Source organism: Elgaria multicarinata, chromosome 3 (genome assembly GCF_023053635.1).
Source record: "Elgaria multicarinata webbii isolate HBS135686 ecotype San Diego chromosome 3, rElgMul1.1.pri, whole genome shotgun sequence".
Lineage (NCBI taxonomy): Eukaryota > Metazoa > Chordata > Lepidosauria > Squamata > Anguidae > Elgaria > Elgaria multicarinata.
In genome coordinates this window covers 86,235,957-86,380,135 of record NC_086173.1, presented here as the reverse complement: position 1 = coordinate 86,380,135, position 144,179 = coordinate 86,235,957, and the positions used below count along the sequence as shown (strand labels likewise).

General features: G+C 39.8%; 3 protein-coding genes across 7 annotated transcripts in view; 2 read left to right on the top strand and 1 right to left on the bottom strand.

The window, feature by feature from the left end:
• The first annotated feature begins 48,582 nt into the window (after nt 1-48,582).
• On the top strand, nt 48,583-113,255 carry COL23A1 (collagen type XXIII alpha 1 chain). The gene is made up of 39 exons (XM_063120804.1): nt 48,583-48,605; nt 56,539-56,607; nt 60,051-60,167; nt 61,082-61,117; nt 63,782-63,808; nt 66,879-66,923; nt 68,234-68,305; nt 68,528-68,590; nt 68,836-68,898; nt 68,990-69,052; nt 69,498-69,569; nt 69,661-69,723; nt 69,815-69,877; nt 70,325-70,396; nt 70,489-70,551; nt 71,105-71,167; nt 71,259-71,321; nt 71,413-71,475; nt 71,567-71,629; nt 71,722-71,784; nt 76,766-76,810; nt 78,812-78,889; nt 82,516-82,539; nt 84,541-84,594; nt 85,759-85,803; nt 87,791-87,880; nt 89,631-89,720; nt 91,176-91,226; nt 92,247-92,303; nt 93,556-93,582; nt 95,815-95,841; nt 97,796-97,867; nt 97,978-98,031; nt 99,171-99,197; nt 100,452-100,505; nt 103,052-103,138; nt 107,824-107,886; nt 110,854-110,892; nt 112,883-113,255. Exons 2-39 carry the CDS (start codon nt 56,539-56,541, stop codon nt 112,883-112,885), a joined length of 2,190 nt encoding a protein of 729 aa, XP_062976874.1. The 5' UTR covers nt 48,583-48,605; the 3' UTR covers nt 112,886-113,255.
• Nucleotides 113,256-126,818: 13,563 nt separating this feature from the next.
• PHYKPL (5-phosphohydroxy-L-lysine phospho-lyase) lies at nt 126,819-138,554 on the top strand. 4 transcript variants are annotated; one of them, XR_010025209.1, is made up of 13 exons: nt 126,829-127,004; nt 131,473-131,591; nt 132,459-132,618; nt 133,241-133,315; nt 133,884-133,971; nt 134,060-134,176; nt 134,886-134,968; nt 135,479-135,704; nt 135,916-136,070; nt 136,279-136,368; nt 137,089-137,219; nt 137,978-138,086; nt 138,261-138,554. XR_010025209.1 is itself a non-coding variant. In XM_063120799.1 (13 exons), exons 1-12 carry the CDS (start codon nt 126,946-126,948, stop codon nt 138,045-138,047), a joined length of 1,326 nt encoding a protein of 441 aa, XP_062976869.1. In that variant the 5' UTR covers nt 126,831-126,945; the 3' UTR covers nt 138,048-138,086; nt 138,261-138,554. The 4 variants fall into 4 exon arrangements, 3 of the variants coding, with proteins under 3 accessions (XP_062976868.1, XP_062976870.1, XP_062976869.1); XM_063120799.1 differs by having other exon boundaries at nt 126,831-127,004; nt 138,025-138,086; XM_063120798.1 differs by having other exon boundaries at nt 126,819-127,004; nt 138,025-138,554.
• A 3,146-nt stretch (nt 138,555-141,700) lies between these two features.
• Nucleotides 141,701-144,179, bottom strand: part of HNRNPAB (heterogeneous nuclear ribonucleoprotein A/B) — a 7,642-nt gene continuing 5,163 nt past the window's right edge. Inside the window, exons 6-8 of one of the 2 annotated variants that reach the window (XM_063120801.1) lie at nt 142,413-142,500; nt 142,167-142,319; nt 141,701-142,088 (exon numbers count right to left, since the gene is read on the bottom strand). In XM_063120801.1, coding sequence (XP_062976871.1) covers nt 142,021-142,088; nt 142,167-142,319; nt 142,413-142,500 — 309 coding nt within the window. In that variant the 3' untranslated portion in view covers nt 141,701-142,020. The remainder of the gene's footprint in view (nt 142,089-142,166; nt 142,320-142,412; nt 142,501-144,179) is intronic. The other variant, XM_063120802.1, reaches the window with a different exon arrangement.

Genomic DNA, 144,179 nt, shown 5'->3' with positions numbered 1-144,179 from the left:
GCTGGAATTGCTATAATAGAATGTGCTCACTGAGAATCATGATGGTTCACAAAGTGCCGCCAGTGCATTTATAGTAACTTCATTTTATTTTTAATCATAGAGGTAGTTAAATGCCATGCTTACTGTACCTCATAAGATTATAACAGACAACGCAACCTTATTGGTTCCAGTTTAGCAACCATTTGTAATGCATGGTGGGTTTCCATCTGGAGCTGCAAAGCAGTTAGAAGGGCTATGCTTGGTTGCCTTAGATTGCACTCATGCTGTGAGTTGCAGGACCAGGCCCCTTCCATGATGTGATTTGTTTACTTTCTAAAGTTGACTGCTCAGACAAAAATTATTGTTCAATTTTTAGCTCCAACTTTCTCTTGAAGTTATTGTACTGTAACTGAATGCAAAAAAGAAGCTTTTCTCATCCCGATAATGCTTTCATTTAACCCCATATGATAAATTTAGATTTTTTTTAACTTTCAAGGCATGACTTCTTTTAAACCGTGTTTTCTTAAGTGTGTAGCCTTAACTACAACATTGACAGCATCTTTTAAAATTCTGTATGCTGTCCCCAACCCCACAAAACAAAGTATTATTGTGTTTAGATAGCATTGCATTTAAGGCTGTTGGTTTTTTTATGAGTCCCCCTATCTTCTCATTTTTCTTTTTCTTTTCTTTTCGTTTCCCCCCCCCCCCTAGTCATAAGGAATTGATTACTGCGTATACTGTATAGCATCATGCTATGCCGAAAATTCATTCTTCACTCCCTCTGCCACCGGAGCAGCTTGTTACTTTTCAGTTGTCATAAATTGGGTTCACATATTAAATATTAGACTTTGTGGTACAGTATTTATGACTGATCATCCTGTCTGCAGGATGAGTGTGCTGGTCAAAAGTGCTTCAAAAGAGTTGGTTACAGAGGATATTAAAATCACATGCTGGATAGGTAATTTCTGCAAACTAAAGGATATATTTGCTATGCATTTATAATTTAAGCACTAACCATATCAAATATTATAAAACACTCCATATGGTATGGTAGGGACCCATGGAAGCACATTGACACAGGAGGTTTCTGAACTGCACAGTACTTATTTAGTATTGGTTTATTACTACCCACAGCTGGCACAAATGTATAGGCATATTGATCCTTTGGTCTAGGGGCACAAAGGAAGGAGGCCCATCTGAGAATGAGAGGTGACCTGTACCACGCTGGGAGGAAGACATAATTGGAAGGTTTTCCCCACACAATCTCCCAATTGCCATCTTCCAACTCTCCTTCCTTGTGGTGGGGTTGCTTTGATCTGATGGGCAACCATCACAAGAAGAAGGTAATTGGAAAGTTCAGATGAGGCATTCACTGATGGGCTGTTGGAGAGGCACCCACAGATATCTGGAGTCAACCCTCATTTGCGTATGTAATATCGAGCTTCTAGTGACTCCCTCTATATTTTATTTGAATATCAAGTTTTGCTAAATTGACCTTCAGTACAGTCCATAAACTTCTCAAGTTTTGCCATGGAAAAGACATGGACTTTGTAGCATAGAGTTCCATGATTTTTCTGAAAGAAAACATTGTGTCAGCTAATATTTAACTTTACACGGCCTCTGCTGTAAGTATATGCTGTATTGTGCAACCTGACCCTGTTGTATGAGATACAGCTCTTGCTAATTTACATGCAGTCAAAAGAATTTTCTTCTGTAGTTGACAGCAATATTTGGACTGTGGACTAATCTAAGGCAAAGGAAATGGCCAAAGAATCAAGGCACTTTGCCCGTTCTTAAGTAATACCAATCTCCTCCTAGTTACTCATGTGCTGCTGCCTACTCATTGTTCAACAATAAGGAAAAAAAGGATGATCAAACCAATAAGCTGGAACAAAATTCAGCAGTGAAAAACTACTCTAATTGTGCTTGTGATTCATGATGGACTGCAGAATCAAATAGGATTATGAGGAGGTATATGGGCGAGAGTAAACCTGTGTTTGCTAACAAACATGCTTGAAGTGAAGATCAGAAATTCTGTTTGAGGTAAACTTACTTCAGCTCTTAAGTAAGTCGAGTTTCCCTATTAGTAGGAAAATATATCTCTTAAAAAGCTCTCTATTTAAGTTTAATGTAGTTCAATGCACACTGTTGGGTTTAAGACTGGGAGACCAGAGTTTGTCTTTGTTGAGCTCTAAAACATACAAGGTGGCATTAGGTAGATCTCAAGTCTCTCAGTTTAACCTTCCTCACAGGGTTGTTGTGACAATGAAATGGGATAATAGTATATGATACCCTGCCATGAGCTCTTGTGTCCTCTGTTCTCCTGCTGCTCAGAAATGCGGGACCAGGTAGAATCTACAGACCATATATCCCCTTTCAGGTCAATCCTTGACTTTTTATGTTGACTGTGATGTCTTGCTGCTGTTAAGTACTACAACTGACTGATCTTATTGTTTTCCTTATTTAATATCACAGGGACAGTCAGGACGAGATGGTTACCCGGTAACTTTGCCTTTCCCGTTATTTTGCAATTTTTTCTCCAAACTGCACGATATACTCAAATTCATATCCTTCTCTTGCTCTCACTCTCGCTCTGTCTTTTTCCCCTTAGTCATTATCACAGTTAAGATAATTCATTCTTAAATATTTGAAAATATGTTTAACATGCAGAGGTCCCAAATGACTTAATTTGTAGCAAATTATGAAGTAGTAGAATGCACATTTGCAGTCTCAAATACAATACAAAGTTCAATACACACTCTGGGATGTACATAAACCTACATTATACACAGTCTTCCCCACTCTTTGCTCATATAGGAACTAAATATGGCCCCGACATATGCAAGGCAACTGGATATGTTTGTTTTTAGGAAGACCTGTGTTGAGCAGGTTTGTATTGAGATGTCTTGGTATTTGCTTGATTATCAACAGAGAATGAGGACTAACGGTATATTAATTCGTATTTGTAGAAAGGCTTATATTTAAATGACCTGTTGATTGTTACAATATAGTAAATGGATCATAACTTATCTGGCTGTCAAAAATGCCCCAGTTGTTATTTTCTTTAGTCATTTGCATAAATACATGTTAAAGATAGCATCTGAGAGCTGTCACTGCAGAAGATGAGGTGGTAATACCCGTTTGTGAGTGCTGTCCAGAAATAATCTCGAGGCCATGCTTATATTATTTGTGAACCGCCCAGAGAGCTTCAGCTATTGAGCGGTATAAAAATGCAATAAATAAATAAATAAAATATTGCTGGATCATTATTAACATTACACTTTCCCAACATGTGATACACTTTCGCTTGTATCTGGGAAAATGCAATTTGTTTCCCCCAGATTGCTGGTGTTTTTGCTGTGTGAAATAGGGTTGAAAAACTATAATGAACACCTATTATATATTGCTTTGTTACAAAGGTTACAAATGATATGTCCCTTCGAATGCCTGTATTATTTTGTGACTTTTTGTTCAGTTGGATTTAACTTTTAAATGTGTTAGGTTGTAATCCTATACATATTTAGTTGGGAGTAAGTACCACTGAACTCATTGACGCTTAGGTTTGCATAGACATATATAGGACTGCATTTTTAGAGGCTGATAGGCACATCACTTTACCACTCCAGTATGGTAGTGACATGTAGCATCTCCATTTCATAAACCATCTTCATGCAGGCTGTGCATTCCCCCTCTGTTAGCACTGGCATGCACAACTACTTTGCCATTTCTTTTCTTTTTTTAAAAAAAAAAAGGTTGAACAATTCTATGTCTTCAGCTGTTGCTCCCAGTTTATTACATTGGAATAGCAAGAGAAGCAATGAAAATGTAGTTATTCATTAGAGATAAAGTGTCTCTGTGGACCAACTTATATAGATATCTAAGTGGCTTACAAACGCTGAGAATTTAATTTATTAAAGATTAGGGTTTGTTATAGTCTGCTTAAATACAGCCATTAGGAAGTTGAATGCTCATTTATGAATTAGCATAGGCCTTAGAAATACTCTAGCTGCCTGCTCTAACCTTAGAGGGGGAAAGCTGATTTCTTGCGGCCCATAATTCTATTTTTAGTTGCAATCCCCTGCATACAGGAAATGCTGGAATGCGCTAAACCCTGTTGTACATACCATTGATCAATAATAAGTTTATAATCTGTCCTTAGTAAGGGAAAGAGAAACAGTACACGGCGAGGCCCAAATACTGGCACATTACAGTTCATTCTTTGGCTCACCCTTTGTTCCGAAAGCAGATAATCCTTTATTGTCCTTGGCAGGTATCAAACCAGTCCCTTTGAATTTGAGCTCACATGCAGAGCTCCAGGAGCAGAGCTGTGAAAACCCATCTTAAGGCTCCATTTCTAGCTTAGTTTCCAATGTGACTACAAGTCTTCCATGTTCGTTTGTTTTTTTGTCATTTTCCCTCTCTGTAAAAAGCAAGGTTTTGTCTGGGCTTATTCATAAAAACCCTTACCCAAATTTCATGCAAAAAGCAGTGATATTTTCCATGAGGACTATAGTGTTGTTGATACAGAGTGGCTCTGTTTATTAGCATTGTAGAAATTCCTCTGTTTTGAAAGTAACATAAGGGAGATGTAGGCTCTGGCTGGCAGGATAGCATTGATACTGGATGATCTTACTCCTGTAGGCACCACTGAGAGTAAGTTCAAACATTCAGTTACTGACATGCAAAACAACCTCTAAACTCCTGTATCACTTCAGATGAGTTTGCTTGCATAATCAAGGTAAAATTGTGTCCCATACTAATGATTCGCATGTCAAAGAGAAGTCTCTAAACTAGGAGTGGGCAACATACAGCTTGCCACATCCTTTTTTGTAACCTGTGCCACCCCATTTTCTCATTTTTTTTAATTTAAGCCTAGCTGTCTGTTTGTACTGTCGTATGGTTCAACTTGCAAATGTAGATCTGCTTTGGGTCGTCAAAGGAGGATAATTGCAAAACCAACCAAGTAAAATCAGCTGGCAATTGAGCAGTGCTCAAAGTATGAGGGAGAAAAGATATTGGAAGGTGCTCCCCAATCCCACCTCCTTAATATTCCTATAGTTTATCCGAATTATGCATGCACGTCCCATAACCTTGTAAGAATAGTTGCTAAGAGCACTGCAATTGTGTATTGACAAATTCTCACACTAGTAATACTACCAGTGGACTATCTAGGCAATCCTTTCAATGAATGAAATCCTGGTGCTATAATAATAATTCCAAACAGTAGCTTAATTTAATAGTAATTAATTTAATTTAACAGTAGCAAGGCTTCAGCCTTCAAATAGCTATGAAAAGTACAATAAATAGCCTTATCTGGTAATAAACCTAAAATGCAGATACAAAATACATAGTGCCCTTAGATACTTAGAAGAACAAAAGAACTGGATTAAATGAAAAGCAGGCAGAAGTGTCTCATTGTGAATAAAAGCTGCTTATGATGTCTGCTCAATCCAGTTGTTTACTCAGACAGGTTTAATTAGCCTTTCACTGTGAGGTGATAGGGATTCTCAAACAGATAGTGCTGGGAAACTAGTCATTGTTCAGGTTATTTGTTTGATTTAAATGGAGTTGTAGCTAATTAGTTTTCTTCTTTTTTGTCCTTGAAATATGTCTTTACTTCCCTGTTCCTGTAGTTAAGGTCGGACAGTAGCTAAAGCATTCTACCATTATAAAGGGGTAATTGGGGGGTGTCATTCTAACATTCATAAAATCGAAAATGTTTCACCAATCTTCCTGAAATTTACAAGTACCAGAAAGAAATGTTGGTTTTACATACCCTGAAAATTTCAAGAAGATTCGTGAAAGATTGAGGGAAGGAGGGCAGTTTAAAGTACAATAGAAAATTTCAGAAGTAAATTCTATTGCATGCAATGACTCTCCCCAGTTATCAACATTAACATTCATCATAGCTAATAAGAACCAGAGCTGTATATACCCATATTGTGATTCCCAGTCAGACTGGATTGCCAGAGTAGGGTGGGCAAAGGAGGGGAAAACTTTCCTAAAAATATCCCTCCTTCCCACCCGCTTTCCCAGTGCAATGGGGCTCTTCTCCTGCACCCTCCCACCTCCCTTCTGATCAGCTCTAAGACTCCGTAAGTGGCTCCTTCGCACTATGAAGTCAGATAGGGACTCAAAGAACAAAAATTCTTTAAAAATCAAATACGTGGGATTTTTTTTAAAAAAAGAAATTGGGTGGGGGAGGAAGCTTAAACCCTTCATGCATAAAAAGCCATGGTCCCTAAATATACAGCACTTCCAGTGACAACTACAACAAAATCCACACACCTTTCAAATTAGTGCATGGAAGTGAGAGTCATTGCATGCAATAGAAGTTACTTCTGAGCAGTTAGCAGCTTAGCAGCTTTCATAAAATTGAAAATGTTTCACCAGTTTTCCTGAAATTTACATGTGCCAGTTTACATGTGAAATTTACATCTGGAGGGCAGCAGGTTATGATATGCAATATGATATGCAGAGGTGACTGTGGGGTTGTAGAAAACTGATCATGAACAACTTCAGACCACCTATTTCTCTTTTTTTAGACACCCAAACTAATCCTTTTCTGTTCCTCTTTCACTCTGATGAGATGATGTATTATGGAGGGATTGTGGAGAGTGAACAGTATATTTTGTATTAACACATTTTAAGAAAAAACATTGGTTTTTTGAAGGGCAGGATATTGACCAAAAGTTGAAAGTGCCAGCACATGCTCTGGTTCTACACCTACAATAAATAGTTCCCCTTTTGTAATCAATCATGCTGCTATATACGAGATGTGTATGAGAGAAAAATATTGGGCAGCCCCTGTATTTGGAAAGGATATAGAATAGCGTTCCCCATCCTGCTGTCCTCCAGATGTTTGAGATTACAAGTCCCAGCATTCCTGACCTTGGGACATACTGACTTGCAATGATGGGAGTTGTAGTCCAACACATTTGGAGGGCACCAGGTTGGGGAAGGGCTGCTCTAAACAACAACAAACAACAACAAATTTTATTTTGTGTAGGAAAAGTCATTACAAAAAACAGGCCATATAAAAACAAAAGTAAAATACACAACAGTTTAAAATAATGTTAAAACCCAACAGTAACGGCTTACTTATCAATACAGATCAGCTTATCGCAAATTTCTCTCTTTAAAAGGTGGCCCTAAGTTGTTCATCATCAGTTTTCCACAACCCCACAGTCACCTCTGCATATCCTATTCTCCATCCTGTCCTCATGGTTTATCTGCTTTAGCAGAATGAGAATTTCACTGGCACTTTCTGCCTCCTTAGGGAGGATGTGGCGTTAAGGCTGGTGAGCCTTAACTCCCAATTTCCCTGCTTTTTGGTGCTTGGTTGAAAATTGTAGAGCCTTAACGTTGTTTTGTAAACTATAGGTTTTTTTGTTTAATGAATTGATTATATGTGAGCATTTTTATCCGTGATTGTAACTACATTAGGACACCACCTAATATGTTTATGGTGTACTAATTGGAGCAATTGTTGACAGTGTTCATTTCAGCTCTTTGGCTTAGGTTGAACTGATATAAAATTGGAGTGTTTGGATTCTTTTCAAAATTACATTGGCTAAGGCAAGGGTGGGCGGCATGCACCTTGTGGGGGTGCCACGTGGCCCTGCCACCATTCACATGGAGTGGCCCCAACCATCCTGTGCAATACCACTGAATTTGGCAGGGGGGGATGTCAGTTTTAGTGCTACAGGACATAAAATGGTCAAACATAGCTTATTTGCAAGCTAAATTTGATCCTCCTTAGCTACTAAGGAGCACTAGAAGGGTTACATGCATCTCACAATTTCATATTTAAGGAAAAATATCATTAGCATCAAAAGTTTGCCATGAATCCCTATTCACATTGTGTAAAACACCAGGGTTCCATAGATGACAGTTTGGAAAATACTGGTCTATTTGTAGTTAACTTATGTACAGATATTTGCTGAGTTTCTCAATTGGTATAAACTGCATTCAGATCCCATCACATTCTAATTTTAGTTGGAGCCATATCAGACATAGTGTTGATTGTAAGTAAAAGACAGAGACTTGATTACTATTTTTAGTACTAGTTTAGTATAATTAGTTTACTAGTCAAAACGGAACTGTCATTGAGAGCGAAACTAAGTTTGACAGTGATCATTCAGTTTGTAATTTAATGAATTTTTAAAAACATGTAAATACCAGGTGCAGTTGGGTGACCCAGATTAAGGAATGGAGGAACTTTAACCCTTTCCCCCTCCCCTTTAACTCTTTCCTCCTCCCTACTGAAGTGGGACCTTCACATTGTTGCTTCTGGCACAAGAGCTCATTGCAGCACACATGAGAGAGTAATAGGACAGTGTTTTTCTAATTAAAATCTGTTTGGGTACTTTATAGTGATTTATGTTTCATTCATGTTTATGATATTCTTCCCAGTAATGTTATTTTTGCCGGTCCTAGTTGTTCTTCATGTACTAAACAGAGATGAAATGTGGGATGGTTAGAATGATTTCTGATGCAGTGTTCCGCTTCAGAATTCTGATGTGGTTTGAAAGAGAAACACTTCAATGCATTCTGAAGCTTAAGTGTGACAATAGGCATGTTGACCATGTTTTAGGGAGACCATATATGTATGTACTTTGTTGGATTCATGCCTGACACACGACATGTTAACCAACAGTTGTTCATATAATCAACACTGCACAGCGCTGGTTATTTGTGTTGGTTTTTTCAGCTTAATAACCAACTGTGGTGTAAAAATGTCCCAACAGACAACACAATAACCAGTCATTGACTATTTAACCCACCATTGACTATTTAACCCATTGTTGGTTATCATGTTGTCTGAACCCAGTCACTGTCTCCTATGTTGGCCACAGCGCATCCTGCAGGTGTTTTCTTTCCAATCCAGTCACATGTTTCTTGGGTATGTCTTAGACAATATCCACCTATGTTGATTCAAGACATTACTACTAAAGCTATCTTAAACTATCAGCTGGTCCTTTTTAATTGGTTCTGTCTTGTTTTATTTGTGTGTGTTTTGTTTCCCTAGTTGTTTGCAGAGTGGTGGTAGTGGTGGTTTCTTTTTGGTTTCTTTTTGTTTTGCTATTTGGTTTAAAACTGGAAATAATAAAAAAAAAACTTTGCAAAAAAAATTGGAAGAGAAAGCTGCAACAAACTGTGTTTCCTCTTATAACTATATTTATGAGAACAGCATTTTGACAAATACAGTAAGCTCATTCTCTCCCCTTGGCCCCCATTGCCTATTACCAAATGTACAAGGTTTTTTTTACTCTCTCTGATGTTCTTGCAACTGCTGAGAAGCAACAAAAAAGTGTTTTCCTCGTGTGCCTGTATCCTCTAGGAACTCATGGAGAAGCACTTTGAATCAATCTAGTGGTCTGATTGGATTTTAATTACAGGGAATGGGGTTAGAGGGTTAGTGACCTTGCTTGCTCCTCTCTGTCCCCTGGAGAATGAAAACCATTTGAGATTAATTTACTGTTTTCTGGCATCCATGCACACATTGGTGACCTCTAGACAGTGTCTCTGTGTCTAAAAGTCTGTCAAGCCCATCCTTCAAGAACTGCACTTAAGTCATGCACAGTTGAGAAATATTAGGACTCACAGTATCATTGCAATGTGATAACAGAAGTGGCCATTACATTTACATTACAGTTTGGCAACAAAAGTTAATACATAATTGAAGAATGCAGAATGCAGTTGGATGTGGGTACAAGGAGTCAGCATTCTCTCCTGCATTAATGGTATGTGCCTAAGTGTGAGCACTTGTCATGAAGGAAGTGCTTAGGGCACACTTTCTTGGGGTGAAAGCAGCCAGTGGAGGGAACAGCAGCCACTTCTCACTAAATGCATGTCTCTCTAATACTGAAGAATCACAGGATGCAAAGATAGTTCCTGATGCTTTGGGGGAGTAGGTGAAGAAAGGATGAAGACAACAAACACACTTTTCGACCACAAGAGAAAGTCACTATCCAGGAGTTCAATGGGCCTAGAGATGAGGAAGTTAAGCTAGATGGAAGTAGGACTTTTACTAAGTCTTTTTTGCTAAGTGTAAGCCGCTCCGAGAACCTTTTTTGGCTGAGGAGCGGGGTATAAGTATGATAAATAAATAAATAAATAAATAAATAAATAAATAAATAAATACCTGCATTTGCCACATCTAGACCCCACATGCTATTGCCACTGTATGTTGTCAAATAAGATATAATATATAGTGGGACATGCATGCCAATGTTTGCAAGAAAATGCTGGGCAGTAATATTACCTGCTGCAGAGATGTCTAGTATCCTGGTGATGGGAGTAGCCCTGTTCTTAGAATGCACAGATCATGAAATAAAGTATTCTTATCCTACATTTCTTGTAATGAACTGTGAAAGAGAAAGTTCAGTTGCTGATCCTTGAATATATCAGAAATTGATTCCATCATCTTTCTCTCGCTGGATTTGCTTTTACTTTATAGGCGAAGGAGCATCATGTTATCTTGAGGAATATGTTCCAATGTCGTTCTGAACCTGGGTTGGAGCCCAGTCATTGGTACTGTGACCCAGAGAAGGATTTCTTTATCCTCCCACTGACCTTTTGGCTGCAAAGAATTCCTTCTTCCAGCAGTCTCTGGGCCTCGGATGCACATGAAGCCTAAGCAGTACTGAGAGCCAGCTTTGCACTCCAAGCAGAGGAACTCTAGCTAACATGCTGAGTAATTTGCCAGACTTATTCCTGTAGGTGAAATGAAACTTAACCAGCATCTTATTTTTGATGTTAATAAAAACAACAAAAAAGCTAAACATTTAAGATGGTGCACCAAACATAAACTCCTCTTCCCTCCTGCCCTCCTTTTAATAGAAACAGCCACTCTATTTTTATGGTGGAATAGAAATTAAAACCTGGCAACAAAGCAAACTCATAATGAGGTAGAATGTAAGCAGTTTTGTTTGAGCCTAGGTAGGTTGAGCAAATGGTAAACTATTGTGTGTTTTCCCCTGGAAAGCGTAACTTAAAAAAATTATAACAATTGCTTTGTGTATTCAGTCTCGGTCTCAAAGAATTAAACAACTTCATAGAGGGAACATAACAAAAAGCTTTTTAATTCCACCCATGCAAACTGATAGTATGGCTTCCAACCTAAAATTCAATTCTTCTGACACCAGTTGCTTAGTTTCAAGTTATTTATCAAGGGTGAAAATTGCTCAGTAAATTCCTGAACTTAGGCTACATAAAATACACCCCACTCCATGGGTTCAGCACCAACATGCAGAGAGATTTCCATGTGGCTTAATAGAGCCAGGTTCTCCCCATCTCCCCATCTCATCAATCTGGGTGCGCACACCAAGCAGTTTCAAGTTTTGGGAGACTTGTGTATTCCTTCCTTATTTCCATCTAGCCTTTCCTCTCTGCTCAGTGCAAGTTCTCTGTGCATGTGCCAGAAGTAATATGGGGAAAGCGGATCTATTGAGTTCCTTGTCAATTCCCCTGGAAAGGTACTGGATCTGCTGGGGCTAGAATCATCCCATAACTTGTTTAAAAGAGGAAAGTTACTTATGAGTGTTAACATTCTCGGAACCTAGGTGAACTCTTATAGATGTTTCTTGCAGTGGTCTTAAGAATTTGAGCCTTTGCTAAATGTTTGAAATCCATGTAAAGCTGGTACATTGTGATACTTGAACTTCTATTTTATTTATTTATTTATTTATTTATTACATTTCTATACCGCCCAATGGCCGGAGCTCTCTGGGCAGTTCACAAAAATTAAAAACATTCAAAGTATAACATTCAAAGCATGCACATTATGTATTTTCAGAATATCCAATTCCAACAGGACACAGAATTGACTAGTGTTGATATTTTAAAAGATCCATAATTCACAATGAGCATATTCAAATTGAAGTTATAAAAATATTGTCAGTTTAGGTGGATGGGGACTCTAACTGTATGATAATTGACAAAGAGAACAGAAAGAACACTGGCTATTATATCTAGTGCTTTGTCCCAACCCAGTAGCTTTGAAAGTCACTTTGTTTTCTTTGGGTTGATTGTAAGGGCAGAAGAGGATAGATCAGTCTCTTTAAGGACTAGAATATGATACCCTCACTTACCTTGCTTAACCTTTTACAGTCTTGGAGCAACCCTGTTGATCTATGTTAAACTATTTTAGTAATGAAGTACCAGTCAGCATGAATAAGAGTGACAGAATCTAACTCTATATTTGGAAGACGTCTGCAGGCCCTAACACCTAATGAATATTTAGGCATACCTTGGCTCCAATTTAGTAAAGAATTATAGTACATGGTTTAAATCCCACTGACATAAATAGAGCTTCAATGTATGGTGGGTTTTTTGTTTGTTTGCTTGTTTGTTTAATTTTCCTAATTAGAGAGAGGGCTATCCACACTACATTTTTAATTATGGCCTTTCAAAAAAAAAAAAAAGTAAAATTATCTTGCCTTGAGTCAAAGCTTATGTATATGTACTCCATTCTTGTACTTCTTTTAGTCTCTTGCATATTTTTCTAAGCTTAAAGGCGCCCTCTGGTGTTTTACAGACTGCACATAAATAAGAGTCTTTTCTATGTTCCGTTATTTCAGGGAAGTGTTTACTTTAAAATTTAGTTGTTCCCATCTTTTTCTTTTCTTTTTTGGTACTGATCTATATCTTGATTCGGTATCCATCTTCCAATGAGATATAAAGCAGATGCAAGACCAACAGGAACACTTGAATGAATTTTGTGTCAGATTGGCATCACCCAGTTCCACAGGCAACACTGTGGCTCTGTTCTGCTCACTGCTTGAAGGCAAGGAGGAGTGGATTGGTAAAGGATAGATCCAGAAAAGGCAGATTTCTTTAGAAAGAATTCAGTAACTGGAACAGCTTAAGTCAAACCTGGGTTGTTTGCCACTTTTGATCTATGCTTTTTAAACATGAATACAATGTTTTTGGAATGATTTGGGGCAGTAATTTAAGAATTGTATCCCATTACAAAAATTACAAAGGAAAAAACAATCTTTGAAACCCCATTACATATAGACACAAAGTTGGAAAGGTTAAATTTTGGACAGGTTCATCAAGGACCTTAGAGTGTAAATTTTAATGTCATAATTCCTTGGCATCTAGCCCACTTTCCCTATTATGTCAGAATAACAAAATCAACAACAACCACGAGAGCTTGACATCTATTGTAACATCAGTGCAGCACAGCTTGCCCAAAACACTTTGCAGCCTGAGAAAAGGACCACATGCAGAAGCACTGGTGGCAGAATAGCATCCTCCACTGCACCTGAGGTCTCTCCAGATGATGTTGGGCTCCAGCTCCTATCGTCACTGACTATTGTCCATGTTGGTTGAGGCTGATGGGAGTTGGAGTCCAACAACATCTGGAGGGTCACAGGTTCCCCGCCTCTGATTTAAGTTCTTCAAATATTAGCTTTGTACTTCTAAAGTATATATTACAAAAAGTGCTACAACAGTGCAGTTTACTCAATCAGTTGCTCAGTCAGGCTTACTGCTAACTAAGGATGCATAAGTGGGCTCTCCCACACTAGAGGCATTCAAGAGGCAGCTGGACAACCATCTGTCAGGAATGCTTTAGGGTGGATTCCTGCATTGAGCAGGGGGTTGGACTCCATGGCCTTGTAGGCCCCTTCCAACTCTGCTATTCTATGATTCTATGATTCTGTGATTTAAAGTGCATCATCATCATCATCATCTGCAAATGCATAAGCACCATTTCACACAGATATTGCCATTTTTAGTCATATTGGATGCATTGAAACAGTTTATATCCAGCTTATATTTAGCATCCATATAGTCAATAAAAGGCCTCCGGTTATTTTAAAAACTTCCTGTTTTTCTTATTTTGGCAACTTAACCATTCTGGCAATATTCCATACTTACATGAACCATACTTTCAATTTAGGTACCTCATTATTCCTCCATTTTGTAGCTATCAAAATCTTTGCAGCTGTTAAAAGATTCCAAATTAATTCCTGATGTTTTCTCTGGATGTGTTCTTTCATGCATCCTAACATAGCAATTGGATTTAGAGGTAACTCATAACCCAAGTATATTTTAAAAGAAATCCCCAAAAATATTAATCATAGAACAAGTCCAGCAAGTATGATTTAAAAAGTCATAACTCAATGCACAGTGCCAACATTGACCTGTTCTATGTTCATGAGGTGAGCTGGTGTAAGATACCATTGATAGAAAACCTTATATTGGTTTTCTTTCATGTTCAGACACTTCATTTATAGCTGCACCTTTAGTAAAGATATATATTCTTGTCTAGTTTTTATTTCTCCCATCTTTTTCTCATAGTCATTCTTGCAACTGTTTCCACTAGTTTCATTATTACACAAGAGAATATTACAGGTTGCCTCTTGCAAGATTTCTGATTCAGTGGAGAATTTCCATTGGCAGAGCACGGAAGGAGCCAATTTTTGCCACGCACCCTTTCTCTGCAGTCCCCTGTGCCCCTGCAAATCTGCTCCAGAATGGTTGGGAGTCCCTCTCAGAATGCATGGAGGGTGGCAGGGGCTTGCTGGAAGGAGGAGCATGGGTGGAAATCATTTCCCACCCCACTGCCAGCTAGAGCATCCTGAACAGATCTCCATTCAGGGAGTGTTACTGTTGGTGGGGCAAAACACCCTATATCCATCCCTTATATATTTAGCAATCAAAAACATTCTTACTTGTGCATTCAGAAATCAGTTCTTCATATTTTGTTAACTTCTCAGTTATGTTTCCTATTTTTCTGTTATATTTTGGGGGTGTAGTTGGTGACTTGGATCCTGTCATTGGAGCCTCCACATTCCACCAACACCACACCCACAAATTTCTCCCTTTTACCTCTCCTGATGTTAGAGGTAAGTGATGTCAAACTTTCTCCAACCTTGGAGGAAGAAGATACAATATATTGTCCCCTGGGACATCCTAATTCTTTCATTGTGTCTTACTGAAATATCAAGAGGCTTTATAAATAAGTCGAACAATGTTTCAAAGCAGCTTTCCCTAACCTGGTAAACTCCAGATGTTTTGGATTGGAACTTCCAGCATTCCTGACCATTGGCCATACTGGCTGGGTTGATGGGAGTTGAATGTCTGGAGGCCTCCGGGTTGAGGAAGACTGTTTCAAAGATTGCACATCCCTGGCACATCCTACATTGGAAATAAATTGATTTCCATCCTTGCCCATTAATGCCAACTTTGCTACTGATTAAACATAAAGTGTTTTTACATTTTCTATAGATAACTTTCCTACATCAAATTAATTTAAAATCATATTAAAATGTTTCTTTCAATGTGATCAAATGCTTTTTCTAGGTCAAGGAACATAAAACCAGCTGTCTCTTTTTGTATCTCATATTTATTTATTTAGCATTTTTTTCATACTACCATCGAATCATAGAATAGTAAAGTTGGAAGGGGACTATAAGGCCATCGAGTCCAACCTCCTGCTCAGTGCAGGAATAAATAACTAATATTTATTTATTTATCCACTAAAATTTGATTGGTCTTGTCCTATATATTTTGAAATTATTTTTTTTAGTCTTTTAGCCTGAAGTGATGTTTATATTTTTTAGTACTGATTCATTAAAGATATATAGGGCAATACAAAGTAGTACCAGGCACAGTTCTCTTGTAACACCAAGAACTTAGCACAGGTTAAAATAAACAATGAACTCTCTTTATTATAGTGATATGATAGAGTTTGTGGCACAGAAGCTTCATAGAGGTTACAGTCCCAGTAAATCAGTTCAATTAGGAGTATAGACAGGGTTGTAAATCCAGCATTAGGTTTCAAGACACAATCCAGACAGAAGCTGGGAGCAAGGTTCTGAGGACTAGCATTGTAGTTTAAGACAGAGGGATCATCTACACCAAGCAGGATATACCACTTTCATACCACTTTCACAGTGGAATATTCTGCTTGGTGTAGATGAGCCCAGAGTTTCAAAAGCACAGATTTCTAGTCTTACAAAAGTTTGGGATCCAGAAATAATATCCAAGACAAAGTGCCACAAACATGGGAGTCAAGCCAAACTAAAAGATCAAGATTCAGGCATAGTTGTGTAACGAGAGGTTTCTGATACTAAAGATGTTATATTCATGAAGTTCCCTGGGCTCTGCAGCTGCTTTTAAACAGAGGTAGGGTGCCTAGTGGTGTTCACCTGCCCATCTGTCCCTCCAGGCAAACTTTGTTTGTAAATGTGAAGTACACTTATTTCCCTTCCAATATCTTTAGATGCCTCTGTTCTCAAGGTTTGAAAACACCCCCTTTCCTCAGCTGAGTCTCCATAGAAATGTTGTCAGCCCACCTGAGCAAGTAGGCATGTCGCTCAAGATTGAATCTTGCAGCTGACAGGGAGCATTAGTCTCCTCTGGCCTGCTCCCCTCTGGGAACGCAAGCAGAATCAGGCTGTCACCCTCATTACATTCCAAAGCTTGAGCAGGTTCTAAATCAGCGTCCTCCAAATCTGAATCTGAACTTACACTGAAGGGCACAGGCCTGGGGCAGGCAGGGATATGACAAATAGTATGTTGGAGTCTTTATCTTTTTAGTGGAGTAAATGAATTAATACTACACTTGCCTCATTCCATACAGCAGAGAAATTAGATGTTAAACAATAGTAAATGTTTTATAAAATTTAACATTGATTCTGTCTAGATCATGAGACTTTTTAATCTTTGATGCAACTATTACTTGCTGAACTTTGTTTTTTCTAAATTCCATTAGTGACTCTATTTCATCTAATTTGGGGATTTATTTATTATTTATTTATTTAAAAGATTTATATCCTGCCCTATATCATTAAGAACTCAGAGTGGCGTTCAGATAAAAGCATACAGTATAAAACAATAAATATGCACAGTTGAAAACAAATTAAACCATGATCCAAGTTAAAACAATATATAATTTAAAAGCAGTAAAAGCAGTCAAAACAATGTGCCAGTTAGTTTAACCATCAAAGGCTTTGTTAAAAAGCCATGTTTTTACTTGGCGTCGAAATGAAATCAATGTTGGTGCCAATCGGGCCTCCAAGGGGAGGGCATTCCACAGTCGGGGTGCCACAACAGAGAAAGCCCTCTCCCTTGTCCCATCATAGCATATATGTTGCATTGGTGGGATGCGGAGAAGGGTTCCTCCAACAGATCTAAGGTCTCAGGCAGGCATATATAAGGAGAGGCGCGCTCTCAGGTATCGAGGTGCCAAGCTGTTTAGGACTTTAAACGTCATTACCAACACCTTGTATTCCGACCGGAAGCGTATAGGCATTAAATAATTATTATTATTATTATTTAATAATAAATAATAATTTATTATTATATTTATTTATATCCCGACTTTTGTCCAATGCTGGGCCTCAAGGCAGCATTACAAAATTTTAAACATATACATTTAAAACCTATAAATAGAAATATACAAAGCTAAAATATATTAAATATATTCCAGTATTAAAACATTTTAAATGACAGTTTTAAACATCCTGGACCAAATCATCCACCTGGATTAAATCTGGATCTTTTTAAAATTAATATTGTTTTGTGAATAAAACAGATTTTTCAGCCTGAGTGGGTTTAATTTGGGTCCAGAGCTTTATATTCATTTCTTACTCCTCTAATATTTCTTTTCTACAGTTTCTTTATGCATTTTCTCAAACTCATTAATTTTATCTATTAAAGGTGCAATCCTATGCATGTTTAGAGAGAGAGAGAGAGAGAGAAAGTCCTATGGCTCCCAGCAATCCCCAGCTGACATGCTGAAAATAGCCTTTCATCCAAACATTACTGAAGTCTGGCCTGCTGAGAGAGCCTTCAACTGTTATCCAAGATGGCTTCCAGGCCTTTTCACACAATCTGTAAAAACACTGCTTGGTATCCAATTGATGTCCCGCTGCTAGCATCTATCAGCAGTGCTTATTTTCATCAATTCCTCCTCCTTGCAGCCCCCTCTGCCATATCCCACACTGTTCCAAAGGCTACACCAAGCCCTCCGGAGCAGATGTTGGCAGAGCCTGGTAGCTACAGCGAGGATAAGGAATCACTAAAAATCACCCCCTCCTGATTCTGCCGATAGATGCCTTCTGTCAGTGGAGGGACACCAGCTGGATGCCTCCCACTGTGATACATTATGGTATCTGTTTGGATGAACTGATACAGTCTGCATTTAGAGGACAGGTGGCAAAAAAGCAAGAGACTGTACTACTGCTGGTTACAGCACATTTCTTCTTACTCAAAGCATGGAATGAAAAGAGGCTAGACGGGGAAATCACATTATAAGTGCCTGTTGTAGTTTGGGGAACTGACAGACACTAGAGTCACAAGGGCTCAATCTATAAGGGGAATTTACTGCGGTGCTGCTGCACCATACACACAGGCATGACACATAACATTAGCCCCAATCAGTACCAATCCCGTGTTTTCTTTCTGTAAAAACCATATTTTTGCAAAGTCATTTTGTGATTAATTTTCTTTTTACAGCACCTTCCCTATGTTTTGGGACTCAGCCCTCAGCTAGACCTACCTGGTATTGTGAGACGGAAGGCTGAAGATATCATGATATTTTTATCGCGAGATCCCCCCTCTGTTTACATGTGGAGGGAGAGGATGTCGCGAGTGCCATTTTTTAAAACAAACAAACAGAAGATGACCTCGGAGGCAGAGGATGTCGCGTGCGCCATTTTTAATTAATTTATTTATTTATTTGTTTATTTATATTTATTACATTTATATACTACCCCACAGCTGAAGCTCTCTGGGTAGGTGTGGTGTGTTTTTTTTAAAATCCCCATTCCACCCACCCCACCCCTGATGGTCGCAGAGCTCCTGAGGAGCACTGTGCTCCATGCACGGGTCCCGGCTCCTCACGAGTAACCATGAGGAGCCAGGACAAACCGTGATGCCCTCTGACACTTTCCGCGGTCTCGGGATCATCCCGAGGCTGCGGAAAAAGCAGGCTCGAAGGGCAGGGCGAGATCCCGGGGCAAGGGAGTGATCATCCTTCCCTGATCCCGGGATCCCCTGTGCATCATGTGGATGCACAGGGACGATTCTGGGGATCACCCCAGGATTTCGCCCCATCTAGCTATGGCCTCAGTGTGTCCTAAACTTCCAGTTCAGCACTGGCTGGGGAGTGGCCCTGGGAGGAGGAATGGAAAGTTATCTTCAGTGAAGAATTGGCCCTTCGGAGGAGAGAAGTTAACTCTTCCTCATCAAGTCCATCCTCCACTGACCAAAAAGATGATGATGATGATGATGATGATGATGATGATGATGATGATGATTTACATTTATATAGCCGAAGCTCTCTGGGGTGTTTACAAAAGTTAAAAAGAGTGAACATTAAAAACAAATATACAAAATTTAAAACCATGAAAAGCATAAAATACAAACTAAAACAGACAATATCCATTTAAAACAACTATTCTGGGGTTAGTTAAAAAACTTAACATTTGCTGTTAGATGCTGTTGAATGTTGCTAAATGCCTGGGAGTAGAGTATTTGGGCTGTGAAACACAGCAGCATCTTTTCCCAGTGAACTAAAGAATCAGTGTAAAGCTGCTTCCCCCTCCCCCTGGCTTTGGGGGGGGGCAGGAATCAAGCCTTCCCAGTTCTCTCTCTTATTCTTTTTATTTCCTTGCTTCAAAGAGCAAGCTGAAAACTCGAGATATACACATCTACTCAGAAGTAAATCACATTGTCTTCCATTGCACTAACTCAACATGGGAGAGAGCAGTAGAGAATTGGAAATTGCTTTGGAGATTTTTTTAAAAATATATATTAAATCTTCACTCATCTGCTACCTCCCACTCATGGAGGAGTGATTCTGTGAATAACACACACAGCTCATTCTGCTCAGCATGGGTAGCCTCTGTAAAGCACATGTACTCAGAAGTAAATCACATTGTCTTCAATTGCACTTACTCCACACAGGAATGAGGGAGGGGAATTGGGAATTGCTTTTGGAATTGCCTTTTCCCCTCTACTCATCTGCTGCACCATGCCTATGCAGAAAGCTTGTGGGTGTCATGAGACCCTGCCTCCATATAGCAAAATTAATGTGGTTTAAGATTCCATTTGCCGCAGAAAAGTGGGATTTATAATTTTGACTTACCACATTAATTGGATACGTGTGCCATGGGAAGAATAAATGACACTTTAGGATAATGTGTTTTTGAACTGCATCAGTGTTGGAAGATCCCTCTCTATAGATTTGGCCCAGGACAGTTGAAAGCAGAACCCATTAGACTGAGGATATTTCCAAGTTTCCAAGGGTGCCAAGCTCTTAGGTCTGGTTGTAATGACTGTCATCTATTAATTGAGATTAACCAATGCTCAAAAGAGACTTGGAGCTTTGCCCATCTACAGTGCTTTGTTTTTTCTTGGCAAGTCCATGGAGGCCTCAGGCAGGATTTGATTTGCCAGAGAGCGCCACCTGTTCAGTCAGATGATCTGAGGTACTGGGTTCAGTGTTCAGGTATGACAGCAGATATTCTGTACAGGGATTCATGTTCTGTTTCTTCTTCAAATGGGACTGCTGTTTTGAAGGAACATGTGGGCTTCTTAAAGCTGCCACCTCTGGGTCTAGTGTCTGAGGCACAGACGTAACAGAGGCCCCAACAGAGGCCCCTTCTTGCGTGTAGATGTTGGATACCTCAGGCATGCGTAACTGGTTTAATACATAATAAACTTCCTGTTTGGAGTTCATTTCAGTTCTCCATTTTTTATTATTATTATTTTTCTTTGGATATTCACTCCAGTCTGTGACATAAAGTAACGGTGTCATTGATGAATACATTATAGCTGAAGAGCTTTGGTTGCCTTTTTATCGGTGCTGTTGCACTCATGCCCTGCCTGTGGGTTGCACGTGGGCACCTGGCTGGCCACTGTGTGGACAGAATGCTGGACTAGATGGACCCTTGATCTGATCCAGCAGGGCTCTTCTGATATTCTTACCTTTCCTCCAGGGTCTCAGGGAAGTGCATATAGAGTTTATCCCACTTGATTTGAACCTCTTCATAATGACATCTCTGTGGAGCATTTTTCCAGGCATTTTGCTGCACTGTGTTCATTATGCATTGTTTTACAGTTAAAGCGCTGTGGATGCTCATTGTGACCCAGCATTCAAGAGGGGGGAACATCTGTGGGAAATGGATAAGTTTGCAGAGCAGACCTTCAGTGGGAGGAGGAAGGCAAGTTTTCAACATTATTATTTTTATTTATTTATTTATTTATTACATTTATTTTACGCCCCATAGCTGAAGTTTTCTGGCAGTTTACAAAGTTTAAAAAGACTGAACATTAAAAATCAATATACAAAATTTGAAAACAAAAACATAAAAACAGCTAACATTTAAAACAATTTTTAAACTCTCAGCCGGGCCAAAATTCATTTTGGAGTCAGTTAAAACTCAACATGTGCACCGTAAAGTCAACCTGGCGCCCAAAAGATATCAATGTTGACACCAGGCAGCCCTCATCCGGGAGATTGTTCCATAACTGGGCGGGGGCACCACAGAAAAGGCCCTCTCCCTTGTTGCTGTCCTCCGAGCTTCCCTCGGATTAGGCACGTGGAGAAGGACCTTAGATGTTGAGCGTAGCGTATGAGTAGGTTCATGTCGGGAGAGGCATTCCGTTGGATCCCAAGCCATGTAAGGCTTTATAGGTTAAAACCAGCACCTTGAATCGAGCTCAGAAATGTACAGGCAGCCAATGCAAGCAGTCCAGAATTGGTCTTATATGTTCGAACATTCTGGTCTCTGTTACCAATCTGGCCGCTGCATTTTGCAGAAGCTGCAACTTCTGAACCGTCTTCAAAGGCAGCCCCACATAGAGTGCATTGCAGTAATCTAACTTGGAGGTTACCAGAGCATGGATAACTGAAGCCAGGTTATCCCTGTCCAGATAGGGGTGTAGCTGGGCCACCAACCAAAGTTGGTAGAAGGCACTCTGTGCCACCGAGGCCACTCGGACGTCAAGAGAGATGGTTCTAGGAGGCTTTATAACTGCAGCCTAATACGTTGTCTGCGTCATGCATACTACAGCCTTCTTTGAATCCTATTCACTATAAAATCCAGGAAGCATTATCTTTCTGTTATACCATATGCCATTAAGTTAAAAAAAAAATCAGCTTCAACACTAACATTTGTTTTGTTGTTTCCCACCAGCAGAATAAACACTGGCACATTGAACTTGAAAACAATAGGGATGAGAACACAGCACATCAGGATCCACTTTTATGTTCATCAAAATGTTAGCATATGTAGGTCCAGTTTGTATTACCCTTACAGTAAGTGGCATATAGTGCTTGCTTTGCAAGTAGTTCTGTTGAAGTTAATGGAGCAGTAAAGGACTAATAAATTATTGAGGGTCAGGGTAAAGCAGAATCCGTGCTGTTTTCTGCTCTCTACGTACTTTAGTTGTCAATGATTTAATGGCTTAGTAGAATGTCCTCAGACATTGGCTTGTTAATTTTGATTTTATATGCGGCCCAGTCTTGAGTCAGCTTGCTGGTGGGCATTTATTCTCATAAAATTGCAGCAGCAATATATTATGAAGAGCGAGTTTGGGTTAAAGAAAAGCTAAGACGGGGTAGTTTCTGATGCATGTATTAGCACTGTAGACAGCTGCATCTGGAAGAGAGTAAAAACAGGGAAAATGAATAACAGATGCAAGAGCAAACACTAGAAGTAGACCTTTTCAGCTAACCTATAAATACAGCCAGATCTTCTCATTACGTTGCCATTTAATGGCTCAAATTATTTATAGAAAAAATAAGCAGTGATGTCCTGATTATTTTTTCAGTGCCAGTAAAACATGCTGTGTCTGGGCAAAAGAAGAGGTAAAATATGTGAACATTTGGTTAGCTGGTCTCATGTCTAATGTGAGAGAGGCAGATACATGGGATGCAATGAAGCTGTTCTGTTATGTAGATCACTGGTAAGGATGAAGGCAGAGCTGAAGGAGTGAATGCTTTTGGGGCCATGGCTATATCTTACTGGTAGAGCAGCTGCTTTGCATGCAGAAGGTCCCAGCTTCAATCCCTGATATCTCCAGTTAAAAGGATCTCAAGCAGCAGGGGGGCTGGGAAAGACAGAACCTTGACTTGAGAACCTGGAGGGCTACTGCCAGCTAAGACGATAGCAGGCTATATGGACAAACGTACCTAGTAGAAAGCATTTTCATATGTTCCATGGGTAGACCTGCCATGGACAAAACTGCTCTGTTTGTTGATCTCCTGCATCTTGTTTTATTCTTAGCAGTAGCCCTGTTAAAAGTCCTTGCGCAATTATCAATCATCATTCACCAGTTTGATTTTGCCATCCCAGTACCAGCTTGAGCACTTTATAAACTAGCAAGCAAGCTGCTTACTAGTGGGTTTTTTTTTATAAACTAGTATTTACTAGTGTTTTTTATAAACTAGTAAGCAAGCTGCTTACTAGCATTTTGCAGTCCCTGGCCCTTCATGAGAGATTAATTTGTGTCACCTCTCCTTTCCAAACCTTTTCAGCAGATGGTGATGTCAGTCAGTGCCCAAGCTTACATACATACAAACATACATACATACATATATATATATATATCATGGGCAGGAAAAACAAGTGACATCTCAACTTGCCCAAGTTTTGATAAGTCATGGAGTGTTGGATCCAACCCTCATGTGAATGGAAGGCCATTCACGTGACACGTCTTTCCCCATCCTCTTCTCCCTCCTGCAGCCCCATTTGCTCTGAAGAGTTCCCTCAGCCCCCTGTAGCAGATGGGGTGTAGGGCTGCACAGAGGGGATTGGGAAATATGATTCACCAGAGGTTCCCTCTGTCTGAAATCAAATGTTTTATTTAATTTTTAGGAACTTAACGTTGGCTTGACTTTCAGCATGCCAAGGAACACACTTTGTTATGGAGAGTGCTTTTGTAACTTAAATATCTCCATGCATTTTAGTATTTTAAAAAATAATTTCAAGGGTTTCATTTTAATATTTGAAATGCACTATATGTTGTAAAGCAAGGGGTGGCAACCAGTAGATGTCATAAAATCAGGTTATTGAAAACTTTTGTATGAACAAGAGGCCTTTCGTGAAGATTATGGAAAATATGTAATGGAAAAACAAAGTTGACTCCCGTTTTTATGAGATTTCCTTCCAGTATTTGCAATGTTTTATTGTCCCACATGGGTGGTAGGAGTTTGGTTACTCCACTTTGTAATTTTGGTTTTGAGCAAGCTATATCTATTGTTCTCTATACGCATTTCACAAGAAAAAGCTACAATATGCTTGTGGGGGGGAAACAAGGAAGTAAATCAAGCCATAAGGAAGAAATTCTTCACGTGAGGAATTATAATGTCCCCACAAATCTTTTGTTTCAGGGTATATAGACATTTCCTTCCATGCCATGCCTCCATTGCTGTTTTGTTAGCATTTGGATCAGGAGGATTTGAGGTTGCTACTTAAATCCAGTTCTCCTTTCAGATAGCTCCTAAATTCCCATGAGATTGTTATGTGAATGGTACATGGTTTTGCATCTGTCATGGAGACAAGATTGAATAGTGCCCAGAAAACCACTGACAACAAGCCACACTTTTCCTGACGCCCTTGATATTTTCTCCATTTTTAAAGAGATGAGGGATTTGGTTTGGTTTTAATGTTTTAACATCTTTTCCTGGGGTGAGTTCTTCTTGAGCATTTATTTAGCTCTTGAAAATTGGGGACTGCAAGAACACCTGCTCCCTTCCCTATGACCATGCCTTACAAAATAAATCGTTGTGGGTTTTTTCTTTGCAGCGTGTAGGCTTATGGACACATCCCTTGGCTGTACATTTTAATGGAGGTAGGGGAATGATGAGGATTTCCTACTGTATTATAGGGCCTTTGCTTTCCTTTGAACTTTTCCTATCACCAGATCTATTTCATCTGACCATTTAACCCACTAAAAGTTCAAGATTAGCAATTGGGAGCACTACGCTCCAGCATACAATTTGACAAGTGGGTAATTAACATTAAATACTAGGATAAAATGGAAAATCAGTGTCCCTACCTTAAACAGGTTCTGTATTTTCAATTTTATGTACTACTAAAGACATCACAACCACTACTTTTTGGATTTCATCTTTATTATACATGCGTGTTTCTTTGATTCTTTGAATAAATGGCTGAAAAGGCTATTCCTAATAAAGATAAAATTGAAATACTAATTAGAAATGTGTGTACTTCTGAAAGGTTGTGATCAGGTGAAAAAATTGATAGCTTTGTTAAATATTCAGAAAATAAATAACACTGCCTTATTATTTTTCAAAAAAAACTGAGGCACAGCAGTTTTGATAATTAAATCAGTATTGGCATTAGGAATGTCAGAGAAATCTGGACTGGATTGTAATAAGTTTGGATTTCTATGAAGCTGACCTGCACATTCCATAACAAACCTGCTTTTTCACGTTATGTGGATTCCGCAGATTTGCACAGTGGATTTTTTCTTTTGTGGGGAATTGGTACAAATCTAGACTTGTGCTAATGTGTATTATAAAACAAAGAATGGTTTCTAAAGTTTCAAATAATAGATCTCTATTTTACTGGAGAGCCTTCATGTTGTAGTAGTTAAGTCGGCCTGTGGAGACCCAGGTTCAAATCCCCACTCAACACATTAAGCACATTAGCTAACCTTGGGCTACTTGCTGGCTGCGTTCACACATGGTTTAATGTTCACCGTGCTTTGTTGCTTTAGCCATGAATTGTCTTGCATCTAATTTTCCATATCTCTGTTTTGCTTCTCTCCTGCATATTTTGCCAGCCTTCAGAATGGTGTCATTTTCAGGCTGCTTTTGCTGGGCACCTGTTTTGCTGGGCACCTGTTTCAGGGTGGACAGCCATAATTTAAACAAATCATGGGTTCCTTTTGTGGTTTGTAGCTAGTTAAAACAAACATGGTTTGTTTGCAGGGATGGGTTCAGACACAACAAGCCAGGTTTTGACAAACCACACTGGCTTAGCATCTTGTGTGAATCATGTGTGAAGCATTATGTGTCAACCTAGCCTACATCCCACAAAGCTGCTGTGAGGATAAAATATGGAGGGTGGGAAAGAGAACTCTGCAGGCCAACCAAAATTCCTTGGTGGGAGAGGTATAAATGTAATAAATATATTGTAAAAGATTTGAAATATTCTGAAACCTGTGAAAACACACATTTCACTCATTCTGGGCTCTTCCTCCCAAAAGGAGTAGGGATGTCTTGACAGCACTTTTAATTTTGGTGGATGGTAACTAATATAGCAAGAGAAAGAACTAAACACAAGGAAAGTAGCAAATGCTTTGTACAGTTAAAAAGAATTCAATAGGCTTGATAGCAACCTTTAGATGTTGTTTGCAACCAATTGCTTTTTTTGGTTTCCTTCATAAGCTGTTAGGAATTTCATACTGTATGAATAACTAAAGACAGGAAAACCCATGTAAGATCTGGTACACATGTCAAGAATACAGATCTCCCCAATGTGCAAGAAATAAGTTATGCCAAAGGATAAATCCTCAGTAAAACCTTACTTCTAGATGAGAGCCACTTGTTACACCAGAAAAGCTTATATAGGAATGTACATAGCTACCTAATGTCTTTAGAAACATTACCGCACAAATAACAGCAATGATAGCATAGTAAGTAACTCTTAAGGGAACACTTTAAAGTCAGTCAAACCTTGACAGCCTGGAAAGTTGATGAATTGTCAACATATGTGTGATAAATCACTCCATCTTGATTCAAGGTAACACACCAGAGAGCATCACGGCAGACACAAGTACAAGGAACTAGTTGTCCAGCAGTGCCATGGGTCATTTGGTACAAAATATAGGCCATGTGTTTCACTATTAATTTTTTTAAAAAATCATTTTTTTGGACAGCAGTATATTTATCTCTTCAAATAGTGCCTAGCTGAAAAATTTGGTTAATATTCTTAACTGCTTGGGGACTTCCACCATGCTTCGTAACACGTTTTCATCTGTTTTAAATGTCTGTTCTGTTTTCACATGCAAGTAGTTTTCCTTATAGTTACAACTCTCCTGCGTGAGAGCATTTACCCCTGTTGTTTTAAGATGACGCTGAGAGATAAGTGGACAAAACCATAATGAAAAGAATATGAACAGTGAGTGATCAGTTTAATCCATTGGAACAGCTTGGCAAAGTAGTGCAATGTGTTCCTCATGAGAAGCTTGCTGCCAAAGAATGCTCTGATTAGTTTAAATCAGTATCTAAAATTTAGCCTACTCAACCTCAGCCTTGGTTTTTTTGTTGCTCATTGTTCCCTTTTGAGGTACTAGATCATAATGCTGCAGTGACAGAAGAAGTGTTGAGACCCAGCAGCCACTTCCTTTAGCTATTCTGTCTCTTGACCAAGCTGCGTAGCACTCCTGTCTACCTCCTTTCTTTACCCTCCATAACATATAGCAAGGGTGGGCAACAGGTGGCCTCCAAGGCCACATGCAGCCCCTACTGCTGCCCTTGCATGGCCCACACCTGCTCACTGAATCCAGGGGCGGGGAAAACTGGCAGCTATGGAGCACTAAAAGGGACAAATTTAGCTTCTTCAACAGTTTGTTGCTCAATTTTGGTAGTAAACTGGCATTCCACCACCCCCCAGCATCCCACAAGGGAGGAGGGCCACAAGTGAGCCCATGAGGGCAAAAATTGCCCCTGGACTGCCTGAAGTTGCCCACCCCTGTTATACAGCCACTCCTGGCCTTTCTTCAGAGCTCCTTCTAGTTTCAAAACCCTTTCTTTGTCTTGCCCATGTCTTCAAGCATCACGTTTCTCTTTCTCAATCTATCCTCTGCACCTTTTTTCCAGCCTTCTTGCTTCTAACATTAGGGACATCTTCCTAGTCCTTACTTGCCCCTCTGTGCGTTTATTGTGTGTACTAAAACATGTTGCAATTAAAACTTTAGTTTGAGATGGCTGCACCTCAAGGAGCTCTCAGTCGTTTGTTGCTCCCTACATATGTGTGCAAGTATTAAGAGATTCATGACTTGCTTAACTAACATGCAAAGCAGCCCTCACTGGCATAGATGTCCTTTTTTAGACAGGAATAAAAAGATTTATTGCTTTTACAAGAGAAACTGAAGTGGTTTGCAGCAATGAATTCCCATAGGGTTCTCTAGCATTCTTCTATCAAGAGTTTACATTGATGTTCAAATATTATTTTGTAACAAATGTGAATGTTTAGAATCCTTTCAAGGGAGAGATCATCTGGTTCTATGTACCTATAATTCCTCTGTTCTTTAGAGTGATGCAAAGTATATCAGCAGGAGAATAGGTGGGAATGCCTCCAGGAGAGGAGAATCAGTCCACATGGGTGGTGTAGCAGCCAGCTGTTTGAGCTGACAGACAACTTCATATTGCACATGTGGTAAAGAAAACAATGATGGGAAACAAACTCAAAATGATGCTATAACTTGCAAAACATTTCTTAAAAATTGATTTCCCCCATACAACTAGCTGTAAATTTATATTCAATTATAAATATGAAACCACCACATTATTTAAACCAGTAAATTTGCCACTATACTTTCCCTTCAGGGCCCTACTTTCCATGCTCCCTCACCATATCTCTTTTCTTGGTCACTTCCACACCTTGCTCTAGGTTCCTCAGCTCTCCTAAACCCTTTTCCTGGTGTGGTAGTGTGACATAATAGCTGGAGCTAGGGAGATACCGCAGGCCCTATTCTCCCTGGAATTGAAAAGACTTAAGGGATGTGGCAGCCAAGTGAGGAACATAGCAGAGATGCTGATATGAGCAAACCTCAAACAATATCTACAGAATGCATATAGAATAAAGGCCTGTAAAACCTTCAGAGATGTTGGCTGCCAGTCCAGCATGTAGCCCTAAGGCATGACAAATCGCAACTAGCATGCCTTAAGCTTTGCCAAAACATGTAAAAGGAAAACAAGCAATAAGTAATATTTTCCTTACTCAAATTACAAAAGACTTTAGTCTACTGTTGTTATGCCAGCATAAAATGTGAAATGAAGAAACGGGGGAGTGGGGAGGACAACCTAGAGCAGAATGAAGCTCAGAGTTCTAAAGATTCCTTTTAGCCTTCAGGTTTCTTGGAGTCAAATTTCCACAAAACTCAAGGTGCTGTAGTGGAAGGAGAGAGTGCTGGCATTCGCTACTTCAAGCGAACAAGCAAACAAGCAAAGAAACATCCAGTGACTTGAGTCCTTCTATACATGAGACACAAAGTGAGGATCTCACACAGCTGACAAATAAAATTGGGGAGAAAGAACTAAAAGTTTTGAGTGTTTATAATATACAAAATGGTATGGCCATGAAGTGTTATGCCACTACTCCCCACCCCCTCACCCCAAAATCTAGTAGGTTGGTTAAGTGATGATGTTCTGTCCAACAATCATATTAACCATGCAAATGCTACCTGGACAGAAGATTGCATCCTCTCAGGTGAAAAACATAGCACTTTGGAAATGCAGTAACCCAGCAACAGGAGTTCAGCACAGAGGGAAAGAAATGAGGACTGTGACCTACAAATTAAAAACGTTTTCTCATTTATTTTGCAATCAAGTGATTATGTGGAAGGACCCTAATGGAAAACAAAGATGGCTTTGGATGAGCAAGCCTGCTAGTTGTTGAAAGGTTTTTCTCAGCCAACATTTTTCTTTGTAACACAGAAGATCTGTTTGGATCTTTTATGCCTGCTAAACATGTGGCACACCTCCCTCCTTTGACATGATGGGGAAATTGCCAAATTTACTAGTTCACTAATTCGCATGTTTCCATCAGTGCTTCCCCTAGTGACAGACAACTCCAAGGCGGGAGAACTTAGAGAATGGTGCTCCTTTTTCTGCAGCGCTCATTAGAATAATATAAGAGGAAAAGGACCGTAGAACTGTGTGTGATTTTATACATGTGCTAGTATATTTGGGATCTACCCATAATTAGATATCGAGGATACATGCCTTTTGGAATTACAGAAGTTCTCAGGAACAAGGTCATCCCAAATGATCAAATGTATGTCTTACTAATTATACTTGTTTGGTTTCTCATTTATACAGTGGCCTTAGCAACAGAAAGTTAAGCTTCCACAGATCTCAAAGTATAATTTTACAACAGGAATACCTCTCCAGAATGAAATGTGCAACAGTCTCACAATCACAACCTATAAAACATGTGTATTGATAACAATACACATAAAAGCTTTTATAAAGCAATGGTAGATGTAAGCAGGCAGCTTGAAAGAGATATTTTTAGTTTAGATTAATTTAAGAAAGAGTACCTGTTCCTTGTTTGCAAAGACCAATAATGTAGTTCAGTGAGTGTTACAAGCCAGTATAGTATATTGTACAGGCCAGTATAGTATATTGAACTTATTTCTTTTTGGGTAAAAGGAATCATTGGTATGGGTTTCCAAATTCATTAACACTTTGCATGGAAAAAATTCAGCATTGCTATCATAGAGGAATTATTATCTATCCTATATGCAACTGCATATAGGAAATATAGTGTGAAATATAACTTCATGTGTATGTCAGTACACTGAATTATAGTGGCTCTCTCAATCCGAAAAGGATACTGAAATCTCTTATACCACTGTACATGTGCGCTTGCAGTTCACAGAAGTTTTTCCACATAATTACATTGATTTAGTTTAATGGCACAGCAGCTGGGCAAAGCAGTCCTCTAGGCTAGAGAAAGTTGAATGCAACAGTTACAACTTTATACACTTGAGTTTAATGGTGGCTGTTTTTATCAAGTTTTTCTGTGCTATTTACAGATCACTGTTTAATCGAAATGTTTTACTGATATTGTACAATGAACTACCACCGTCACATCTCTGAACTACAAGGCTTATTAGTCTTATGATGTGTAACTTTGCTCTTATAATGTTCATCATAAGCTTTTAACATCCATCACTGTCTTGGAATTTGTGTTAGCAATAGTGATCCATGTTCAAACATAGCCTGCAATTGAAGTGTGGTCAAGGCAATATATACTTCTATCCAGAACCTTCTTGTTTCACAAAACAAGCTAGTTTCTTAAAATGCTTTTTAAGCCATTGGGATTTGTCACATAATTATTACAACATGGTGTTGTTAAGCTTAATAAAAAGCATATGTTTGAAAAAAAGGAGTGGAGTGTAGATCTAAACTGTGCTATATTGTGTCCAGGAGAGAAAATAACATGTATGATGACAAATAAATTACTGGCTGTTCAGAACCAGTATTAAACAGATGCCTGTCTGTCTGTATTGGCAAATAATGTTTTGTGTTAAGTGCCAATGAACCAGATTCCCTTCCTGTATAATTAAATTTAAACTTTTTCATTCCTTGACCTGGCATGAAAATACATCTTTATAATTTCAGGCAATGCGACTGAAAGCTGAATCAAGCAGACTATCCTTAGTGCAAAGTCTAATAGAAGGATTTAATTAGCTTTCCTTAGTATTGCTGACTTTTAATTACAGTTATTGTTCACACAGGAGCTGGTTCTCACTTCAAGATAATTTCTTCACCATACTGCTTATGTATTCACCCATATTACTGGGAGGGCCTGTTGCCATGTCTAGCTACTGGGAAAATGAAGAGTTTCGTGGAATGGAATAACTGACCCCCTCAGAAAATGCATGAATGTTAGAATGTTTTTAGGGTGTTTTAATAATGTATACTACAGTCGTTTGAAAAGAAAGTACACCCTCTTGGAATTGTATGGTTTTACATATCAGGACATAATAACAATCCTCTGTTCCTTAGCAGGTCTAAAAATTAGGTAAATACAACCTCAGATGAACAACAACACATGACATATTACACTGTGTCATGATTTATTTAACAGAAATAAAGCCAAAATGAAGAAGCCATGTGTGAAAAAGTAAGTACACCTTATGATTCAATAGCTTGTAGAACCACCTTTAGCAGCAATAACTTGAAGTAATCGTTTTCTGTATGACTTTATCAGTCTCTCACATCGTTGTGGAGGAATTTTGGCCCACTCTTCTTTACAACGTTGCTTCAGTTCATTGAAGTTTGAGGGCATTTGTTCATGCACAGCTCTCTTAAAGTCCCGCCACAGCATTTCAATTGGGTTGAGGTCTGGACTTTGACTGGGCCATTGCAACACCTTGATTCTTTTCTTTTTCAGCCATTCTGTTAGATTTGCTGGTGTGCTTGGGATCATTGTCCTGTTGCATGACCCAATTTCGGCCAAGCTTTAGCTGTCGGACAGATGGCCTCACATTTAACTCTAGAATGCTTTGGTATACAGAGGAGTTCATGGTCGACTCAATGACTGCAAGGTTCCCAGGTCCTGTGGCTGCAAAACAAGCCCAAATCATCATCCCTCCACCACCGTGCTTGACAGTTGGTATGAAGTGTTTGTGCTGATATGCTGTATTTGGTTTTCGCCAAACGTGGCGCTGTGCATTATGGCCAAACATCTCCACTTTGGTCTCGTCTGTCCAAAGGACATTGTTCCAGAAGTCTTGTGGTTTGTTCAGATGCAACTTTGCAAACCTAAGCCGTGCTGCCACGTTCTTTTTAGAGAGAAGAGGCTTTTTCCTGGCAACCCTTCCAAACAAACCATACTTGTTCAGTCTTTCTAAGTGTACTGTCATGAACTTTAACATTTAACATGCTCACTGAGGCCTGTAGAGTCTGAGATGTAACTCTTGGGGTTTTTGCAATTTCTCTGAGCATTGCACGGTCTGACCTTGGGGTGATTTTGCTGGGACGTCCTCTCCTGGGAAGATTGGCAACTGTCTTGAATGTTTTCCACTTTTGAATCATCTTCCTCACTGTAGAATGATGGACTTTAAATTGTTTGGAAATGGCCTTATAACCCTTCCCAGATTGATGGGCAGCAGCAATTGCTTCTCTAAGATCATTGCTGATGTTTTTCCTCCTTGGCATTGTGTTAACACACACCTGAATGCTCCAGACCAGCAAACTGAAAAAACTTTGGCTTTTATAGAGGTGGTCATACTTGCTGATGATCAATTAATCGCGGGCATTTGATTAGCAGCACCTGTTTGCTACTTAGCATCTTAATTCCTATGGAAGCAGTAAGGGTGTACTTACTTTTTCACACATGGCTTCCCCACTTTGGCTTTATTTCTGTTAAATAAATCATGACACGGTGTAATATGTCATGTGTTGTTGTTCATCTGAGGTTGTATTTACCTAATTTTTAGCCCTGATAAGGAACAGAGGATTGTTATTATGTCCTGATATGTAAAATCATACAGTTCCAAGAGGGTGTACTTTCTTTTTCAAACGACTGTAGTATACATTATTAAAACTGTGACCCTCCAGAGGTTGTTGGATTGCACTTCCTATTAGCCCGAGCCAGACTGGGCAGTGGTGTAAGAAGATGGGAGTAGCAGTTCATCAACATCTTCCCCAGCCCTGCTATATTGTAACCAAGTAGGCCAGAAGCCTGGTTTTGCTACGTTGTTTTGGGCATAATGCTGGAGAGGAAACATTGGACAAAATTACAATGTAGGAAAACATGGGTAATGTAAGTGAGGAGGTGCTTGTATATACTATGGATTTTTGGGGTTTGAGGAGTAGGCTGTACAGGAATAATATGAAAGATCCTTAGATCCTTGCCCACTTAATGCTTAATATTTAATTTGATAGAACCAAAGGTCCCTTGCCCAAACAGTACTAAACAATAATTCAAAAGTTTTTTTCTAAAACTCCCTTGTCCAATATGTCACTCAGAACTTGAAAGGTATTCTAAATACCCTGCCCAATTAAGACACTTTCCTATAGTGTTTGCAGTTTCCTGCACCCTGCTTGTTATGTCTAACTTAAAGTTCTAGGAAGTGGCTTGCCTTTGGCATTGGGAAGTGCTGAACTAAAAGTTACAACTGGATAAAAGAAGTTCACGTTGCTTTTTATTAATAATAAAACAATATCACTTATATACACACCCTATGGAAAAACAGGAAAGGAAATCAAGACAAAGTGTGGAAAATACATAATCTAAAAATCTTTTGGAAGCAAGCTCACCCAGTAACTTTCCTTTGACACTTGAACATGGTATGTGATGTGATTTCTTACTGTACTTTGATTGGCTACTGTACTCTTTTAATCTCACCTCTTCATATTTATTCATATTAGCTGATGTCTCTACAGTTCTACGGAAATCATTGAACTTGTTCTCTGTGTTTTTGACCTGTCTAAGATATTGAACAATATATTTTCGCATAATGTTCTCTTTTCCCTGAGTCACGCTGAAAGCAGTCTCCACCTTGTGGTGGCGCCTTCTGCTGGAGCTTGTAGGCAGGGTCCACATCTAAATTTTATCTCTCCAGGGGCACGAGCCATCTTATCTCCCAGACCAGCCCTGCCTAGTGAGCAAAATGGTTGCATCTGGCTAATGCTCAGCCTATGTCTCGGTTTCACTTTTATTCCCTAGTCAGGAAAATTCCTTTCTCTTCCCTTATTCTTCTCTGTTCTCTTAATCTCAATCCTTCTCCCTCTCCTCTCTTCTCCCATTTTATCCCCTTCTACCATCCAGCAGTGGCTAGAGCCATGGGAAACAACTTAGCTGGGGGCAGGGTCTGAGTTCCACAGCTTTTTTGCTGAGGCCTAAAGAAAGCCTGCAACAGTTGCTCTGCTAAGGCATACATGCTTAATCAGCAGAAAAAAAGAGTGAGCGGCAACAGTATTTGCAAGGCGACAGAGCTTGGTACAGCTTGCATTTGGCTTTAGGCATGGCATGGCTGGAAGACACCAAAGACAAAAGAACATTCTGTCCTGATTCACAGGGTCACAGAAGTCCCATGCCTCTGCCACCACCACCACCACCACCACCAGTTGCAACCCCCTTCCCTTACAGATAGGGTCACAGGGGAGGGAGGGGAAGGCCTAACCCCTTCAGGAAAACATGGAGACAATGACCATATGCAAGATGGAGATGGGTTTTTGGTGCCAAGTGACACAAGGCACCAGAGCAAGGTAGACACAGATCAAGGACACGAGTTGGCTCAGGGTGTCTGAAGCCAAAAAGTACCCACTCTGTGCTGGTAGCTTTTGGGAGGAGTGTGCTCCAGAGGGTGGTAGTACAATAACATGCCATTCTTGGAAGCCCACCCACTCTGAAATATCCCGAGGTAGAGAATGCCCTCCATGCGACTCATGAAAAAGAGGAAGAAATGGAGGCAGGCAAATTAGCATTTACTAAATAAAGCATTGGAAGGGAGCAGGCTATGAAAACGATAATGTGGGTTTCAACAGCTGTATGCTATAGAGAATAGCAACATGCAAGTGTCGGTGAAATATGGTGGGCCACACAGGGCAGAAGTAATAGATTTAAAAGAATAAAATGGAGCTAAAGCAGTTATAATTCCTGTTTGAACATGTATTCAAAGCAACATAGATCTCCCTGGGTGAGATGGTTCAAGAGAAAGGAAAGGGGACTCTGACCCTGGAAAGACAGAATTTCTACCAGAACGGAGAAGGGAGAGTGTAGGAAAGGGATAATGAGAAACAGGCCTGAGCACCAAACAAACCCCAGGCAATTCTTAGAGCAGAATCAAGTCCTACAGTTGTGGAGTAACAGGAATGCATGCAAAAAGAACACAGTAAGTGCCCAACTCAAGGGCAGTTATAGATTTCATAGACAACTTACTGTCCTCCAGATGTTTTGCATTCAACATTCATCAGCCCTGCTCAGCATAGCCAATGGTGAAGCAAGATAGGATTTGTAGGCTTAAGCAAATGGTGAACCACAAGTTGCCTGCCTCTGGAGTAGAACAATGGAGATCATACGTAAACAATGTATGCCCTCTGCAGCCATTCTATCCTGTTCCATCAGGGTCTCTGTTATCCCAGCAAGGCAAGAGGTCTTAAGGTTAGGCAGCTCACTGGTGCAGATCTGGAACACAGCATGTTCAGGACCCTGGACAGTACTGCAGGTACTGGCCCAGGGATTCAGGACCATGGCTAGCAAACTTGAAGCTAAGGTAAGAGACAAGTTAGCTCAGCACTGCCTGGTAGCATATGCTAGAGTTTTACAGCCTGGCCAGGAGAGTTCTTCTGGAAAGCCCATCCCTAAATTACTGCATCTGGCTTCTTCAGGAAGAAGGAGGTGATAATTTGAGGGGTGAGGATCTGGTTGGGGAATGCTTCCCAGGGCCATCCTGATCTTCAGATGAATCTAAGCTCCACTCCTCTAAATCAGAAGGTCAGGATTCTTCCATGAAAACCAATATAAAAGACTCTTACTTGAGGGGGACCAGGGACCAGTTCTGACTTTTCCTCAGACCTGCTGCTGCTGGAGAACTCAGCCTCTGAACATTCTTGGCCCTAGGCTATGAGGCATCCAGGGCACATTGGCCATTCCTGGAAGCCTCCAAGTCTCTGCTCTGCCTGTCTTTCCAGAACAAAATGGTTCCTTTAGCCAGAGTGTCAGGGTGATTGCCAATAAAACATACAATACTACATATGTAGAGAAAGCTGCTATTGCTGAGCTTCTCTGTAACTCTCTTAAGTAATCAGAGTACGAAACATGATCTTTGTCCTAGTTGTTGGTTCATAACTTTCCTTCTTAAACGTTTCACAGTTGCTATGACAAGCTCCAATTGCAAAGAAAAAACATCTATTTTTAAAAACAATTACCTAATTTGTGGGTTTGGTCAATGTGGTATTGAGGAAAGCCAATGTGAGAGAATATTATCAGTCTGTGGCTGTGTAGTGGATTGGGAGATTGAGGTTTAGTGTAACCAGCAGACATAATAACTATGCTCTGCACCAGCGAACATAGTTTGTCCACTGTTTAGTTTCATACCTTTTCCACCAAATGAATCTTGTTTTCAGAATGCCATTGTTGCAATAAAAGGGTACCAAACATACGCAAATAATTCAATATAAAAGTTAAATATTAGGAAAAGGTTACTGTTTCATATATTTTTTAAAGTTTAATTTCTGTTCATATTTTATCTGAATGTTAAAGCAACCTAAATATTCCTGAATATAAAATTTACTCTTAAAATAAAATGTCATATGTCATGCCTTTAATGGCATAAAACAAATGTTATGGCCCCTTTTAAAATGAAAAACAAAACCTGTTCAAAGTCTGTATCATTTTTCCTGGGTTTTGTTGTTTGTTTGTACTGCTGTGAATTAGTCTATAAATAAATGTTGGTATGTATTAGTACTTTGATGCAACATATGTGCCCTCAGGTGGTTTGCTGCCTATCGCAGGACATGAAAACCCAGGACATTAGTACTCAGGGTGTGGTCTCCAACTGCATGTGGCAGCCAGACATGGCTGTGCTTCACTTAGCAACAGGTTTTCTTCTTGTTGTTGCCAGCATGAGTTATGTTGGCATGGCCTATGGATTAGTTCCCTACTGAGACTTGTGGTCCCTGGAATCTGCACTCAGGTCAGAAAAGAAAGCCTGGAAAATAGATCTTGGGTTGAAAGTGTGGAGCTGGGGGTGAAGAGACTCTTTCTGCATCTAACCTTAGGGTGGTGGAGAAGGATGAGAAAGATAAAGAATGGTTTGTTATGGGAGAAGATTAAAACATTGTCTATTTATTTAACATGATTTACCGGTTCAGTCAACAGATTAAAACTATTCTGCAATGTTTCATCAAGTCTTAAGTACAGAATTATTGTTCACTCCTATTTGGTAATTTACATCATATTTAACAGGTATTACAGAGCTATTCTATGCATGCCTACTCAGAAGGCCAACTGACTTTAGTTGGGCTTTCTCCCAGGTAAGTGTGAATAGAATTGCAAACTTAATTAACTAATACCTAATTATACCCTTGTGTTATTATCACCAGTAGTACTTAATCATTACTTAAAAACATAAACTAGGTCCAATCTAACCTCAGCTTTCACCAGATAGGTGTAGATAATATTGTTCTTGTTCTCTTGTAAGCAATGCAGTTAGCTCTCACCAACTTTACCGCCACTCTTATTCATGAAAGTGAAGTGAAACCCAGACTCTCGTGCTTTAGCTCTTTGCTGTTGTTGTAAAGAGTCTCATTTCCTGCTGGAGACTGATGCCTCTATGTAGAAAAATTATATATTCTATAATTAGGGACAAGTTCTGCTCTGTTATTATTCTGCCATTCTGTTATGTTGGGAGATTACTCAGTTTGTTGTCCTGGAAGAAAAGAGGATTTTGGAATGCTGATAATAGATTTTGTGCATGTGCAAAGAAATAAAACCCAGAAGAGAAACAAAGTGAATTCCTCTGAGCGATTTTCTTCTTGTTATTGTTGTTTTACCTTTCTTCAGGACAGCAAGTAAAAATAATTTTAAAAAATCGTAAAGAAGACCCAGCTTTCCCCAAAGGGAAAAAATGTATTTCTTTGATCAACATAAATTAAAAAATGAATAACTCAAGTTTATTAATTTGAGATGTTTGAAGTGATTTTTTTTAAAAAATTAAAAAGACCCTGGTTTCCTGGAAGATTTTTTTTTAATTGAAGGACAGTGAAGTTTTGGTTGCCTTTCTGTAAGCATGCAAATTCCTGAAATAAAAAAAAATATATGTGCAGATCATGGATTCAGTGTAGCTCCAATAAGATGTTTTGGTATTTTGAATCTCAAAATCTTGGTAGAAATTTGACAATGAGGAATTCCATATCCATTCCTAACAATGATGCCTTTTGAGGATTTTCTGGGTCCCCCTTCCCAAATCATTTCAGGCAATTTGACTGAGTGGGTTTCCTTGTGAGGTTTATACCAAAGCACAGAGAAATGTTCAGTTTATATTTCCAAATTTGAAGCCTTTGATTACTTTAGTGGTTATTTCAGTGTTGTGCCGTGTTTGTTTGTTTTTCCCTAAACGGCCTATTATGTATGGAGGGACTTAGAGGCTGGTGTAACACATGGCAACCTAAATGTGCAAATACAAGATAGAAAAGTAATAACATAGAATTGTTCTATGTTATTACTTTGTAGCTGAAATTTTCGTAAATTGTACTGTGTACTGGTTAATTTGACACCACTAAAGAGAAAGATGAGAATGCATGTGAGATATTCAACCATTCCCTTGTTTGAATTGATACATTCAATTCAATGTAGTGATGATGGTGGATCCACATAGCTGGATTTCTTATATGATGCAGGGAGATTTGCTAAGCAGTACAGGTATGCCTTTCACCAAAAAGAGAAAAGAAAAATGAGGAAGGAAGGATCAAATAGAGCTATATAATCGCATGGCACATTCTCTTAATCCTTCCACGATCCAAGTCCGTCCGTTGTAGTATGCCTTCATGAAGCAGCCTTAAAAAGGCTGTGGACCATCGCATTGTTCTCCTAAACCTCTAATAGCTGCAAGGAAAGTTATCATAGGGCATGGTCCTATGCAAGTATAGACAGAAAAAGTCCTACAATTTCCAGCATTCCCTAGCCAGCATGTTGAGATTTGTAGGAATTTTTCTGTCTAAAAATGCATAGTATGGCACCCTAAATCATGTACTTTCACCCAACACTAACTGTAGGAGGGATAGCCTGAAATATTTTGTGTTCACCTCTGAGTAAAATGGATCATTAGGATGAGCCTCCATCATTACATAGGGCCATGCTTCCTGTTAGAGGACTCATTCTTGTAAAATATCCCTAGGTAGAATAAACCCCAAATCTTAATTTATTTACAATTCAGTACTTACGCTGTAATTCTGGGCTTATCTGAATGAACGTAGGCTATGAATAACCACTTCCCCCTTAGAATAGGCATGAGTCCCATGGATCTGAATTCGCTCAAAAAGACTCAAATTCTGAAATGGGATCCACACTGGATCCACTCCAAGGTATATCTGGTCCTTGCTGTCCATATTAATACTCAGGGAAAGATCAGCTTCCATCTGCATAGCAGATGGTTGTTGTGGGATTAATATAACAGGAAAGGTCTGCATCTAAGCAAGAGTGATGTCAGCAAATGAGTTCCCCACCATGTTGTTCTGTTTAATGATTTCTCCTAATTCAGCTACACCATTCAAAAGGCAGTATGAGGAATTGCCAAATTATTTGAGAATACTTAATAGTGGAATGACTTCCATTGGCTTTCCTTTTTTTATTTTTCTGCCTCACATATGCAGCCACTCAGAATACAGACATGGCCTGGCACCAACAGATGATTGAAACTTTATTTTGATGTTTTATTATGTCCCTGTACAAAGGTGGCTATATATAGGCTAAGCTTATTCTTTTATTACTTGGATGCTAAACTCCATGAGATGAATATACATACTACATAAATCACACCATATTTATAAAAGTTCTTTTCGCATTTTTAATTAAATGAAAAGATTTTCATTTCAATCCATGGGACTAAATCCTGTTGAACTCGCAGACTCAGTTTCAAGTGAAGATGAATAGGATCATACCTGAGACACCATATTTGAAATTAACCTTTGGTGCTTTAAATGTTCACACGTTGTTCTAGTCTTGTCACTATTTTGTGGAATTCATTTTAATTGCATGCAAGAGAACGTACTGTGAAAGATGGTTGTCTACATGCAAGGCAATTGTCCTACTAGCTTGTGAGGTATCAAGAACATTTATAATTCCAGATTTTTCAGCCACAATTTGGCAATAATATAATTCATCCAAGTTCACGTTTCTGTTCAACAATAAAGTTGGTGTTAGTTTTTAACTTTGCGTCATATAAATGAATTCCATATTCATTACATAGGTGTATTTTGGAAGAGCATCAGTTGAAGTTGCCCCAATGTGCCTGCAGTTTATCCTGTAGTTTTTTGTGAGCTGCTTGTTATCCTGGTTGTCTATCCCGTAAAGAAAACCAATTAAACATGCTTTTTTAAAATCTATGAATAATATTCTATCTTGTTCATTGGCTAGATATGGGTGGACACTGTTCTGTTATCCTTACGCTTTTTTACTCTAGCAACAACAAAAGATGATATCTGGAAGTAGGTGACACCCAATCAAACATGTGCTTCTGCTGCTCTTGCTGTTACTTCTCTTAATGCCTTAGAAACTATAGAGTTTTCAGTGTGCTGCCTTTTATACTATCAGCTCCATGCGCACAGTCCATGCGCACAGTCATTTCTTTGCTTCCTTTGACATCCTCTTAAAATGAGTCAAATGTTAATCATTGTTGGTGTTTATAGTCATTATATTTGTATAAAAATAACTTTGACATCCAGTACAGTTATGTAGAGTTTCCATATCTCTGGACAACAAATTATTATGATGCAAACCAGACACTTTACTTGTGTGATTTCTATCGCGCTTTCTCTCTTGACCAGCCAAGTAGCCAAGCAATAATAGAGGGGACTGTAGAAAGGCTTCCGAGTGTCTGAGCATATCACAATGTAAGGGAAAACAGTATTGTCAAATTAGCCCAGCTAGGAAGGCAAGGTAGTGATGGGCATTGTCTTTTGCAGCCACTTCTTACTGGATGACTTTAGGCAAACAACTGTTCTCAGTTCCTTTCCTGTAATATAGGAATAATAATACTCACCTGTCCTAAAGAGCTTTGTTGAAACAACTATGTAATGTGAATTGAACATGGTAGATGTACAGTATATGTACTTGGTATTATTATTCCCTATATGTTCTTCTGCTTCTGAGTTTTATAAAGAAATGTTAAAAGTTTTACAGTTTGCCAGTCTGATACAAAGAGCTGAGACCAAGAAGAACAAATCCTCTTAATAGTTTACAATACCTTGTAGTGCCCATATCATGGGGCCTAGGCATAGGACCATGAACTTGAGAGTAGAGGTGTAAAATTTATGGTAAAACAGATTTAGGGGTGGGGCTTACGAACCTACAGTCACTTTGCTGCTTTAAGACAGCCTTCCTCAACCTGGTATCCTTCATTTAGTTTGGACTTCAGCTCCCATCAGCCTCAGGCAGCATAGCCAATAATCCTTCTTGGTGCATGCATGAACCTTCAAAGGATTCAGAACCTTTTGAACTGACACTACCTTCCAAATTATAAACCCAGCAGTCAGGGGACTTGAAAGGTATCTAGCAAATATTAAATTATGTTGTACACTTAGCGCAGATTAATTACCTCTAGATACACTTTAGCCACTGTTTTTCACTCACAGGTAAAGATTAAAGAATGGCTAAACATTAGGAGTCATTGTCCGGAAGAAAGGGGGAAAGTAGATAGAGAAATAAATAGCATTTTACTAAGAATCAGGTGATCTGCACATTTTTCTGGTTTTCGTTGTAACTAGGAAAAAAAATGTTTTTTTAAAAAAAATAACAGCTTTGAGTTTAAACCAGGTAATGCAATACCCAGGCACCATCTGCAATTCCTTGAATCCAGATAATGCTTGGATTTCTGGGAAATATGGCAATCCTGATTTACTGTCAGTGATTAATCTTTTTAAAATGACTAAGCAGCTATAATGAGGGACAGCCTGAAAATTAAGTAATGCATGAAAGCTCGGGTACCAACTTTTGCATGCCAAGGCCAACTGGTTTCTATTTTACAAAGGATTACAAAAAGATGTGGTACTGAGCTTTGAAAACAATCAAAGTATTGCTCAATAATTAACCGCCCAGAGAGCTCCGGCTATTGGGCGGTATAGAAATGTAATAAATAAATAAATAAGCACCTTTCTAAATAAAACTCAATTAAGGATTTCTCACATGATTTTTTTCTTTTTTGCTCAATGGATGTACATTTGTTTCCTGTTTGTTGTGCAGTCTCCAAGCCTTTCCTTAAGCTTTTGCCTCTGTTGTGAAATTATCATATTTTCCCATCACACCATCTTTCACCTGAAGAAAATATAGTATTTTGTCCAGATAGCAGATTTATCAATATTATTATCATTGTGAGGAATGTGATTGCAGCAGACACTTAATAGATACTTTGTGTGTGTGACAAATGACACAGTCTCCCATGCTCTGTGCTTGCATCATTGCATTCATTCCAAAGGGCTCTTCTTTAAAATGAAAAACGGTCAGTTTTATCATTCAGCCTTGTTATCATTCAGCCTCATAGTTCCCCCTGCCCTTCTATGATGATGAGTTGAAAAAGATTTGTAAGAAGCACCACAGTCACCCCCACAGCAAGGCTATTCCGCTCTCTCTCTGTTATATGCTGTTTTTCCACTGACAGGGGCTTTCAGAACGCTTGTGCAAAGGATCATCTGTCCTTGGGACACACTTTCACTGAACATGTGGGGGGAGGCAGAATTTACTGTATTATATTTTAATCTCCTTTTGTAACACATAGTTATCTTCTTTTGCTTTAGGGCCCACTGGGATTGGATGGCAAGCCAGTAAGTACTGCTCTGAGAAACAAATGCACACGATTGTTTTGTGTCCTGCTGCTCTTCAGAACATAGAAGAGTTTAAAGTTTCATTATACAGCTATTCCAACATTTATAATGAGAAGTTGTTGGTGCTGCTCAATGATTTCTGAAAATGGTGGGCATGGCTGGCTGGAGAATATTGGGACTTGTAGGATTTTTTCTGTCTAAACATGCTTAGGATGGCACTATTAGTCTGGAAAACCAATTAGTAGGTTGTACTAGCACGCATGTGACTTCTGGAAGTGTTCTGAGCACTTGGCTGTTAGTTTCCCCTTGACCTTGAGAGCAAACAAGCAGACTGCTCTCAATTCACATGAAATGCCACTGATGCACATGGGAGTGTTCTCAGTTCAAAAAAAATTCATTCATATAACACATACATACATATATATGAATGGTTGATTGATTGATCATGATCTCAATCCTCCAAGTGCCACTTTTTATGTACCCCAAAAAGCATCATCCATGCACAAGTTCGTCTTCAGACTGCACTTCTGGAATTCACTACCACAAGATGTAGTGATAGCTAACAACTTGGACGGATTTACAAGTGGATTAGATAAATTCATGGATCATAAAGCTCGCAGTGACTACCACTCATGATGCCTCTATATTGCTTCCAGTATCAGAGACAGTATGCCTCTCAAGACCAGTTTCAAGGAAACACAAGCAGGAGGGTACTGTTGCATTTGTGGTCTGCTTGTGGGCTTCCCACGGGCATCTGGTTGGCCACTCTGGGAGCAGAATGCTGCTCTAGATGAGCCTTTGGTCTGATACAGCATGGCTCATTTTATGCTCTTACATTCTTAAGAGGGCGATATCATCGGCTTGGGGGAACCCCAATATTTATACTTTAAGTTCAACAAGATTATACGTTAGAGGACTGGGTTGTAGCTTCAGTTGTCTGTTTTAAGTTTTATTTTGTGCTGGTGTTTGATTTTTATTTATTTTTTAGAAAGTTTGCTGCTATTGCTGTTTTCATTGTCTTGTTACTACTTTTATTGCCACATTGATTTTTATTGTGTGTTTATTATTATGCACCACTTTGGAAGGGCTCCTGTCCTGAAAGGTGGCCAAGAAATATTTTTTTAAAAAATACATCTTAATAGTGCAAAAACATATTATGAAAAAGAAATTCTCAGGAGAAGGGCAGGGGACCCAAAACACTGCAGCCTGGTTAGCATGTTAATTGGGTAGAGAATGCTGGAAAGCCCTGGGTGAGGGTCAGGAATGTATTATCTAGAATACTGAACAGCAGCACTCTGCACTGATATACCCTATTTCTTCAATTCTAAGACACACTTTTTTTCCCATATAAACATCTCTAAAAATGGGGTGCGTCTTAGAATCGCGGGTGTGTCTCAGGGGTTTTTTTTTCTGTTGGTGGTACTGAGATTAGTGTGTGTCTTAGAATCGATGGCTTCTTGCAATCGAAGAAATACGGTATACTAATATTGAACTCAGTTCTCTGAGTGTTGGCAGAAGGGTATTATCCACACACAAGAGGGAGAGGCATCAGCAGGCTCAGTTGACAGATGGTTGGCCATTGTGCGAACACAGTGCTGGACTAGTTGGACCCTTGTTCTGATCCAGCATGGCTCTTCTTATGTTCCTATGAACTCCAAGGTTTGCAGAAGTCCGGAACCCCAACTCCCCCAAAAAACTGAAGGAAAAATCCTAAAGCGGGCAGGGAAATGGCTTAATGAGGACTGTGCATGTTCTATGCACATGGAATGCTGACTGTTGGCATGTGGGAGAAAACTAAAAAACTGGGAGACAGGGACAGTGGAATAGAGTGGCTAGAAACCTGAACAGAAGATTCTGTGCTGCAATATATCGTTGCAAGTCCCACCTGTAACAGCTGTTTCATGAAAGGAATTCTGTTTACTCCCTATTCAAGCAGTTGGCCTGCTGTGTATCTATACTACTTTGAAATGTCATTTCTTTTCATGCTTACAAGAGGGTACAATTCAAAATCGTTTAAAGCTGCTGTCACAAAGTCATACAAATGTGGACATAATATCAGCTGAAAGTTGTTACTAGACTATTTACATATGGTGCACAGGCATGCTGCACATACCGCAGGCATGGGTGATCAAAAACAAACAATTTATTAACTAATTTGTACAAGATAAGAGTTTGAGCTCTAAACTTAATAGGTCTCCTGTGCTAGTCTCACTCAGGAAAGAGAACTAAGGAAAATGATGCCAATGCATCTATTTTTACCCTCCCCAAAAGAATGGCATAGAGGACACAGGGGCTTCTTCAGCTCATTGCTTTGGTAGGATTTTCTATTTCCAACCCACTGCAATGCACTTTTTTGTCCAAAAAAAAGTAGTTTCACACTGAATCACACTTAAAAAACACTGTGAATTATGGTTTATTTTATTTACTTATTTAAGATATTTTTGTATCACTTTTCATTAACAAATTCAAAGGCAGTGTACAAAGTGAGTTAAAATGACAATTAAAACAGGAAATCGCACCAAGCTAGCCATAAAAATCAGCAACTGCTTGACTAAACAAATACATTTTTGACAGGTGTCAAAACACCATCAAAATTAGTGCCTATTGCACCACAGGGAGGGGAAAGAAGATAATTCTAAAAGTGGGGAGCCATGACCAAAAAGGTCCTAGTTGTCCTCAAATGTACATGTGCAGGGGACAGAATGACTAGTAGGCCTGAACTGTAGATCTCAAACAACAAGTTACATGCGAGAACAATTCTGATGTCTGTATCACTTCAGACTGCGGATTGGGGGGAGGTGTCACATGTGATTGAATGGTCCTCTATGTGCTGGCAGGAACCCTAGACTTCCACAATGAAAAAGAAAGAAAGGTTAGGGGTAAATGGTACCTCTTATTCTTTGTAATGATCTCTTTGATGAAAGGTAGCAAGAGAGAACTAAAGCAAAATTGTGCGGATTAAGGAACTACATGCTTATTATTCTCTTGTTGATCCTTACAGGGGCCTCCAGGACCAAAAGGAGATAAGGTAAGATTATTCACTCAATTTGTTTAAAATCCCTTCTAATGACTCCTATTATTTGAGCCACACTCAAATAATAATTCTGTTTGGTCTTTGTGCCATATTGATTCCTGCAGTTCCATTTACATCAAAGCCTTTTGCATCAAAGGTGGTGGTCCTTAATCACTGTTGGGATTCACTGGTTTGCAATACACTAGGGGAGCCTTCCCCAACTTGGTGCTCTCCAGATGTTGTGGATTTCAATACCCATGAGCCCCAGCCAGCATAGCCAATGGTCAGGAATTCTGGGAGTTGTCATCCATAACATCTGGAAGGCACCAGGTTAGGAAAGACTGCACTAGGACATATTTCTCTTGTTTTTCATGAGACTATGTCTAAACCTACTAATTTTGACATGATCTGGGAATTCCACAAATACTTTTTCCATAACCTGTATGGAAACCACAATTCCTCAGATGACTCTTGAATTTAGAATGGCCACTTACGTATTGCCAAAAAAGAGGATGTGCATCACCCAGAAAGAGGATGTGGGTATGGCTGTACAATTTGCATATGTGAAGTTATATGAATATGTACAAATTTAGAAATAATTACTATGATGTAAGTATAATGTGATACATCTCATCCTATATACTGGGGATGATTGTGACCAGGCAGCCTGTGTCTGCTGCCCAGGTGTTAAAAGCTGATGAGCAACTTCAAGGTTGTGCTCTGCCTTCTGATAGTTCTTTCTTTTTAAACCAATGGTGTGGATTTTCCAGAAAAATTTCCTATGCAAATTGGGGTCACTCACATAGGAAAATATCATTGGAAAATCATTAAAGAGTTATTTAATTTAGCATTTTTATTAAATATAAATCAAGATCAATGCTTAAAAAGTACCACAAGTTAAATTTTTGGGCCTACAACACAAGTCTTTGACTTGAAATATTGGAGGGAGGAAATTACCGCACATTTATTGTGACTCAAATGTTATATTCTGTAGTTATTTTTATTGGAATCCTTGTAAAAAATTAAAGATGATAGCAGGTAAGAAAAAAACAAAAACGTACTAAAAACTGCTGATACACTAATTCAGCCATCCCTGGCCTAGTGCCTTCCACACATGTTGGACTACAACTCAAAGACCGTAGCTAGACCTAAGGTTTACCCCAGGATCATCCTGGGTTCATGGCTGCCTGAACGCTAGATGGCACTTAGATGAATAGGTTTGACCCCAGGACAATCCTGGGATAAACCTTAGGTCTAGCTACAGCCAAAGTATCCTTCAATTAGCATGGATCGCTGAGGATGCTGGGAGTTGTAGGCCAACATGTTGGGAAGGCTCCAGGTAGAGAAAGACTGCTCTAATTAATCTAACCATGATACACTGACAACCACTCATCTATTTCAACAGTTTATCACTCTTCCACTAAGATTGTTGGGAGACTTTCAGTTTCCCTGTCGCTACTCATTAGCTCCATGCACAGAACTTCATAGAATCATAGAATAGTAGAGTTGGAAGGGGCCTATAAGGCCGTTGAGTGCAATCCACTGCTTAATGCAGGAATCCACCTTAAAGCATCCCTGACAGATGGCTGTCCAGATGCCTCTTGAAAGCCTCTAGTGTGGGAGAGCCCCCGACTTCCCTAGGCAATTGGTTCCATTGTCATACTGTTCTTACAGTCAGGAGGTTTTTCCTGATGTCCAGCTGGAATTTGGCTACCTGTAACTTGAGCCTATTATTCTGTATACTGTATTTGCAGATGATCAGATGCACTCGCAGATAACCTAATTCATGGATTAAACCTCCCATGGGTTAAACCTACCTGCCACACACTCATCACTTTTTTGTTGCATCCACTTTCAGATACAAGCCAGGAATGTTCTTACGTTGTCTGTTGTGACATCCAAACTTGGTACTCTGGGTTGTTGAGAGATAAACAATCCAGAGGTTTATCCCAAGAAACAACCATGGGTTCAAACTCCAGGTTGTTTAACCCTCAAAGTGCCAGGTTAGAATATAATTTCTAACAACCCAGGAACCCATTTTAGGAAGCAGATGCAAAGAGGAAGAAGCGATCAGGCAGGAAGCAGCGTGCTCATTTGTGCTTTGCCCCAATAACCCATGGACTAAAGAACATGCAAAATGGACTTCTGAGCCCACCAACCTCTTAAACCTAAAGGTTAAAGCATTTACATACATTAAACATCCAAAACATCAAACAACTAAGGTCGAAGTCAAATATTAATTTGTGGAAGTTTCTAATTTGGTTACCCTTTCTACTGTATGTGAAAGAAATGTTCATCCAAGCAACACAGGGACAGCAGATAACTGAGTAGGGCAAAAGGAGTTATGATGACTTTTTTGTTTTGTAGGGTGATGAAGGAGACGTCGGTCCAAGGGTAAGCACCATTAATAATACGAATATATTTGAAGCTTACATGAGACTTTGGCAGTGATGATCATAGAAAGATTCATGAATTTGCATGTTAACACAGAGGAAAAAAGGTGAAAACATAAAATGGTCTGGATTGTAACTACCTCATAGCTTCTCCTTCCCCCAATGTTCACATTTTAAGCAACATTTTTGGACCATAACACATTGTAGGTTCCTGTTTTATGTCTGACCGAAGGGAACTTCAGGAAGTAGTCCTTAAAGCATCTGAATCATCCTGGAAGCCAGAAGAAGCAGGAAGGAATGGAGGCAGAGGAAAACTAGCATCTGTTCCTGTTTGTGGTGAAGTTCAGGAAAATTCCTAAACCTGTTCATGTTTGTGGGGGTGGAACTTAGGGAAATCTGGTCTGAAGGAAAAGCTATAGAGATTATATTTAGCTTGGAAAGACTCGGTTTAGGAATGGTAAGGAATCATTTTTAATTTAAGAACCAATAAGGAATCTCAACCTGTTATTTGCAGAGTGTCATTTTATTCACTTTTGTAAATAATTTCTGTTTATAAACATCTTATTTTTTGTTCATTTTGCAAGGTTGCCTCTAGTGGTGGTGTCAATTCCATGTTTATGGCATAGTAACCAGGCTACTGAGTTTCTTTTTATAAAGAGGTTTTATTCTAGCGGCAGCGGTTAAAAGGTTTTATTGCTGAAGTAACATTTCCTAGTGGTGAGGTCTAATTGAGAAACACCTTGCCTTGAAGATTTTATTCATCATTTTAAAACATAATGTTGCAAAATCCAGAGTTGCTCAATTTATTGGTCCTTGGAAAAAGCATTTTTCCAGGTTTCTGCAGACCTTTGCATCTCTAGATAAAAGTTCAGTTGCTTAGATCCTTTGCATGTATTTGAAAAATCTGAGCCCAAATTTACATGAGCCTCAGCTGGATTTTTTTAAAAAAAAGTAGAGAAGAAACATACGGAAATGGGGAAATGATTGTGAATTTGTTTCATTTTATATATTTGTTGGTCTTTAACCATATGGAGGATTGCCCGCATTTAACTATAAAAGTAAGAATTTAATAAAGTTTTCTTAAAGTAATATGAACTAGCATATGGGCATCCTTACTCTGACTCATTTTCACTGACCATAACTTTACTGGAGTAGGACTGAGTTCAATAGAAATATATGCTTATTTCTACTTTCATGATTTCTGTTTTCAGTGAATTAAAAAGGTATTTTTTGGTTCTAGGCAAACCATTGTTCTTTTTCCCATCCACACCCTCAAAAATCACCTACCTCAGGGATTTGCAATCAATATTATTAAGTCTGCACTGAGAGACAAGACTATCCTGATGTAAAAAACAAAACCCTGAAGTAAATGAGGTGTTCTGGAAATTACTTTGAAGAATATTGTTTTTAATCTTAAGAGCAGTGAAGTAATAGATCAGAAGTCAGCTGATAAATAGGACCAAAATCTCTATCACAAGAGGCCTTATTTTTAACAGCAAGAGAATAAAATGAAATGTGGTGTGGGAAAACATAAAATAGACTGTCCTGTTTTCTTTTGTGGTCTAAAGGCTTATGATAAAATTCTGAGGAAAAGGAGCTTTTATTTTAAAGTAAAAGTAAGTTTCTGCCATTAGAAACAAAAACATTCATTTGAAAATGTGGAAACACCCCCCCAAAAAAAAGTAGGAAAAGGAGTCCAAATTAATTGTTATTCAATGTCATGTTTTTTGTATTTGAGAATTAAGTCCCAAATAATCAAACATTGATAGTCTCTGAGCATGTGCAGGGTGCTTTCCTCTCACTGCTGAGCAATAGCAGCTTCCCCTTTCCCTACATACTTATAATTAAGGATCAAGGCTTACTGAGTGATGACATATCTCTTACATAAGGAGTAGGAAACCTTTTTGCGTCATGGGCACATTTGGCAATTTGAGAAATTGCCCTGGACACTAATACAAAATGGCAAAGGACAAGTAACTTGCCTAAAAGAATGCATTCAAGTCAGAGGTGGGGTCTGAGACCCAGCACATGAAAGAACTCCTTTGGACCAACAGAAATCAATTTACCAGCTTCTACTTGGAAAATATGTTATTAATTTTAAAGCGGAAGTTTAGGGGACCTTGGTAGTTACCAAGAAAGGAGTCCAAGGGCCCATTGATGCCCATGGACACCATGTTCTACACAGACTAAAGCCTGAATATGCCACTTTAGGAATTAAAACACCTGTCACAAGCAAACTACAATCAAATTACATACATTCTCTTCCCCTCCACACAACAATCCATTGTATTCCTTTGTCCTTGCAGCAGCTCTTTAGCAAAACATTATTTCCTCCCACAGCCCCATAACTCTCCCCTTGCTTTCTTATTAAAGGCAAGTTCTAGTTTCCTGATCTCCCTGCAAGTTAATTGTTCCAAACCCTCTGCAGAGTTCAGCCAAGGGCTAAATCCTAGAATTAAAGTACCTCTGAGCATGTAAAAAGTACATTTTCCTTACTATTAATAACTACAGCCTCCTGCATCTTCACACATTTAGAACTCAGGAGAGTGTTGCTTCTCAGCACATGCTTAAGCAGAATTTCAGCCATGTGTTAGATTTGCTGGGTACCACGTAGATTATCTAAAATCTGGCAAGTTGCTGGATTTCTCAGCCATATGGCAACACTCAAAGAGGGTGATACCAAAGGAACTAGACCAAGATTAATTGGGATTAAGAGGAAAGGCCTATTAGATAGCACTGCTCTGATTGGATTCCACAACCTTCTGGTTTTATTATTCAAAATGTTATAGAGGCCCTTCATTAAAGGAATTGTGGCCTCTCTATGATCTCTCTGAGTTAATATAACTTTCAGGGAAATGAGAAATTAATTTTCCAAGTTACACAATAATCTCACTATGATACAAGCTGTTATGAAATATATTCTGTTGGGAAAATATTTCCTCTGCCTTATCAGAAGAGTTAGGACAGTTCACTTTATATAATGATGCTGCTCCATTTGTCTGAAGCACCTCATAAAAGAGAATTAAGAGGCTTTCATCAGACTTGCATTATGATCCACAGTTCGCCCCCATAGAAATCCTGCTCCAGCTTATGAAAAAAAAAATACCAATTTAAGATCACTAGACAATATCATACCTGGAGGAATCATAGCAAAAAGGCATTTAGTGGTGCATGATCTGTTCCCAAAGGAGCGTTGTCACCATGTATTAAACATAAACCATAGAATGGAGATTATTCAGAAATGTATTTATGCTTTTAAAAAGGGACAGGAAATATCACAAGCAGTTCCCAGATGTCATCAGTTACACACAAAAGCGTCTGCAGTTAGAAATGTTCATGTTATGAAATATGTTCTTGCCCCAGTTTCTCAAATGTGTTGTACCCCTTGGGAAAACCGAGCCCTGTTCTCTCAGCAGGACTGTTAAGTAATCAGATTATGGTGCTAACAGTTTGCGAGTCTCTCTCTCTCTCTCTCTCTCTCTCTCTCTCTCTCTCTCTCTCACACACACACACACACACACACACACACACACACACACATGGTCAAATACTTCTGGGTTTTTAGGACATTTGTTTGGCTTCTCAGTCCTCCTGTTCTCTCTTCCAATCCCAGGACATTCTTTCCTGTGACACCATCTGTCCTGGATAATTTTTACTTCCTTTAATTGGGCAGTATCTTTTCTTTAGCCTCAGCAGTAGACTTTAGTTCCTAAAGTTGTTTCCTGGCTTACATGGAAGAATGCATGATTTCAGATTACATGCTCTGGGGTTGACAGTAAAGAAACAGCCATTAGCAGCTGCTAATGCCTCTGAAAGAGCCAGCACTTTAATGAACCCATTTTTGAAAGAGGGGTTTAATTAATAATTTAATTAAAATAGAAATTACATAAGCTTCTCTGAACACATTGTGATCTGGAAAAAAAATACTAACTTGGGCAGAACTTTAGTACTAGTCTGGTTTGGTCTGTTTGACCAAACGTTTGTTATTGGAAAACATTTTGCCAATAATTCCCGCCCTCCTTCTTCAACATTTCTGTTGTAAATTTTCCAGTTCAAATTTTCCTAAACGTTTCTCGCTTTAATTTAAAACTGAAGCATCTGTGTTTGCATCAGGTTAATCAGTCGTGCAGTTTGGGTTACCTGCTTACATGCAATTCCCCAAGCATAGTAACCGCTCTCAAATAAACCAAAAATGTTTGGCTTTATTAGTGATCAAGAGGACCGTGGTGAAGTATGTTTTAACGAAGGGTGTTAATGTTTGTTAAGGTCCTAACTAATCCAGCATGATTCCCACATGTTCTGTGCATGTCCTAGAAAGCCCACATGCAGAATGCAAGGGCAACAACCTTCTCCTGTGTTCATATCTCAGTAACTGGTATGCAGAGTCATATGGCCTCAGAACAGAGAATTTAAAGTTTTCTACTGAAATTGGATAGGGCTTTCTCTAGGGGCATGTCTACACCAGTGTTTATCCAGGGGATCATCCCTGGATCATCCCTGTGCATCCACATGACGCACAGGGGATCCCAGGAGCAGGTAGGCACAATCCCTCCAGGATATCTGGGAACACTTTTTTCCCAGCTTTTCCTACGCTCCAAGGATTATCTCAAGGACTGCAGGTGGTGTGGGCACCCATCCCGGCTTCTTCCCTCCTCCAGTGAGTAGTGGGGGTCTGCAGAGGGAAGGAGCCGGGACAGGGGGACTCCAGGGACTTCGGGGGTGGGATGGGGAATGGGGTTAGGGCTTTTTTTTTTTGGTATGTTTTCACTGGAGCGCAAGTGAGCTCCGGCTCCTGCCTTTTTTAAAAAGAAAATGGCGGCCGCAACGTCCTGCTTCCTTCCTGGACATCGCACAACATGTGTGAACCCAGGGGGAGGATCTCGCAATCAGCATATTGTGAGTTCCTCCCTGTTCCCTCCCCTGGTGTAGACATGCCCTAGGAGGTCACAGTTATGGTTAACTCTCTTTTGCATCAAAAGAGTTTTTTTCTAGAGAAAAGTGTTACTGTTACTTTATAGAATTCTATCATCTGCCAGATTGCCCCTTGTTGCAGACTGTAAGTTTTACTGTCTTTATAAAAATGATGTGTCTATGCATACAGAAGAAAAAACTGATAATAAATATATGTCACATAGTGGATTTTGACAGTTACTGAAGAATGCATAATGAAAGCATAAGAAAGGGTATAGTTCTAAAACCAAACAGCAATGATATCGTTGTTAGCTGTATACTAAATCAGATCGAAGTGAATGTAACTGATACTTAATTGGAATCAAAATAGCTATATATGCCCCCCCCAAAAAACCTGTTATGATGGAACTAGAAAATACCCATAGCCATGCTTTTCTAAATGTCCACCATGTGTTGGTCATTGACTGTGACTGAGTTTCCTCCTCCCAGTTCTGTAGTCTATAGCAGATGGTGATCTCGTCATGTTAGTTGTTGCTCACAACAAGAATCAAATCAAACTCAAGGTAAAGAGTTCATAATGCTGCCATGCTAGGGGAGTCTTGCCTGATATCAAAGTAGATAGAAATAAGATCTGGAAAGATACCAGATTCTCATCTGTGTTGCATCTACTACATGCAACTTGTGACTTGTCAGACATTCTCAACCAAATCTGTGATAGCAACTAACAGTTTTTCCATGGCAATAGACAAAATTATTCTATCCTTATATCAAAGCAGGACAGCAGTGCTTCTGGTCCTAAATTCTGTGCTTCTGGTTGACATTCCAAATCCATCTTGCTCACACCAAGTGCTGAATTACTTAACTTCAGGCAGTGCAATCCTATATATGTCGACTCAGAAGTAAGTCACATTGATTTAAATGGGATTTACCCCCAGGTAACTTGGTACAGGATTGCACCTAAATAGCGCATGTACTTTTGGGGGAGGGGAAGCCTTAGTGTTTGCATATAATAATGCCATGTGAATTAGATATGTTTTCACCCCATTCATTTTTCCTTTTATCTTATGAGGTAACACCCATGATTATATACAGAAATTATTTCCTTTCCAGTACGTCAGGCAGATGAATTAGGTTCACATGGCTGTCAGATATCCAAAAGGGTAGACTGGCAAAGACGTCAAGCTCATGTTTTCTATATTTAAACCACTTATAAGTAAGTACAGTAACTCAGGTTACATTTTATTTTAGGGCTTAACATACTTGGATATAAATGAGATTTATTGTGGCTGACAGGTTGGCATGTAGCCCTGAGAATGGTTTTTCGGTTTAGCTCACGTCTCAAATGCAAAGGTCACGCAGTGCAATTCTGTGCATGTTTACTCCAAAGTGAGTCTCACTGTATTCAGTGGAGCTCACTTTCTAGCGAGTGTATTTGGGACTGTAGTTTCAAGTAGTTAAACATTTTAATTAGGCCAGACTCTCAGATCGCTTTGAGAATCCTAACATGAGATTTGTTTTGAATTTAAATTGAGCTTCTTGTAGATTATGTTTGGAAGCCTTGTTTTATATTTGTGTGTCCATCATGTATAGGAACATACCGAGTCAGACCATTGGTCCATCTAGCTCAGTATTGTCTATACACTGATGGGCAGCAGCTCTCCAGGGTTTCAGATAAAGTTCTTCCTCAGAATAACTCATCTACACCAAGCAGGATATTCCACTATGAAAGTGGTATATAAAAGGCAGGAGCCACACTACCGCTTTATAGCAGTATTGAAGTGTATTGCAGGATCTACACTACTGCTTCATAGTGGTACTGAAATGCAGTGACAATGGTAGGGCCCATGACACATCTACACCAAGCAGCATATAACACTATGAAAGTGGTATGAAAGCGGTATATGGTATGTGTCATGGGCCCCAACAGTTGTCAGTGCACTTCAATACTCCTATAAAGCAGTAGTGTGGCTCCTGCCTGTTATATACCATTTTCATAGTGGAATATCCTGCTTGATGTAGATGAGCCCCTACTTGAAGGTGCCAGGGGCTGAACTTGGGACATTCTACATGCAAAGCATGTGCTCTACCTACTTAGCTATATTTATTTATTTATTTATTTATTTCATTACATTTATATAGCGCCCCACAGCCGAAGCTCTCTGGGTGGTTTACAACAATTAAAAATAGTAAACATTAAAAGTATACAAAATTTTAAAACCATCAAAAACATAAAAAACAGTATAAAAACAACAGTATCCATTTAAAAACAACAATTCTGGGGTCCATTAAAAACAAACTTATATGGCCCTTCCCCATAAGATACACATACAAATACATAAAAGTGTTTGGGACTGGCTGCTGTTAGGTACCTCCACATGACTTCGAAAACTAATATTTGATACATATATAGCCGAAGTCAACATGCTTACGCGAAATCTGGTAATTGTACTTTCAGAGACCAAGACACTAATTACTAGAAAGTTAATATATGATACTAGACTTATTAGACTTACTAGGAAAGTTTATAAATTGAACATTTTCAAAATGGAGAACATGAAATGTATCTCCCAAATGGTTATGATATTCCAACATTAGAAAGCTGACCTTTAGTTGGATTGTCCCTCAATAGAGATATATCAGTTGCCAAGTAACAAATATTATTTTCAAATCACAATTGTAATATCTGTGTTGTTTCTTAAGAAATGCTGTAAAATAACTTAAGCTATGACCTGTGAAGACGTAGCCTGTGAGTAAGATGCCCTTGTTTTATTTTTATAGTGCTGACGTTTCGGTTGTATTGAACTAATGGAAAACTGTTTGCTCTGATATCACATGAATCTACTGAATAAGGGGTCCTGAAAGCTATTGTTGCTGTTTCTTGATTATTTCGTCTCGTAATTCCACCTGTTTGTTCCATGCTGGAGCCCCTCTCTTATATAATGCTGAATGAACCTTTATAGTTTTTATCCATCTTCATAACACTTGTCTTGACCTCTTTGTCTTTCCTGCCACGCATTGACTAGATGGCTTTTCCTCGCCTCAGTCATGGATTTCTCTCTGACCAGCATATTTTTAGCCGACGTATCCTTAAGGTAGAATCGCTTTTAAACTTATGGCTTGCTGTGTTTTCTTGTGAGGTTGCTTTTTTTTTAAAAAAAAAAAAAACACCCTAACTTAAGATCTGATAATGCGTCATTCACTTCTACTCTTTTATTCTTCTGTTAAATTCTTTTACTTTGTAAGAATGTCTCTTCCTGTTCACATTATAAACAAAATCGTCCAAATGCTATTACAGCTAGAATCACATCATAAGAATGTCTCTTCCTGTTCACATCATAAACAAAATGGTCCAAATGCTATTACAGCTAGAATCACAGTAACAGTACCATAATAACAATAAAAACATTCACAGGTAGCCATCAATCAACAATTTCGAACAATCATTCAGTTAACTTTAAACGTATCACTTTGCCTCACCATATTTACAACATTTGCCTTGATGAAAGCCAATCTTCTTTTCCAAGGGCACAATGTCATGGTGAATGCCACAACTACTAGGCTTTCCAACAGATAAAACGTTAAGTCTAACTTCCCACTAGCTAGAATTGCACTCTGTCAGTAACAACAATGATAGGTATTCTGCCTGACACCCCTTTACAAAGGATGTGTTAATAGAAAATCATCCAGTGTTTCTACTGTCTTTGAATCATGAAAACATAGGAATAATTCTTACAAACAGCAGATGGGATGGTAAACACTACTTTTTCAGACTACAAGTGGTGATTCATATGACTCATACAAAACAATTCCCTGGACATGGAAAACTGGCATATCAGGGTCAACACTAGGCCAGATTCCTTCTTGCCCACATTCCTTCTGTGGGCAAAGAATTTTTTTTACAGAAAATGATTCCGTCATACATATTACCACTTGCAGTCCTGACACAGGCTTACTGCTTCAATTGCTGTCTGTGAGAACTAGACCCTAACTTTTCCTCCTACATATCCTGGAGTACCTCTCCTTTAGAACAACTGTAGTCATTTTCTCAATCATGTAAGCTTTGCAAGTAAAAGGTATAAAATATATTTTTATAATCCATATTCTTTCTTAATGAAAAGTAAATATGGTGGGAAATTGTTTCGTTCTTACATTAGCTGCTTGCATTTTTTACATCCTGAGTCCTACTTCTGATCTTTGATTCTGGCATTATCGAGACTTAGGCCACAGCTAGACCTAAGGTTTATCCTGGGATTATCCAGGGTTCGCCCCTGCCTGAGCACTGGATCCCCTGTGTGTCAGCTAGATGAACAGGTTTGACCCCTGGACGATCCAGGGATAAACCTTAGGTCTAGCTATGGCCTTAGCCATTCCACATAAAAACCTCAGAAAAATCGTATTAGTTTAATGTTCCAGTCATATTTTCCAATCTGATAGAGCAGTTTACATTCAAAAGTATTATATGACATGTACTGAATGCCATGCCCAGTATAGAATGTTGACACAGTCCCTGCATATAAGACTTTCAACATACAAATTATCTATAAATCTTTGTGGCATTATTGTCTAAGCATTAAGCATGACAAATTTGTCAAGGACTATTTTTTCTGGTTCACTGAATGAAGACTGACTCCGATTTTAAAATGTTCTCTTTCCAAGGTTAGCATACCTGCCAGTTTCAAGAATAACATGGGTGGGATACACATAACTAAATAAATTAAAGAATAATATGCTACACAATTTAACAGTGCTGGATGCATATTGTTTTATCTTACACTCGTATTATTATTCAATAAGGAAATTTTCTGAACTTTGAAAAGATGTCATATGGTTTTCACACTTAGGTTTCAGATTTATAGCAGGATGACATTAAGTATGTCATTGGGGATATCCTGCCCAGATGTTATAAAGAGTGTTATAATCAACCCTTTTTGTGAGGGATTTCACTGCTGTTTCCATATGTTGAAGCAGACCAACTCGAGATGCTGTGTTCTTGTGGTTTCCACAGTAGATCAAAACTCAGGTGACAATAATGGTAGCTGACAGTCATGGTCATCCAAATAATAGATCTCTTGGAGACCTGCTTTCAATTCTCTTCTTAGCCAGGAACTTGCTGAAGCAAGCTATTCATTAAGCATCCTGAATTGTAGAATAGAAATAATAGTGCACTGCATTAGAGAGAGCCTGTGGATATGATTGCAATAAGGGCCTTTAAACAAATTCAGATACAGAATTCATTTTCAGAGATGCAGTGTTTGCTTATGCTACCTTGCAAACTGTTTTTGAAACTAGCTTAAATTTCAAAAGCAGGTTGCCATATAAGGACAATTCTACTTGAAGAAGGAAAATAAAAAGTTCCGCTGGGTACACACAGCTAGTTGCATAATCTTCTGGATTGTAGCCACATCACCAGTGCACTTATTACATTATCTGTGCATTTATTGTAATTATACCTGTTTTGAGTCTTCTTTTGTGTTTACTAGATTTTGACAGTAAACCAACATGCCCCATGAGCATGACGTGTGATGTATGTTGGCATTAAAGTTCTGTGTGTATTATTGCTGTGACATCCAACCCTTTTCCCTCTAAAGGCAATGTTTTATGTTTTCTTCCAAGGTTGCATTATTTTTGGGGTAAATGTTTTAGCACGTCACTAGATCCCCCCACCCCCCAAGACAGCCATAAAATAGATGTGGTCTAAATAGGGATGGGGAGTATGTCACCCTCCAGATGTTGGAGTCCAATTCCCAGCACATCTCACCATGGGCTATGCTGACTAGGACTGATGGGAGTTGCAGTCTAACAGTAAATATCTGGAGGACCACTCATTCCCCAACTGTGGTCTAAAGGAAACCTTACTGAAACTAAGAGGGCATGGATTGGGTCAATGCCTCGATGGGAGACTGCTTGGGAACCCTGTGTACATAACATTGATGTCCATGAAATAAAGGCAGGATATGAATTTAATAAATTTATCTCTGGATCTCCCAGATACTAGAACTTGCATGTAAGTGATACTTGAGGCCCAGCAGTTTTGAGATATTTGTGATTCAAAAGTTTGCCGTTCAAACATATTTGCGCGGTAGTTTTGTTCCATAATAGTGCTGCTGCAGAATTCTAAAGAATCAGAGTCCATTCTGCAGTTGTGTAAGCTGCTTTCTCATTAAAAGAGGCAAGACTTTTCACTAGTCTATTGTCACTTCGCAAAACTAGGTAGTACCAGAATCCAGCATTTGCAGACAAAACCAACAGAATTCCAATCATTTTGTGTTAAAAATGCTAGCCACTAATATTTGTTGTTAAGATAAATGAAGTTTGGAATAATATAAAAAATACTTCTTTAGTTTCAGTAAGAGTTCATACTATGGAAAGGTTGGTCAATGTGTAATCTAACGTTTTATTTTTGTACTCAAAAATAACCCATTCCCTTACCACGTCTCCTGTTGTCTTATTTTGCTGCACAGCTCATTTGCAGATGCAATCCATCCATTAGGAGTTTATTTTTCACATTGTGGTGTTTTGTCTGAACTTCTTATAGGGAGATCCAGGTAAAGATGGAGCTGCAGGCCCACCAGGTCCTCCTGGACAGCCAGGTGCCAGAGGCCCCCCTGGAGACACAGGAAAAGATGGCCCAAGGGGACCCCAAGGCCTTGCTGTAAGGCGTAATTAATAGCAAAGATGTGTTTGTAAACTAAAATGCATGTTTTGGGGGGAATATCCTCCTCACGATGCATTTAAGCTAGAAGATCCTCAGCCTTGATCTCAGTTTTGATATTTAATTCATGAAGGAGCCAGTGGAACTGAGAGTAAACGTGAAGGGAGCTCATTCTTCAGTAACTTGAAAACAGAGACAGAACTTGCCATCAAATCAAACTGGATGTATTTTATAGAAAGCATTCAGTCAGCTCCTGCTTTAGGGTAGCCTGTGCTAAAGTGGTACCTTGCATTTTGCAGTGAGCTAGCCTTGCCCCTAACTTTGTCAGTGCTTTCCATTTGCAAATTCTAGAAATATACCAGGGTTCAGGGTTCATCAACATTTGAGTTTCCCTACCTACAACAGCAATCACCAGGACCAACCTAGAAGCTATTTCCATAGGTCTGTTCTGAATAGCATGCGGTAGCTGTGTTAGAAAAATTATCTTCACAAAGACTTTTTAATTAACTAACCATTCCTACTCTGTCTTTTGGAACTAATTATTAGTGTCCTATTGTTAAAATCAAAGAATGGCAGTAATTATCCACCAAAGATAATTGAGGTGAAATTTCCGTGCTCAATATAAGTCCAATTATCCAAAATGTATGGTTCCATACTATCCCTTTATATATCTTCAGTGAATTAATTAATAACACTAATCCAAACAACCAAGACATCACAACATTTTTATACTCCCCAAGTCAATGGAATAACTGAAAACATGTTGTGAAAAAAATATTATTTCGTTTAAAAAATATATATGTCAAGCTGTTCTTTTTCACTCTTGTGATTTTAAGAAGACTTTTGGGAAATGGATTTTAGGAAAACATTCCTTGTTTGTCTCTTTTAAATAATTTAAATTTGTATTTCTTTAGGGTGAGAAAGGAGAAATTGGAGAAGGTGGTATCATGGTTAGTATACAATCTATGGTATTAAAATCACCCCTAATGAATTGATTTTCACATATTAAGCATGGAATGCTTGCCTAGCATAGTTCAGATGTGTGTGCCATTTCTTCTTCATCTCTGTGTCTTACTCTCCTGCTTGCCTATAATAACCTTAAGCGGTTGCTTTCGTTGACTCTGATTTTGCCTCCTAATCACTACCATAAAACACATTACTACTGTTTATGCTAAATTGAGTATAGAACAGCAATTATCAGGCTTAAAACTTTGTCCAGGGCATTAAAAGCAACCAGAGTGTGGTCTGCTTTGAGTCAGCTTTTTGCACTGAGCTGTCAGGTCCTTTACAAAAGGAAAGGTGAGTGTCTTCTTTTAAAACATTTCTTTGTTGCTCTACATGTCATGCATTTTGATTTTACTGTGTTGTTGAGACCTGTTAAAACTATTCCTTTATGCCAGTGTAGTATTTTTTTTTAAAAAAAATAGTTTGCCTATAATACATGAGAACTACAAATTTCAAAATTAGGATATCAGAAGGTTTGTTGATCTTTTTTACGTGGCGGAATGGGGTTGGAAAGGAAGACTGTAATGCCACCAATGAGGCCTCCCAATTTTTTATATATTTTGCAGATGCTGGATGTATTATCATAGGAGAAATGTACTTTCCCTTTTTTCCCTTCTTCTGTAGTTTCTTAATGTAACCATATAGGTGTTGCATTTGTTTGGCTTATCCTAGTTCAGTGGGTTAGGTTCCAACTAAGTTATTGCTGCCCACTAGTCCTCCATAAAGTAGTCTATTTTCTGACCATGTTCACACCTATCACTAAACCACGGCACAGGCTAGATAACCGGATCTTTCCAGATGCTTTAGATTACAACTCCCATAAAAGCCCCAGCCAGCATGGCAATGGTCAGTATTTATGGGAGTTTATTTATTTATTACATTTATATACCACCCCATAGCTGAAGCTCTCTGGGCAGTTTACAAAAGTTGTGGTACAAAACATATGGAGGGGCACTAGGTTGCTATCCCTAGTTTAGTATTTCGTTCATGAGCTTCGATGAACCCAAGCAAAGCCTTTGGCACTTGCCTTCCCCTCTTATGCAGGCCAGAAGACAGACACCTGGTTCACACATAATGCTAACCCGTGGTTTATTTGATCCATGGTTAGCCCAAGGTTTGTTGCCCTATCCAGGGTTTGAACAAACTGTGGTTGGTTGGTATGATTCCATCCTCCTTCGCCCACTCCATCCCTGTATCTCAAATGCGTTTGCGGTGCTTTAGTGCTAGAGTACATATTTCTTGGTTCATACATAACACGCCAGGAACTGGGCAAAGTGAAACTGTTTTATACTGTTGTTTTATACTTTGAATGTTTTTAATTTTTGTGAACCGCCCAGAGAGCTCCGGCTATTGGGCGGTATAGAAATGTAATAAATAAATAAATAAATAAATAAATCTGAATAATAATTTCTTCTTCTTGCAAGCCGCATGGGAGTGAGGAACATTTAAGCCCAAGGCTTTGCATATTCACACAAACAGCCTTTGTGGGGAGTGGGTTTGTGCCCTGAGGCCATGTCCCCTCAGCAATGTGCACAAACCAGTCAGGATCCTCACCTTATGTGGAGGAACTTTACACATGTACATTTGAATGCATGTTGAGCTCTTTCATATGTTCACATGTATGATGGAGCGGTAATAGCTTGGTCAGGCAGCAGTGGTGGGGCAAGCTTTCACAGTCCTGTAGGCCCCATATGCATTCTTTGGGTGCATAAGTAGGTTCATCTGGACACATGCACACACCCCAGTCTCATTAAAAACAATGATATTTAGTTAATCACATCTAACTTGTTTGGTTGGTTTCAGTAGGACTTTGTCACAGCTACTTAAGCTGATTGGGACCATTTTTATTTACTAGAGCTATCTTAATGTTGATGTTGATGCTTTTTGTGCTTATACTTTTAACTGGAATAGCATTGTCTTTAATAAGATTATTTTTATATTGGCTATTTTAGTTTTACTCTGTCATCAACTTCCATTGTTTTTGCGTTGTATGTTTCTTCTAACAGAAAAGGAGCTTTCTTATAAACTCATCTCTCCAATGTCCTCTTGATGTTGTCAAAACTAATTATTTTATCATTTGCTTGGTTACCTTCTTGTACTTGTTTCCTTCAATGGAATGTGTAGATTCCCACGAAGGTTTTAGATTCTAGAAGGATCATATCATGTTCTTGACCTGCAATCCTTGGTTGTACTGATTTGGATGTGATGACGGTCAATTTATAGAGCGGAAGGACAGCTGGTACTTTGTCTTCACATCAGAATTTGTGTCCTGGCTTGCCCCAGGGAGACACATATAGTATTTTAATACTATTTCAGTATACTTCTAACATGAGATCACTTCATTTCCATGGAATGGATAATGAAAAGTCAGTGTCCCCCAGTTGTGCCAAGGGTGGGGGAGTGTGAGAGGACCACAGGCTACTGCAGTGGTGTAGCTGCATTGCAGCCAAGGTCATGGATGAGGACCTATTCAGCTGAACCACTTTGCCTCCTGCCGGCCGGGCCTAGGAGGAGACTGGAGGGAGAGCCTCTCACATAATTCAAAAAAAATGTTTCATTCCTGCTATTAATGTTTTTCTTATAACATGCTTCATTTATTTGTTTTGAAGGGTGATCCTGGTATTCCTGGAGAAAAAGTAAGTAACTGTTTTTTTTCTTTCCCTCAGTCTCTGTCTGCATTTAGATGTCATATTCCCAATCCTTCAAACAGGGCCAGCTCTACCATTAGACAGGGTGCAGTGGATGCCTTGGCAGTGGATGCCGGGGGAAGGGGAAGGGCAGGAGCACATGCCTCTCTGGCCATTCTCTCCCCAGCCCCATGAGTCTTTCCACACACACCAGTGATCCCTTCCTACAGAGCTGGTGCACCAGCAGTGCCAATGCTTGCTGGTTAGCAAGCTGGCCTAGTTACCCTCTCCCAACTCTTTACAGACAGTGCCATTGGGAATGGCCCTTGACCAAGGAAACAGGCTAAGAGGCAGCCAAGCCATACACTCCAGCATCCATTCGACTTGTTCATGCTTTGGACTATTCACGTGATGCATGCAGGTGCTCCATTGCAGCATTTGAGCTTGTGCCGGGAGGAGTGGTGAGCAAGCAGCAGAGAAGTATTGGAGGACAGAGCTATGTTTATCTGCACCCATTAAGGTAGCCTACAGCCCATCTGAGCAGTTGACATGGTCCTGTTGCTGGTTTTGAAGTAAGATTCAAGTGCCATTTCAGTCCGCTTCTCCACGTGGAGCGGGGTGGGGCGGATCATCTTATCCTTCACCTAAGGAAGCAAAATTACTTGAGGCAGCCCTATCTCCAAAGCAAGGTTTGGAAGATCAGGAACAAGCTCTGATGTCATGTGTTCTTTCCTCCCACTCCCCTTCCTTCCTCTCTTTGCATACTCATTTTAACAGAATGTTTCCTGGTTTGATCAAACCACAGTTTGCCATTATGTCTGAACTGGCAAACTGTGATTTGAGAGAGCTCTATAAACCAAGGTTGTGCTAACCAAGATTTGACCCTTGTTTGGAGAGTTAGCTCAATTGCTGGTTTATGTCAGCAAACAATAGTTCTATCATATATTGTTCTCATATATTGCAGATCTTAGGTGGATTACTTGTGTTTTAGCCTCAACTGTTTGCCTTTCTGTGAAATTGGTGTTTTGTGACTGGCTGAACCAACATTGACAAAATGGCTGCCATAGTTGGTTCAGCCAGTCACAAAACACCAATTTCACAGAAAGGCAAACAGTTGAGGCTAAAACACAAGTAATCCACCTAAGATCCTCAATATATGAGAACTGAGACCCAAAACACAAACCTACTCCTTTGAGACCACAGTTCTCTCTCATTCAGGATCACACATTCCCAAACCCATGCTCTCTCACACACACACCAGACTTCTATCGCAGAAGATCATTAATTTCTCTCTCTCTCTCTCTCAGCTCTGGTCTATCTGCTTCTTCCTCCACTAACTCGAGTCACTTCTAGCCTTTCCCAAGTTGTCCTGCTGCCGTCCCCAAATCTTTTGCCTTACTAGGCAATAGCAACTGAGTATGTTCCTTACTTCCTTTTTTTCAGGAGGCTGGGAGTGCTTCAAAATGAATCACTAGCCTCCACCCACCCACCATCATTATTTCCTAAAACTGTCTCTGGGAAATAGGACAGGTGGCTGACGGTCAGCTTCACTTGAAAGTGCTCCTGGCCACCCAGGAAAAACAATTACAATTTTAAAATGAAATAAATGACAGGTATCAGCATGGCACTTCTCGGGCACACGTGTGTGTGTGTGTGTGTGTCCGTGGATTCAGTGGCACCTTTGGGCCTTACATTGCCTACCTTGGTTTGGAGGATCAAAAATGTGACGTCTGAAAGCAGCCAATTGGTATGAAGAGTGTTTTACCCTTACTGCTTAATACTGTGGGATATCCCTCCCCCCACTAAAAACATGCTTATTAACTGATAGAACTGTTTAGGGACTGAAATACTTCTCAGAGCAAAAGTCCATGCAGGCAGTGAGCAGATTGGAAAATCTTGAACTAATTTAACACATGTTTGGTGAGCAAATAAAAAAAAATAAAGTATACTGAGTGGACATTTTGGGGGAGAGGAAAGGCTGAATAACAATATATAAATACTTTGTCTTACATTTTAAAAGAAAATATTTCATAATCCAAAGCTGTTCAATTTTTCCAGTTTTTTGGGGGGGAAAGAAAAGCTGTCCTTGGAAAAAAAGCTGGGGTGGGGGGTGTTCTGAATTTTTCTGATTTTCCCCAGGCCTTTGCATCTCTACACACAAGCAGCAATATAAGAGCCAATCCCCTGCGATGTGATCTCAAATCACTAGAGTATTGGATGAATATTAGAATGTGAGCATGGTTGATCACATGGGTCTTACCCATTACCGACTCTGTTATTGTGTCCCCAAGACATATCTGTATGGCGTGGTCTCCTTCCACCTGACTTCACCCAAGTAGAAGGACACGTTTCTCAATGGTGATTTTAGAATTCCATGGTGGAGTTCTAATGTTGAGAAATGTGTAGTCTAGTGGGAAAGCTCCATGTAATGGTGGAGGTTTTTTTTAAAAAACACTCCATGCAGAATATCCATACTGTGCAGAGGAGAGTTCCTGCACAACCGTTGTGTTGTGTGGCAGGCTCTGTGGAGTTTTCCATTGTGTTGAGTTGACTTTTCCCACTGGGAAGAGTTCCCTGGCAAGAGTGGCGAAAGAAGCGAGTACCCCTCTAGGAGATCTAACAGGATTGTTTTTTGCAGCAATGGCTGATGGGATACCATTGGAAAGACCAGGGGAGGAGAGAGGACAGAGGAACTGTCACTCAAATGTCATAATGGATTTTACTCAACTCCACGGTAGCCCACAGTCACACAGTGGTGGAGTAAGAACATATTGTGTGGGAAGTACTCCCTGAAAACTCAACTGTTGAGTGGAGTTTTCACACTGCGTTGATTAACATGTTGTCTTAACTGAGCCAGTGAGTTCAACAGACAAAGAGTAGTGTGTCTTCTTGACTTACATACACTGCAAACAAGGCAACTGTGAACTTGGAAATGATTTTTTTCTCTCAGAAGCATTCTGAATTTAGGCCATTTGAGACTTATTTTTATGGCTAGGCTTAGCCTCTGCCAGCAACGACCTTGGCAAACGTAAAGCACTTTTGTATTTCAGTGTCACCTATGTGTGTTCTGTTTCATCAGGGTGATGCTGGAATCCCAGGAGAGCCAGGGATTCAAGGGCCAAAGGTAAGCCTCACTTCTATGTCCAACCATTTCCTTTTGAATCTCTTTTGCTAATATTTATATTATGGGTATGGAGTAGAGCCAATACAATTTGTTTCTTTTTTGTTGAAGAGAAAGGAATATTTACTCTTAAACAAAAGCAGAAAGATCCTTTGGAAACTGTGGTGAACAGGTTGCTCATGTTAAATTCTGATCCTGAATATAGTGAGTGATTGACAGAGCATTCCAATGGTCTTGGGAGGTCATTCCAAAGACCCTAATATGGTTCAGATTCTGCTTCCCCAAAGCTTTAGACACAGCTATTCAAGCAGGAATTTCCACACATAGACCCCAGCCAGCCACTGCAGAAAACTGTTGTGACCTCAGAAGAGTGTCAGGGAGTGAGGCCCATCTAGCTAAAAATGTTTTTAAGGAGGAATGGGAGGCAAAATCATATCTGTTGTTCCACCTGCCCTGCCTAGCTCTTGCTGGGAAGACTTGGGATAGATAGAGGGCCTCGATCTCAGAACCTTCTGTTTATCTAGTTTCAATCCAGTAGGATTGCACTCTGAGAGTCATAAATCAAGATCATCTGAAACTTTATCAAGACCTTTTTATTCTCCCAGCACTTTAACAGTCTATAAATAAATTTTAACTTGGTGTTTTAAATGTGTAATTTTGCACTGCCGCTGTTTTTATCTGGTTGAGCTTTTATATTGTATTTTATATTATAGTTTTATACTGTTGTTTTATACTTTGAATGGTTTTAATTTTTGTGAACTGCCCAGAGAGCTCCGGCTATTGGGCAGTATAGAAATGTAATAAATAAATAAATAAAATTCAATGTATATTTTCATGAACCAAGAATGTAAGATACTTTGGATGGAATCCAATAATGTTTTTCCACTGGCAGAACTGCTTCCATCACCAGAATCAGGAGGGGGCAATTACCGCTCCCCTTAAGTCCCCTGCGCACCGTTAAAATCTGCTCCAAAGGGTTGGTGGGACCCTGTTGAGCAGATGTCCATGGGGCTGCAGTAGGAAGGAGAGACATTGGCTTCCACCTTTACACTGTTTATTGGTCCTATTATGAACTTCCTTTCTTTAAAAATGGCTTGACAATCTAACTCAACAGCTTGTTCATTCTTCAACCTCATTTAGAGTTTGTATTCTGTTTTAAAGATGCTCAGTATTTGAATTTTGAAATTAAAGGAAGAAACCATTTAGACCAATTAAAATGAGTTAACTATGCTTAATTAAGAATGTTAGTAAAACACTGCTTCTATAACTTACACATTTATGCTGAGTTTATTTTAAATCTACCTCAATTTCAGGGTGAACAAGGAAGTACTGGACTCATAGGAGACAATGGCAGTGATGGGCTTCCTGGGTTACCAGGGCCAAAGGTAAGCATCTCATTGAGTAGCATACTAAGACTGATGAATGCCCTTGCGATTTCTTCTGCAACTGTCTCAAATGTTACAGGGACCAAGGAAGCATGGGAGAAAGGAATAAATGGGTTACCAGGGCCAATGGTAAGCAAGGTGTAGGTGAATGGATCCCAAGGCTAGCACATGCCCTCCTTGAAAAGTGATAGTTCTACACTGTGCCAATTTTAAACATTGCAGGGAGAACCAGGAAACATTGGCCCGGTAGGAGAGAGAGGCATAGATGGGGTACCAGGGATAAAGGTAAGCAGTGCATGCAAATGGATCATAAGTTTAGCTCATGCCCTGCTTGGAAACCAGTAGTTCTCGATTGCACCTTTCCCAAATATTTCAGGGAGAACCAGGAAGCTTTGGCCCAATGGGAGGAAAAGGCAAAGATGGATTACCTGGGCCAAAGGTAAGCAACACATGTGAATGGATCATACGGTTAGCACATACCCTGCTTAAAAAATTGGAATTTTCCATTGCACCTCTTTTGAACACTGCAGGGAGAACCAGGAAGCATTGGCCCAGGGGGAGAAAAAGGCATAGATGGGATACCAGGGCCAAAGGTAAGCAGCGCATGTGAATGGATCATACAGTTAGCACATGCCTTGCTTTAAAAAATGGAGTTTCCCATTGCACCTCTTTCAAACATTGCAGGGAGAACCAGGAATCATTGGCCCGGTGGGAGAAAAAGGCATAGATGGGATACCAGGGCCAAAGGTAAGCAGTACATGGGGAGGATAGAAAGACTAGCCTACCTGTGTCTTAAGTTCATCTACAGAAGCACTGCTTCACATCACTTCTTTACTGGAAAAATGCTATGTAATTGCAACAGAGAATATTTTCCAGAGGTGGCACCTGGTTTTGGAATACCATGTGTGAGGAACTGCATCTCATGCCTAACATAAAGTTGCTAGACCCCAGGTGAAGGCATTTTTTACCAGCCGTTTTAATATCTATGTAATGCTCCGACGTTGTTTTTAAAAGTTATTATATTTTTATGGTGTTCAGGTTATCATTTTAGTGTGTTGTGATTTGCATATGTTGTATACCACCTGATGAGAGTTGATATGAAAATGTTTTAAATTAAATACTGGTAAATAGACTAGTTCGTGCCTTGCTTAGAAAATGAGGATTTTCCATTGACCTTTTTCAAACACTGCAGGGTAAACAGGGTAAACAAGGAAGCATTGGCCCAATGGGTGAGAAAGGCATAGATGGGATACCAGGGCCAAAGGTAAGCAGCGCAAGTGAATGGATCGTACGGTTAGCACATGCCCGGCTTTAGAAACTGGAGTTTCCCATTGCACCTCTTTCAAACGTTGCAGGGAGAACCAGGAATCATTGGCCCAGTGGGAGAAAAAGGCATAGATGGGATACCAGGGCCAAAGGTAAGCAGCGCATGTGAATGGATCATACGGTTAGCACATGCCCAGCTTCAGAAAATGGAGTTTCCCATTGCACCTCTTTCAAACGTTGCAGGGAGAACCAGGAATCATTGGCCCAATGGGAGAAAAAGGCATAGATGGGATACCAGGGCCAAAGGTAAGCAGCGCATAGGGAGGATAGAAAGACTAGCCTACCTGTGTCTTAAGATCATCTACAGAAGCACTGCTTCACATCGCTTCTTTACTGGAAAAAATGTTATGTAATTGCAACAGAGAATATTTTCCAGTGGTTGCACCCTTGTTTTGGAATATCGTCTGTGAGGAAGTGCACCTCATGCCTTATATAAAGTTGTTAGATCCCCGGTAAAGACAATATTTACCAGCCATTTTAATATCTATATAGCACTTCAATATTGTTTTTGAAATTTGTTGTAGTTTTATGGTGTTCAGGTTATCATTTTAGTATGTTGTGATTTGCATATGTTGTACACGATCAGATGAGAATTCATATGAAAATGCTTTAAATTAAATACTGGTAAAAAGACTAGTACGTGCCTTGCTTAGAAAATGAGGATTTTCCATTGACCTTTTCCAAACACTGCAGGGTAAACAGGGTAAACAAGGAAGCATTGGCCCAATGGGCGAGAGAGGCATAGATGGGATACCAGGGCCAAAGGTAAGCAGCACATGTGAATGGATCATACAGTTAGCACATGCCCAGCTTTAAAAAAATTGAGTTTTCCATTGCACCTCTTTTGAACATTGCAGGGAGAACCAGGAATCATTGGCCCAATGGGAGAAAAGGGCATAGATGGGATATCAGGGCCAAAGGTAAGCAGTGCATGTGAATTGATCATAAGGTTAGCACATGCCCTGCTTGGATACAGATATTTATCCATTGCACCTCTTTCAAACACTCTAGGGAGAACCAGGAAGCATTGGCCCAATGGGGGATAGAGGCATAGATGGTATGCCAGGGACAAAGGTAAGCAGCGCATGTGAATGGATCGTAAGTTTAGCACATGCCCTGCTTGGATACAGTTATTTATCCATTGTACCTCTTTCAAACACTTCAGGGAGAACCAGGAAACATTGGCCCAATGGGGGATAGAGGCATAGATGGGCTACCAGGGACAAAGGTAAGCAGCGCATGTGAATGTATCATAAACTTTGCACATGCCATGCTTAAAGAATTTGAGTTTCCCATTGCGCCTCTTTCAAACATTGCAGGGAGAACCAGGAAGCATTGGCCCAATGGGGGATAGAGGCATAGATGGTATACCAGGGACAAAGGTAAGCAGCGCATGTGAATGGATCGTACGTTTAGCACATGCCCTGCTTGGATACAGTTATTTATCCATTGCACCTCTTTCAAATACTTCAGGGAGAACCAGGAAACATTGGCCCAATGGGAGAAAAAGGCATAGATGGGATACCAGGGCCAAAGGTAAGCAGCGCATGTGAATGTATCATAAACTTAGCACATGCCCTGCTTAAAGAATTTGAGTTTTCCATTGCACCTCTTTCAAACATTGCAGGGAGAACCAGGAAGCATTGGCCCAATGGGAGAAAAAGGCATAGATGGGATACCAGGGCCAAAGGTAAGCAGCGCATGTGAATGGATCATACGTTTAGCACATGCCATGCTTAAAGAATTTGAGTTTTCCATTGCACCTCTTTCAAACATTGCAGGGAGAACCAGGAAGCATTGGCCCAATGGGGGATAGAGGCATAGATGGTATACCAGGGACAAAGGTAAGCAGCGCATGTGAATGGATCATACGTTTAGCACATGCCCTGCTTGGATACAGTTATTTATCCATTGCACCTCTTTCAAATACTTCAGGGAGAACCAGGAAACATTGGCCCAATGGGAGAAAAAGGCATAGATGGGATACCAGGGCCAAAGGTAAGCAGTGCATGTGAATGGATCGTAAGGTTAGCACATGCCCTGCTTGGAAAAAAGATATTTATCCATTGCACCTCTTTCAAACACTCTAGGGAGAACCAGGAAGCATTGGCCCAATGGGAGAAAAAGGCATAGATGCGTTACATGGGCCAAAGGTAAGCACAACATGGTAGAAAGATAGTAAGACTTACATTTCCCCTGCTCAGAAACATCTTTCAAACATTTCACAGGGGAAGAAGGAAGTAGTAGCCCAGTGGGGTGGTAAAGGCCAAGAGTGCCAAAGCTTAGCAGTGCATGGGAAAGGATACTAAGGTCAGGCTACAGAGAGAGTCCCAGGACCCCATGCAAATTGCTTCAATACGTGCTCAAGGATGTTGCAATTTTTTTCTCGGTAGCTCCTCACACCTTGCAACTAATAGAGTACCACTCTGCAGGGTTCTCCATCTTTCAGGAGCAGCTTATCTGTGATTTGCAAAGTACTTTTGTAGCTGAAAGATCAGGTGGTGACTTTCATTACAAAAAACCAAGAGGGGCAGTTTTAGAGCAGAGAACTGGTCAGGCCCAGGGAATGTTTAACCTATTCCACAGATGTCAGTTTTCTGCTGCAACTCTCTGCTAAGCCATTGCTCTATAGGATTCCAGATATGTGTCTGCCCTTGGAACATTCACACAATAGATAAGGAGGGGAAGGCAGGAGCTTTGCATGGTCACTAGGCAATGGTGAGGCCATGGTTCATTGGAATGCAGTTTCATATTGAATTGGTGAGTCAGCTTGTGCCTTTTTGGCTACGTGATGCCAAATGCTGAAGTGCAGAGTAGCTAGTGTGGTTTTCAGGGCTGTATGCATTAGGAATTCCACTTGGAAACATGGAAATGGAATGGGCTTTGGCTGGAATTGGCAAATGGCTACAGAACTCTCTAATCAGTTTGCAACGCTTTCTCTGCTGTTGCTTCTAGTGCTGTTAGTGATGTCAAAGCATGGTATTTCCCATAGTAGTGATGTCAAAGCTGGGTACTTTGACTGTTTTGTCCTTCATACATGGATACCATGACAAGGTAGATTGGAAAGGATAGCCTCGCAAATGAAGACAAATGTAAGCACAACGTAGAACATTCCTTTCCTTTGCCAGTTCTGACCTCAAACGTTTAAAAGTTTAAAAGTTTACTGTTGAGTACCGTAGCACATCACAATATGTAATGAAAAGATTAATAGTGCATTACAAAAAAAAATAAGATTCTGAAATAAAATGCTGAATCATCTGAACAATATCTGGAGCAAAAGGTATCAAACAACCAAATTAATGCAGTATAGTTAAATCAGATGATCAACAGTACAGCTAATGGCATTGACTGGACAAACTTATATTAACTTGTGTGAGCAACTACAGCAAATAATCCGGTTCTATAGATGACATATTTATCTCATTCTGATCCCAGGAAGCAAACCATAGATCCAAACTGAAAACCGAATAAAAGGCACTAACAACTTCATCAGAAATCTAGTTCTTTGGCTCATCGTATAATGGGCAGTAAAATAAATAGTGTAAAACATCCTCTATCCTCCCATGGCCACATATAAACACATGTTACTCAAGGATTTTTGATTAGTTTGCTTATGTTTTGAGAATTTGCCATTAAAAAGCATAGCTTGGAAATATATTGTCTTCAAAGCTTTGCCTGGGGGGTGAAATTTAAGCTCTTGTTAATCTTCGTTTGGCATGATCCACCTTAATAGAATCATAGAATCATAGAATAGCAGAGTTGGAAGGGGCCTACAAGGCCATGGAGTCCAACCCCCTGCTCAATGCAGGAATCCACCCTAAAGCATCCCTGACAGGTGGTAGTCCAGCTGCCTCTTGAATGCCTCCAGTGTGGGAGCGCCCATGACCTCCCTAGGTAACTGATTCCTATGTAATTCCTATGTAACAACCGCAAGGAAAACTGGGAATTGAAATAATTTCAGCATCAAATTGTAGATGTTTTCAAAAACTTTATCCTTAATCAACTGCTTCCAGATCATCATATCATATGTGCTGCAAACTTCCAGGGACAAAATATGAGTAAGGAGCTTCCCCTTGATTATCTGCAGATGTTCTATTGAATGTCAAACTCAACGCAAACTCTGTAAATCAACTGATGACCTATCACTACTTTGTCAACTCCTGAATCCCATGACCTGTGAATAATTGTGAAAGAAATGCAAAGGGCCAAAGTAAATGTGACCTTAGACGCATCTTAAATGGTGCCAGTGGGAGAATTTCCCCCAAAAGCACATACCAGCTTTAGAAGAAGAAAAAAATTCTTCAATACTGCAGTCTGGAGGAAAGGGTTAAATTCCCTCTCTCTCCATGCCAGCTCTGATCCTGTTGATTATCAGCCCTCCCCTCCCCCGCCCCCATGCCAGCTGATGCAATTCACAATTTAAGAAATGTACGCATTAGATGCAGACACATTAAATGTTAAGCATAGTTTGGCCTTGAGGACTGCTTTACTATAGGAAAACCAGGTCTCTTTTCTATTTCCTACCTTTCAGTCTGCTAAGAATTCATAGAATCAGAATAGTAGAGTTGGAAGGGGCCTATAAGGCCATCAAGTCCAACCCCCTGGTCAATGCAGGAATCCATCCTAAAGCATACCTGACAGATGGCTGCCTCTTGAATACTTCTAGTGTGGGAGAGCCCATGACCTCCCTAGGTAAGTGTGACATAGTATAGGAGGATTTAACAATGCATTTTCTAGCCATCCCATGAGCCCAGGTTCACAACTTGAACTGACCAATGAGCACACCAGTGGCACCATTCTCATGACCACCACCACTAGATCCAAGATCACATTATGCCAGTCCTTTTACAACTTCATTGGCTGCCAGTCCAGGTCCGGGCCCGATTCAAAGTGCTAGTATTGACATTTAAAGCCCTAAAGGGTTTGGGGCCAGGTTATTTGAAGGAACGCCTCCTCCCATATGTACCTGCCCGGACCTTAAGATCATCTACAGGGGCCCTTCTCCATGAGCCCCTGCCAAAGGAACTGAGGCAGGTGGCTACTAGGAGGAGGGCTTTCTCCGCTGTGGCACCCCGATTGTGGAATGAGCTCCCCAGAGAGGTCCGCCTGTCGCCTACACTGTACTGCTTTCGTCGCCAGCTGAAGACCTTTTTATTCTCTCAGTATTTTAACGCTTAATTTTAACTTAAATTTAAATTTTACTGTTTTAACTCTGTGTTTTAATCTTATATCAATTTTGCTGCGTGGTTTTATCCTGGTTGTGCTTTTTATATTGTATTTTGTATTTGTGCTTTTAACCTGTTGGTTGTTTTATTATGGTTTTAATTTTTGTGAACCGCCCAGAGAGCTTCAGCTATTGGGCAGTATAAAAATGTAATAAATAAATAAATAAATAAATAAATAAATAAAATAACCCAGAGGAGGAGGAACAAGTGAGCTTCTTTATTTATTTATTGCATTTTTATACTGCCCAATAGCCAAAGCTCCCTGGGCAGTTCACAAAAATTAAAACCATTCAAAGTATAAAACAAACAGTATAAAAACATGATATAAAATACAACATAAAAGGTTAGAGGATGATGGCTTGAACTAGTGAAATATTGACTGGCGTCATGTGCATGCCCATTCCCTCCGGCATTCACACGTGCTGGCAAACTGAGACGAGACACTCACTTCAGTGAGACTTCTTTGATTGAGGAAATCCCACGATACAAAGCTTAATGGTTGCACACTCCAAAAACATTTAAAGCTGACTGATGGTCAGAAAGCTTTAGGCTCCATTCCTGATACGATCCTTCAGACAATCACATGCAGGGGGGATTCTTGAAAGGCTTACCAAACCATCCCAAGGGAGCTTCTCCAAACGCCGCATATGCTGGTAATTCAGGGGACATGGCCCACGCCCACAAGATCACGGGAAGGGTAAAATCTCAGGCATAGGAGCCCCATGATTTCTGCTTAGCCCTGGCAACTCCCTGCCACCTGAGTCTGGCAGAGAAAGATCATGCACCATCAAACCCAGCCTGCTAAATACTGAGCTGACCCAGTAAGCATGATCACAGGGAAGGTAAAATCTCAGGCACCAACACACAAACCACAGCAAATGCAAGTTCAAGTCTATGAAAAGCCTCACAGTACTTTTTGTGGCATAGTCCTTAGAAATCCAAAGTCCAAATAGCAGAGAGTCCATGTGCAGAGTGCTTTCAAAGTCCCAAACAGAGATGGATCCAAACAGGAGGGATTTCAAGCCTTGCGTCGAAAGATGAACCTAGCAAAAGCTCTTCAGATTTTGTTCCAAATTATAAACGTTTGTTCAAAGCCAGTTGACAGACAGGTTCTCTGACCTGTAAACCATGCCTAGGGCGCCCCTGTTCAGCCCACCAAGATTATGCTACCATCTGAGTGACTTCTTCAACAAGTGGGCCCCCACCTTTGTAAAACACTGTATCAGTTCCCAAAGAACTAGCAGCTTCAAGGCCGAGACAGGGAATGAGCTACTCCCGTGGGAACTTCTGACAGAGACCCACTTGCACAGACATTCCAAAACTATTCCTAATAAATCTACCTACAATCAACAAGACTGGTATGCTTGTCTTGTCAGTTCATTTGTGACAACAGGAAGAAACCACTGCAAGCACGCTCTTTATTATCCATCTGACTTCATTTTGAGCTACTCTCTGGTTCATGAAGTCTGCATCAAACATATATTGTACTATAAAGGGTTATGGCTCTCTTCGTGCTTGAAAATAGAAGAAAGCAGTGATTCAGGATGCCGTAAGCTTGCTCTCTTTTCAAATGTAGCAACAAACTTAATTTGTAACACTAAGATGCCTGGCTCTCATCTTGTCTTTTACTGTTGCCAGGTTAATTTCATAGCTGATTAAAAGTTGCTTGGCTTTGCAGCCGTGTGGTGTTTACAATGTTACATGGTGAGGGATTCCAATGCTTGTAGGAGGTTTTGGTGTCTTGTATCTGATGTGGCTGGTTTATTTTGTAGCTTGATTATTTTAAAAGCCTTTTAAAGCTGCTGCTGCTGCTGCTGCTTCTGTGTCTTGCTCCTCAAGACACATTACGTATTGATTTGCCTTGTTTCTAAATAAACATTTTAGAATAACAAACATTGTTTATTTTCAGGGTGAACCTGGCGAGAGAGGAGCAGATGGACACATTGGGCCACGGGTAGGAATTTTACCTCCTGTTTTTAACTCCCTAAAATAGTCATTCAAATCTTAATCATATTTATCCATTTTTTTGCATTCATTAAGGTGGAGCTGAGAGAAACATATGCTGTGATATTTATCAAAGATATATGAACCATGCGGGGGGGAACCACTTTTTCCTTTCTCATCTGCAGCACCCAGCGCAACTGCAAATTATTATATATATGCTGGGGTAGAAAATTATTTCATGAAATTTTTTTACTTTGACATTTCTGTGGGAACATGTAAATGGCAATGGATGCTGCTAGTATTGGCTGTTGAAGACCCCCGAAGACACGTTTCATTTTGTATGGCTAATCTCCACCTTTCACACTGACGTGCTTATAAATGATTACACATTGAGGTGTGTATCCAATGTTGTCCTTTCCTTCACAGAAGGTTCTTTGAACTGACGGAGGATTCTGTGAATGGGAGTGGGACATTTTCACAAATTCCTGTTTCCTCCTACAGCACCCCATACAATTTCCCACAATGTTTCTGAGGGCCCCACAACTCTCTGGAGCAGATTCAGGCAGGCACAGTGGGAAGAAGGACTCCGCAAAAATCTCTCCTCTCCCATTCATGGAAGCCTCTGCTGGATCAAAGAGTTTCCTGTGAATGAAAGAATACCATTAGATATATAGCCCTAAGACTCATATCACGAGTGGAGTTTGTTTGTATTTATTTTTTTCATTTACGCCCCATCTTTCAAAATGAAATCATTCCAGGATCGCTTATAACATAAGCAATGAAAACAAAAATATAAACAATGAAAAAGGAACATCATAAAAAAATGAAAAAGGAGTATCATAAAAACAATGAAAATGGAGCATCATAAAGTTCATCAACATGAAAAGATTTAAAACAGAATAAGAGTCAGTGTAAAGACAATAAGACAGCTTGCAGTGACCTGTATCAAGGGTGCAGAGCCTTTGAGCCCTGATGGCTAGATTCCATTTCAGAGAAGCTCTCTGGGGACCACATTCCAGTGGTAGATGGGGCTGAAGACAAAAGGGGTGCAGCCAAAGGCAAAAGAGGCAGGTCCAAACTAACAGCATATTTTAGCTTCAAGCTCTTACTGCCAGTAACTAAGCTTTAGGAAAGACTTTTCATCCTTTTAGAATGGGAAACAACTGCACAAAAGCAGGGGAAACACCCAATAATAAGTGGTTGGGGAAATGTGTGTGGGTCAATCTGGGGAACTTTGGAGGGCCGAATTTGGCCCCTGGGCCTGAGGTTTTGCACCTCTGCTCCACAAACATACCTGGGTACAAGTCCCAAATCAATAAGATATACTTTTGAGTAAGCATTTATTTATTTAAAACATTTGTATCCCACCCTATATCATTAGGATCTCAGGGTGGCGTACAGATAAAAGTGGCTGTAGCAGCTTTCCTTGCGAGTAAGCCCCATTGAATTTAATGAGAGTTATTTATTTATTTATTTATTTATTTATTACATTTCTATACCGCCCAATAGCCAGAGCTCTCTGGGCAGTTCACAAAAGTTAAAAACATTCAAAGTATAAAACAACAGAATAAAACCATAATATAAAATACAATATAAAAGCTCAACCAGATAAAATGGTGGACAGGTATAGAATTGTAATTAAATATAATAACTTTATGAAACAAAAACATTTTCACAGCACATCTGAAGACAGTGAGAGGCGGGGCTTGGAGGATTTCCTTGGGGAAGACGTTCCACAGCTGTATCACCACCACTGAAAAGTACTCACAGATCTGATCTTAACTAATGATAGGCCAGAGAACAAGGTCTCCCCCTCCCACTAGGCCTTATTGGGACTGTACCAATATCATGCTTTCTTCCAGTGGACAGTAATTCTGTAGAATGTAGTCATCAAGGCATGGAAGTATTTGAGCACTATATTCAAATGTACTGTGGTTTATTAACAGTATGATAATAGTAGAATATTATGCTTTTTACAATAATATTCACAATTTTTCTTTTTTCTCTTCAGGGTCCTCCAGGCCTGAAAGGAGAACAGGGTGATACAGTAGTAATTGACTATGATGGTAGAATCTTAGAAGCTCTCAAGGTAACCTTCATGATATATGGTTGTACCATTTTCCTGCCAAAATGAATTGCTCAACTTGGTTATAAGAACAGAAGAAGAGCCATACTGGATCAGAGCAAAGGTCTATCTAGTCCAAGATTGTGTTTCTAACAGTGGCCAACCAGATGCCTATGGGAAGCTGTCATGTGCCTGATCTTTCAGGCACAGACTCTGGCATTCTGACACAGGACACCCCACATCTGTGAGACTTTTTATTGTAGCAAATCTCATGGTAAAGCCTGAGTGGTTACACTCTTCAGAGATAATGTGGCTCATGGCAATTAGCTTTTGGTCCCATATGTAATTCAAAGAACAGTCAAAAGCTAATACCGTATTTCTTCGATTGTAAGACGCCATCGATTGTAAGACGCACACTAATTTCAGTACCATCAACAGGAAAAAAACACCTAAGACACACCCGCAATTCTAAGATGCACCCCATTTTTAGAGATGTTTATATGGGGAAAAAAGTGTGTCTTGGAATCGAAGAAATAGGGTAACTATAACTATGTCAGAGATCCATACAACTTGGGGTTCCCCATGCAATTTCTACAGTTCAAAATTCAGGGCAAGGGGCTGAGATTCCGGCTGGACATCAGGAAAAACCTCCTGACTGTTAGAGCAGTACGGCAGTGGAACCAATTCCCTAAGGAGGTCATGGGCTCTCCCACACTAGACGCATTCAAGAGGCAGCTGGACAGCCATCTGTCAGGGATGCTTTAAAGTGGATTCCTGCAATGAGCAGGGGGTTGGACTCGATGGCCTTATAGGCCCCTTCCAACTCTACTATTCTATGATATATTATTCCTGGCATAAAACCTCCCAAGCAATCAAAGACAATGATTGTAGAAAAAGACCTTTAAAAATCTACACACAGAGATTTAGTCCAACCTTGAAATCTTCACTGGAACCCTTGCGCTACATGGGTCAAAGCCTATCAAACCCCAGAGTCAAGATGTAGGTTCAAGAGTAAATCCAGAATAAGCCCACCCATGCAGAGCTTTCAACAACCATAGGTCCCACTTTGATATCTCTGTGCTACATGGGTCCAGGCATAGAGAAGTCCAAGAGTCGGGATCAGTCCAAGCCAGCAGGCATTCTGGGCCTATCAATGTTGAAGATACATAATCCATAACAATACCTTCCATGGCAGGTTCTTATCAATTCAAAGTTCAAAGGAACAAGGGTCCAAATTGGATGGAGAGTCCACGTGAAGAGTTTTTTGAGTGGCTCAGATGGTACGAAGTCCCAAACAGAGAGGATTTGGAGCAACAAAGATGAGAATGATACTAGCTCCCAGCCTGGCATTTACTTAAAAGCAAAGGTGTGGCTGCAGTAACACACTTCCTCTGATGAGTTAATTGACAGGTGATCTAACCCATAAATAAAACCTATGTCAAACAGGGCATTTCTATTTTGCCTTCTTGGCTTGACACATCAACCTGTGTGACACGTCTTGACACATCTGTAAAGGAAACCACACTCAGCCAAACCGGCTGTCCACTGGATTTTGCACAGATCTTGGAATAAAGCACACAGCTCTCAAATTGAAAGGGTTAGGCCCAATCCTTTATTGAAATTGGAAGGGTAAGAGGCAAGCATCACATCAGATTAGCTACTAAAATTGATACAGCAATAACACCCTGAACCCCAATACCAGCAATATTAATACATTGTTACAGAATATACTTCCCCAGCCAGGTGTCCGTCAGCTCAGGCGCCAGGCCCCACGTTTGGTAGACTTTTTATGGCCACTCAGCTATTCTACTCCCCCCTCCCTCTGGATGGGCCATTTTTTCCCTTCACAGATGCAAATTGCCCCAAGGCCACTTCTCTCGCCTTGACAGAGCCAGGAGATGGCCTCACGCCCACGGCCAGGTGGAGAGATAAGTGGTACTTCTGTAATTCTATAACAGACAATAGACAATGAATAAAGATTCTTAAAAACAGCAATTCTTTGTACACTTAACCCCTTCCTTACAACATCAACCTGTGTGACACGTCTGAAAACCTTCAGTGGTTTCTCATGGAGAAGTTGTTAGCTGTGACATTCATGGTTGAGCACTATCATCTGGCTGGAAGAGACTCACTCCCCTCTGCTTTCCTCTGAAAAAAAATGAGAGAGATAAGCTCACATCTGTTCTGACATTTTACAGGCTGGTTAGGCCCTAACCACCTTCCTCTTGCTATTACAAGAATAACTAGGCACAGCAAATTTCTTAGGCCCCAGGCATCTCACTCCTGAACTGGGCTCCAAACCCTTCCGGACCATTTCTGATCAGATTCTGTCTATAAACTATAGGGCCCACTGCAGCACTGGAAGTGGGCCCTAGCAAAAGCCCATAAGCAGGACATGAGAGCAAGATTGATGCTTACTACATACGGATCATATACATCAAGTCAATTTGAGGCTTTAGGCCATGGTCCTGACGAATATTGCTGTCCCTAGTGCGGGAGTAGTGTTCTTTTCCCTGGGGGAAATGAGTGGGGTTACCCAGGGCACATGGAAAGAGGCCATGTGTTGCATGCCTGTATGACAGAACTTCCCATGTAGCAAGAGCCTTTTGCTACAGCTCCGCAGCCAATTCTCTTGTCAAAAACAAGGGGAAAGAATCTTGCAAGAGAAATGTGATGTCAGATGTACAATATTATAAGAAAAGATGTCTGGCTGCTCTGTGAGGAAGCGAAGTTTAAATATGGACTCCTGTGTATTGTTCGTACCAGGTTGGTACTATTATTCGTGTTTGATTTCTGTTGCTTTGTCTTCTCTATGTCTTGGTCTCCATCTTGTTTCTGAATGGGGTCGGGGGGCTGGGAGCAGCTGAGCAAGAACGTCATCACTGTTCATTGTGATTCCCAGTCTAAAGAACTCCTATCTTTAGCAACTACAATGTACAGCAACAGGCAAATTTAGGCACATCTGGTGAGAGCAAGGGACTTATGAAAGGTGAATCAGGTTTCAGTGATGGTTGCCTATATTTCCAATGGCCCCTCAAGTGACACACAAGTAAGATTAAGAGCTATTTGTTACCTAGTAGGTTGTAACTTTTATCAGTAAATAAAGACAGTGAAGAAACTAGTAGATGTACTGGTTTGGAGTTTCAGTGATCTCTTTCAGAACAATGGGGGAAAGCTATACGGTAACATTTTCTGCAAACAAAATTGTGTAGGTGATAAGGATGACTGTTGCAGGGAAATCCAGCTCTTTTTGGACTCGCTGGATTTCCCTGGTACTCCACGCTTAAGCCATGAACTTTTCCCTAAAATCCAGGAACATTCCTTGTTTGGTTGGGGTTTTCTTCCTGTAAATAGCAATTTGAGTAAATCACAGCCATGGTTTGTGCAAATTACATCCGAAATTTGCGCGAATTGCTATTTATGGGGGCTGGGATCTGCAAGCTGATGCAATTAAGTTTAGCCAGCTTGTGGGAAGATGAGCCAAAGTTTGGGGGTGGCAAGCTGCTGAAAGTTTCCCTAGTAGGTGATAATCTTTGCCATTGGGAACAGACTGTTTGAAACTACCATTTCAGCTAATATCAAAGTATTTGAGCAGCATCAATATTTAATTCCAAATACTTTTGAAAACATTCCTAATTGTTTTATAACAGGCTGCAGGAAAACTCAAATTGACGGTAATTGCTGTGTGCCAGATGCTTGCATGGATTGGAATGGCCCAGCATGTGGCTTTTGTGGCTTAGATGTCTGGATCATGATCATTAGAAGATTCCGCCAAATATTCGGTTTCTATTAATGAAATAATGACTGATAATCCCTGAGTTGATATCATTTGCAGCATGACTGGTGTATGTCAAGCATTCTGATGATCAAGCTATGAATGTGTTAGTTGCTTTATTTTATAGTTTTTTCAGTTGATGCTATAGTCATTCAGCTTTTTTGAAAACTTACTGGGCATTGCTTTGAGAAGATGCTTAACTCTCCCACTGAAATCAATGGAATTTAAGTTAATTACATCCAGTTTGACCATGCCAATCATTGTTATATTAGAATAGTGGAGTGATGTCAAAACTCTTTCAGCCTGAGAGCTAAATCCAGTATTGAAGAAGCTCTTGGGGGCTGCATTTCGGTGATGGGCCGGGCAAAAGGGCTGTTTACATGTATTCAAATTCCATAGGAACACATGTAAACAGAGTCTTACAACCATCTGAAAGAACAGATTCTCAAAGGGGGAGAGGGAAGGCTCAAAATACCTATCAAAAGGTTTAAAATTATTTGATTTAGATTCAGAGGTTCTCTTCTTCCAATGAAGGAGTCCTCCTCTAACAGAAGAAGAGAACCTTTGAGTCCAGCCTTTTCTCTTGAAAGCAAAGTTAGAAAAAAATGATAATGGGGATACAGAGTTTTGTTAAACATTTGCAGTTTCTTAGTTGCTAGTGCTTCCACACACTGCTTTCCATTCCATTCAGTTGTTCCACACATGGCATATCATTGAAATTTAACTTGCCAGTAAAATGACACTGGCAAATCATGTCGTCAATTAAAATTATGGAATTGTGTGTGTGTCTCTTTCAAAGAGACAAAATCTTTTCTCTTAAAAATGTTATGCCTTAATTGCCTGTTGTTGAGTTCATGCAGATTACCATTTTACTTCACATTCTGCCAAATATTTTAACGTACATCAGCAGTGGTTGTGTAGTAAAAAGTCTCCTCACTACTTGGTGGGCTGACGTTGATGCCAATGCTGATGTTCCTCCACAAATAAGGGAATCTAGTCTGGAGCATTTTGGGTGATTTCACATATTGTTGGTTGTATCCTTGTGCCAGAACCCCTCTTAGCACTGCCATCTCTTACAGGTAATGTAAGAGGCGACTTGCCACACTGTGAGGCAGTCCTATTTTTGTTGCTTGCAGCATACCTAAAATTGTACAAGATTGGAAAAGAGGTGCCAGCTGCACGATGAAGGGCTGGTTCACCAATATTTGGAAAATTGCACAGTTTCTTTTTATATTTCTTGTTTGAATAGTTGATTGTTACTGTATTTGTTGAGTATAAGCTCGTTGTACTGTGAACAATAAATAATATAATAATAATAATAATAATAATAATAATAATAATAATAATAATAATAATAATAAAAAAAAAAAATAGAATCACACCAGGATAGTGGTACGGGCTCACTGTTGGATAATGGAAAAGCTCAAGAAAGAGAGAGAGCAAAGCTTCCCTGCAATAATAAGGTGGTGGTTGTTTTTAATGTTTCTGTTAGACAAGAAGCTTTTGTCATCTGTGTATATTTGTGAAGAAAAATTAACAATTAACAATACAGTAGTTGCTTATGAGCTTTCCTGCATTGTGGGGATGTTCTATGTCGTTGAAGAATAGAAAGTAGATCTCCAGATGTTTGGGACTTCAACTCTCAGCATTCTTGATTATTGGCCATGCTGGCAGGGGCATCTGGGACTTGAAGTCAAAACATCTAGAGATCTACCTTCTGCTCATCCCTGCTCTGTACTGTTGGAAATTAGATGTCCTCCATCATAGACCATGTAAGATATCTTTCTTTAAAAAAAGTGACTGTACTGTTTGATCACCAGAAATATTAAATATGTTATTAGTTCAAAATGTTTATATTATAGACAGAAATTAACAAACAACTTACTGTCCTTTTTTCAAGGGTCCACCAGGACCTCAAGGGCCACCGGGCCCTCAAGGAGCTCCAGGACCGAAGGTTGGATTTTGTTCTATACTGTATACAGTGCCGAACTAGCACTACTGCTATTGGTTCATGTGTGAAGTTTTGGTTAATTACATGTCTCCATTTTGGGAATCAAAGGCTAGAGAGGGGTTACAGGTTTAAGGTTTCAAAAGTTACCAAGAAGCAGAAAATATGTGCCCAAGTCATTTGATTCTGGAATACTGGGACTATTTATACATATTTTTTTCTCACTATAAATTATTCAGTGGTATGGACTGGGTTATATAAGAACATCAGAAGAGCCCTGCTGGATCAGACCAAGCTCCTACCTAGTCCAGCATTATGTTCACACAGTGGCAACCAGCTGCCTGTGGGAAGCCCACAAGTAGGACATGAATGTGCCCTCCCACTTCTGTTCCCCAGCAACAGATACACATTGGCCTACTGCCCCCCAACACTGGAGGTAATAACCATCATGACTTTTAGCCATTGATAGCCTTGTCCTTCATGAATCTTCTTTTTTTTTATCAATTTACTTTTATTTTGCCAACAGCAGTTTGCTGCTAGAAGTCCCTTGTAACTGTGGTTTAAATCTAGGTATATCCTATCAGAAGACAGCAAAAGCCAGATATTCACACCTAGCAAATTCTGTCTCTTGTGCATGCTCTCTCTCTCTCTCTCTCTCTCTCTCTCTCACACACACACACACACACACACAGAGAGAGAGAGAGAGAGAGAGAGAGAGAGAGAGAGAGAGAGAGAGAATCCTTTTTTATTATTATTCCTTTGCATCTTCGCAGTTCACCCTTGTTCAGAATTCAGAGGTAGAACTTCATGTACATTTAGTTTCAATTATAAATGTTTTGAACATTTTAATAAGATGATCTGCTTGTACTAGTTAGGTAAGCATAGTGTATATCCCTCCCGTGGTACAATCTACTTCTAACTAACAATACAACCCTGTACATATCTACACTGAAATAAGTCCCACTGAATTCATTGGGACTTGCTGTACTTAGGATTGCAGCCTAAATAAATCTGTCACCTCACTTGGAATAGCCAAGCCTTTTTATGCATCATAAAATATTGATGATCACTGCAATTCGCAATATATAGTACTTTTGTGGAATTTTATTTTACTTGGCTGGATTTGGAATTTAATCATTGTTCTCATTTATTCATCTTTTTCTACTTTAGGGAGAGCTTGGATTGCCTGGTCCACCTGGAGTTGATGGAGAGAAGGTGTGTGTGTGTGTGGGGGTTGATATTCATATGTATAATAAATGGTATGGTTGAAAGTTTTTAATAGGCAGGTACTATGAGTAAGCTCCATTGAACTGAGTGGGACTTATGTCTGAGTAAATATGCATAAGCTTGCACTGTAGGTGAGCTTAGCAATTATTAAAGTGGCTGGAATGCATACAATCTTCAAAAACGAATATGGACCAATGAGTACGGTTGTATGTTTCCCTGTGCAGTTTTTCGATCTGCTCCCTTGCCTAACCTATATGGCATTTTGTATACATACATCGCTCATAGAAATGGACAAAGCACAACGTTTTTAAATGTTGCTGATTTGAATGGTCTGAATCGGAATCTCATTTTGTGAGGTTCACAAAACAGACTGCTCAAGCAATCAGAACTGATTCATAGAGAATTAAATTAGACAAGCAAGATAAAAGAAATTAAGAGTACAGTCCTGTCAGGATGCCTGTCAGACTCCAAACTTGGAGGCTGACAAGCATCCTGTGCAGAGCAAGAGGAGCACAGAGGCAATATTTGCTTCCATGTGCCCCCTTCTTCATTTTTGCTAGATGTGCTATTTTGCCCAACCAGCTGGGACACATCAGAGCATAAGGGAAAGAGGCTAGAGAATTCTTCATAAACTGTCCTTCCCAGTCTCCTCCACTCACACACTTTCCCTGCTCTCCAAGGTTGCTTTTGCACTTCTCTGCATGTTGACTGTGATGGGGAGGAGGGAGGAGAGCTTGGACTCCTGGGTTTGAGATCAGAGTGCGGAGTCTGACCTCAGATCCAGGAATCTGAAAAATCCTATGCCCCCACCCCTATGCCATCTAGGGGGCATAGGATTGCTCCGTCCATCACTTAGGGGGATAGAATTAGAAATCTGAGTATAAGACAAAGGGCCTGTTCGGGCAACACGCTAAGCCACAGTTCACACAACACGCTAAGCCATAATATTTAGCTCAAAATGCTTAGCCACCGTGGCTTAGCATGTCGTCTGAACATGGTCAAAATAGTCTAGTATGAAAAGTATTCATCGATGTCCAAAAGAAACATGTGTTGAGTTCATAGCAGGTTTTGAGTTCATGGCCTTGCTTTTTAAACTTGCTGAGTTAAAAAGCAGTGCAGAAGACACGGGATCTGCTCAAAAGGAAGGTGACCACAAAACCTGGCTGTCTGGCTCTCATTAGATGACCATGAGGAAATACCACCAAGCACTACACAAAAAACAATTGCAAACTCTAGATCCTCTATCCTCTCCGCTAATGGAAACTCTCATCGAGGGGAGGAGTTTTGGAGCAATTGCAGAAAGGGGCTTGGATAGGCTTATAGGAATAAAACAGGAGTCCTATGCAGGCATTCAGCCTGCACACACAAGGGTTGAAGGTGTGTGGGGGCAAAGGTGTGCACACAAGCCCCGCCTCCAACATCCCCACACATTTGGCTTCTCTGCTGATCTTTGTGCAATGAGCATGAAGGTCTGCAAACACTTTGTAAGATTCAGTTGAATGTGCTTATAAGCTCTTTCCGGACCTTAGCAACAAATTCTTGTCTGGAACATTGCAGAGAAGTGGAGACCAACTTTTCCCACAGCAGTTGATGCATTACAATTTACTTTTCCCCCATCATCCAGCAGAGCAAAGAGAGAATGCACTGATAGTATGACATGATCTGAGTCTTTATTAAACATCCTTCCAAACATGCTTCGTCAAATTATTGTTGTCAAATTTAAAATAAATATTGAATATTGTTGTGTGCAGGATGGATGTTTGCATGTCAGAATGTTTAGTAAACATTCCTGTGCCCTGAAAAGTTACATTGCTCCATTCACCTGGTCTGTGAAATTCTATTTCACTTCATAATTGGCATTCAATTGTATGCAGCTCTTCTTTCTTATACAAACAAAATGTAATACATTGTCAGAGAGCAGCACTGAAAAAAATGAAAAGTTTCATCTTAAGAAACTCTTATTCTTCAATTGCAGGGCCCTAAAGGATCAAAAGGAGATCAAGGAAGCTCTGGGCTAGTAGGTCAGAAAGGAGAAGTTGGAGAAGTTGGCAAGACTGGTCCACCAGTACGTCTGTTTTTTGTATCATTCATTAAATACTGTTTTCAACAGATACATGCTATAGGTGAAGTATACTCCACCCCACCCAAAAAGGCATGGAGGGTGGGTGGGTGTTAGGGAAAGATGGTGTCTACTGTATCTGCTGTAGCCCCTGTTTAAATGGCCAGATCCTGCCCCAGCACCTTCTGATAACCTGAGGAGCAGGGAGATTCCTGAACGTATTCCTAAAGTTGCTTGGCAAACAAAGTGGCAGAGCGTTTTCTAGCCTCCTAAATGCAGCCTCCTCATTGAAGCTGTCTGAGAGAGTCATGCAATTGAAAGAGAGCAATGGCTCCTGATGAGAAGCTGATTGGCTGAAACTTGGAATGGCCCCCCTTCCTTTGTTCTCCTTGCCCAGTCACAGTGGCATCAGCTGCTGCTGTTCTGCGCGTCTGCACACAAGCAGAGATTTGTATCCAGCCAGTGTCTTTTCTTCTGGCTCTCTTTGGGGCACGCCAAATTTTTGCACATCAATTATTCAGCTCACCACTGGACAAACATCACCTTAAAAGTTAGGGGGTTGTTTCTCTTTGTTTCAAGAACTTGTGACTTCTGTTGGCAAAGCGGCAGAAGTTTTGAGCATATAAGACCCACTCTTGACCAATTGCATTGGCTGCCTGTATGTTTCCGAGCCCGATTCAAGGTGCTGGTTTTAACATATAAAGCCTTACACGGCTTGGGACGACAATACCTGATGGAACGCCTTTCCCGACTTGAACCTACCTGAACACTAGGTTCATCATCTAAGGTCCTCCTCCGGGTGCCTACTCCTAGGGAAGCTCGGAGGATGGCAACAAGAGAGAGGGCATTCTCTGTGGTGGTCCCCCCAACTGTGGAACAATCTCCCTGATGAGGCCCGCCTGGTGCCGACATTGTCATTTTTTTGACGCCAGGCCAAGACTTTTCTCCCAGACATTTAGCAATATGTAATGAGCCTGGGTCTGTTTTTTGGCTCATCATTTTTAAAGTTGTTATAGTGGTTTTAAATGCTTGTGTATATTTCATGTTTTTGTGGGTTTTAATTTTTGTATATTGTTTTTAAGTGTTTTTATCTTATGTGAACTGCCCAGAGAGCTTCTGCTATGGGGCGGTATACAAATGCAATTAATAATAATAATAATAATAATAATAATAATAATAATAATACTTTTATTGTTGCAAATCTGCATCTTCAGTGCTTTAAATTTACACCACATTTGGTCCTAGTAAGTGTCCTAAAATGGCATCCTCACCACAAGGAAGATGGCTGATTGCGTTGGGTGTGGGGCCGGGTTGATAGGTTCAGTTGCGAGTTGAGCAGCTACATCTCAATGTACCTATTACTGAAACTCTTGCCCATGTCTATAATGAATAGAGATTATTTTTATGGAAGAGCTTTCCAGTACCTCAACCAGTATATTTTGTGGGCTGGTAATGTTTTCCAGTAGGTGACATTAGCTAATCATTAACTTCAGTTTATAGAAACCTTTTCAAGGGAAACTTCTGCCTGTCTGTGTGTACAATATTGCCTTGTTCCCCCTTTCCATTAGGTCTTAGGCTAATTTCTCTTAACAGTCTACCTCAATTTCAAAGAGGAGTTTGGAAGACGTGAAGAGTAGTTCCTCAGTTGGAGTGGCAGAAATGGATATGTGTGTGCTCATGCTTCTGGATCTGATGATGACATAAAAGAATGCTGGTAATTAAAAGTGTGTCTCCTTTTTTGTTTGTTAAATTGTAGGGTCCTAAAGGATTGAAAGGAGACCAAGGAAGCCCTGGAATAATGGGTCCGAAAGGCGAGATCGGAGAAATGGGCTTGTCTGGTCCACCGGTAGGTCTGTCTTCAAGATGGTTTTGGGAGTAGAAAGTTGTTTATGTCAGGGCCGCTACTCATTACTCCATGCTACAAAACATTGATTTCCACAGCTTAACACATTGGAAACTTTTGAACTGTGGCTGAGGGAGCCATTCTATGACAGCAGGAGCTTCCCTTACAGCAGGGGTAAGCAGCTAAGGGGCCGTCCAGATGTGGAGGACACCGGCTTGCCTACCCCTGCTTTAAGGTAACTAAGACTAGGAAAAGGGACATGGATATGGGAGAAATCAAAAGGGAGGGACAAAATTGATGTGGTCCCTTAATATAATTAAGGTGCATAGGGAAGAGTTCTATGAAAGCAAAACAAAAATTCCCACAAAAGATAATGGGATGCCACATTATCCCACAGCACTGGAAATCATTGCAAGGAATGTTGGGACATAGTGACTGTGGACTGGCATTCTTCTGCTCCATCTAGACTAATTCAGGATGCAGCTCAGGGCTTTCATAGCAATTGTTCATCACTCCTTAGAAAGCTCCATCTCTCATTTGGGAACCACTGATGGTAGATATTTAAGGACACCATGTGACATTATTGTGAAAAGAGGGGACTATTTTAATAGACTCAGCCCTGAAGCTCACTGGGTGGCTTTGAGCCAACCACTGACTTCTATGAGAATAAAATGGAAAGGATGAGGACCATGTAAGCCACCTTGTGTTCCTTGCAAGAAGGAAAAGGCGGGATCTAAATGTAAAAATAAAATGAATAAAATAACTTGTAGAAATGTGACTACCTTAACTTGTAGGTAGTAATTGGGTACATACATGGCTGCATGCATGAAACGGTTCAATTCATAAGAAAACAAGCATAGGCCAGGTCTTCCGCCTTATTCACACATACCACTAGCAGGTTAGGAACCAGTTTCCTGTAAGGAGACTCCACACAGCTATGGTATGTATCTGAAGACTAGAGTCAAACACAAAAGGCTAATTGTATGAATCCTTCCTGTGATTTATTTATTTTATTTTATTTATTACATTTTTATACCGCCCAATAGCCGAAGCTCTCTTGGGCGGTATGAAATAATTGGGCGTGAGTGATGATTGGCCTGTCTCTCACATGGTTTTCAGAAAAATATGCCTCAGCATGAGAACTGGCTGTGGAGAAGTGACTCTTATGCTGATAGCAATATATTTAAACAGGACTCTGCAAGAAAGTGTCTAGTAATAGGTTCATCATATGCAGCCGTTAAGAGTGCTGGGAGTTGTCACAGCACAGCTCAGTTATGGGTGGGTGGGATTTGCCTTCCATATCTTTGCAGCTGGCAGTCTTGCAAGGAAATTTCCCACCAAAAATTACAGTAGTTAGCTTAAATAAAGCATCCAGAATAAGCAAGGAGAATGAAATTTTCTTTATGTAGAAATACGTCCTTCAGAAACCCGACTCTTTTCTTTCTTTTTGTTATTTAGGGGATTGATGGACCAAAAGGAGAACCTGGTAAACCCTGTGAGCAAGACCTTGTAAGTTCTCAATAACTGACTATATCCTTGTCAAATGTCATGTTACTACGAAAATGTGTCAGAGTGTGCAGAGAGTGGAGTTACATAGTCAACTTTTTTTTATGAATTGGGACTTTGCTTTCATTAATGGCATCCCATGCTACAGCTTGCTGAATTTTGCAACAGAATTAATACATGTTGTGACACTGTAGTTCTGTGAAGCCTTCATTTCTAAGAACCTATTCACATCTCAAGCCAAAATGTATATGCATATGACCTTACTTGTAAATTCATTTAAGATCACAACCTAAGGGCTACTTCATATGATTTTTCTACAGGAAAGAGAATTTCTCCACTATAAAATGTATGAAATTCTATGTGGTTTTTCACATGTTGTGATCATTCATGTCTGCTGTTTCCTGCATGTACAGTCTGTGTGTTTACCCATACTAATCACGGTTTTCCAGTACATGTGTACAAAACAAACTATATGTCATAGGATTGTTAGATGTGATGGCCGGGTCCAGGTTTTGTTTGTGTTCCTGAATGTAAGTGCTTTCCCTGTAGAAAAATAATCGCAACCCTGACAAAAGTGAAAAGGTCAAAAGGGCAGCACCAAAAATGGCCAAGAAAGTGGAGAAGTCAACTTCAAACTAGTGTTTGATGGATAATTTATTCATGAAAGTGCATTTTTATAAATCTCTGATGCATTTTTATAAAATCTCTTTCTCGGGAAATAGTTAAATGTTCTTGCATTTCAAAAATTTTATTTCTTTTGAATTCTAGTTATCACAGGGTGTTTCTTCTTTACCAAGAGTCTAGACATTTTATTTTATCTCTTTTATAGGAAAATTATATACTTATTCATTTTACTGTACTTATTTATGATCAAATGAAATGCCATATTTTCCTTTATCTAAGGAGCATTTTTATTCACCAATAATTACAGTGTACTTTTCATTTTGAAGTTGTTCTCTTTCATCACCATACAATACAGTCTGTGTTATCTCAAGTCACTTTACTATGTAACCAAATCCATAGGTGCAGACCATACCTGAACCAGGACCTCCTGGCTTACCAGGTCCCCCAGGCCCTGTGGTAAGTGTTACGAGAACTATTTTCATAGTCCAAACAAGCTGCGATATTTATTGAGCTATGCTCCATGTGGTTCTGTCCATCTTTGGGTTCAAACCATTAACCTTTCATGATCATTGCACAAGTTTAAAATACTTAAAGAAATCACTGTGCTGGTACAATAAATCCAAGTCAGTAGTTCAATAAATGAGAATGTTATCAAGTTTGCATCTCTTGTACTATTAGAGCTACATGGAATAACATCCTAAAGCTGGGGTGGACAGATGGTAGATCTCCAGATGTTTTGGACTTCAACTCCCAGAAGACCCTGCCAGAGGTGGCCAAGGGTCAGGAATGCTGGGAGTTGAAGTCCAAAACATCTGGAGATCTACTTTCTGCCTGCCCCTAAACTAAAGAATAATGAGCCAAAACATCGTAATATGCATTTCTGTGTGGCTATGAAAGCAACTCCTTGAATGAAGAAAAATGTTTTTGATAGAATGTACTAAAGGCCCATAATAGATATTTGTGCTGGGAAAACTGTATGTCCAGAGCTGCTAAGCTACAAGCGGTTCAGTAACCTTGATTCCCAATATGCTCAGCAAGAGCTTTTCTGCTGACTAGTTGTTTGAAAGGAGGGTTAACCCTACTGAATATATTTAGGATAGATCCAGTCAAAATGTTTCCATTGATATTAGATTTGATCGCTGATGGCAAACCCATGCCAAAGTACTGGCTTGCAGAACTTAATTTGACTACAAGAGCAGGCTGTAATTAAGTCAGCACATATATGGGGAGAGGAAAACTTGAGATCCATTTTTGAATACAAAGTGAATAATATACAAGGTTTAAATAAGATAAGAAATGTTAAGATTGAAACATGTTAACTGATTGAATACAGCAGGGGTGGGCAGCTTGTGTCCCTCCATATGTCTTAGCCTACAACTCCCATCATCTCTCACCCTCATTCACTATGCTGGCTAGGAATGTTGGGAGTTGGTCCAAACGTCTGGAGAGCCACAAGTTGCCCAACCCTAGAATTATTTGACCAATCAGAAGCTATTTTTTGTTTTTGTTTGTTCTTTCCTAACCTTCGTAGTTAGGGGGATACAAACAAATGTATTCTGCTTTGAGAGGAATTATTTGAAGTTTGATGCATGTATATGCCAGTTCAACTTTGTGAATCAGTTAGAATTCATGAGATTCATAAAGTTCTTGGACTGTGCATTAGGTTACTTGAAACCTTCTTTTAAAAATTAACCATTGTTGTCTTTAGGGTCCTCAAGGAATACAAGGACATAAAGTAAGTCCCTAATGTGTACATGCCATTTATTATTTCAAACCTAGTCTACTAAATATGCACGTTGATGGCAAGACATAATAATATGTGGTGCTATCTTACTTCTCAGTGAGTACAATTTAATCATTCTATTTATTTATACTGTTGCCAGAGGAGGCCCACTTGAGCCTGGTCTCTTGAGGGTGGTAGGGAATGTAAACCTTTCCTTATCTCACTTCATATTGCAATGTTAAGGGATTAGATCCAGGTTCTGCGTTCCGTGGACAGAAAGTTTCATCTCATAGAAGGTGCCTTGACCCTTCCCTGCTTCACCACAGCTCACCCAGGGGCCCCCAACCCTCAACAGTGTGGCATTTTCAGGGAATTGAATGAGCTGCTATGTGAAAGAGGGGGCAGGGAGGTCCACTTCTGCCAGTCCAGCTGCACATGCCTAGATCTGGATCCAGTCCAAGGCAGACATCTCTTAAGATCTCCATTAGCGTTTCAATGAGATTTGACATCATTTTCTCTTGTAATTATGAGTCATTTTAAAATATTTTTTTATAGGGAGTTATGTTATTTGACCGTTTTTATATGTTATACAAAACGCTACTTCAAATCCTTTTATAGGAAGTAACACTAGGAACTTGCTGAGATATTTTCCCCTCCCTCTGCTCCAGCTCTTCCACAATTCTGTGCCTTTGCCATATCAGTCACACTCCCTTCTCATTGGTGGGGTTCACATGATCATCGGGGCAAACTACACAGTATGCATTGTTTCCCTGCCTTCACGTGTGCTGCTTGTGCACCTGACATTTTCTTAATTCCCCACACTGCATCGCAGGTTGCTATGTTGCCTGAACCTGGCGCTTGGCAGGGATGACTTCTAACCTATTCCACAGCCTCTACTATAAGCCATGGATTGTTGGGTGGGTTAGAAGGTGCCGTGCCATGAGCTATGTTTTGACAACATGGCACCCCACAATGCGGTCTGGGTAATTAAGCAAATGCCGGGTGTGTGAGCAGCACACATGGGGGGTGGGGGGAGAGCAATGGAACTACCTAGTTTCTCCCGTTGGTTGTGGGAACCCAGCCACTTTCTGCCACGAACCCTCCCCTAGTGTTTCCATTTACATATGCTGTGTTTGCATCAAGACCCAGTTCATAGTGCTGATCTCAATAGACCAAAGTAGACATGATGGGAACAATCATATTTGTTCTTCATGTACCTACCCTATTCCCATTTAAAGCAGGGGAAAGGGTGGGGCGGAGATGGTAATTTTTTTATGACAGATGATGCACATGAATGAGAGGAGATGAAAGACCCTGTACCCATTATTTCAAGTGACAGAGTGCAACAGTATATTGCTTGGGGGTTGTTCCACTCCCCTCACCCAAACTGTTTTTTAGACACACACACACACTTTAGACTTGAACAAGCAGATACAAGAATGAACAAATGTAGCTCCACTAATAATCCACATCCCCTCTTCTGTCTGAATAGAATGTTGCCATCCTTCCCTTACTGAAACATAATCTAGATTTCTGAGGGAAGAAATGCAGTTGGGGTGGAAAGGGTTCATATCTTTTAAAGAACATTTTTAATAATGAAAAATACAGGCTTTTAAATGTAGACCATTCACTTCAACTAAGTTGAGCACAACAGCCTCCTAGCTCTGTGCCTTATTGTTTTCAGGTTGTTGGCCTCTAAGATATGAAGACGACAGAATTCTAAAAAGTCAACACTATTGAATCTGGCCAGTCCAAAGAACCATTTTGTAGCCACTGTGTCTCTTTTATGCAGAACTACTTGCATGATTAGCAACAGATGTGCCCAGCAATATCTGTCTGTGCTTCTTCTTTTTTCTGCATTGAAAGGAAATGTTTGAAAAATAAATGTAATAGTACAAGCATTAAAGCATTGTATCCAGTTGTACCTCTCCACTCTGTGCTCCAGTGGAGGCTTCTATGAAAGGAAGTGGGAGGGAGGGAGGGAGGTGATTTTTGCAGATTCCCCACTTCCTCCTCCAGCCCTTCTGACCATCTTCTGTTATCCCAGAGGGCCTCCTTAAAACTCTGCATCAGATATGCAGGGCACGGGGGGGCTTCGGAGGAAAGGGGGAAACCAGCAAAAAATAGTTTCCCCTCACCTTCCATTCACAGAAAACTCTGCTGGACCAAAGATATGGGGATGAAGGTTTGAATATTAACCTCCCTCTAACCATGTTTTTCAAACACACTATTCATACCTTGCAGGGTCCTCAAGGAATTCAAGGACAAAAGGTGAGTCAATAAAATTACAGTCATGATTTATGAATTGCAGCAGGACAAGGACAAACTACTGACCACTCCGAACAGATGTTAATTTAGATTAGGATTTTGACTTTCCATTCACTAGGGCAAAATAGGTAACACTAATATACAAATAATTGCTTCTGTTAGAGATACATTGCTCATCCCTGATTATAGAATCATAGGGTGAAGCCACACAACAGTTTGTTTCTTTTGAGAGATGACGTTTTGCAGCAGTTTTATGGATGAGGCCTGTATTGGAAGAATCCTGTATAAGCTGAGATGTCCAGGTCATTCCCTAATCTAACAATAGTTAAATTCCTTTCTCATTCAGAACTTCCAAGTTTCAGAATCTAAACAAGAATGCAGAATTGAAATTGTAATGTTCATAACTCATGCACTCAGTTTCAAACTTCCTTCACATAATCTGCTGCTGTTTCAGAGATTGCTGTGTGCATTTCTCTTTCTATCTCCTTTCTTCCATGTTTCTCTGTTATCAGGTACCAAGACTGGTACTGTGCAGTCTTGCTAATTGGTAATACACTTCAGTTGTCCAAGGAGTTACTTCTCCGATTCCCCAAGCCTCGTCCTGACCTTTGCTCCTATCCTTTGTACCAGAAATTGAAACAAGTTGTCTTGGCATAGCCAAGGTATTATTTGTAGACTCCACTGACAACCCACTTTCCCCATATCTTGTGGCACATATGGCAAATTTGAGGAAGGGAGCGGTCCTTGCCTTCACGCAGGGTTTTTGCAGAAGCCATATGTGGAGGCCCTTGGTTCTGCTGCCTCCTACATAAAGCCTGGTGGGCAGGGTGAAAAAGCATCTCTCTTTTCTTCTTCTGGGTTCCCTGTGGAGAAATGTAGGGGTGGTTAGTATCCTGCATACTGAGGTGCAGTAGCAGCTTGCTACTTCTGCCTCCTCCAAAGCCCAGCTGGAAGAGAAAGAACACCTCTTTTCCCCTCACATTGTATTTGGGGCAGAAAACATGGAATGGTCTTTTTGTCTTTTCTTCCTATAAAAACTCAGCCCACAGGAGAGAAACCACTTGTCTTGTCCTAACACCCTCCATGAGGAAAGAAGGGGTGGTTTCTTTTCCACAATCACAGTCTCTGCTGGAACTGCAAGGGCACACACCAGGCAAGGGAGGCTTGTTCACTTCTTTCTTCCATAAGAAGAGTTGCATTCCTAGGTATACTGCAGGAAATAAGTCCTAGTATAGGAGTGGGCAGACCTCAGGCTTCCGGGATATAATTTGTTTTGTACTAGAACCCCAAGGTCCCCTCAAGTGCAGAATACTGTCTCAGGGCATATATACACCGAGTAGAATTAAGGAACAGGATGCCTCTGAGCATATGGACAAGAATTTGTTTTCAGTATGAAATTGCAGTCTTTTCAGACAAAAGAACTATTCCTGATTTTCCTCTCAAACTTCATTTCAGCACCCTAATTTACATGGAAAAAGTTATTTTATTGTTACTATTGTTAAAGAGAGCCAGAAACACTTGCCAATCTGCTGCAAATCTCTCAGAGATCTATGACAGATTCTACTCTGCTCTAGTACTCAGTTTGCCCTTCTTCCGAATGAAGTGTATTGAAGTGTTTTTAAGAGATCAGTAAAGACTTCAAAGTTTTTATTCTTTGGTGATTCAGTTCCAACATACCCGAAAGTTAAGTGAATCATACAGTATTTGGGGTGTATGTGCAGACTGTTCCCATGATCTCTTTTGTAGGGAAATCTTTAGTTGATTAATCAATGAGGGACAATTTTAATTAGTGGGATTGTGAGTTAAAGGGTTTATTTTTAATGCAATTTTTGTTCTGGTGCACTGTTATAATAGTGAATTTTATTTAAAATTAATTTATGAATCACATATATAAAGCAGGAGATTACAAATCATTTAATTGGTTGAAAGACAAATAAATATGTTCGTTTTTATTTAGGGCTCAGATGGTTCAAAGGGTGCAAAAGGTGAAAGTGGTCATAGAGGTGAAAAAGGTGTCCCTGGGCCACATGTGAGTAGTAGACCCTTAGAAAAACTGCAAGCTCCTATGTTTCATCAGAGGAAATGCTTTAAGAGTGGTATTCCAAACCTTTCTAATAATTTGGTGTGTGTTTTCTCTAGGGTCCTGCTGGTACACCTGGACTTATTGGCTTACCTGGCACTAAAGGGGAGAAGGTAAGAACTAAATGAAAGAGAGACTTATATATATATGTCCTGCCTTTCCTCCAAGGAACCTATTTAAGCCACAAAAAGTTGCGGAGTATGCGGGCAACCATTTTGAATATTCAGGGCCCACCACTGCTCATCATGCCATGCGAACCTGGGTGATGGAGTCTGTATGAGGGTTAAACAACTCTCACATCACCCAACAACAGGCCATGGGTTTTGCAAGGATTGTTTAACCCTTGCCCAACCCCAGCACCCGTGGTCACACAACGTGCTGAGCTGCAGCCAGGTGTTGAATGTTCAAATCCTGCCTGGCACACTCCACAGTGGGCTGTTTTGATAGTACGAAGCAGGCATTATAAGAAATGGTTAATATGTTCATGCTCTACAACCCTTTAAAAAGGATATAAAATGGCTCGTATGGTACCTAGGAGTTGTATCCAATGGTGGCTTTACCTTAGCAGAAAGTGCTTCCTCTCTTGCATGTTGGAGCACCCAACTTCCAGTGATTGCCCTTGTCTGCTGCAGCCCTCTGTGCCATAATATCCCATTCTGTTCTAAAGAGTTCCAGAATCCTTAGCAGCTACTTTCCAGAAGGGAAGAGAAGCTAGAGTGGAATGGGAAGGATCAGTGAAAATTAAGGACCATGACTTACATAGAAATTAAAATGCCCTTGAAACACCTTTTCCAAAACAGTTTGTTTCTTAGTCATTTCCTGTCAGTGTTATAGAGAGTTGTTGCAACAGCGACCATCTGATTGTCTGCTCACAATAAAAGTTTATGCAATCCACTTTAGCTTGTCAGATATATACCTGGGTCACAGGTGAAATTATACAGAGTTTATTTATAATACATAATCTTCAGAAAATGCAAATCAAGCAAACATTTTTCTGTTTCTATTGTGCCTGTAAAATGACTAGAGGGTCACGGAGGGGTTACATTTTGTCCAAATGCAGTGCACAGTGGTCACAGTTAAGCACTTTATTATTCATTTATTTCAATGGGGGAGAGTTAGATGTGTGCTTAAATGACTTACATTTGTTTGGATTCATATCCAGTATATTTAACCAAAATGTTACAAGTTTACATGAATATTACCACTCTCACCTCTTCGCTTTTCTCTATTTCTACTTCTTCAATAAACCCAGGGAAAGCCAGGGGAACCAGGATTAGATGTAAGTAATAGTTATACTACCTACATTGTGTCATCAGTATGTCAGCAAACAATGCAGAAATTAATTCAACAGTGGTGCTTTGTACTTTGTAAATGACTGCCATCAGGGTCATAGCTGAGTAGTAGGGCATATCCTCTGGTCCCATGATCACTTCTTGACATTTCCAGTTGTAGGGTCTCAAGTAGAAGGGCCAGAAAATGACCTCTGCTTACAATCCCAGGGAATCACTTGCAGTCAGAGTAGATGGTGGTACTACTCAGATGGACTAATCTTCTGATTTGGTATATATTGTAGTTCAGCAATTAGCAATCTACCTATACATTAAGATCGTTAGTGGAAGGGCTCCTGCAGGTGACCATGTCTGAGGTGAAGGGCAGGTGGCTACCAGAGAGAGGGCCTTCTTGGTTGTGGCACCCAAGTTGTAGCATGTTTAACCAGAAAGATTCACCTGGCACCTATCTTACTATCCTTTCGATGCCAGGCAAATCCCCAAGCTGTTTAGATGCAATTTTAATCCCCCTGACAGTTTTGTGCTGCTTTTAAAATTTTGTGTCATTTGGTTTACTTTATTTTTTGTATTTACATTTAATTGTTTTATTTATTTTTGTAAACCACTGTGAGAATGAAATTAGAGGCTGGTATAAAAATACTTAGGTTATACAAATAAATTAAATATTAGTGCATACTTTTACTTGGCCCTTTAACAGAATGAAGGTGGGCTGTTGTTGTTTTACATTTTTATTATACTAGCCCTCACAGCAATCCTACTAAATAGGTCACTTCTATTTTGCATATGGGAAACTGAGACTGAAAGGTAGTGTAGTGCTCAAGGCTAGAGCTTCCAGAACCGAGTCCCTCTTATTTATCCACTGGGCTACAGTGACAATCAGTCATTGGTACTGAGTTGATTAAAAAATGAAACGTAAATTAGCACTTATTTTTGAAGTGGCTTTTTAAGCTTTTTAAGATAGTCCATATCATAAGGTTGTAACAATGGAGCTCCTTGCTCTGTGCACTTTCATATTCCATGAACCTGAGATGTATGCCACCTAGTGGTTCATTAACAAATTTCAGATCTTCTTCAAGATTGATACTAAGGTTTAACAATGCTCCTATCTAAATGCACATGATTTTTCCTGAGAATGTTTCATTATCTCAGTTAATGAAAGTTAGTTTTAAAAAAACCAACTTGTTTTCCTTTTCTTTCTTACCAGAACCATTTGGCACTAAACATATGCAATGTTTCTTTTATAGGGTTTCCCAGGCCTAAGAGGAGAAAAAGGAGAAAAAAGTGAAAGAGGAGAGAAGGTTAGTACCACTTCTAATTCACTGATTTAAAGGCTGAATTAAATTCACTGATTTAAATTCAGCTATTCATTTTTTAAAAAAATGCCTATACACAAACTTAAAATAATGGTTGCCCTAATCTAAATGGTGTTAGATAGCATCACATAGTGGATCATTATATTTTCTAATACAGCTGGAAATCTGTTGATGTTTCTTTACAAGCACTGTGTCCCTCACCCTTAGTCTGTAAGAACGAAGGAGTCCAGCCTAGTCTTGTCTAATTGGAGGAAATTCAATTGTGCAAAAATAGCATGTGCTACTACTTCAAATTTTGTAGGTGGACAAATTTCATATTTGAATGCATATCCTCTCCTCCAACCCACTGCCATCTAAAACCTTTGTGCTCAGGGAAAGCTAGCTTGTCAGAAAGATTTTAAGTTAGTCTTCTTCCTGATATGCTAGTTTTCTAAATGCAAGAAGATTTTTACATAGGAGAGCATTCAAATGCAGCAATCCCCGACCAGCATTCTGAAGCAGTGGAATCTAGCCAGGACTGGATACAACCTGTCATTGCATTTTTTTTATCTTAGGCTGCTTTGCAGTTGGAAAATGTTTCAGTCCAAGTCTTCCATCTGGCTCAAATCAGAACCAATTAAAAGCATAAGCTGCAATTGTATGCCCAGTTACACACATAAGAGTACCAGTTCACACAATTACCCAAACATGTCCTTCATTTGTGTAGTGGGTATGCATGAATTATTTTGCATCTCCCACTATGCATGTAGCATAATCTATGTACATGTAATTATGCAAACAAACTTGGTTTGGTATAAGTTGAAGAATTGTGAAAGTTGTATGTGCATATGCCCACCTTGCACATAACATTATAGACACGGGAGTGTTAATGCTCTCACACAGCCAATAGTCTTTGGAGCTATTCTACACATCATGCAAGTGGGAAGTAAAAGTGTGGAATGTTCTCCTAATTTTTTAAAAAACAAACCAAGTCTCTGAATAAAGCAAATTAGCACTTAAGGGAGAAAGGTTCTGCATAACCTTCTTCCTGATGCACTATTTTTCTATATATGGGGATCTTTTTATACATGTGGAAGTCTTTTAAAAACAGGGCTCTTCCCCACCTGTAATCTGAAGTGCAATTGAATTTTTTACTGACTGAGGCTTGAACATACACAAAAAGAGCTTGCCACCCTATAAATGTGCAGGGAAATCTGTTGTGTATAGTAATGTCTGAATTGAATGCTGATATGATGTCAGATTTACCCTCATCTGCCTGCCTGCTGCTACTTTTGCTTCCTCCTCCTCTGACTGAGAAATAAAGTGCCCCATTGCTCAATGCTTCGGAGAGAAGTAGTGCATCCTCCCTTCCATCTTAGGCACCCGGCAGTGGGGCACTTCAGCTTCTCTGCACATGCAGCAGAAAGAGGTGGTGGATTCCTGAAACAATAAAAGGACTATATCATTTCAGATTGCAAGTGTGGGATCACATTTTTTTAAATATTCCTTGATGCATAAAGCAAAAATGCCTTGCAAGAAGTTAGGGTGTTAGCTAGGATTGACTTCCTTGTCCTTAACATTCCACCCCTTTTTAAGGCAATTTTTACATGGAGGAGCATTCATAATGGCATCCTCTTCCTAAAAGCTTTTGAAACAAGGAAGTCGCATGCCCCTTATAAGCAGACCCAGTCAGTACTCTGGCTGCAGTATTCCAGACCAGGTGGAGTTTCCAAATGTTTTCAAAGGCAGCCCCATGTAGAGACCATTACAGTAGTCCAGACAGGAGGTAACTACAGCATGCATCACCATGGCCAGGTCTGACATCTCCAAGAACAATTGGTGCACTAGCCTTAGCTGAACAAAAGCCCTTCTGGCCACTGCTGTATCCAAGTTGAAGGCTGAATGCTGGAGCACCACAAATTGCAAATCTAAGTCTTCAAAATAATGTAACCTCATCCAAGATAAGTTGAATCCCTATTCTATTATCTGCCTCTTGACTGAGCAGGACCACCTCTGTCTTTTCTGGATTAAGCTTCAGTTTGTTTGCTCTCATCCAGTCCATTACTGACATCAAACACTGATTTAGAACTTGAACATCTCCTTTGGATTCAGATGGAAAAGTGTTGAACGCCATCAGTGTACTGGTTGCCATGCTGATGAGGCAGGGTCCACGGTCATGCAGAGAGTTCTTCTAGTGTTCAGTAGAACTCCCATTCAGACTTTGCCAGTTCGTCATGCCCAGGAATGTAGAGAGTGAGGCCAGCACAACCCCATCTCAGAACCCACTTTGAGCCCTCACGTGTTCTCTTGAATGTCTGAACAGGGCTTGCGTATGCATTGCTTACATCAACCTAGTATTTTTGCACATGAGTTTTTCAGCAGTATCAGTGTTTTGATGCAAATACATAGAAAAGAAATTCTCCATTGCAAACATAATCTAACACAGTGAAACTGGGTAGTAGCTAACATTTAAGTCTTGACAAGCGATAGTGTTCTCGGATCTTTCAAACATTTCAGGACTTAAGACCTTCATTTTTTTGTTGTGTGAACAGGGAGAAAGAGGACTGCCCGGCAGAAAAGGAGCAAAGGGGCAGAAAGGAGAACCGGGCCCCCCTGGATTGGATCAACCTTGTCCAGTGGTATGGTTTCATATTGCAGGGAATATATGTCCCCTTTAACATACTTTATCTGCTTTGACAACTGCAGCAAAAGTGCAAAATGATTTCTGGAGGAAGGCTATTTTGAACTTTGATCACACTTGAATGCTAATAGTTCCATCCTATTCACCTTTCTTTTGTGACATCAGAGTGTAACTTAGGGCAGATCTACACCTCATGTCATACCAATACAATCCCATCATGGTGCCGCTGTATCCCACTTGAGCATTTATACCTCGTAGTACACATGATGACATCTGTTGCAATATATTTTATAATACGGACTGAAAAGTGGGAAATAATGCTAGAAAAGTGGTATAAGGAATGCACTCTGTGCCCCAATAGTTGTCAGTGCACATCAGTACTGATAAAATGCACTAGTGTAGATCTAGCCCTGGTTGATATTGATGTTGAACAAAAGACCGCAAACTTGTCAAGAGGAGAAAGCCACCTCACATGTAAACTAGCAATCATAGAAGGGAAGCCACAAAATTAACATGACCACTCACTGACACAGTTCAGATGATCATACAATCCTTGGTTTGTTCTTGGGTTAAAACTCTGGAACAACCCAGAGTTCTGGGTTCACACATCATAGAGAAAAACCAAGAAATATGGTGGGGGGCATTCCTGTGTCATTTAGCAAAGCAGAAGCTTGTGAGCTGCCACGAGCCAGCACACTCACTCCTGCGTGGACAGAAACAACCCACAGTTAATGAACCACAATTGTTTAATCATCTGAACCAGGTTACTTAATGTAACAATAGAAAAATATATTTGAAAATGACGACAAATCAAGACATATGGGATAGGCACGGACAAGATGAAATACAATTCAACAAAAATTACTTCACTTTAGTTGAGCTGAACAGTAAATTAATTCAGGACCATGTCTCTTCTTTCTTGTGAGAGATGTGCAAGGCAGATGGATCTGTTATCCTATATCGCTTGTGAATCATTTTGTGTAGCATAGCTAGCAAGGAACAGATGCTATGATTAGAATTACTGACACCAATATGTGGGACAGTGACAAATGTTAGACCTTGAAATGTGGGATGTAATAAGGAAGCCAACATTTTGCATGGTCTGTGCTGTGCTTCTCTGCTTTAGATGTATAGGTTTGATGAGACAAATCTGTAACATGTATTAAAATGAGGTAAATTGTTATTGAGCAGGAATAATTAGTGATACTTCTTGTGAGGTGGTGACCGCTGCCAAATGACTAGCTCCATTTGGTAATATGTTTCACATGAAATTACTAGTGCAGTAAACATACTATCCTAAGACACGTTTTCCACTTTTATCACCTAACTTTCTGCTACTTGGCATATTTAACAAACATTTTTAATCTGGTCAATTGCTGGATTTAAAGTATTTTTTTCAGATGCATTATAAATGCCAAAACCATGCTTTATAATTTCTTAAAGGTTCATTTTCAAACCCCGCTTGGTTCATTTAATTTTGACTTTTATATTTTTTTTATCACTGTTAAAATCATGAGTCTTTTATAGTGGGTTGAGAATATTATTCCAATAAGCACAATCACAGTCTGCAAACAGAGAGTTGGATCCACAATTAGTCATAACTAGAGTAACCCACTGAAATCAATGGGATTTATGTTAGTCATAACTAAGTCTTGATCCAGCCCAGAAAACACTTTTTCCCCTGATATAGATTTTGTGCATACTTTGTTGTCTTTCCACATTTTGGTTTGGAGGCTGTTACTTTTTTAAAAATGTCCCAGGTAGAAGAATAAATCTCAAAACATTTAGCAGGAAAATGTCCCAGTAATTAGCAGAAAATATCTACATGTTGCATATTGTTTCACTGTTATCATATTTATTCACTGCAACCAAAAGGGCTAGAAACTGGCTAACATAACTTACCAAATTCAGTGTTGCAGGCCCCATGCCAGGATCATGGCCACAGAGAATTTGAGACTTCTCAGCTTTCTTTACAGTAGGGTTCACATATTACACATCAGCATAAATTTCAGTGTATTGCTCTGTTGTCAAAATAGATAGTAAAGTTTGAAACCTTTTTATTCTTACTAGCTGATATGCCCGATATTGCTCGAGCACCCTAAGATATATGTCTGCAAGGTAATCTTGAATTCCACATAAAACAAAACAGCCCACATAAATGGCTGTGGTGTCTCCATTTGTGGTGTCTCCTCCTGTCTGCCATGCGTGGTTTTAAAATCATAACTAGATACAACAGCGTGACTTTGAGGGGCTGAACTCTGGACATGCTCAAAGGTGCTGTTTTCTCAAAATCTGGAGGGAGTGCATACACAGCCTTCATCCTTAAGAGGGAGGAAGGGGAGGCACTCTGCTCATGCCCAGAAATAGGCCCAACGAAAAGGGGCAGGTGTGCAGGCCAGCCCTGATCCTTCAGTACAGGCTCCTGATGGAGCATTTGGTGGGCAGGAAGTGCAGGCCAAGGCAGTCCCGGCAGGACTTGGCCAGAGTTGGGCACATCCATGGACAGCCACTTACTTCTCTTCCTTCACAATGCTACACATTTCTAAAAGTCAAAATTTCCTTCTCTGAAAAAGTTAACATCATTATGCTGTGCACCATTATTGTCCAGTTTTTCCTTTAGATCCAGGATCTGATCTGTTGATGGAAGATGCATTTACCCAATTTGGGGGGTTCACCCCTCTTCCACAGCCCACCACAGAGTCCCTGGCCTTATATGTAGTATTTTCTGGGGGCTGGAGGGGCTGCTGTGGGGAGATGTTCACTCTCACCAGCCAATTGCATGTGCCTTTTGCTATATACACCCAGTCAACCCTTGAGATCTTCTGAGGAGGCCTTACTGGTCATTTCACAACCAATGGAATGTTGCCAGGTAGTGGTACGCTAGCAGGCCTTTTCACTGGTGGAACCTACCCTTTGGAACAGCCTCCATTGTGTGGTTCAAGAGGCAGGAACAGTGGCAAGTTGTAAAGGCTTCTTGAAAACATATTTAGAGTGTCTCTACATTAAGGAAAAAAGTACCCCTACCATTTCTTATTCTTTTGGGGTCTTTCCATGTTGACTTCAACTCCTTTAGAAGGTGACCACATGAATTGTAATTGAAAACGTCCCCTCTTGGCTACACACCATAAAATACTAAATTGTCATTAACGAGAACAAGCCACTCAACTGTTGTGACTTCAGATGTTTGGGCTCCCAGCAGCATCTGTTGCACTGTGACTGCATGTTTGTCCATGAAAAGAATGAATATTCAAGGAAGTGGGCTTGACACACTCATGCAGTTCTTTTCCAAGGCTACACAAAAGCATGTGAAGGTCAGGAAGCAGAATGACAGGTGAAGGTACAGATTGTACCCCTTCTCGTGGCAAGTGTGGTATAGGGCCACTGATGCTGCTCCTGACACTATGCAGATGCTGGCACAGAAAGCATCCAGCGTGCATCTTGCATGGGTCAATTGCATATTTTTGCTCTGCTGTTAAACCCACAGTCTGGTTTGTGCTAATAGTCTAGACTCCATATCTTTAATATGGCAGCCCAGAACATTAGATAGCCAAGTGTCCTGCAAATTGGAATGTAGTGTGCTGGGGAAATGCTTCTGAACTAGCTGAATGGCACTGGAGAATCTACACAGCAAAAAATAAAAGAGAATCTTTCTTTTTTTTAGACCTGTGCAACTTGTCACATAGCCCACGAGCCATGAATGATCGCCTACAAAAGACTTACTAAACTTTATCCTTTTGGACAGTGCTTGCCTGATGTCAAAAATAGGGGGTGGGTTGTCAAAACATCTAGCAATGACAACATTTGGCTGGCAGACTGCTTTTGTGTTGGTGGGTCATAAGTTATGCAGAGCTGCTTTATACTCACTAATACTGAACAGATGGCTAAAAACATCACACAGGCTGTCCTGAAATCCCCACTTCTCATGTGCCATTTTAAGATTTCATCATCTGAGATGCAGGATATATATTTTTTTTGTTTTTGCTTTTCTTCATTACAGCTGTTACTAAAAAGATGAGCCTCTGTTAATTTACCCCATTAGCTTTACTGGGAACTTGCTATAAAGGGGCAGCATGTTTAACAGCATAATAGGACATTTGAGCTTTTGATTTGGCAGTATATATAACCTGTTCTAATCCAGAGCTAGGGAGAAGGTTGTTCTGCAGATGATTTGGACTTCATCTCCCAGAAGCCCTAACTAGGATGGCCAATGGTCAGTAATACTGGAAGCTGAAGTCCAAAACAGCTGGAGACTTCCTGCCTACCCACCTCTCTACTAAATGAGTTGGATCCAGCTTCACCATTGCATTGACAGGACGGAACTTCCACATCCTTTCCTCCCCATTGCAGTCCCCTGCTTACCCTCCAAAACAGCTCTGGATATTTGTCGGATGTGCTGGGAGCTTCAGGGAAGAAGAGAGAATGTGCAGGGGGTTGGACTGGATGGCCTTATAGGCACCTTCCAACTCTACTATTCTATGATTCTATGTAGAAGGGCCATTCCACCAGCAGTAACTGTTCCACAGCTACAAGAACAGCCAGTTGTGAAAGGAGTAGAAATAAATGTGCTTCTAGGTTGTGGTGCACAAAACATTCCGTCCATGAGAGAATGCTTTCTTTCTGTTCCTTCTTTTCTATTTCTTTCCTATTAACTTTCCTGTCTATTTCTCCATTTTCAATTAACAGTTCATTTTTAAAGGGGAGCCAGGTTTACCAGAACTGAATGGTGTGGATATGCTCTGCCCTTTGGTATAGTATCTCCCTCTTTCTCTCTTCTCTTGCATGGCTTCTTCTGCTTCGCCTTTCTCTACATTCTTCCTTCCCCTTGCTCTGGAAACTGCAAATCCCTTTCACAATAATATGAAAGACAGCACAATATGCTGTTAATATACAATACAATATACTTTCAGTATATAACACATACACACACACACAATATACAATACACTTTCACAATAAAATGAAAGACAGCACACATACTTTTATATAAAGCTGTCGGTGATAGGAGTATAGAGAATTCTGAAAGAGTTTCTGTGTGACAACATGCTTGTTAAAATGTATCACATGGCTATGAAACCAAATATCGTAGAGAAGTGCGGATCCTAGGCAATATTTCACAAGCCAATCCATTCTAGACAGATTCATGTTAAGTAATGAAAGAAATGTGTATACTGACATCTGAGATACCCTGGAGAACCACCTCACCGTTCAGAATATTGCTAAGACTGGAGCCATTGCCAGACAGAATTTATAGTTCTGATCTAGATGGACCGCTCATATGATCTGGGTGCCAGATCTCTCTCAATTGTCTTGCATTTGGGCCATTTATAGCTCCATTCCTCCATCACAATCTTGCCAGGCAGGAGCGGCCTCTTGCCAGTTGGAGCCCAGGAAGGCAAGGAAGGCTGAGGGTATATATGGCCACATGAGTACAAATACACTGTTTATCAATATTCAGTTACACACAAATATTCATAACTTAGGGTGATTTTTTTTCTCTTGGCCTGGTTCATTTGTGCTCACATCCTACTCCTTCCCTACCTTTGCTTTGGCCATGAACGGGTATGCTTAATTAGAGTGGCTTGGTGTGATTTTTGCGTGACCAGCTGAAGTGTAGCCATGACGGCAACTTGAGAGGATATGCAGTGAGAGATAGGGAAGATAGCAGTGATTTTGACCCATTACCAGTCTTTGGTCTGTTTCAAACTATCCCCTTAGATCTGACAATTTCAAACTTTCTTCCTCATCTGCTGAGGAACCCGTGCATATCTATGAAACGATACTCACAGTATAAGCTCTGACATGCAGTAGAGGTTGTTGACTGGGTACAACCCCCGTGTACTGCAAAGATCTCTGAGGAGTGTGCTATGGTGGACAGTCTGGGAATTAACTACACATTACATGCTAACTCATGTAACAGTACCCTAATGACTTTTTAAAAAAAGAAAAAAGAAAGAAAATACTGCGGGGGGGGGGATTTAGAGTGGAGAAGGAAGGAGGCACTTAGCCTTTTTGCCTCCTACCATTTCTCTCCTTACTGCCCCAGTGTGGGATTTAAAACATGTGTAAGAATTAGTTTCAAACATGCATTTGGAACCTCATGGTAGGAAAAGCTGCTGTGGGGGCAGAGAGCAATTTAAAGTGTGGAAAGGATTAAGCATCCTCTCATTCCCCATACCATTCCCCCCCCTCTAAATTCCCTCTTGCAATGTGGCTTTACTTTTCTTTTCAAAAAAGGATATTTTACTTCTTGTTGTTTTAAGATTATATATATTAGTATGTTATTTGCCCTTATGGTGTTGACTAGGCCTGTTGGGTCTCATCTTGTCCCTGTAAGAACAGAATGCATATCCCTGATAGTAGGATAATTAAAATTCTAGTAGTTAAAATATACAGAATACCTAATGACCAGCATTGATTGTGTATGCTCAGCTGTTAAAAAGCAGCAAAAATGTCATCAGAACAACAGGCTATGAGAGTATTCAAACTAACCTCCTTCGGACAGTCCTTCCCTCTCAGTCCGTATGCTCAGGTCTTCATCTTCCAGGATCATTGTTGACCACTCACTATTCTGCCTCCTTGCCTTGCCCTTTCCTTAACACCCATGACTGATCTGTTCTAATGCTTCAGGCTTTGTTGTCAGAGGTATGTCAGTCTTTCTGGCTGCCATTAGCTTAGCTAGTCAAATGCTGGGGCCAGGCAGCTGAATGCTTGGGGGGAAATGGGAAACTTCAAGAACTGATGCCAAATTCCATAAACATTGTTTTGTTTCATTTTTAACTCAACCATATTTTCCTTGACGCCATGGAGTTTTGAGCACACTTTGTGCAAATTGGTTGAGTGGTTTCGAAGTGCAGATTGAAATAGAAAAACAACTCTACCTGTTTATGTGTCTATTGGCATAAACCACCTGCAAAATATCAAAGGTGGTTTTATCTAGCTTATAACTTTTGTATTACCAAGAAACTTGCATGCATAGTCACATTAGTCGATTCATTACGCAGGAGTAGCCTGACATCATGAACATTCTTTCTTCCCCAAGAGCAAGAAAGAAAATGGCACTCCTAGCAAGGAAGGTCATTGTCCCCCATTTTGTAGCTGTAAATTGGAGCTTGACACACTATGGATAACAGAGGAAGAGTGCTATATTGAGGATGAGTTAGGAAAATGCTGATGGCTCCCCTAGTCTTTGCATCTTTTGAGAGACTTCTAGTCATTTACCCAGTAGACCCGCTGTGTCCCTTGAGGAGTTAAGCTCAAAAACATGACCTTAGAGATTGCCTAAGATAATTTTGATGTAAATTGGTATCAAAACTGAAAATATACTTGCGCAGCTGTTCTCCACCCCCTTAGTAAAACTTGTATTATTCCCCCCATGAAACTCAAATTACCGCATAAACCAAAATATTTCAAATTAAACAGATAAATGTGCAAGAATCCAGAAAGCTGTTCACTGATTTTTTTAAAAAGCTGTTGTTGATATACTCTTGATAACTATTTGATTTGTGAAAATTATTCATGGAATGTTATTTGTTCCTACATACCTACTTTGATTCAAATACAAAACTTGTTTTTTGCATGGATATTCTTCACATTAGCTGATGTCATATTTGTAGATCTTCCAGATTTATCATGAGCGAAATGTTCTGTTTTCTATTTTCTTATGACATATTTAAGCGCTTTCCAAAAGTACAAAAATTTTATTACTTTTTTCAGGGACCAGATGGATTACCAGTACCAGGATGTTGGCACAAGGTATTCTAAACTATTTTGGATTTTTTCTTTGGCCTGATAATGACTGTTGTTTAGCAAGAGTAATAACATGGAACCAATGCATTCTAAAGGTGTTTTGTAAAAAAATAAAAATGAGGCAAATCTAGATATCTATGCTTAAATGTGGACTAGATGGACCCTTGGTCTGATCCAGCATGGCCCTTCTTATGTTCTAATGTCCCCATAGTAATATCCCTCTCCAAAGGGACAAAAAACAATCACAATCCACAATATATCAAAGAAATAGCTGTTGATTGACATTTTATCTCAAATCTGAAATGTTATTTTCTGTTTTTATCTATTCAGTATCAAAGAACTTTTAATTCCGTAATGTAATAAAATATTCTAACTTGAAATCCAGTCTTCTGTTTTAAATTATAATTAGAAATAATGCTTGTCAAAAATGTACCTATGTACCAAATGTTCAGTAAGGTTCTTATGCATGGCATAGAAATCTGGATTTACTTCAGTTTGCAGTAATGCTGACTTTGCATCTTGCTTTTAAGTACTCTTCAAACTGTAATTTTAATTTTATAATTTGTTTCAAGCTGCACAAAACTACACATGGTGGTGGCAAACCCATAACTTTGAATGCAGGCCAGAGGGGAGGGGTTATTGAACCCTTCCCCCCAATATAACCCCTTCCCCAATTAACCAGGATTTGAGACTAAAGCTACATGGATTTTTGTTTATATACATTTTGAAGGTGAAATACCACCCCCGCCCCCCAAATGTATCTTGTTTTTTTCCATGGCTGTTTACAGCCATTCTATCCTTTTTCTGTACTGCTCCTTAAAAGAAAAGGGGGGGGACACCAGGGATTGCTGTTCCTCACTGAATTATCCCACTTGATCAGCTATCACATTATGTGGTCATGTCATGCAGATTGGACTACATGGTGATGTCCCGCAAGGCAAATTAAGCCTTCTTATTGCCCTCACTCTAAATTAGGAGGAGACAACGTTCCTCAATGCTGAGGTAATCAGATCAATGCTTCCCTGTTTTGGGGGCACTGCAAGAACTTTAGTATAGCACAGCAAAACGAGGAGTGTTGCCCTGGAGCTGGACACATTCTGCCAACTTTTTTGTGCCCCAAAATGATGGCCGCTTTTTCAAGGAGCAAAAGAACATTTACAAGATTTGGAATGTTAATTCCACATTTCAGCTCCTTTTTATTTCTTCTTAATTGTTGAAGCATATATCTATCACCTGCCTTCAGAAGTCTGTGCAACTTCTCTCTAGTGTGTTGGTGTCAGGGCTACACATACAAATAAGGGCAACAAACGACAAGATGTGCTTATGTACCAAAAAGGGGTAGAGGGGACAGCTGCCCACTCAAAACCAACTAGAGGACTTCACAAGCCATTTTTAAAACAAACAACCCTGAAGTGACAATCTCTGCTCTAAAGCAAGAGACATACCACACAAAATGTCAGGCATTATTAACTTATTGCAGTTACGGTGTTTAAACAATGCAGCATATGGCAAGAAAAGCTCCATTAAAAGTCCACCATGAGTATTTTCAGATGGACAGCTCCTAGCATTACCAATTAGAAGACACTGAGCAACCATTCCATCTTTCTCTCCTTAATGGATAACGGATTTTCCGTAGTAAGCAACAAGTTGGAAGAAGCCGCAGGAAACCACAGGAAGGTTCCAAATGAAAGATGCGAATGCTTGGGCCTCCTATAAATTCTGTGTTTGAGGCCGAGCAATTGCACAATAAAAGCCCTGTCACCAAATAGATAAGAAATACTTTAAAATATAATATGGACTGGATCTAGAAGCAGAAGCTTTCTTTTATTGTTCATAGTTCAGTAATACCTTTTTTAGGTCCAACCAAAATTATTGTAGAAATTTCCAGGGTGGTCCTAGTAACTAGCTTAATAACAAAGTATAACTGTTTCCCCATGAACAAGAGTGAGACACATGCTATGCTTGTGTTTTAAAACATGTTTGTGTTCTTTTTCAGTGATCCTACTGGCATGGACTTTGTAAATAATAGTGTGATATATTTTGATCTTTTCTAATTTTTATACAAAAAGGAAAAAAAGTCACAAAAACATTGTCTTCAACAGTAATATATTGATCTTTTTATACTGGATGCTGTCATGTATGGATTTTTTTTAGATATAAACATTCCCAAGGCTCATAGGACAAACATACATACCATCAGGAGTTTATAACTGGACACTCTGAATTAGTTGGGAATGAATGATATTCGCTGCTAATGCTACTGTGTGGAGTGGACTAACAGCACTGAGAAAATTTGCCTAGTGTGCCTTATTGCATGGAGAAGAATCTACTCTATTTTAAACTTTGGCTTTCAACTCTGCAATTCTGTTGCACATAGTCACAGATGCAAAAGGGGGAGAAACCTAAAAAGAAGAAAAAGATACAGCCCTAGAAATGAGACAAACTATGGCTTATGGATGAATGTAGGAGGAACTTCTAATCTGGAAAGATAACACAAGTGTAACCACACATGCTGCTACTTGCCTCCACTTTGAAGAAAATAGCTACAGTCCGGGTGATTATGATCAACTCTATCATTTGTGGCTGCTTCTCCTCATGAAGAAAACTTTATTTCTGGAAAAAAACTCTGCTTAGCATTCTGCAAGCTGTGTCTAAAGTTTGAAAGATTCTCCTGCAGAACTTTATTACTGCAGAGTTGGAAACTTGGAGCACCTCAGCTGCCAAACAGTTTTAAAACAAACAAAGGAAACAGTCTAATATTCATCTCAGTTTACAGATTTGGAGCATAACACATATTTTGCTTAACACCTGTTCCATAGCATCAGCCCATGACTGCCAACTCATGGTTTGCCTTGGATTTGCAGGGCTTGCTATATCAAGACTGATAAATGGATCTTAATTGTTTACCTTGCTCCCCCACTCCCATAGACACAACCAAGTACATACCAAGTGGTATTTCCACTGGTGTGTAACACTTCCCAAATAAAACTACTTATGATCAGATGTTCAGATGTTTAAGAATAGCACCAATGATTTGTATGGTGATTTCATCATGGAAATAGGTTTTTTGGCTTTGGTTCACCAAAATAAAGGTAGCTAGGGAAAGCTCCACATTTTATTCAGCAATTACATTTGTAACAGCTACATCTTTCTTCCATCAGAAATTCTTGCAGCAAAACATAAAGTATAAACACAAAGGCACCTGTCTTAAATGTGCCTGGGAATTCTGGTCTAGTCCAAACAAGATTGCTATATAAAGCGTGAAGCTACTCTAGCAGCTAGTCCTAATAGTTGTGGATATGAGCACATGGAAGAGGAGAAAATACCACCAGTTGAGGAATTGCCCCATACACAGGCCATATTTATCATTAATATAATTGAGATACAACTTACTAATTCCAGTAATTTAAGGATGTTCACACATAGCCTTTGTTGAACCTGTTTGTAACAAGAGGCAAGTTTGTTTGAAATGGTATTGCCAAAAATTCCACCAGGTTATGCAACAGCATAATGCTCTTTAGCCCCAGAACTAAGTGGCTGTGTATTTATGAGATCACTCATTGTTTATGACCCTCTAGCCGACAGAGGATTGGATCCAGCTTTTATTCCATCTATAGGAGCACCCCTGAGCAAAGCTATGCACAGAACACTCCTACTGATGGAAGGGAGGGAACATGATCTTTGCTGATTTCCTCCTTTCTCTGCAACTCCCAACACCACCTCCCCCAATGTTCTAGAGTTCCCCAACCTTCTGGAGCAGAATTGGGGGCGGCATGGAACTGTAGGGGGAGGAAGGAATCAACTAAAAGCATCTCTCCCTTTTTCACCAGTGGGATTTCTCCACTGAATCAGGTACCCTTCCATCTGTGGGAGGCTTATGCTGGATCCAACCCAGTAACACTACATTGGCAAAGTTGTCTTCAAACTCCAGATTTTGATTATTCAGTATTTCATTTAAAAATGCTGGAGAGCCACAATCTTAAAAGGCGTTCAGTTCTCAAGGCCATGTTAATCAATAATTTCATGAGGTCTACAATGAGTACAGAAAGGTATTAGAAATGATGTTTTAACATTGGATAGAAAGATGCGTGAACAGGGATTGTGGAAACTTTGGAGAGATTTAGCATCCATGAATTATGCTGCCTAAGAAGTAGTGGATAACATAAGGAGTGAAGAAAATTAGGACAGCATTGGAAGTAGTGTTGCCAACATCTGGCCCTGCTTGTCTCATCACTGTAATAGCAGGAGCTACATATGCTGATCCTCTCTCTCACCGGTATAGAGAGGTTAAAAAGGATAGCTGTTAAAAGTATAACAGCCCTTCTGTGAGTTAAGCACTGGCAACCATAGCAGGAAGAAGTTGCAGAACTGACTGAGTAAAGTTGACTCACAAGAAGAAGTTATTGCTTATTGGGAATGTGTGAATCCTTGACCTCTAAACTTCTAGTTGAGGCTTTGTGGCAATATTCTTATCACTTATTATCAGAATATTGTTTGAACACCAGCAAGCAGTGGTCAATCAGCAAATTACAAAGCTAGGATGAGCACGCACATGTTTACAGTTACCAAAGGACACTATGGTTTGAACAAAACCTAGGAAGTTTGGATTTCCCTCCCCCTTTCATGTTGGTGCTAATTGGCTTCATCCGAAATAAGAATTTAAGCCCTCATTCCCAGAGATGCATTTAAGCATATTCCGAAATACTAGTTTGCATTATTGGTCAAAATTCATTTCTGTAAGGATGGCATGATGCCCTCCATCAGTGTAGGTAGAAGCGGGTACTCGACTGCTATCCTATAGCTATAATGTGTATTACTTCTGTTTTACTGCTTCTTAAAGTATTCTAGACAAACTGCAATCAAACTGCAATTAATGCTTTAAAACAGTGTACAATTCTTCATGGTAGAAGATGCATACTATACATAAAATGATTTGAGACTGTCAAGTTAACATTGCTTCACTTGTTAACTACTTGGGTTATATATATGTTAGCTTTATTTTATGACATTTGAGGCCTATATATGACATTATTTCGTTCTGTAATTATATTAAACTGTTGTGTAAATGAAGATAAATGACACTGATTTAAGGAGAACTTTAATACTTAAATTGTCAATTAAAATGCTATTAATGTCCATGCAACAGACTAATTTTCAAGGCTTCCTTGAAAGTATTTTGTACATATCTCTGCTTTCTGCATCTAATGTCTTTTACAGGTGGCAAAACTCTGTGACAAATTGCTTTAACCCATGGATAGCAAAATCAGTTCTTTATTTTCTTCTACAGCATATAATTTCCTCCAATTTTATCTTCTGGGGAAAAAACTTCACTCCAGTCTGTAGTGTTTGCTTTTTTATATAGTGTATCTTATTGGGATCCTTAGCAGAGAGGGGGGGAAAGACTTGTGTATAAGGTAGTGTGGAATTGCATTGAGGATGCATTGGATGCCCTGCAGGGCCCATATCTGCTGCATGGAATCAAGAGTCTACAGTTTATGGATAATTGTTCACATCTATAGTCCCAAACCAGAGGTATGCAAGTGGATCTATATTTCTGTGAAACCTCTCAGAAGAGAGCTCCATAAAACCCTCATGCTGCTTTTAAATCCCCTCACCTCCCAACAGTCTTTATTTTCAAAAACCAATGTGGGGTTCTAGTGCAGATTTTGTTTTTTTTTAATTTGGAGAAAATTTAAAAGCAGATTTTCAACTTCATTGGGGAGAGGGAAGACTCTGTGAGTGGAAATTCTCAGAAAAAAATGGATGGATGCATTGCCCTTATTATCATGGTTTACAAAATTTAGTTCCATTTACAATCGTATGGATAATATAATCTTAACTTTCCCTTTTTTTTAAAGAGACAAACAATCTCTTAATCAGGTATGATAAGTTTCCTGTTATTAATAGTCTTCTATGACAGCAGTGGGAAAAGTACTCCAGGTGAAAGTTTTAGAAATACTTTTGTTTACTAAAATCACTTTTATGAAACATTCTTTTGAATGTTTCTTTTGAATATATTACATTCTTTTGAATATAAGAAAGTATATTCATGCAAGGAGGATTCACATACACATGGACAAAGAGAGATCTCGCTTAAGTGTGTTAAACCCCTTTTCATTACAAGTTCTTGGCAAACTGTGTTCACTGAAACATTTTTATAAAGAGAAGATTACTTGCTGCAACTCTTAATTTCTTCATCTGTAGACACCTCCAATGTGGGAGTATTAAATGTGTTACTCCACATCATTCATTGCCAATAACTACATTTTTATCCTTAAATCTCACATTATTCATTTGTTCTTTACTTTTATAAGGAATTCCCTTTTAAAAAATATTTAAGTATGTACAGTAAATTAAAGCCACAAATATTTTTATTTTCCAATAAAATGTCATAACACATGCAACAATCATTAACTAAAGTTATCAAGTTGAATGGGTCGCATGCCCTAAAATTAAAATTATTATAAAATATCATTATAAAAGATCAATCAGAAAAACTTATCATAAACACTAAGGTTTTTTTTAGTGTTCAATCACATTATTAAAATAAATGTTTTCACAGTTCTCCATGGGTTTTCAATGGGTTTCTCGTCTCATTCTGTTTGTTAATGAAACTGATAAAGGCACATAATGTTTTATTAAACGAATCTGATTTCTTTTGTTGTCTTTGTGCCCAGACATGTCTGGTCAATTTTCTGCCAATATAATTGGCCATACATTATTATACCAAGGTTTTACTGATACATCTTTAGAATACTTCCACTATTTTGCAATTAATAAACACAGTGCTGCAAGCAAACAAAAAATAAGAATGTCTTTGTATGGAATTTGGACATTTTGTCTGCTTAAAATTGGTAACGGCTAATTTTAGCTCAATCCATGTTTCATTCTTTACTATGAGACTATATTCCTTAAATATGTTCGTCCAGAATCCTTGCACATGTTGACATTCCCACATTTGGAAATATGTCCCCACATCCCACACCCCCTCCAACAGTTAGGGGATATAGATGCATAGATATGAATAAGGTTAATCAGTGTCATATACCAGTAGAAAATATATTTCAGGGTGTTTTCCCATATTGTTGCTGAGACCAGATATCGTGCGTTTTTAGACCAAATACTATCTTGTTTAGTATATCCTGCCATCCCTTTTGTGTCATATCAAAAATCAATACTAGTAGTACTTTAAAAAACTATATAAGTTTAGGGATGACTGAAGTTTCAGTCGCTTCTGTCCTACCCAAACATGAGCGATTGCATTTTGTCCATCAAACCATATCTTTTTACATATGATTGATTATAGGTACATAATTTATAGTCTGAACATCTTTGGGAGGTATCTAAGATATGTATTACAGACTATAATGCCTGTTTGATGTACAGGTGTGTTTTTCTTTTGAGCTTACTGTTTCATATGGGTGCAAAATGTTTCAGATTTTATGTAATTTATTTGCACACCAGAGATCTCACCAAAAGATTTAAGCTCATTACTGCCATGATGGAGTTTTCTGGATCCATCAATGTTAGAGTTATATCATCTGCAAAAAGATTTGAATTTGTACTGAGTCAAATTAATTTCCATTCCTTTGTCTCATTGTCTCTAATTCATATTGACAGTAGTTCAATAAAGAAGGTGAATAAAAGTAGGGATAAAGGACATCCCGGCTTACTGCATCTGTGTTTGTGGATTGGCTTGAAATCAAAGTCAATAATTCTTATTACGGCCTGATTTATATATTTTAGACGATTTCTGTAAATTTGATTCCGAAATTCATTTTTATCAACAATTCTCCCTCTTGTCTAATTTGAGGTGTCTCTGTAATTAACACTGAAATCCCACAATATGCATTTGTTCTTTACTTTTGTAAGGAAATCCCATTTCCAAATATTTAAATATATGCAGCACTGATAGATTAAACCCACAGATGCCAAGTTACTGGTGTTTTAATGATTACTACCACTCATTGTGTATAGAGAAACTAACGTAGAGTGTAACTTCAAAACATGTAAGTAATATTTTGCTGTTTTGACTTGCTACTTTGCCGACAATTATGCATGATTCTACAGGCCTGGTTAGCAACCAGTTTTCCTAGAGGCCACTTTGATTAGGGAATGAAGGATGGTGGACCACCACCTCAAAATGTTCTGCAGTCAAGTTCTGTTGAACAGACGCCACTTTTTCCATCCCTTTTTCACTTCTAGGTTGGCAACTGGATGGCCAAATAGCAGCCTGTAACCATGTTTTTCTGCATTATTTTCCAGTGGCTAACCATGATTCTACACTATGCTAAGCAGGTAGAATAACAGTGTGTCAGGATGAGACCTAGTAACTCAACTGCCTTATATTAAAACAGAAATTCTAGGTCAATAAAAAAGAAAAATAAAGCAGCTGGACTATATATCTTAAGTGCAATTATCAGTAAAGATCATCATAATACAACTTGTATTTTATGTTCAGTAAAGATCTTATTCAGGAAATTTATAGAAGATGCATTAAGAGATGAATGAAGAGGTTGACAGATTCATATTTAGCTATGGTGGAATCTGACCTTACAAACTGCCCATACAAGTCTTCTTTTCATACAAGTAATCCCATTCACTGAATAATAAGTTAAAAACAGATATAAGGGCTTTGAGGATTATGCCTCTTATGAAGAATTTGTGGAATGTATTTACATGCTTTATATTGAAAACTCTTCTGAGTTTCAGTAAAATGTATAGCTTTGCTTTAAAACAAAGGGGAATATTTTACGCAACAGACATGTTTAGTTGTTAATGGTTACAACTTACTGTAAAATTTCTAACATATACATGCCAGGACAAGTGTTATATTTAGTTGTAATATGGGGGAACAACTATTTTTACAATGAAGGCATTAATACAGTATTATCTATTATTAAAGAAAAATATAGACTTGTACTGATCAATTCTGTTTTGTAAATTTTACAACAGACACTGCACTATTTGGCAGTGTTCCCATTGTTTTGTGCTTTAATCTGTAGTAAGAGTTGATATTTGAACAATTTTAAAATAAACTGCTTCTTGTACACATTGTTTTTATTATGATTTTTAATAGAAACATCTCAATCTGCAGCAGCTATAACCAGAGCTAAAAATTCATGGAGGCATCTAAATTAAGTTTTGCAATTTTATTCATGTTTACAGCTAAAATAAGTTGTTGTATTAACCAAAACCCTAATTTTCAAACCAGTTACTTGGAAATATTCCCATTACAAACACTGGATGTATTCAAATATATACTCAAGTTTTCCTTTACTCACACCTATACATACCACCTTCTCAAAAAATACAGTTATCAGTAGATTTGAGGTAATCTTGAGATTTACAGATTAACCCCTCACCACCACCAAATTAATGCAGAAAAACTTCCCATGGGGTGGGGGGACCTAGCATGGCCATAATGACTCATGGCATAGAATGTTGGGTAACAATAAAAAACTGACAACTATGTGGAAATAGAATAGCGTGGCTGGAACAGGAAGACATAAAGGGTGGAAAAAACCACTATCTGGATAGGTCACTTCCTAGTTCATTTTGAGGAGCTATTTTTAAATGAGAGAGCTGCCCATACAAATCAACTGAGAGCTGCTTCACACCAGCAATTTATCACACATTCACAATGCCTGGTATGTGGTTTTGCAGCCTGGTATTCACACATATAGAACTGACTTTTAATAGTGTGGTCACTCAGAAGCTTTTTTTTAAAGTCTAAAACAGCAAACTGGAAAGAAGTGCTCTGCAACCCTAGGCTTACTTCTGAGGTCTTACTTCTGTTTACTCAGAAGTAAGTCTCTCTGTTCAATGGGGTTTACTCAAAGGTAAGCATGCACGGGATTTTAGTATGACTTGGATGTAAATGCAATTAAAATCAATGGGATTTACTGTTGAGTAAGGGAACCAGCAGATCTCTATTTTATGAACTGGAAATGCACAGCTTTGCATGATCAAAGTAAAGGAAAATATATCCTTCTCAATTGCAAACAGGTGGACTTTTCGCATTGGTGGACTATCAGGAAAAGAGTTTAAGGGGGGAATTTAAAAATTCCTAACAAAAAAATCAAAGGATGAACCAATCTGATTCAAACTTGGCATCGCTAAAGCCCTCCTTAAGAGCTATCATCATGCCAAGTTTGATCTTTTTATCTTTAAAAATTACCCAGATGTAAGCATTTTGGTTGCCTTGGAGCAAAGGAGTTTGTTTAAAATGATCTTAGGGGAAAGTATAGTGTGTTGTTTTACCATAATTGTGCAGTTTCAGGCTGCTGTACTATTGTATTTGGCAGAAATAAAGAAATATTTTTTAAAAATAAAAAAATTAACTACAGGGGAAAGGAGAACGTAGGGGGCGAGGTGAGAGATTTTGCCAGTACAGTGGCGCTCTAAGTGAAAAGATACATTAGCTGAAACTGCAACAATGCACAGACGTGAAAGTGCCCAGCGCTCGACTCGCTAAGGAAACGGGGAAACTGCAGATGAAAACTGGATTTAAAAAGCAGGTGTGATGGAGCTCGAAGATATCCAATTGTGCTCAGATTGGGAACAGAATGGCCACCACTGTGTCCGTACACGTCTAAAAAAATAATACCCAAAAGGTAGCTAAAGAAAGAGAAGAGTTCTATTTCTAACTCGATTCTTACCTAGTGTGAAACTTTTTATTTAAATGCTCCTTCTAATGCAAATTTCAAAGCGAATACAATTCACTGTCCCCATATTACAGGTCAGAAGTTGTGGCTTGGAGAGGGTGTCTTATGGCAACCCTGCAGTGAATTGCACACTGAATACTGCAGGTCATGCTCTGAGTGATTTACAACAACCCTGCACTGTTGTCTACAGGCATTAAACTCCTCTTGCCAGTTGGAGGTTGGGCTGAACATGAGAGTAGCTTACAACAACTCTGCATTGTTATCCATTGCTTTTATCCCCAACTGCACACTGGACTTAGGAAGAAGTATAAAGGATCCTGCAGTGTAGTTCACTGTTAGTTAATTATTTTCATCTATATCCCACTTTTTCCTCCTTAAGCAGCATACATAATCATCCTCTTTTCCATTTTATCCTCACAACAACAACAACTCTATGAGGTAGGTTGGGCTGTGAGTCAGCAACTGGCCCAAACCCAGATCTCCCAACTCTCAGTCCAGCACTCCAACCACTACCTCACGCTGGCTCTCACCTATTGCAAGTTGGAGGGCTGTGCTGATAATAGCTTGTCCTGTTATCCCAGAATCTCATAGATATGATAAGATTGTTAAAAGACTTTGGGGAGGTTTGCAAAAGAGAACATCTACAGGTGAACTACTCTAAAACCAAAGTGATGGTTTCTGGTGCCTGCCCCCCTAAACACAAATGGATGGTAAATGAGCACTATCTGGAGCAAACCAATCAATTCAATTATTTGGGTATGTGTTTTAGGCAGAACGAATCTTGGTCGGGGTCACCTATCAGCTATCAAACGGAAAGCCCAGAAATAGATGCAAACAGTGCTGAAATTCACGAAAGCTAAGGGAGGACAATTAATTATCCCGGCTATCAGAGTCTTTGCAGCAAAGGTCATCCCACAGATCACGTATGATGCTGACATATGGGGTAGCTCAGAAACATGCTTGAGACCATATAAAACAAGTTCTTAAGAATATTGTTGGTTCTTCCTCCAGGTACGTCCACTAGCTATATAAGGGCAGAACTTGGGGTAATGCCAATAATATATTCTATCTGGCGAACGATGTTCTTTTACTATGTTAAATTGGAAATATACATATAACAGACTGGTAACTCTTTGCGTAACGGAGCAGAGAAATTTCCCCTTTAAAAACAACTGGCTGAGCCGTTGTGAATCCAGTTTGAAGCATGTTGGGCTTGACCCTAAAGCGGTAGTGGTAACTGATATTCAACACAGCCACAAAAATTATTAAAGACAGACAACAGGAATATGCTTAAAATTCGCTCATCAGGAAGAGAAATATCTCTCAGCAATTACGTCCCCCTTTCTCCGTAAAGCTATTATTGATTTGCATTTCCAGACAACGAAAACACCCATACAAGTGTTTTAGAGATGGGAGATATAAGAACATCCCCAGAGAGCAACGCTTATGCATCTGTGGAAGTCAGGAGGTGGAGGACATGACACATTTATTATTATTATTATTATTATTATTATTATTATTATTATTATTATTATTTCTATCCCGCCTTTTGCCCAGTGCTGGGCCTCAAGGTGCCCCCCCCAAATCCAAGAGTTTACACTGTAAACTCTATAGAAGCCCTAGAGATAAATATCTAAAAAGACACCTAGTACAAGCAGCTAATCTTAATGATATGGACAAAATTATTTACTTACTTACAAATTCATCTAAGTCCATTCTATTAAGCATAGCTAGGTTTGCAGTTAAAGCAGCTCAGCTTAGAACTGCAATAGAGGACAATGAGCTGACCTAGGATACGGGCTGCTATAATTTATATCTTGATTAATTAACGGAACTTTAATAAATATATATTATTGTGACCGAACTACTATAATACTCTGTTTTATATTGTACCTTGTGGTGTCTATTGTTGATGTTGATGATGTTGGCTAAAACCTATTTTGGTTGCATAATAAAGATTTGAATTTTGTATAATAGTTTACAGCAACCCCCCAGTGTAGTCCACTGTTAATTTTTAGGCCAATGGTGGGGTTACTACAATTGTTCCCTTACACTGACCACCAAGCGGGCTCAGTTGTGTGTACCGTAGGTTATTTCTATTGGCCATAGAGTTCTCCGGCAGGAGCAGCCAAAAGCGCCCCAGCCGCTCCTGTACAACCAGCAGAACTTGCAATGCATGATGGGATAGGGCCAGGAGGACTGAGGGAGAAGCACCAGCAGCCCAGAAGGACAACAGGACTTTCAGCCGCGCAACAGGGGCAGGACAACATGTCATGTGGGGAGTACCAGCAACGTAACACATGGTGAGTTTCTTCTTCCCCCCTCCCCGGTGGCCTAAGGTGTTTCCTAAAGTGTTGTCCAAACTCAGCCTTTAAAATGGCCCCAATAAATAAATAATGAAGCAAGAGCCTTGTTAGAACAGAGACTTCTATCTTTGATGCTAATATACATTTTCTAACTCTCAGCCATGGGCTCAGATAACACACCCATGCCACGGATACACTGCAACATTTTGTCATGGGGCCCTGCTTGTATTTTCTTAATATAAAGCAGCCTCATCCTCTGAATGTTTATTTGGAAGTAACTCCCACTGGATCCAATTGGACTTAATCCTAAATAGACTTGTATAGGGTTGAGTAAAGCAGAGAGAAAAAACAATAAATTGGAAAGCTTTATAGAAAATATATTTGACAGGATCAGATATGAAGTACTGCACTCAGGGACAACTAAATGTTCAATGAGAATATGAATAATAATCAGATACATAGCAGTATTATTGAGAAGTGGATAGAATTTGAGAACCCAATTATTTACAGAAATCCTCATGCCTCTTCTCTCAAGCAGTTCAGATACACACAAAAAAACCCTTTCATTAAATGTAGATGCCTGGATGTTGATTATATGAATAGTAAAGTAAAAAGAAAATTAATTCACAAGCTATTGTTAATCATTTGGTATCATACACTCACATTGACTCCTGTCTCTATTGTCATAACAGGTAAGAATGAAACTTCTGTGCTCACCCTGGGACAAGTCTCTGGCTATCAAACACTGGGGACAAATAACAGGGTCTATCACAATCATGCCCTGTTTAAGAGTTTCTCAGTGGGGTGGATGTGGCCATTATGGGAAGCTAGATAGCCCTTGTGGCTGAGCTAATTATAAATTGCACTTGTATCCTATTCTTGCAGCGTCACAGGCCTAGTTCTTATCCATATTGGCTTCCCACCAGCCCTGAGCATTTGAGTACTTTTCATTTTGCATAGGTGGCTTAGTTTAAGAGAATGATAGTGTAATCCTGTTCATGTCTACTCAGAAGCAAGTCCTACTGAATTCAGTGGTGCTTACTCTCAAGTGAGTACAGGATTACAGCCCAAATTATGATATTACAAAATCTATTGCTTTGCCCTGGACTCACTAGGATGCCGTAGGCAAGAGCCACAGTCAACTTCATTCCTCCATCTGCAGTATGGTAATACTAGTTTTACCCATGGGCACCCATGCATTCCCAGACAACTTTCTTAGGACCCAACTAAGTGCCCTCCCACTTGTTATTATTGTTACTTTTAACAAAAAACTAATTTTCTTACCAGAAATTAGGATCACTGCAAAGCAACCTTAGGATTTCCAGCTGCTGCCATGTTCATTTCCCAGCTCTTCTGGGCCACACCTGGGGCTCAGAGATCTTCCTCAGAAATGAAGATGGAGGTCAGCTGTAGGCCAGTGCTTTTCTCTCCAGAGTGCTGTCACCAAGAAAAATAAGTGGGAAAGACAAAGGGACTCCTGTCCCTTCTGACTGGTAATTTGGGGTGGCTAAAGAAAATAGTGGGGTATGCAAGTTGGGGGGGTGTCAGTGAAAGGAGTGGGGAGGGAGAGCAGCTGGAAGAAAACTGGAAGGTTGTATTTGTATGGCAAGGGAAGGTGGGTGCATGTGTTTGAGAAAAAGAAAGGGTTTGGGGGAGATTTTGGATGGAAGTTGAAAAAGTGGTCTTAAGGGTGCATATAAGTGGAAGGGGGGGGAATGTGTGTATACACATATGTACGAATGCATGCATGATTCGTGCGTGGGGTGAGGGAATGGATGTGAGGGGGGGCAAGGGCAAGAAAGGCTATGGGTGGTTATCCAGAGAGAGAAAGCTGAATGGTGGGGAGTAGGGAGTTTGCCTTCAGTGAACCTCGTTTTTGTTGGTGTTTAAAACTGTGAGTTCAAAGTGCATTGGGGCAGAGACCCCATCTCTGCCATGTCAGCAGCGTTGGGGGCAGGATAATTGTCCCGTGATTAACCTCGCCTCCTACAGCAGCCATTTCGTGGTGCTGCCCAACTTACAGCATTCTCATCAGACTTACTAGATAATGCACGTGAAGCGCGTTTAACACTTAAAAGTACGCTACAACTGTTAAGTTGTTGTTGCTGTGGGGAAATCAGCAGCTCTGCAGGACAGAGCAGCTCGTGCATTTGTCGACGGTTTCTGTTTTTACCTTTCAGAATACCTTTACCACAAGAACTCAACAGGGGAAGCGTTTTTGGCAAGCAAATGTAGAGGTAGGGAGAAGCGTCGTGATACTGTGAACGGCTCACTGCATGAAAAACGGGCCTCGCTGAAGAGCCGCGGAGCAGCTGAAGACGTGCCGCCCCGCGTCCTGCGGGGGGCCTGGAGAAAGTGCCGGAGAGCTCTGGCGCCGGAAGAGGAACCGATAAATTTAGGGCGCAATCCTATGTCTGTGTACACAGGGGGGGCGGGGGGGAATACTACAACTACCAACATTCCCCCGCCAGCTGTAGAAGCTTTTTAAAAAAACACCACCACCTAAACAAGCATAGGATTGTGTCCTTGCTCAATGACACTCACTCAGTTGCAAGCTTCTGAATTGAGTTTGAATGCCGGGGCGGGGGGTTCTTCCTTAGGGTGAAGGAAGCAATAGAGAAATCCAGGAACCACTAACCCCAAACTAAATACAGTAGCAAAGACAACGCGCGCTTTTCTGTTTGTTTCTTTTAAACATGTAAACGTGCATCAAGGCTGAATGCAATTAAATAGAGCACAAGGCTTCTTCGGGCAATTGAGCGCTGGATCTGGACTTGAGGGGGTAATTTACATATATTTGCAGTACTTATGTACCGCTCCACATCTAAACAGACGACGGAGGGGTGAACTTCAATAGACTGGCCTTTGCTGCAACCTGAAAAGCACTTACTGAAACAAATCTCCCCGACCGCTAAACTGCTGGGATTCTTTATTTTGTTTTTTTTCTATGAGCAGCGGTTTTCACTTCCGCCCCGGGAGAGGAAAAATATCATCAAAAGGAACGAGGAAGCTCCGCCTCCAGATAATGGGAATACTACTCTAGCAGTTCTATCTCTACGGTTTCCCTTCCGTACGTCGGAGCAGCCATGAGTGCCGAGCCACGCAACCGCCACGAGACTCTAGCTTTGCGGAGACAGCTCATTGGGTAGGTGCAGTGGCTGAAGGGGAAAGCTGCTGGGGGCTCAAGCCAAGGCTTGGAAAAGACACATTTCCTCCCTGTTGTCGGGCAGCCCATCTCTAGGATGCCCACGCGCTTGCGCTCCTCATGTGCCTGTCTCTGAGCCTGGCCCTGGTACGTCAGGAGAAGCGGGCTCTGCGGAAGTATTTGCACCCCGCCAGACACCAGTCCTGTGTTGCAAGCGCGCCACGTGCCCGCGCTCCAAGTTAGTGGAATTGCTCCCTTGTATAGACTCGGGGTGGCGTCATATTGTAGTTCACATTCTCGAGGACTACCATAGCAAAACATGGGTCTAGACAATCACTGCAAAATGTATAGAATCATAGAATAGTAGAGTTGGAAGGGGCCTATAAGGCCATCGAGTCCAGCCCCCTGTTCAATGCAAGAATCCACCTTAAAGCATCCCTGACAGATGGTTGTCCAGCTGCCTCTTGAATGAATGAATGAATGCCTCTAGTGTGGGAGAGCCCACAAACTCCCTAGGTAACTGGTTCCATTGTCGTACTGCTCTTAACAATCAGGAAGTTTTTCCTGATATCCAGCTGGAATCTGGTTTCCTGTAACTTGAGCCCATTAGTCCGTGTCCTGCACTCTGGGATGATCCTGGCCCTCCTGTGTGACAACCTTTCAAGTAGAATCATAGAATCATAGAATAGCAGAGTTGGAAGGTGCCTACAAGGCCATCTAGTCCAACCCCCTGCTCAATGCAGGAATCCTTCAAGTGTTTGAAGAGTGCTATCATGTCTCCCCTCAATCTTTTCTTATCCAGGCTAAACATGCCCAGTTCTTTCAGTAGGGCTTTGTTTCCAGACCCCTGATTATCCTGGTTGCCCTCCTCTGAACACACTCGTTTGTCTGCAGCCTTCTTGAAGTGTGATGCCCAGAACTGGATGCAATTCTTAGGATGAGGCCTAACCAGGGCTGAATAGAGGGGAACCAGTACCTCACGCGATTTGGAAGCGATACTTCTATTAATGTAGCCCAAAATAGCATTTGCCTTTTTTGCAGCCATATCACACTGTTGGCTCATATTCAGCTTGCGATCTACAACAATTCCAAGATCCTTCTCATTTGTAGTATTGCTGAGCCAATTATCCCCCATCTTGTAACTCTGCATTTGGTTTCTTTTTCCTAGATTGTAGAACTTGGCATTTATCCCTATTAAATTTCATTCTGTTGTTTTCAGCCCAGCACTCCAGCCTATCAAGATCTTTGCACATCTTCTCCATACAGCTATGTCAGATACTTGCTTCAATCTTTAATAAGTGCTCAGTATAGTTATCATTTGATGCGCTTTCCATTTCTAATCTGAAGTTTCAGAGACAGGTACGTTTTACACATGCACACACATTCTGGTCAAGCTAATTTAGGGCACAATCCATACTGGATGGGGAAAGATGGAATCCGTAGGACATTTATTTTTGTCTGAACATGCATAGGATTTAATCATCGAAGACCTATTTGAAAACATCTCTTCAATCTAACAGGCCTTCTTGAAAGAATTTTACCACACCTTTTAGGACAAAGTCCTTGTATCTAGCCCACTGTTATCTCACCTGCTTCCGGGTTCAATTCAAGGTGTTGTTTTAACCTTTAAGGGCACGATCCTATTTATGATTAGATAGAAAAGATCCTATGTCTCCTAGCATGGCTAGCTGGCGAATGGTGGGAGTTGTACGATTTTTTTCGGTCGAAACACACATAGGATTGCATCCTACTGAGTGACTACCTTTGCTGTTTGTGCCATCATCAGAGGTCTTGCCTCCACCAAATAAAGCGTAATAGATATTTACTAAGAGCAGACCGGTTTAATACTGGCTGTAACATTAGTCCCCTTCACATAGACAAAGAGCTGGCAGGACTGTGTGACTGGTCTGTTCCCCAAGGTCACAGTTCCTCAGTTCAGCCCCACATCCATGTAGATGTCTGCATAGGTGAAGTCTATGTGTATAGTCTCTACACAATCTGGAAACCGTTAATGAGTAATCTTTATTGGGTGCAGTGCTGCTCCACTACCCCTTTATATCTATGTAGCCCCTTCACATGATTGACATGGGAAAGGGACTATTTTGGAATGCCCTCCCCAGGGAGGCCTGCCAGGTCCAGACACTATACCTTTAGATGGCAGGCAAAAACTTGGGTGCTGGAGTGTTTGAGCTAACCTGTTTGCTCAAGTGTTACTGTTTGGCACTTTAGGTTTTTTGGCTTTTCCCTGCTGACCCCTGGATTCTTATCAATGTTTTATTTTGTTGACTTATATGTTAATGTTGTTAGTTGCCATCCTAACAAAGATCATAAGGTGCTGTGAATTGTTCTCAGACAAGAATGGTGAGATACATATTTCTGTAATAAATACTGGTGGATAACTAGAGTCCTGTCCAGTTACACACACCCCTACCCCCCCCCCCCACCCTTGTCAGCTGGCACCTTTTGCATGCAGAACATGCACTCTACCACTATTTTAAAAAGTAATTTACACCTACCAGAGTTCTCTGATTCCAGGAATTCTCGATTTCCTAGGTGGCATATCCTCTTGGTTACACTTGCTTGTGCCTAGAGCATGAAAAATCCCTGAAGCTTAGCTGCAACTAACATAATACATATACATTAATAACTAGTGTTAGAAGGGCAGTTGGGGTTTATTATCAATCTCTGCTGAAAATTAATGAGGCTGGGAAATGGCACTCAACCAGACTTGAAATGTCTAAGCCCGCAACTGATATATGGGTCTTCACTGCAATTTTTTTACTGCTTCATTATGGTGCATGTGTGGACATGTAAACTGAGAACAAGAATTCATAAGCCCAAGGGTACCTTTCTGCAGTGCTCCTAGGATGGGACAACCTTTAATTCTTTAGGGCCATTTCTGTGCTGCTGCCTCAATTTCCCCCCTCCCGTTCACTTATTTGGATTCATTCCAGTACAGCTTCCAGTCTGGTTAAGGAGTTGAAATGGCCTGATAAGATACATTTTCCAAGAGATGGACAGCAGAAGTGCAATCCTGTTGATTCTCCTGGACCTCTCAGCTGCTTTTGATACTATCAGTAATGGTATCATTTGAGTCTGCCTTGTCAGAGTGGGCCTTGGAGGCACATTGTAAATAGGGGCTCACCCCTTTCTGGAGTGGGTCCAGAAGGTAGTGTTGGGGACTACTGTTCCACTCCATGGGCTACCTCAAGGTTCTGGCTTTTCCATGTTCTTTTAACAACTACATGAAACCACTGGGAGAGGTTATCTGGAGATTTGGGCTGAGGTGTTGCAATATGCAGGTGACATGCAGCTCTCTGGCTTGTTTCCATCTAGTAAGTCCAGATAATGAGTGTATGCGGGAGGCTCTGGCCCCATATGAGGCACTGACATTCAGCTCCTGGAAGGTTAGCTGAGGCAATGTGGTCCTCAGGCTGAAAAATGTCCCCATCCTTGGCCTGCACCCATATGAACCTGCCTGGACCCTAAAGTTAGCCTCAGAGACCCTGCTCTCTGGCCTTCTGCTAAGGTTGATTTAGTTGTCAGATGCTACAGGGCAGGGCCTTTTCCATGGTGGTCCCATAGTTGTGGAATTTTCTCCTGAGTATTCCACTTGTGCCCCCTCTCTTCAGCCTTTTTAAAGACCCTAAATACTCTTTATTCCACCAAGCATGTTCTTGATTGTATTGCTGCCCCCTTACATGATGTTTTAACATTTTTATTGTAAACTGCATTCTGAGAGCTTGTCCTAAGAGGTAGGATGTAATTAAATTAAAAATAATATTTAACAAAGTGAGGGTAAGAAAGAAGAAAAAATAAGCTTCACCATTGGTGTAAGTTTGATTGTGAGTTCTGCCTAAACCCTGTTTCTGCTGATTAGGCAGAGTGGTCTGGGAGCCAACTCAGATTTCCCCCCCACCCCCGCCACCCCAAAACACTCTTTCTATTAAACAAGAGGAAGTGCTTTCCCAGAACTAAAGACTGATACACCCTAGAAACACTGGCGAAAAAGCCCTAATCTTTCTTACCAACTAAATGCCTTGCTTTAAAATGCTTTTAAGTCCTGCAGCACTTCCAAAAAATGCCCATACATTTTCCTTACTGAACCTTTGGAAGAAGGGAACTATTTCTGAAAATGTCCCCATGTATGCCTTCTAATTTGCACCATTAGGCCACTCAGAATAACATAGAGACTGAGACATGACAAGAAGGAATCTCAAAGATAACTTAGGCTCTTTAAATAACATTCCCTCTATTAGATATTCTTCGTAAAAGAGACTTGTTCATATTCCTTGCAACTGGACATCGTAAAAGGTCAGTTTGATCTCACAGATTGTTCCCTTAGGATTCAATTAAAAGAAAGACAAAAAAAATGGCAATAAAATTAGTGATTTGGGGGAATGTTCTGTTGAATTTTTGTTTCAACTGTTTGGCTTTTATTTTTTGCTTTTTCTTCTTTTTTTGTTAGATCTTCCTGCAAGCTTTTTTTCCCAGAAGACCCCGTGAAGATTATCCAGGCAAAGGGCCAGTATATGTATGATGAAAATGGAAATGAGTACCTTGACTGTATCAATAATGTTGCTCATGGTAAGTGTGAAATCACATTTTCATTAATAAAAACCCTCAGGCCCAAACTATGTTACATGTAATGGTAACCTCACAACCAATTTTGAGCTGGAAAAAGCTACTTCTGGTCGGTGCAATCTGAAGTAGAAAAATGGCAAGGGTTTAAGTATGCGTGCTTAATGCTTTATCTGCTCCGTATCATTCCCACTAACAGCATGACCCCGTGCGGCAAATATGTGTTTTTCTTCACAAACAGTATCTGTGCACATCCACTGGACCTCAGCCCTGCAACACCAGTCAGCAGTGTCAGAACAATGGCTTTAGAACAACAGAGTAAGAGACCCATGAGCTGCCTTTTCTAACTTGCTGCTCTCTAGATGTGTTGGAATGCAACTCCCATCATTCCCAGCTGTATGGTTAATGGCCGTGGTGGCTGGGAATGATGGGAGTTGCAGTACAACACATCTGGAAAGCACCAAGTTGGGGAAGGTTGCCCAAGAGTCTGCACAAAATGGTGGGAAGGGGTTACTGTGCCTCTGTACAGCTTTTGAGGAATTTCATTTGTGGAAGATTGAGCAGAGACCAGGGGTGGGAAAGATGTGGCCTTCCAGATGTTAGACTCCAAGTCCCATCAGCCCCAGGCAGCATGACCAGTGATCAAGGCTGGGATTTCTAGTCCAGCATCTGGAGGACCATCGATTCTTTATCCCTTGACAAAAACCAAGCCATGTATATCTAAAACTGACACACAAAAATCCTGCTCCTGTAATTTTTCAGTACTAGACTGTATATAAAGTAAGAGACAATGTATACATAGTGTCTTAATAAAAATTATGAATTGATATTGAAATGGGCATTCTCTTACCCTCCGCCATCTTTATTTTTCAGTGGGACACTGCCACCCTGAGGTGGTCAGAGCAGCATATCAACAAAATCAAATGCTAAATACAAATTCTCGGTATCTGCATGACAATTTGGTGGATTACGCACAAAGACTTTCTAATACATTGCCTGAGAAGCTGTGCATTTTCTATTTTCTGAATTCAGGGTAAGTTTGTGATACAGCAGTAGTATGGCAACTTGTTCATTATCCTATCATTTGCAGTCCTGTGCACGCTTTCGGGCAAGCACCAAGTAAACACAGAATGCTTTACCTCAGAGTAAATATATGTAGGATCAGGTCATAACCCTACTTGCTTTAAAAAATCAAACCAGAAATTCAGTATTGGAAATAAATTATATGGCATTTGGATTCTGCAGACACCATCTTTCATAACTTGAGTGCAAAACATGTAGGTTGTAATTTGCCTGGTGTCCACACACACAATCCCCCCCTCATTAATTGGGGAAATCACATTGTGTCTCCTTCTTTATTTTAATTAAATCAAATGCTTGACATTTAATTGTACGTCAGTATCTCCTCCTTGCCAGAATGAATATTTTTTTCTGTAATGGTAGAAAACACATCACAAAGCCTATAGATTAGCTGGGTCAAAACTGTACTGCTCAGTGTGCATTTCCCTTTTTGTATGCCCTCATTTTGTTGTGCATTTTGTACATCTGAATTGTGATTACTCAGTTCTGTGGACTAGATGCAAAACAGTAAAGTCAGAGAGGCCACTACTTGGCTGCATATGCAAATGAGAGAGCTGGAGAACTTTCCATTGTAGATCAGAAGCCAACGATCTTGCCCTGAGGTTGGCACGGCAGTATACGAAGCATGAAGATGTTCTTGTTATTGACCAGTAAGTATATAAAATGTTTTGAATATATCATATTATGACGTAGAGTCATTCAAATTGCCAAATATACTTTGTACTTTTTTTAAAAAAAAAAGTTGAATGATTACTATTGGGAGGCCTATCACTAAATATTTGTTACATTTGAATTCTGCTCTTTTTCTAAGAACCTAAGAGGTACCTGAGGCTCCCAAGCAACTTCTCATTCAGGTACTAGAAAAGCCTAGACCTGCTTTGTTTCAGAACCAGAAGTATATCAGGCTTTTTTCTTTTTTTTTTTTTGGACCTCAGCTTGCATGTCATCATCAAGGTATAGTATATTTAGCCTGGAAGGAAATTACACAGCACTGCACTACTGGAACTGTCTCTGAATCTTTGCTTCTTGACTAAACAACAACTTACTTTCCCAAAGAATAGGACAACAGTTGAAAGAATATCTAAAGTACCCATAGCACAGCAGCTGCTTCAGTTTGGCAGTCTAAATGTTGCCAACATCTGTAATAGTCAGTGTTACAATAGACAATGTGGAATTGACTGTCTAGTTCTTCTGATTATCATTATTTTTTATTTTAAGTGCTTATCATGGACATCTGACATCCTTGATCGACATAAGCCCGTATAAATTCAGAAATCTAGGCGGCCAAAAGGAATGGGTCCATGTGGTATGCAAGAGACATTAACCTTTTCAGATGATTTCTAATTCACCTAAAACCAGGGGGCCTAAATAGCAATTATACTTTCTGTGGACAGGCTCCTCTCCCTGACACATACCGAGGACTACATAGAGAAGACCATAAAGATCCAGCCTCAGCATATGCCAATGAAGTGAAAAAAATAATTGACCAAGCACATCAAAAAAGCAGGAAGGTAAAATAAAGGAATTACATGGAATATAACCTTTTAATCATATTGGCTGCATTTATCTCCTTTTTTGTCACAGTGGCAGTGTATGGATTATCCAAGGCTTCATAATCCATAGTTGATGAAGCCATGTACTCCCCCCCTTCCAATCACTTGCTGGCTTCAGCACAAAGATCCTAGCTTTGATTAAGGTAGCATTCCGTATTACATCCAAACTGCAGAGCCGGGCTAGCTTTGCAATCTTATGTACATTTACTTCTGAGTAGAGATTTATGGGATTGTGTTATATGTCTTTATATGTCAGTTAACAAACCAGGAAATTCTGGAGATGTGTGACCATGACAATTGTCCACAGCTTTAATAAAACATGTCTATGAAACCTCAACCACAATTGAATGTGATGTTGAAAATCTTTTTTGCAAATAAACACCCAGAGCGCTTCAGCTATCAGGTGGTATAGAACTGTAATAAATAAATAATGTAAAATATATTTCATTCCAATACAGCCTGTGCCCAGAAAACTTTCTAGGTATACACCTTTTTGTCTGGTTAGTTGGCAGAAATTCTCATGTGCAACAGCAATTCAGCAGGGAGACTGCCACTGCGTGAAAACATTTCTGGAGCAGGAACACTAACCCAGCCTTTTTCTAAAATGCTGATTCACAGTGATTCAAGCACTACTAGCTTCATTGATGTTACATATCTTACCTTTCAGTTTGCTGCATTATTTGTTGAATCTTTACCAAGTGTTGCTGGCCAAATCATTCCACCACCTGGTTATTTCCAGAAGGCAGCAGAGTAAGTTTGTCTATTTAACTGTCATTACACTTTTCCAATTTAATCTAAACTGCTTTTTGTTCTTTCTGCTGTATATCCAGAGGCTAAGAACGTACAAAGTACATCATTCTGCAAGTTCCAGCCAGTTAAGCAATTTTACATCCTATTGATTTCAGTGGGGGCTTACAAAATTATTTATTTTATTTCATTTGTGACATTTATATACTGCTGGATTACTAAAAGTTCTTAGCAGTTCACAACAAATGCTTCCCTTTCTTGGGTAGGATTATGACCTTAGCTGCTGCCGTTTGACCTTGTGCAGAGATTAACTGTTCTGGGATTTGTTTTTTTGATAAGTCTAGTTTTATTATGTTTCTCCTTTTAGTTTTAAATAAGCTAACATTTAGAAATATGCAATCTTATTTCGTGGCAAACAAGCCACTAAACGAGTTATTCAAATTATGGATTTATTCTGTTTGATCTGTCTGCATTTCTGCATTAATATAGCTATGATTCTGGCTCTCTTAATAGGTACATACACAAGGCAGGAGGCATATTTATTGCTGATGAAATTCAAGTTGGCTTTGGCAGGGTTGGCAAACATTTTTGGGCATTTCAACTTCAGGGAGATGATTTTATTCCTGATATTGTTACAATGGGAAAGCCAATTGGCAATGGGCATCCTGTCTCTTGTGTAGCCACAACAAAGGAAATTGCAGAGGCATTTTCAGCAACAGGAGTAGAATATTTTAATACAGTAAGTAGTTATCCAAATTCTTACACTTTGATAGAAAACTACATGTGGACATCAGCTGTACTGCTAATTTTAATATATTTTATATAAAGCTTGTTTACTGGACATCTTTTACAACTACATTAAATTCAGATTGAAAAATTGTACCTGCTTCTAACAATTACATGAAGAAATCTTATCTTCCCTACTTGTGATTTTTCTCCCCTGGGCTCAGTTTGGAGGAAATCCTGTGTCCTGTGCAATAGGTATAACTGTCTTGGATATTATTGAGAAAGAACAGCTTCAAGCTCATGCTCTTCAAGTGGGTAGCTTCCTCATGGAATTACTCAATAAGCAAAAAGTGAAGCATCCTCTAATTGGTGATGTCAGGTATCAATTTCTTTAAAACTAATCTTATTTGACATAACTAGTATATCCTCTCTATAAAGATATAGCATAGCACCTTTCTTAGTGTCACTTGCTAGGTTTTTCGGTTGGGGGTGGGCGTTAATAGGACTGATTACATAGAAGAGCCAGATCACAAAAATTATTCATTACAGGTTTCTTGCCTTGTTGTTGATTTCCCTTTCTGTTAAAGGGGTGTTGGATTGTTCATTGGAGTAGATTTAGTACAAGATCAAGAGAAGAGATCACCTGCTACTAAAGAAGCAGAATTCATCATAACAAGGTACTTGGCTACAGCAGTGTCTGCCCATTCATTCCCCACAACAACCACACTGTGAATTTCATAGTCCAAAACAAAAATGCTCAGATACATTTGAACATACAAAAACTAGACATTTGACTTATGAGAACTAAAAGTGGAGATAACACTGTATAGAGTTGAATCTAGTTGTGGCATTCTATGATTTCCCCTCCCCCTGCAGCCCCGCCCTACCACTCAAAATCTGCTCAGGGCTGAAACCCCCTGAAGCAGATTTCTGGGTGCTTTGGAGGGCAGAAGTCCTAACAGATTTCCACTGGTGTGACCCTGGGTTTAAGCCAATGAGGGTCTGTCTTAACAGTTACCTTTTCAAAGGAGGTTCTCCTTTCCCTCCACCACATGACTCAGAGAAGGACCTTGTGGTTCCTTTGCTTATGATCTTTCTGGAGCAGATTCTGCCTGGTTATGCAGGGAACTACTTGTGCTACCTCACACACTTAACCAGGAACACCTTGGAACCTACATTTTAAAATAAAATTACTGGATTTTGTTGGAAGTTGACACACACAGCTACACTGAAGACCGCTAACTCTGGGGGAGTAGTGTTATCTTCATGGGGCCAGTCCTATTCCTCTTGATAGGACAGTGGTAATTTTGTACGGTGACAATGATGGAATAGTTGAACAGAAACGTTACATCCAGGTGTAATGACCAAATTTTATTCACTTGTTTTTAAAAATCTAGATTAAAGCAAGAATTCGTTATGTTGAGCACAGATGGTCCAGGCAGAAATGTGCTTAAGTTCAAGCCACCCCTGTGTTTCAGTGCTAAAGATGCAAAGCTTGTCGTGGACAAGCTTGATAAGATATTAACAGGTAAGAAAGCAAGGGTAGCAAGCTTAGGATTGGCTGATGTGCATCTCTCTAAATAACTGAAACTCAAGGGTAGTGTGAGTAGCTAGCAGGCTATGCACTGAAATCTAGGCCCTTTTAAGAAAAGAATTTAGTTAGCTTTCCTCAGTCCCAAAACTAAGGTCTAAAAACTTGCTCACACCAAGGCCTACATCAAACATTCTTTCCCTCCCTCAGAAGGAAGGGGGTGGGGATATAGAAATAGTTGAATGAAAACACTGCCAGCCATGTCTCAAGTGTAAAACCTAAATTTCTGGGAGACAGGTAGGCTGACATACAGCTGCTTTCACACATATTAAATACTTTTCTCCTCCCACTCCTGTGTAAATGCTGAGGTAAGAGTTTCTTCACCTCAGTTGTGAAAGAGAAATGCACTACATCAATTCATTTGACTTATTCCCAAGGGAGACAAGTAACTGACAATAGCAGCACATGAATGGACTCTATAAGCAAGCGACGGGCATACTATTCTGAGCCCAGTTTAGCAGCAAAACAATGAAAGTCTAAGTGAAGAGCAGGTCTATAGTTTTTAGTTCTAACATTAGTCACTCTTAGTATAGTAGAACAAAATGTGCTCAAAGGTGATTTCGGGGGGTGCAGGAGAGAAAATAACTTAACATGGCAGGAATGGGGGAGGGGGGACAAAGAATCCACTTTAGTGCCTTCAGAAATGAAACTGAAATTTTCACTGCTGGTTGTACGCTGAATGCCCCCTGCTATAGGTAAATGAAGAATCATAATCTGATTAGTATTGTTGAATATTCTGCAGAGTTAGAGAAAGGAGACGCCTAGAGAAGCTCATTTCCAGTACTTCAGAGGATAAGTATTCAGGTAAAACGATAAAACAAAGTCTAACTCTCCATGAAAGAATCCATTACCCTGAATAGCTGCAATTTAATCCAACACCACAATCTACAATAGCATGCCATTACAAATTATTAAGAAAACTATAATTCGCTGGCTTTAAAATGTGGATATTTAATTATTTCATTCCATCTCTTACAGGTTACACACATGGTGCTGATTTCTACCATGTTTCTAATATATTTCACTTAAGCTACAATGATAAAATACTACTTTTTCTGGACGAAAATAATTTGGTCTACTGTATTTTTGTACAATTCTGATGTTAAAGAAGTTCAAAGTTCTGTTCTACAGCTGTTATCTGCTAACCTAACTTTTCATATGTATTATAGCGGAAGCCAAATGATTTATCCAGAAAACATAAGTCACCATACTTGTGCTTGTTTAGTTACAAAATCCAAACCACCATTAAACTCATTTCTGCCTGTATTATAAAATTAGCACCTTTCAGCCATATGGGAATGTTTTCTTCTTTCCTAAAAAGTATTTCATTAACAAGGTAAGCAACAGCTATTTAACAAAGTGTGTACCTAAACATTTAGCAACTGAATTACTCAGTAGTTCATGAAGTCATTTAATGTTATATTTATACCTCACAGACGTTTCATTACGCAAACAAAAGTGAAGTTTTTACTAACAGTAAGAGATTTACATGGAAAGCATGCAGCTGCCATCAAACGCAGCTTTTATTTTTCATTCATGATCAAAGGGAGGTAAATAACATTTACATTTAAGCAGCAGGCAAGTTTGTCTATGCTGGTATTTATCAAATTTAATAATGTCAGCTTACTAAAAAAGTTCTTACAATTCTTTTAGAGTGCCTAATTGTAAGAACTCCCCCCCACACACCAATTTTTTCTGCAAAAGTCAATTTACAGAATCAGATAAAGCCCTCTGTGTAGGGTGGGGAAGTGACAATTTCAGAAAGTTTTTTTTATAAATGTTTCAATTTGCACTAAAATGCTGTTTATAGTTGCTATTCCACAACTATTTTTACCACCCCACTGGTGCTTAACTGGAAGGAAATAAGATCAGATCAGTGAATCATGATATCTTGTAGTAGGCAGTGCCTTTGTGGGTGGGGTGTCGGGTGTACTTGCAGCAGCCTTTTATTTTTCACAGGACAGTTTAGAAATGAGTGGGCTGTACATTAACTTGTAAAAAAAACTAAATTGTGGTCTAAATTTACAAGCCCTGTTTACTGCAACCTCTCACATGCTTTGACAAGTAAACCATGGAATCTATGTAAATGGTCAAAATGTAATTAACTCTACATCCACCATGTATTAGTTAAATAGATAACTAATTTGGGTCTCCTGGGAACTGTATTACTACACAATGAAAACAAAATCAACTTAGAAAGTATAACATGGCCTGCCACATGTGTAAGAATTTGGGATAGCATGCTGCCTCTCTCCTCTTGAGTGCAGATGGCTCTCTCTATGACACACAAAAGTATGGGTAGCACATACTTTTAGCCATAGGTAATGTTAACCAGAATTTAGAATTATTAGGGATGTCCATCGAATTCAGCCAAAGCCAGAATCAAATTAGTCCCCCTTCAGACTGCTTCTGATATATCCTGAGGCAAAGCAGGCTTCCATCTGAAGTGACAAGAACCAAAACTGGAGCCTGCACAAAGCTGCATTCTAGATCTGGGGTTTGGAAAGCTTGACAGTGTATCTTGAAAAATAGAATCTTTTTCTTTTTCTTTAAATGCTAGCGGAGGGAGAGCCTGAGTGACTGACAGTCATAGGACACATTTTACAAGAGGCTCTCTAATCGCTGTGCTTTGGAGGAGGGCAAAGATGGGACCATGAAACAACCCTTCTTCTAATGCCACCAGACTTCACTATGAAAAACTGCTTTTCAGTCATAACTTTCTATCCCTGAAACTTTGTAGACTTTTTACTAGGGGGCACTTCTAGGCTGACTGAAGAAAGAATTGTCCACACAGGATAAGCGCATCCTTTCCTGCAAGTCTGGCTGCTCTTGCACAAAAATCCTTGCACATATTATGAAATTTGGCAGGCCTAATCCTCTCCTAAGGGGCTGTTATGCCTGCAAATCCCATCTACTTCTGCCAAACAGAAAAAAACAAGTTATAGCAGTGTTGTTTTTAATTTCCTATAGTAATTAATGGAAGACATGAAGCCTCGGATTTCCAAATCTCCTTTTGGGTTTGGTACCCAAGTTGAAGCAGGCGGCCTATGAACTGATACAAGCAAATTCAGGCTGTTTTCTGAAGCACTGAATTAGAGTTCAACTAGAGTCTCTTGTGGTCAGTGCACACATCTATTATGGTTACGGGTGGAAGAGGAAGAATTTGCACTCCTAAGGGAAATGAACAACTCCCCAAGTCCTGTTCCTAATTTTGATGATTACCGGGCAGGCTACATACAATGTGCAGTAGTCCCAGCTTAGGTATACATTATTTGCATTCGGTACTGCAGATTTAAAATACTATAAGTCTTGAGCCAACTTACCACAGCAGTGTACTATAATAAAATAATCCCCCCTCTTTGAAGTGGGGCTCATAAGTTATCTACTTTCTGCTGAAAAGAAATAGCATGACCAACAGCTCAAAATGGTTAGCTTAGAGGCAGCTATAAGATAGTTTCAAAGAACTTGGAAACAAAAGAAATACTGAAAAACCAACTTTTTAGGCAGCTTTAATATTACTGTAAGCATTTAATGCTAAAAATACTAAGTTCTAAACAATAGTTAATAAAATGCATAAGAGCACAAAGCCAGTCAGGTTGACAAAGTGTGGTCAGTGAATTATTGACTTAAGCCTAAAGGTGGCTTCAGACATAACACATGTACTACATAGAGAGTCTGGGAGTTTTGTATATATGGTACTGAGCATGTTTCCAGATTCTTAGTAGCAGTTAAACTTAACTCACATATACAAAAAAGCAGACTTTAATGTGGTAAACATGTCTAATATTGCCTTGTGTGTGTAAATACAGCCTTGAGCCCTACACTAGTTTAAGTGTCCAATTTACAAGTAGTCTCCTCCTAGATTCCTGTGACCCCAATTCCTACGCAAGCCAATCAGAAGCAATTATCAGAGAAGTCCATGCAATTGCCTAAAAGCCTCAATGCCTGTTAAGCTTACCAGTTTTTTCTTAGTTTTGCAAGGCAGGCTAGTTTGAACCTTTAACGGTTTAACCAATCTTTGCTGATCAGTCATCAATGTGAAGGTTAGAACATGCTCCAAATCTAACCTCTGCAATTTATGCACCAGCCACTAACACTTCTACTGAAAATCTAGGACTTCTTTCCCCTGAGCTATAACAGGATGGCTGGAATAATGGCACAGGATACTGGATTATGCTTTTTTATTCAAAAGCTAGAATAGCATCAATATCCATGTCATGGTGAATCAGAACACATGTAAAATACCTTACAATACATTAGATTCCAAAAAGGTACCAAAAAGTACAGTAAAATTAACACTTCCATTACAGGAAATGTATGACACAAAACCAATACAAAATAAAAAGGTGGAAAGTGACACTGGTTCCCTAAGATGCATCTCATTCTGTACAACTGGAATAACATAGTTCATAGTTCACTCCAAGAGGCAGTCCCTAAATACAGAGCTGCAGCTTTAAGCAGACCCTCAAAATCAATTTCAATTTAACCTATCAATAAAATCATTAATCTTCAGCAAGGCTGAAATTTACACACCACACTGTCTAGACAACTATTATCTGTAAATATTAAACAAAGACATTTCCAGGGAGCTCTTCAGATACACATAACAGGCCATAGAAATGTATTGTAAAGTTAATTTTGGTACATAATTGTAATGTCCATCTACAGCATTGAGTACAAAACCTATGCAGTAGTTTTCTGCATGAGAGCATGCCACTGCATACCTGAATACCTTTGATCAATATGGCTTGTAGTTATTCTGATGACCACGCCTTGGAGCTTTCCCATAATTTGAACTGCCTTGACCTATGAACAAGAGATCAAATGCATTAAACTGCTATTTAGTTATGTTTGCATATACCCAATACAGTTCTCTTTACTTACTGTAATCATAGCCCGGTCCATATCCAAAATACCCATATCCTGAATAATCATAGCCTCCATAGCCACCATAACCTTGCTGATAGCCGTATCCTTGACTCCCATAACCCTGGTTCCAGTAATTGCCATAACCTTGATTCCAATTTTGACTTTGAGCTATAGAAAGGAAAACCATCCACAAAATCCCATTTTAGTATAGAAGTTTGTTTTAGAATGTGTCCATACTAAAGTAGTGTGTGCAATACGTACCTCTTCTTCCACCTCTTCCCCGGCCACCTCCAGAACCAAACTGTTGTTGCTGATATACTTCTTTCGGTTGAGCTACCTTTATCTCACACTGAAAAGAGTAAAATTTATATTAAGACATACTTCTAAACTTTTAAAACATTTACAATGTTATAACAATATAATTTGAAGAGTTCAGATGCTTAGATTTATATTCATAAACCAGAGTAGTTACAGATTCTAGCGAAAATATCTACCTATTGTATAGAACTTGGCAAGATATTAGGACTATGTTAAACTCTAGTTATCTTCAATGAGTGTGCTAAAAAGAATCCAGTCACTACAATTAAATTAAACCTCTCTACTTTGGCTCCTTTTATAATTACTTAATAGTTTTATAAAGAAAACTTCAGTACAGACAATCTAAGTACAAGCATTTCTATAAGCATGCCACTGAAAGACTTCTACATGTAAAAACAGCCATGTTCCCTTTTAAATATAAATTTAAAAGACTATAAAGCACCCATTTGTACAAATTGTTATGTTGCCATACACACATGATCTTCAACTAAAAATGCTATACATATTGACCAACTATTCTAGAGTTCTAAACCGCCATTTATTGGTTTAAACGTCCTCATTAACACCCCCCAAACGACAGTTCTACAACACTTTCCCAGTTACTGCAGCCTCTGCTGATGCACTTGCCCCATGTTTCAACCTTCCATTGCTATCTATGTTTTCTGTCATATCTTTCTGTTTAGAATAATCTGCATCCCAATTAGTTAGCAACTTCCTTCAAGTTCTTTGCTATAGCAAAACCTACTCTACATCTCTGAACTTTGCCTTCCATATTCTTATCACCACATTCTCCTGGCAAGGGATTACTTCTGCTATTCAAGGTGGATAAAAAAAATCAATTAAAAAAGTTAAGCCAGTATTTTAAGATGCAAGCCAACTAATTTAAGTGAACTGATGGAAGTTCAGGGAAGGGAAGTTTTCTTCTCGTGCCCTGTGCCCCCAAATTCCTCTCTGAGGGTCAGAGCCAACCCCAAATAATGTGGGATGGGGCAGAGGCAGAGACATCTTAGACAGGCAGAGCTTTGTTCACAGAAGGCACCACCACTCAATTTTGATTGATTCCCCCTTCCACCAATGGCTTTGAATACCCTATCTCTACATTGTTTAAGAAGGTTCACCTCAGCCCTCTGGAGATACTTTTTGAAGGTGCTGCCAGCTGAAGAGACAACTAAATTTTGTGAATTTCACTCATTTACTTATCTGAGGAGCCAAGCCAATGGACTTGTTCCATGTAACAGTGGGAAATCATGGGTCAATTAATTAACCCATGATTTGCTGCAGCGTGTGCCTGGTGCGTACCACTGCCATTTTGAATATGCAAGATTAGTTTTTAAGAAATCAATGGGTTGTTTAATCCACAATTAACCATAATCCACAATTGTCTATTTAATCCACAATCAATGCATGTCACAGAAAAACCTCCAATTGGGCCCATCAAAGGATGTTAATTCAAAATGGCAGCAGCACACAATCCCAGAAAATCATGGATTTATCAACTCACAATTTGCTCCATTAAATGCAAGCCAAGTCAATATATTTTAAAATAAGCTGATTTAGAAAGAAATCAACAGATTAAACACTACATTAATATCTTAACTGAATCATAACCTATAAATGGATAGGTCAGACTTCTGAGATTAAGAATTATATGTCATATATATTAGATTTTTGTTGGCTTCCTATTAGACCCAGGAACTACTAAGTTAGGAT

What these genes read in the sequence shown, in the direction of transcription:
- COL23A1 (XM_063120804.1), top strand. Translation starts at nt 56,539, where the DNA reads ATGGCTTTTCCTCGCCTCAGTCATGGATTTCTCTCTGACCAGCATATT. An exon ending in ATGGGATACCAGGGCCAAAG is followed by an intron (nt 69,878 to 70,324) that starts GTAAGCAGCGCA and finishes CAAACACTGCAG; the next exon opens with GGTAAACAGGGTAAACAAGG. An exon ending in ATGCGTTACATGGGCCAAAG is followed by an intron (nt 71,785 to 76,765) that starts GTAAGCACAACA and finishes GTTTATTTTCAG; the next exon opens with GGTGAACCTGGCGAGAGAGG.
- PHYKPL (XM_063120798.1), top strand. Translation starts at nt 126,946, where the DNA reads ATGAGTGCCGAGCCACGCAACCGCCACGAGACTCTAGCTTTGCGGAGA. An exon ending in TTCTATTTTCTGAATTCAGG is followed by an intron (nt 132,619 to 133,240) that starts GTAAGTTTGTGA and finishes TTTCCATTGTAG; the next exon opens with ATCAGAAGCCAACGATCTTG. An exon ending in AAAAGGAATGGGTCCATGTG is followed by an intron (nt 133,972 to 134,059) that starts GTATGCAAGAGA and finishes TTCTGTGGACAG; the next exon opens with GCTCCTCTCCCTGACACATA.